Here is a 129,691-nt window from a genome sequence, read left to right as displayed (position 1 = left end):
TCTTTGATGAGTAAATGTAGTGTGGGTTCACAATGTCTCATCTTGTCTTCTGCACCACCTGTGGCCAGTGAATGCACAGAAACCACCCAAGATAAAGAAAACAATGACAGCAAGTAGTAGCCCCCCAGTGAGTGGAGATTCTAAAGGAGGGATGCCCATACAGACTATTTCAGCAGACAGTTGTAGGTAGGTACATGTGGCTTGCCCCGATGTCAACGCACTGGCTGCTGTTTCAGACTTCTCCTGTGGAGTGGTCTGTCAGTCAGAGCCTGCTGTCCTTCTTTTCCAGCTGAGATGTCCAAATTTCTGGGGCCTTAGAGACCTTGAGCAGAGTGTGATGGTTCCACCTGTGTTCAGCTGTCTTGATGGCTGTTTCTGTGGTGAGTAGCACTTGGAAAGTTCCACGCCACTTTGCCATCAGTGGTACGTCTTTCCGCTCCTTAAGCAGGACTAAATCCCCTGGTTGGATGTTATGATCAGCCGAAGTCCAAAGGCAGGGGCTGTGTGAGCTGAGCTTCCTGTTGAAGGGATTTCACAAGAGATGGTAGATGGGTAGATAACTGATTCTCTCTTCTGCATCTGGCCTTCATTCTTGCCAAAGCCAATGGCAAAAGCCCTACCCATGGCATCTTGGTGGCTATTACCAGCTTCAAAAGGTGTTTCTTTATTTCTCTCTTCATTTTTCTTCTACCTGACACAAGCTCTGGTAGTGCCAGGGGATATGGAGGATCCATGGTTTGCCTAAAGTAGCCATAACCCCTTGAAGGATCTTTCCTGTAAAATGAGTTCCCCTGAGTCTGTTGCTTCTACAATCCTGTATCTTGGAATAATTTGTTCCAAAAAATACCTTAATAGGTAATACTGTAGCTGCTGAAGCAGTTGGGAATGCTTCTGGCCACCTTGTTAGCTAATATACTATTACCAGAAGATATTTAAGCCTTCCCACTTGGGACATCTCAGTAAAATCCACTTGGCATTTTTAGAAAAGACATATAGCCCAAGGCCTCCCTCCCCTGGCAGCTTTCTTTGTAACTCTGTTATTGGCTTCAGCACAAATCAAGCAAACTTCAACAGCTGCTTTTGCCAGACTAAAAAGACCCACAGCAAAATACATCTTGAGGAAGGCTTCTGCCAATCCTCAAGAACTCCAATGACTCCTTTCATGGAGTTGTTCTAATACTTGTATGGCCAAAGCATCTGATCTCCATTGTTTGCCATCCCTTATAAACCAATTACTCCCTTTTTCTCTCTGCCCAACTATTTTTAATGATCTCCAGCTTCTCTGGTGGAAAAGACAGTTTCTCTGGCAGTGATTGAGTCACTGGGAGCAAAGGGAGGGGTCTTGGAGAGTTCTGGCAAAAGTATTCCTTTCTGAGTTTCTTCATCCACCAGTCAATGGCCTATTGCCTCCTCCGAGTACCCTGCCTGATGTCCCCTAATGTACATCATTGCCCCCCTTTTTGGTAAATTCACCACCTCCAAGAGAGGAGTAATTAAGCTGTCATGCGCTAATGTTTTTTCCCCTGCAGGTTAATAAACCTTTTTCCTCCCACAGATTTCTCAACTTGTGTACCACTCCACATGCATGCTTAGAATCAGCACAAATGTTAGTTCAAAGGCTCTTACAAGCACATACAGCTCTGCAGTCTGAGCTGACCATGTGGGCAGCAACATCCTCCCTTCCAATTCCTGTCCCTTAATATTAGCGTCTCCTGTAACTCGCTTCCCTTCTACTACCCATGAAGGCTCATTAGTGAACACATTTCCCCCCTTAAGCCAGGGGGTGTCTCCTAAATTTTCTCTAACCCAGGTCTGCAGATCTATCACTTGAATGTAGTCATGGGTTTCTTCCCAGCCCCCCTCTCCAGGACTCTTCAAAGTCCTTGTTTAACAGGAGGCTGGGTTAAACCCTTCCCCACTTCTAAATCCTAAATCTTTTTGTTCCATTAAATAAGTTTTAGACTGCAATAACCAAGGCCTGGGCATCCACTTAGAGGCTTTTTTGCTTCACAAAACTTAAATTTGATGTGAGACTTTCGTAAGTCTCACAAAACATTCTCCTGTCATCAGTTTTTGGGCTTCAGTTACTACTAAAGCCATAGCTGCACAATTCTGCAGACAATGAGGCCAGCCTCCTGGCCTCTGGGTTTAACATCATAGAAAAGTAGGCAACAGGCTGCTGTGTAATCCAGTGTTCCCATAGTAAAATTATTTTAATATGGTCCTGTTTAACATCCACATAGAATTCAAATTATTTTTCCCTGTCCAGAAGGGCTAGGGCACGAGCTTCAGTTCATCTGCTTTTTTCTTTTTTTTTCCCCTAACACTTTAAAATTCTGCGTTCCTTCTGGTGTCCATTCATGCAGTTTCCTAAGTGGCAGGACAGGAGTATTATTAAGGGGATATGCATGGCTCCAAAAGACCTGCCTTTACCAGGGACTCAGTAATAGGCTGCAACCCCTTCTTTCCCTGCCTTGGAAAGAGGGTATTGCTTTTTAGACACCATTTATCCTGGTTGCTTCAAAGTAGTTTGGAGAGGCCCCATAGCTAATTTTCCAGATTTCATTGGACTGCCCTCACTTGGGGGTTTACTGCAGCATAGGTTCTCTTAGACATTTGACACAAAGGTGCAATAGGGTTAGTTTCTGTATCACTTTTTACAATGTTATTTTGCATTCCCAATGTAGCCAGCAAATCCCTTCCCAGTAACTTATAATTGCACGTAGGAACAAATAGAAATTCATGCATTTCAAACCTAACCCCCACATGTACTAATCATGGTTGAAAGAAACACATTCCCACCTCTTTTCCACTTAACCCTTGAAGAATTAAAGAACTTCTTGACAATTTTTCCCTTGAAGGGATAAAATTCAAAGTGGATTGAGAGACCCCTGTGTCTATCACAAAAACACCTCCTCCTGTTACAGACCCACCCTAAATGTCATCCAGGGCTCCAGTGTGGTGAATCCCTGGTATAATGGGAACCCCTGACACCCCTAGCAATCCATCTCCATTCATCGCTGGACTTGATCCTCCTGAGGATCCAGTTGTTTCTGGGGGCAATCCTGCTTTCAGTGTCCTTGCAGATAGTACACTGATACCTTCCAAGATGCTCTTTGGGTGGCCTCTCCTCTGCTGAGCAGGGAATGCCTCTGCCCTCTCCTTGTGGCCAAACTTGTCCCTTCTGTCCCAGGGAACCCCTTGGGCCCTGCAGTTTATCCCTCTGCAGCATAAGAACACTGCCATCACCTTTGCCTTCACCTTTTCCTAATCCCTTCTTACAAACACTTGCTGTATCTTTCTAACCAGTTCATCCAGGAGTTTTATTCTGCTCTTTCTTTAGCCCCCAGCCCCGCTACTACCTGTGGGGTGCTCATTCTCACACAGCTCAAAATCATTTGTTTCTCCAGTGACCCAAATCAAATCCTTTAAAGAAAATCCTAATCCTACCATGTATAATTTGCATTTCCCAGATACTCTTTGCTCCTCCTCTTTATGCTCCCCCTCTTTGCCATACACCATATACTAGAGCCAGTCCCCGTCCTGCCACAGTGTCCGAACTGGCCCCTGCTGGCACACCCAGCGGGCACAGCTGGCAGCAGCACAGGCAGCTGGGGTGTCCGGCGGCCTCATGGGGGCCGGGACATCATGCAGCCTCATGGGGCTTGGGAGCCACTCCAATCCCTACCTGGGATGGGGCAGTGGGGTCAGGTACTGTCTGGTTCTGAGCCCTGGCTGCACCACAACCCCAGCCTGGGCCCACACCTCCCCACAAGCCCCAAGCCCATGCTCACAGTCCCGCACTTCCATGCCTGGTCCTGCCACTTCCCAACATACAGAAACACCTCTTCATCCTGACTTCTTTGTTTTCCCTGTCCTGGAAGCTGGGGATATAAAGAACCTACAGCTGAATCAGCTGGCAAATTTTGATGATAAATGCCTTCTGCTACTACTTGCCTTAACCATATTCCTCCACATTCCACTTCAACCAATCCTTTCCCAACATACCAACATCATCTGTCCCCTGTTGGCAGACCCCTTCTCAACTGCCCTTACTGCTCCTCAGGCATGGATTGTCCTTAATTTCCTCTGGGAGAAGGTGTAAACTACCTCAACATTCTCCTAAAAGGGATTCTTCAGAGATCTTTCTGGATCATCATCCCTTTTGCCAGGACCTATTGCTGGCTTTACCTATGCTACCCTCTATGGATGCCCTCTCAGGTTTACTCCCCAAAAATCCCATTGATTTGTGACATTTTCAGTGGTCGTTCCCTGTGGACTCTTCATGGGCCCTCTAGTCCACCACTCGTCTGTCTCAAGTGCACATTCTTGGGTACTCAACCAATTGCCCAGTGCCAGCTGACACCAAAGGGAACTCATCACCAAAGCTGTCTGAGGGGCGCCTTGAGCTCCCACTCACTGCCATGGGATGGCGGAAGGACCACAGATGAGTGCTCATTTTCTTGAGAAAATTAATCCCTGATGCCAGAGGTTTTTGTCCCAAAAAGGGACAGAAGAGTCCTGTAACTTTATTGGAATAAAGGGAGAGGCCATGAGCCATTTCCCATGGGGTTTTTCAAGTGGTTGGGGGATGCAGCCCCCTTTTTATCCTAAGTTTCCCACTGCATCACCCTCTTCTTTGCCCAATTGGTTGAGGTAATCAGACAGTACAGACTTCCCAAATCTCCTACTCTATGCCCCACTCTACTGTGCACTCTCCCTTTTGCTATATAAAAGAAATAAAAGCAAACTCTTCCTAATTCTATGAAGTCTCTGTTCTCTTGCTCTGGCTTCAGGAATTTAACATAGCTTTGGCTGAGCAACAGTCTGTGTTGATTAGTAACAACTTCTAGAACTAAGAAGTTCTTCTATTACTTCACTAGCCGTATGTGGAAAAAAAACTGACATAATGAATCCTCATCATAACAAACTTTGGAAGCTCAAGAAAAAGGAGAGAGAGAATAAGATCAAGGCCATTGAATGTGGAAAAGGAATATTTATTCCTGGGACGTGGGGAGTTAGACCTGAGCAATGGGAATAAACAAAGCAAAGGTGGAAGAAGAACAAAAGGAGATGGAATAGGAGAAGAGCACAAAGAACAAGAGGCACAGTCAATTTGGATTTTTTCCCTAATCTCACAGGGGAAAGGTTCTTTGCCAATGTTAAGGATGATGAACAGTCTTAAATTAGTTGTGCGGGTTTTTGGAGGTTTCTCTCTCTTCCTTGTGATATGTGGCAACATCTGTAGTGCGGATGACATCGACAGAATATGTGGCTTACTTGGGCCAATGCTACTGGGGTGCATTTCTTTTGTTTATCCTTTTGTATCTCCATGCCAGGAGATCCTTTCCGCACATGTTTAATTGGTATCCTATGAAGTAACTTTGCTGGTTTTGCAAAATGGGTAGGAGTTGGAGGAAAACCCTACACGGAAGCAAATAAATCAAGCACAAAGGATCGCTGGTGTAACATAGCCAGCGGTCGTACAAAAGTGGACATATGCTAAAGGTCGGGGATTAAGGCAAACTACGAGGGCTTCCAAGCAGGTATAATAACACAGCCACAGAATGAAAGCGGACAACAGCCCCAAGAATTAGATTTGTTAGGATCAGTACTTGGAAATTATTGCCTGTTTTTTAACCACTTTTTAAACCCACAATCAACTTCTATGAGCAATGTTCTAGTCCCATGACCCAAAAATAATAGCGTCATCCTTAATCCCAATTCTCCATGGTATCAGGAAGTGACCAAATATTTCCCCAATTGTATTTATCCTGGAAGTGCCAGTGCAAATGCAACTGTAAGAAAGCTTCCACCAGGTGTCTTTTTAATCTCTGGGGATAGGGCATGGCCCACAATTCCAAGTAATTTGTTTGGTGGTCCTTATTAGGAAAACTGACCTGTTTGCTGCTAGCATGAATAAAATGCTGAATCAGACTATTTGGAGGGTGAGACATAGCAAGAGAACTGAAAGAGCAATCACAAGCTTAAGACCTGATTGTGACAATCGTGTAGAATTTTGGGGCACTCCAGCATGAGTAATAGCATCATTCCTTATACTTCAGGTGTTGCTGCTGCTCAAGCTTTGGCTACGCTTAATAAGTTGGGATGATGGACGGTCAAACAACTAAAGGTAACTTCAGCATTTAAATCAGATGCTCACTGACAGAAGTAATATTAGACATGGCACACTGCAAAATAGAGCTGCTATAGATTTGTTGTTGTTAGCACATGGGCACCAGTGTGAGGGGTTTGAAGGAATGTGTCGTAATGGCTCTCTGGCCATTCTGCATCCATTCACAGGAAACTCAAACAACTACAAGATAACATGAAGAAATTGACTGCGAATGACTGGGGTTTGGATGAATGGTTTGAGGGATGGGGAAGAACTGGATGGTTGAAAGATATCATAAAGGGAGTGTCGGATCTGGGCGTTTTCTGTCCCCAGAGCGAGCGAGCAATGCCCTCTTTCCACTGTGCCTCTCGCCCCTGCAATGCAAATGCCAGTGTTCCCGCTCTCTGCCCCTCGGCACCACCCTCTTCGGGCTCAGGACCGGAGGCAGAGCTCCTGGGAACCGCCTCCCCGACGCCACTGGGGCGCGCGGCGGGAGGCAGACACCCCAAACCCCAGCGAGAAGCCCCCGACCAAACGCGAATTAGCCCGCGAAAAACGCTGAGTTTGAAAGCAGTCAGCTGGGCCGCACCCGCGATCAGCTGTTGAGACACAGCTGACACCTCCTCCCGGAGGAGCAGGCTGGTCAGTCCCGGCTGCTACCCCAGGGGCAGACGACTCAGGGCGGTCTGGCAAACTCAGAGATGCAGCCAGCTCCAGCACAGCCTATGACGCTGACGCGAGGGACAGAGCCCCGGAGGGCAGCGGGACAGCCGGCGGGGCCAGCAGGGCCGGCGGCAGCAGATGAGAAAATGCCACCACGGTCTCTCTCGGTTCCGGGCGGGGCGGTTCCGGCGTGGGCTCCGCCTCTGTGGGAGGGGTGGCGGGCTGGGCGCTGACACCAAATCGGATCGCAGAGCGGCTGCCGCGTCTCCTCCTGGTTCTGGGAGCAGCAGCGCAGGCTGCAGCGACACTGAAACGTCGCCTGGCGACACGCCGAAAGCCGCACGGGGCGATTCTGGGTGCGGCGCCGCAGACGCAGTCAGCAAAGCTGGTGGCGCCGGCCAGGGAGGCAGTGTGACCGTGGGTGGGGCCGCGGGGACTGGACGGGGCGGCGCCGCCGGCGCTGGCGTGGCGATCGTCTCTCCCACTGGAGGCGAGAGCGGGTCCGCGCCTTCTCAGAGTGGACGGGGGAGGGGGCGGCGCGGAGAATTCCGCAGCAGAGTTTGCGGGGCTGGCCGGGGTGGTGGAAGCTGCGGAGCCCTCCCGGGCGGTGGCGGGGCGGCCCACCTTTCCCCTGAGGGGAAGGGGGGGGGGGAGCGGCTCCATTTGAGCATGCTCCAAAGTAACAGGAAAAAACTTATCCTCAGCTGTGGGCGAAACATCACCCTCCCCCATGATGTGGGGGGTCTGGGAACGAGCAGTTTGTGTCCTTGGACAGATCCTTGTCCTGCTGGGACTGGCGGGGGGTCATACTGCCCCCTGCACCAGAGGAGGAGCTCCGCCAAGGGAGCCCTGCGCTTAAAAACAGGCAAAAGAGCTGCAAACGCCGGATAAATTCTCGGCAGCCCAAGCACCCGGTCGAATGTCTCCTCAAAACAGGAATCCATGCAGTCCCAGACATTTAAATCAAGGGAGTATATCAAATCTGTAAAAAATTCCATGGAATTTTGTCCATCTGAAAAACTCATACAGATGTCTCTTCACCACATGAACTCTCTCCTCGAGACCCCATAAAGTCCAGAGGGTAATAACTTTCTTCTCTGAAGAAGAAAATGTAACCTCTGTTTCCAAAGGCACATTTTCCCACCTTACAGCCAACATTTTGTGAAGGGTGGTATTTTCAGGAAAGGAAGAACTAACAGTACCTTGTGACAGTGTCCTTCTGGCTTCAGCGGGCTGCTCTGTGCTGCAAAGGTTTCTGGACATCCTGTCTGGGAAGCTTCAGAAGGTTCTCTGTGGTCAGCCTTGGCTGTGAACTCAGCCCGAATTCAGGGTCTTCGGTTCTTCAGCTTCAGGCTACACTCGAGGTCACCAAATTGTGCTGACCCTCAATGTCACTCACTTGGGGACACCAAATTGTGGTTGTGTTCAAGGGTCTTCAGGATGAGGGAAGAGATGAGATTCCATGTTTCAGAACTCTGGTTCATTATTTTATGATATATATTAAAAATGCTGTACTATACTAAAGAATAAAGAATTCATCAGAAGGCTAGAAAGGAATACAGTGGAATGATAATAAAAACCCTTGACTGCTCACAGCCTTGACACAGCTGGCTGTCATTGGTCATTAGGTAAAAACAATACAGATGAGACCAATCAAAGATGCACCTGTTGGTAAACCATCTCCAGACCACATTCCACAGCCATCAGATAGTTATTGTTTACATTTCTCTCTGAGGCTTCTCAGAAGAAAATCCTATTGAAAGGATTCTCATAAAATATCACAGTGACAATACAATCTTTACATTTTTAAGATCCCTGTTAGGAAACACTATGCCAGAGTTGTCATTACTCCCTTTTCTTTTGCCTCATTTGTAATTTTCATAGACTCATTTCAAATTTCTGCTAATGTCGATAAGAATACTAAGACTACTTAACAGGGTTGATGCTCTCAGCTGCTTTCCTCTTTCACACTGCTTCATACTGCATGTGACTTAATGGCCTCATTTTGTCATCTGCATTTTGCTGTGGTTTGCTAAAAATTGGCATACACTGCCAACTCACAACTTGTGTGTTGGGATTTCAAGGGCTTTGATGGGCTCCTTTCTGAGATTGCCATGCACTGGACTTTGACATTCACAAAGACTTCATCTTCCATAGGTCATATTTCAGTATTTAATACTCTTTCCTGGAATGTAGGCAATATACCAACAAGTACTAAATTCCCTGCAAGCCCTGTCTTCCCAAAGGACCATTTAAAAAGATTGCTTTTCTCCTCTGACTAATCTGCCAGTATTTAGATGGAGAATTTGGTACCTCAATCTCATCAAAGGCAATATCTCAGGCTTTCTTGAAATACTCGCTCCTTTGGATCCTAATTCCATTTGGAGTACATTTAAGATTTTTTTCACTGAAGCCATTCATCAATGCCTCTTCTCTTATAAAATGTGATGTGCGTGAAAACATGGATCCCCACGAAAGGTTATACACATATAAAGGTTAATTGTAAGAATGGTGGCTCCCTCCTGCAGTTCCATTTGTAACGAAGTTGATATTCCAAAGCTAAATATTCCAGGCCTGTGAACAGAAAAGAAAGTCTTTTGTCTTTTGCAGGAATTACCCCTAGGAGGATTTGTGTAAATTTTGATTTCTGTGGTGTTAGCCCTGTTGCAGAAAACAAAGTAGATTGTACTCTCTTCTTGTGCTCTCCTTCCCTCCTCTCTGCTTTGCATGCCCTAGTTAATCTACCAGTGTGACTCATTTGGTATCATCTCATAGTGCAAATTCTGCATAGTTTCATGTACTTACAAATGCCACTTGCCAAGGAGCATAACCATTCAAGGCGCAAAGAACTGTAGGGCCGGGCAACTTCAGGTGCTGAAACTGTAAGTGGTTAAAGTCATGCCATATTAAAGTGACAGAGCAAATCAGTTGACATAGGACTTTCAGCTGGACACCTCTGAGAACAGCAGCTTGTCAGCAACAACACAGCAATCTTTCTAGCTGTATTCCAGAAAGAGAAAAGGGACACCTTCAATGGTTAAGATGTTTGGCATGAGAAAACAACAAGAAATGTACCACAAAATACTTGAGCTGGATAAACTGCATTTTTCTAGTGAGAATTTTGCAGTTGTTCTTTCTTGTCTGTGCCTTTACTTTTCACAGAAAACAGTGGGGGTTTTAATTATTATTTTTCTTTTTTTTCTTTTTTTGTTTTGTTGGCCTCCCTCTTTCCACCTGCAATTAACAATTTTGCCTTTCTTTTCTGACTTCTCTTTCTTTACTTAGAGAAGGTTGCATGAGGTCATCCAATCTTAAACAAACATTCTCATACTGTGGAAATAAGTAAAAGGTACATCTAAAGGGATAAAAGAAACCCACAACAATAGAGGGGTTTTACACTCTTCTGTGGACAAAAGATATCACTGAACTATGTTATGCTGTATTGATATAACTTTTAATCCACTCATTACTATTATTACAAGTGTTTGGCCTTTAGTACATAGCCTTTGAAATCATCCAGCCCAATATTTTGGCTAATTTTGTTTTATTTCTAGCGAGGACCTTGTTTCTTAAAGGAATATTCCAGACCAGGAGCGTCCACGGCAGAGTTATGCTGTCATAATCAAAAGCATCATAAATTCTGGTACAGTTTGTGCTGGTAATACATCTAGAAAGGAAAGGTTTTAGATATTTTTTTACTTTTAAATGTAACCATTATTTGAAATATTTAGGAGTTGGGAGTTTCCCCCCCCCCCCCCCCCCCCCCCCAAATACTTCTCTCTGAAATGTTACTCAGGGTTTACACATAAAAGCCCACCCTGTAAAACACATGGCGGATACTCTGCAGTAACTGCAGCTTAGCAGCTAGTGATGATAACGTGGGTTAAGTGACATTCCTTCTGCAGTGATGGAAACTCTGAGACTGTCTATGCAGACATACTCAACAAAGGTTATGATGGCTTAGCTCCCGTCCTAAAGTTAATGTGCATTTTAAAATTTCCCAAGAAGGTGAATTCAAGCACCTTCATTGCTCTGAGCTGGAGTCCAAAGAGAATTTCAGTGTTCTTTTTGTCATTTACAGCTGTCATTGCTTAGCTCTTGAAGGTGAGACTCAAAAGTTGAGATGAAAGTTGTCTAGTTAAGAGTGGGTCAAAGACATGGTCCTCCTCTACAAGGAGATGAGAAGATTTTTGCAGTCTTAGTCATCTCTACTGCTTGTGATTTCTATACAAAACCGGCGGGAAATTTTCTGAAGGTAGTGCAGAAGCTGGTAATATGGACAGCTTAGAACTGAACATTTGCTGCAGTGCTACCATGGTGATAACAGAAAGGACTTAAAAAGGGCAAACAAAGCAGTTGGAAGGAAAAGAACATTAACCATTATTCCATTCTTCTAATATATCCTTCTTCAAATCATCCTTTTGATGAAGTTTCACAACTTGACTTGGTATCCCTGAAAAGGAATCTGAGACAAGAGTGTAGCGTTTTGCCCGGGGGGTTTTGAGCCGATCTGATAAGCTCTCAACACCCCAACACTACACCCCAGAATAGCTCAGCTTTCATCGGGAGGCATAAAAGGAGCAGGAGGCTGATGTGACAGCGTCAGGAACAAAAAAGGTTTAATAAAGGCAAAATAACAAACTCAAACCGATCCAGGTGCCACAAGCTTGTGCTCCTGGTAAGAGACACCTCACAAAAGTGATTTGGCTTCTTCGTTCTGTCCTTTTCTACTAAATGGCCCAGGCGGGACCTTTTGGCTTATGGCCAATTAGCTGTCCCCAAACTTGAGGTGAAGTCCCCAAGGTCCTATCAGTGACTTTTCTACCTGATCACTGGGAGAAACTTCTGGGCTCTTTCCTTTTTGGGGGACAGAGGAAGGTTCTGTCACTCTGTCCATAGGGGGCACATTCCTACAACAGAATAAGCTTTTTAATGGAGTAGCTGTGACAAACGCAGGCCAAGTTGCCTTTTTTTGCATCGAATACAAGCCATGCTTGAGCTACCCTTTGCTTAAGGTACTTAGCTCACACTAAGAATTTTACTCATGACTGAGTAAATTTTACTGTCGCTCAGAATTTTACTGTCATGATTGTCATTGAAACTTTTTAAGAAAAGCTCTGAATAGCAATGTTTGAGTAAAAATAGTATTTTATCTCCTGTATTTTTGTGAAGCAGGTAAGCCTTTTGCCATCAGCAGTGTTACTTAACTTTCATGTCATATCCCTCTTCATATCCATATTGTGCTTAAGGGTTATTAATCTACTTCAAAATTGTGGCACATGGAATAAGACTACTTTTTCTTTTTGAAAACTAATGTCATTTGACCTACTTACAGCAAATAATTCATTAATTGTAAGTTCCCAGCTAGCATCTTTTATGCATATTCTAACCTTCTAAACAAGTAACAAAAGCACTCTTCAATACTTTACTTTTTTTAAGCACACAAAATGTTTCTGTCCTTTGCAGTTGGCAACTCTAAAACTAACGACATGTCTGTAGTATTTTAATATGCGCCATATTTAGTCAAGTAATTCAAAACAAATAATAAGTAATCCCTTCAATTTGGAAATATCTTTAAATTGTTTCTGAATGTACAAAACACACCCTTACCTTATGCATTGCATGCAGATTTCATCGTCATGAAAGCAAACCAAATGTTTCTGTTCGGATAGTTTTCCACAATTGTTCTTGGCACAGTTTTGTACGTGACTGTTAAGACATTCGAAGGTACTTCTAAGGTACTGTAGTAAGCAGAAAAGGAGGAGAGGTTGTGCCTTATTTCTGGCTTCCTTTGGTTTTCTTTTTGGTTTTCTTCCGCTTGCTCTTTTTCATGTCACCCTTCTAAATGGATAGCGATTTGAATTTGCAGTTTACTAAGCTATGTTTTTTGTCTGGAATCCTTGTAAATTTTGAAAGGAACCCAACCTGTAAATATGCATCTTTTTATGATTTGCTAGCTACATATAAAATCTTCCTGCTGCTCTAAAATGCTTTTATTTGATATGCATTTTTATCACCATTCAAATTAAAAGAGAACAGTTCCTGTATTCACTTTTGTACTGGATTCAGTTCAATGTGTGCTAACGGTGCAAAAAAGTCCTGCTGGAAGAAAGGATCTGCATACAAATTGACCAAGACACATAGTTCAAGGGTCTTGTAAAGGTTCAAAGTTTCTCTAACTTTCTGGCAGTCTGTCTTCAAAGCAAAACTTGATGAGGTATTTTGCTAGTATTTATTTGACAGAAAGTGATAGCAAGGCAAGCAAAATGTAGCAGCAAAAGAAGATAGCAGCAAAATATATATTATCCCCCCCTGTTATTTATCATTGTCTAAACAATTTTTTTTTTTGCCATGTGTCCTAGGGTGACGTTATGATGCTTGTATCCCCATTTGTGTGTTCTGTTTATGCTGGATATTATGTTCTGTGCCTTCAAGACTGGCTCTGAAGAGCGAATGTTTTGGGTTTTGTTATCAGCCTGCTCCCCCACGGCTGGCGGGACACAGAGACAGGGAGTACATAGCGCGGCTTTTGTTTTTTGCTGGGCTTTTTGCTTTGCCCTTGCTCTGGCTTCTGCTTCCTCATGCTTCGCTCTTGCTTCTGCTCATTAGTTAGTTTAGCTAAGCAGTCCAAATCTTTTTCTCTGGACTGTTTTTTTTTTTTTCCTTTTTTTCCTTCCCTTTTTGGAACTACTCGAACCTGGGAGTCCCCTCGTCTGGGACCTGGAAACACTGAGAGCTTGCACCTCGTGGCTTGTAGCAGCCATCCCTAGCGCCGGAGGGACTGACAACAGAGCAACCACACCCCAGGAGAGACTTTCTGAATTTGTCATCCTTTTCAGAGTGGTGAAGGAGTGTTATTATCCAGTATTGTTCATTCTGTGTGCTGGGGGTGCTGTGCCTGTTAAATAAACAGGTTCTTTCCACTTCTCTCCAAGGAATCGTTCCCGAACCGGTTGGAGGAAGGGGCTGTGTGGGTTTGCTTTCTGGAGGGGCCTCCTTTTGCAGGTTTTCTCCCAAATTTGCCCTAAACTAGGACACCATGTTACATAAAATACCTCAGTAGAGCTAAAGACTAGAAAAATGCAATTTTGTTCTGGATTCATTGAAACCAAATCTATCAGTGGACAGAAGTGCCCAGCATGATGCTGGGAACTCCTAGCTGGTTTCAGTGAGCTGTGTGATGAACTGCATTTTCAGTGGGCTTTACTTGAGTGTCTGTAAGGTGGGGAGTTCATGTGGGGCCTTGAGCCCTGAGAGTGCCATGGGCACAGAGACCCATCGTGTAGCTCTCTGACCACAGCACACTGAGGCATGATGGATTACCCCCAGAGTTTGTGTGGTAGAAAGGTCTTCTGCCCCCGTGAAGAAGGACACTTCCATTTTCCTGCACAGAGCCATCCTGTATATTACAATGGTATCTTGAATTAATCAAGTGCTATTTGCACAATGGTCAGTGAACTTGGATTATTAAGCTTCTCGTGTTTGATCTGTTTCCTGTTTCAGTAAATAGCAAAACTTCCAAGGACTGCAACAAGAAGATCAAGCTGTTACCAAATTTCAAATGTTTGCATAATAAAATGGTGATTCTTGCAAGTATTCACAATGGTAATTTCAGGTACTGAAACACCAGCTCTGCTCAGGGCAATTCTGCAATTGACTTTGGCTGTTTTCCATGTTTCTTAGCAGGTGAACTGAGACACTTCTTGCTTTCAAGGCAAAGTGTTTGACAGTATCCTCTAAAAGGCTCAGGCTGCTCGATGAAAAGGTGAAAAAACTGGGATGAATGGGGGAAAATCTCACTTCTGGTTTATGTCATAGATTCAGACAGATGATCAACAATCATTAGTTTAATGAGGTACCAGCACAGTCTTTCACTCTCACAGATCCCCAAAAGCTTAAAACATCCAGCAGCTTCTTCCTTGCAACAAGTGCCACAGCCAAAAGCCAGGCCTGACCTTCAGCTTCCCTTTGCAGCCTACAAACTCTTCCAAACGTACTGGTGATTCTCACTTTCCTTCTCAGCTACATGGAGAAGCACATCCTCTCAGTGTCGCAGAGTCCTTAGTGAAACCAAACAGCAGTTCACCTTCAAACAGCTCAGTGTGCCAGGACAGAAAGCTTTCACTGACTTGTCCCCTTGCCTTTTCCTTGCAGCCTTTTTTTTTCAGACCACGCACTGAGGCATTGCACTTTGCTTCTCAGCTCAGTATATTGTCATATTGCTGGAGTCCTATGTGTCCATCTCCTTCTTGCACAACCTGCTTCTGTTGAAACATGCTGATGTTATGTGCTTTCCTGCTCAGCTATTCACACCACCTGAATCTAAACAGAGAAGTTTCTGGCTATGTCTCACACACACAGACGTGCCAGGATGAAAAGGTTGCTTGGACCTTGCCGCTTATGTTCAAAAACATCCGTTCACAATCAAGAGACAGCTTTCTTTGCTTTAGATCCTGCAAACTTCACAACACACACACACACACGAGAGCTATGCACTTTCTTTCTTTCTCAGCTGCACTCACCTATCCCCTACTTTGACCTCTCCACCACTTTTCTCTTAACCTTGCCGTGCACGGACATTTCCTCTTAAGACACCCATTGTGTTGCCTACCCCTCCCCTATATTGCCTTGCCTTTCCTATCCAACCTTGTATTTCCTCGTTATTCCTTTCCTTTCCTTTGCCTTTCTGACCCATGCATGTCCTTCCCTTGTCCTTCATACCAACCCAGTGCCTTGCTCACCTATCTTCCTTTTCCTTTCAATTTGTCCAGCTCCAATCTTTCATTTTCTTCTCCTTCTTGGACTCTTATTGCCTTGCCTCCCTCTCCTTTGTGTTGCCTTGCAAAGCCACCACTTGTCTTGCCTTGCCCTTGAACCCCTTCCTTGCCTTGCATTACCTTGCTCACCCGTCCCCCACCCTGAATTCAACACCTCTCATTTTGTGGAATTTCTTCAACTTGCATTGCCCTGCCTGCTTCTCCTAGGATTCTCCAGGCTTTCACTGGCTTTTTTTTCTCAAGGCCCCAGTGTTTCAGGAGCATGTGAGAGGAAGCCTGGAGGAGGTCATGTGCAAGCATACCCATCTGTCCTGGCAGCTTTGTTTTGACACCTATCCTTAGATGTCTTGAATTTTGGACACAAAATTCATGTTTCACCCTTGGGCTTCAGGACCAGAAGGACAGTTCTTTTGCATACAAAGGAACACAGGTAATGCAAGTGTCTTAGGTGCAGATTAGAGATGGCCTATGCAAGATCAAGGCTGGACAGAGCAGTCTGTCCTGGCCGCTTTTGTGTACCAGCAATCTTTGAATGTACCTGCCACTTGCCTTGCTTTGGCAACCCAACTCTTTCCTTCCCTTGCCCTGCTGATCCTCCATTGCTTTGCATTCCCTTGCATGCCCATGCCCCACATTTGACCTGCCTACAGTTTTCCTCCAGGTCTTTGCCTTGCCTAGCCCTTCCTGTTGCTATTACTTCCTATGCCCAGCCTTGCCTCTAACTTCTGGGACTTCTCTCACCTACCACTCTGTTTGCTTTCCCCTCGCGGCTCCAGCCTTGCCAACCTCTCCCTTGACTTGCCTACAATTGCCTACCCTTGCTTTGCATTGCCTTACCTGCATGGATAGCAAGGCAAAGTGCGGTAGGCAAGGCCAGGAAGTTATTAGTAGGGCTAGGCAAGGCAGACATAGGCAAGCAAGCAAAGCAAGGGTAGGCTAGGAAAACTAAGCATGGTACTGGAGGCAAGGCAAAGCCAAGTGACTTGGAGTGCCTTTCCTTGGGAAGATATTGTGGCAGTGTTGGTAGGGTAGCTGAGAAGCTACCATGGAGAGGTATAGTCCAACACGACATTTCTGTCCTGGCCCCTTCTGTGTAGGAGCCATTGTTGGACAGAGTCAGTACCAGAGGTGGTATGCAACTTTTGCTTGGTAAGATCCTGAACAAGAACAGCTTTCTCATGGGAAAGAAAGAACTTAACCCCAGTGTTGGAGGTGCAGATAAGAAGCTGTGTCGTGCAGCTTAAGGGCGGCAGCAACTTTCTATCCTGGCATGTTTGGTTTGGAAGCACTGACTCAATTTGTACAATTATGGAGTCGGTATCCATCTTTGGAAGGCGGTCTCCCTCCTGAAAGAATCCATTTGGCATGTGTTTTCCACTTCCTTGAGGCAGCCTTCTTGAAATTCTGCCAGCACACTTCTTTTGGACAAGGTAAGCAACTGCGCTGGGTCTTGGTGTGCAGCAGATCTAGTGCCCCGTACAGGTAATGCCCAATACCAGTGTTCAAACACCTTTGTATAGGATCAGTCCCTGGCTGTTTTGGATTTTGGAGGAAGGGAGGCCTTTTTTTTTGAGATGGGCTTCTAGTTCCTCTCTGTGGCAAAGAAAGCACGTTTGGCTGGGTGCTTTGGGTGGTCTCAGTGAATTTAAAGGCTTTTCCCAATAGGCAGTTCTCTTTGTTAGAGTTGACCTGTCAGTGGGACTGCAGAGGCCAAGCCTCTGCAGGACAAATTTTTGTCCCTTGTAGCTTTAGTGTGTGAGCAGTCCCTAGTGCCATTACATTTGGATCCTGACTCTGAGACTGAAGGCTTACAGTGGTGCCTAGAGCTGAGAAGGATGGGTGCAATTGAAATTGTAGGCAGCAAAGAGCTTTCTCCACCAACTGTCACTAGAGGACTCAAAATAACACGATGCAAACACACCACTCTTTTCAAGGTAAAAAGGAACTATTTAATTTCTGACTTCAACATTTATAGATTTCTAAAAGTGACAGTGGATTGGAGGGTGACAGTGCCACCTCTCCAACAACACTGGACAAACCAACAGCCCATCAAATCTCTCCTCCTCCATAAAAGAATGCAAAACAGTAAGTTATTTACATAAAGTGTGTGAGAAACTTTGTTACAAGAATGTAAACATCAGAAGGCTTAGAAAATCTTAAAAAATCAGGACGACAACTGACAGTTTTGCAAGCTCTGTTTTTGGCAGATGTTTTCAAGTTTGTTACCAGATTCTACGAGAGTGAAAAATTTGTTAGGGCAGAGGAGTTGGTGTTGGCCTTTGAGTGTGGTGCAAAGAAGAGTATCCACTTGGAAGGGGAAGATCAGTGAAATCTTTTTGTCCTCAAATCACAGCTGATTTGAGTGCAGGGATGTTTCTGATTTGGCTGTTTCCTGGGTTCAGTGCGTGTCCTTGTTTTGTGAATCGACAAGCCGTGGTGTGGTTATTTTGATGAACGCTGACAGTGACCAGGAAAAAGACAAGCGCTTTCCTAGCCCAGCCCCGTTTGTGTGTGAGCAGTGTGGGGGCAAGAGCTCTGCGGTGGATCCTGGCTCTTGGGCACTAACAGAATGTGATCCTGCATGTAGCAGAGAAGGAAAAGGAATAATTTAATTGTTCGCTGTGCAGTCTATAAGCTTCAAAATAAAAGGCAACTGCAGCACGGCCTCTTCCTTTTAGAATGTTTTCTGTGCCATCAGCTGCTCAACATGTAACTCGCACCCACTGAACTGCATCCAGCTCCCTGGAGATATGCACTTTCCCTCAAGATCTCTGTACCATCTTGCACTCTAACTCTTGAAGATCCCAAACCACTTCAAAATGTCCAGCAGCTGCTCTCAAAGAAAAAGTCCTCCAACAAAAAGGCAGTGCTGGCCATAATAGTCCCTTTGCAGTCTGTAAACTAAACAAAACCAAATTACTCAACAAAAACCCAAAGCTGTAATTTTGAAAAAAAAACCTTCTATTGAAAAGTAGTGGAAACACTGGAAAAAGTGTAAGTTAACTGCTTGTGCCTAAAATGCATAAAGTGAATTCCTGCTGTACAGTAGCTCCAAGATGATTTGCAAGTCTGCCTTCTCAGACCTCCAGAAAAGGTGGCTGCACACACAAGAAGGCTCTTCTGATGAGTTACAGCAGCCTCTCATAGAACAGAAGATAGGCTTGCGAGCTCAGCACTTTGGACACAGAGACACGTTGTACGTGGGTATCGCTGATGTGGAACCACTGACCTTTGACTGGCTCAGTTTCTGAAGCTGTGAAAGGAAAAATTTAGGAGTAAAAGTTATTACAAAGAATTGAAGCAATCAGTTCTATTACTGTTCTTCATTAAGAATCATAGAATCATTGAGTTGGAAAAGACCTCCAAGATGGAATCCAGCCTGTGACTGATCACTGCCTTATCAACCGGGCCAGAGCACTGAGTGCTACATCCGGTTGTTCCCTGAATATCTTCAGGGATGAGGATGTCGCCACATCCTTGGGCAGCCCCTTCCAATGCTTAACCACCATTTTGCCTTCTTTTCTTCCTAATGTCCAACCTGAACCTCCCTTGGCACACCTTGAGGCCATTTCCTCTCATCCTGTCACTGGCTGCCTGGGAGCAGAGCTGGACGTCCAGCTCGCTACACCTTCCTTTCAGGCAGTTCTGGAGAGTGATAAGATCTCCCCTGAGCCTCCTTTTCTCCAGGATGAGCCCTCCCAGCTCCCTCAGCCACTTCTTATATCATTTCACCAGCTTCACTGCCTTTCTCAGAGAACTTACCAGCTATGGCAGGAGGTTGGAACTACATGATCTTTAAGGCCCCTTCCAACCCAAACCATTTTGTGATTCTGTAAGAAATAATTTATAAAATATTTCTAATGATTTACCTTGAAATTGTCCTCGAAGGACAAGATCAGAGAGGTGGTTGTTCATGGCCCTCATTTTAACATAGGCAGTGTAGTGCCCAGACCTCATTGTTCCGCTGTGTTCAACAACTCCATAGAGAGAGTACAAGACCTTTGTATTCCCTTCAGCCACATTCTAGAAAACCACAAGTTTAGCTATGTCAGCCAAGTGGTGGGCATTGAAGAATGTAAACTCTTTGATTTTTTGCTGATGAAATGGAAACTGATCATTAGAGATCCATGCAAGCAACTACAGTTATGAGCAGTGAAGTACAAGTTATCACACAAAGTAACAGGCTTGACAAGCATTGTACAAAGATTTTGCTATGCAGCTTTGTTGTGAAAGCACATTAGAATATGGGAAAGAAGAATCTGATTGTTTTCCCACTTACTTTACATTTAGCTGTACAGAAAGGAGCCAAGTCTATCACTTCTGGGAACCTGATATGCCTGTTAACCTTCTGCAGATTAAATCCAGCCTTAAACAACCAAAATAGAGGGAAAACCCCATAATGTTAAAATGGAGCATATTAAAACCATGCTTAGTTACTAAATGTTTCAGGTTAAAATTTCAACAACACAAATTAGTTTTACATTACACAAAACTGAGAAAAAGCAATTTTTTTTCTCTGATGTCCAATATTCCAGCATTATTCCCTTGCCCCCAAACGCTGCACTGGAGCACAAGTTAAGATGGCTCTTCAGCTCACTCATACATTAATGTAATGGTAGCAGAAGTGGAAAAAGAATCAGCTCTAATGCATTTCAGTAACTATGAGGACAACTCTTGCTTCTCAGATACGGTAACATGCCTGAGGATCTGATCTAAGAACATCCGAACTGATGCAAAACTGCTCCCACCTTAATCAAACAATCGTCCAGTATCAAACTGGAAAAACAAAAGGAGATGATGATAAATGTTATTTTCTTCATATTACAGTCTCTTGGATCACACTACACATTTCCATTTTCTATATGAAATTATTTTTAATCTAATTAAAGTCGCCTCCTTTATTTTTCAAGTATATTGATTAAAAACACCAAACAGGTTTAAATTTAGAAGTACTGTCTCCCTTTCCTTTCCTCCTTCTCTCTTGAAAAGATAAAGCCCTGAGTTAAAAATTTTTCTACAACTTAGGAATAAACAGGTAACTGACTTCAGTGTCTGTAAATAAAACTTGTTTTGTTACTTATTTTTGCTTTATTCTGCTTTCCTTTCATACTTTCTTCTGCTCCACAAGGCTCAGAATCCTCTCTTTTCCACTTCTGCAAACTAGTTACTTATTCGTTACTAGTAAGGGATCCTATTAACCTATACCTACTGAAACACATGAGCCCACGAGCAGCTGTAATAGTAGGAAACCATTAATGCTTAGATTCTGCTTAATACAATAAGCAGTAAAAATTATGAGGGAATATGTTGTGGATACACTCACAAATCAGTATTTTCCAGTTAATTAAGGGAATATGCTTTCAGGGAAACACACCTTAGTGCCTCAAAGACCACAAAAAACAATGCCGCATACTAATGCCTTCCGAACTTTGGGAAAAAACCAAACTAGTTTTATAGAAAATAAAATAATGTTAGCATGTTTTCAAGTTAAGCTAATACTACATGCATATGTACACATATATACATATTAACTTGGGGCTATATACATGTATCAGCCTGCTGCTTACCTGCTGAAACCTCTTTAAGTGAAGGGTTAAAATTGGAGGAGCTAGAGAGATGAGCATCTGCTTTTTGGCATTAGTATAAACATACTTCTTTTCACCTGCAGAAAAGAAAAATCATCAAAGATTAAAACAAGTGTTTTATATCAAAACAAATGTTACAGCAGTAATTTATTTCCACTATTTAAACTTTTACACTGTCATCTATTACAAGACCTGAGAAGCTGAGCATTCCCCTTTAATACAATGAATGAAAGTAGACCAAGTTATACAAGGGATAATCCCCCCACCCTTTATCCACTCATAAAGCAGACAGGGATATGTTTAAAGTTTTCTTTTAAAAAAGTCTATCATACTTATGTTGTTCTTTGGTCCACAATGCCTTTGTGTACACACATCACACAGTAGTTTATTGGTCTCGGTAAGTGTTTCATTACGGGTAAATTGATACAAACAATGATGGATTGAATCTTCCTCAATGTTCAGCTCTTCCCTGTTTGCCAGAGTACAAAATGCCATTTCGGGGTCATCTGTAGATATTTTGCATGTCTTGTTAGGAACAGGCTGAAGACCATCCAAGGTACTTGTGTCACTTGTGTCAGTGGCATCCAAGTGGAGTTTTGAAAAGTCTGTAGCAAGCTCTTCCTCATCTTCATTGTCGTTATCCTCCTCTTTCAAAGACAGGTTATCAAGGCCATTGACAAACTTCATAGGAGAATCTAAGCCTTCCATAGAGAGATCCATGAGAGACTTGTTTTCTTCCCACTCTTGTTCTGACTTTCCTCCATTTTCATGCCCGCTCTGAATTTCTGTACTATTTCCCTGTATACTCAAGTCTTTCTGAGTTAAGCAGTGATCTTTGCAATCCTGTGATGATTCCTCTTCTTGCTTCTTATCAAGAGTTTCAGAGCTCATTTCAGTCTCTGATTCTTGGTTGTACTCGACATCTATCTGTGGCTGTTCAGTTGTGCAGAGATCTGTCAAGTGAAACACCTTCCCTTGAAGTTTTTCCTGCCGGCGTTGGTTCTGCTCATTTGAATGCATAATAAACAAGAGTACAAAAAACAAAGTAAGTATAAATTATATTTAGCATTTCTTACCACTTCTTTATAATCTTTGTTGCATGCCATAGATGTACAAGGAAGGAGGGGAAAAATAATTTATGTTTAATGATCAGAGGTAATCAGTTCCACTGATACTGAATTTATCTTCACTCAGACATAGTTCACACTACTCCCTGTTACATAGTATCATCAAAAGACAGCTAATGATGCCCTTGCTATGTTCCTGATCTTGTGTCTGTATTCTAAAGTTTTGTGAATATTCTTGCAATCAATGACTGGAAAACAGTCTGATACAAATTAAGGCTTCTTCAGACAGGCACCAAATTCTACTGGATATTACTATATTATTCCTACCCAGCAACGCTCAATGGAACATTTTAACACCAAAGACATGGGTATAACTGGTCTTTTTAGTTGTGTATTTTGAAAAGAGAAGTTCTAAGCTATCTCTTCCTTCATGTAAACTAAGGAAACAAAAAAGAATTTCTTGAACAGAAACAGCAAGCACAAAGTGAAATACCTATCCAAACCAACCTTGGCTTTTTTTTTGGCCTGTTTCTTCGTTTTTTTCTGAAGGTGCTTACTTGTACCACGGGGCTCATATTTCTGCTTAAGGTAATGGTCATTGATTTTATCCTCTTCATCTTCAGATTCCTTTTCTTTGTTTTTCTTAATGTTTTCTCTCTTTGTAATTTTCCCTTTCTACAAAACCCAAAAAGCCATAGAACAACCACAGAAACAGAGATGTTATCTGAGTTTTCAACTTAAGGTAACATTTAATGATGTAACGTACAACTAACTCACACCCTGATGGTAATGAAAGGAGTGTCTCACTTCAGAGAGTCCGTATGAAACAGAATGAAACAGTATGAAAAATAAGGCTATTGAGGGCCAAAAACTAAACCTGTAAAGGGGCAACATCACCTTTGCTTCTAACAGATCTCATTAAATGCATTGAAGAGTAATATTTTACACAAGCAGAGACATTTTCTGTTAAACTGCCTGCCACAGAATTTGTTTGTTTCTGCTAAAAGGAAACTTATTTGTGGCTGAAGTCATGACCCCTTTGGCTGTGGGGGTTCCATTCCAATGTTTATGAGTAAACAGTGCTACACAAAAAATCTGAAATATTACATATACAGATTATCAATACAAAACATAAAGTAAATCAAGTACACGTTGAGTGTCTGAAGATTGATCAAATAAGTATTCACATACTATCCTATCAACATTTCTTAACTTTATTCCATAACCTGAATATTAGGAGAGGTGTTCTTGGACTTGGTGCAGAAAAATGGATGAAAAATGTGAAAACAAACCCCCAAAGAACTCAAAAAATCCGTGTGATTTTTTCAGAGACAATTTATGAGCCACAACTTACAGGAATGACTCTCATTAAAAATCTTGTTCCCTATTTTTCTGTGCAATTTTGACTTGCAAAAGAGACTTTAAGAAAGAAGCTTAAATACTCTTCCTAATGACTGTATAGTCAGTGTTTTCATATGAATAAAAAAATAAAAGCTGAAAAGTACCTATGTACTGTTTCTTACCTGAACATCTAGTACGGGAAGCGACAAATCAAGGAAAGACTCACGGACCAAGGATACCTTTAAATGATTAATCAAGAGTCCAATTTAATTCTGTTTGGAAACAGCTGGCTTGCTGTCAATAGGTGTATTTGCATGTGTGCATTCAAGGCCCGCTTTTACTTGTGCGCCCAACTGTAAAACAGGGCTCATTTATCTCCACAAATAGCTTCCAATGACCAAAAATCCAACAGTCACATCACCACAGAAATGAGCACGAAATACTTTTATGAATTCAGTTATCTAGTGAAATTGCACCTTAGGGCCTAAGAGACTCATAGCTGTAATATATCATGATATTCAACTAGCCCATTTGCTAATACACTCAATTACTTCATTCTCAGGATATATTATCCCAGTAGCATCTTCTTAACTGTCCTCCTGGCACTCCCATGGACTTTTCATTGTGGTAAAGGGGAAAACGCAATCTCCTGAACGAAAAAGGAAAGGGTCCCATAACAATTAATCTGCTCTATGATCTGTACCACTGGAAGGTGTTCACTGGAATCTAGGAGAGAATTCTGGCAGAGGCAGCTTGCCCCTTTATTTAGAAGGCTTTCGAAAGGCACTGAAAGATTAACTTTAAAACACAATGGAAGAAAGATTCCAGCCAAATCATTCTCCTTTTTGAAAAGCATGCAGTCTTATTTCAAGTCTTATTTCTACAGACAGTCACTTTGGGGTTCTCCTGCAGATTACAGGACATAACACTCAAGATTATTCAGAGCAGGCAGTTTACTTACAGTTCTGCATTCCTCACACATAATTGTGCTGGTTAATTCTCCACCAAAGATTCGATCTACAAAACTTTGTATTCCTTTTTTCTTTTCATATTCTGAGAATTCAAAAAGTATAGTAAAGTTAAAAATATTACACACAATACACTGGCAACCAATCTCATTACATACTGAATAAAAAAGGAGAATATAACATGTAAGATGCATGTCAGAACATACTGGCCTGTTCTGGTTTCCTCAGGATAGCAAGTACGGCAAGATTCTTAAATTAAGAATCTTCTGAGTATCAAAACAATGGGGGTGAAATCACATTCCCAGAACAGCTTGGTTAAACCATACCTCTATCACTTTCTCTGCTCAAATGCATTTCCCTATTTTCTCAGAAGTACTGCACCTCAGTAAGAATTCCTGTTTTCTCTCAAGACTGAAACAACTATCTGAACTTAAAAAATGAGCACCAACATTGGCCAGACAAACAAAACCATTTTCCTCAAGTTGTAATTTCAGAGTAACACAGTCGGAATTTAAATTGTCAGATCATCTCCTAAGTCATGTTGAAAAGTCTAAAAATTCTTCTGTTCATTGTCTGGAGTTTTTCTATACTACTGTTAGGTAACAATGGACCATTAGCAGCTGCATAAATTATATTCACATAGTAGTATTTTAATTTCTTATATGTTTGAATTATTATTCATTGCCCAAACGTATTTTAATGTATGATATCTACAGAATCCACTCTCTCATATCCTGTTAAGAAGGAAATGCCAACAAAGTTCAGCAAGACATTTAAATATAGACTAAAATTATAGAGCCTTTTATTCTAGATACACGCATACTCAAGAGGTCATAAAGTTGTACAAATAAACATGTATCTTTTAGTTGATACTATTAATGTTGCTTTATATACTTCAACAAAGGAGATTTTACAAGTTACTGATGCTGTGATAATTTACCTTTAATTTTCTTTTTGAGTTCTTCTTCATTTTGTTTGTTAGAGTCACTCAATGCCTTTAGCATTCCAACACTTATTTGCTGAAATTTTCAAAACAAATATACTCTGTAAAATTCCCTAAAATAATTCCGTTAGCTACTTCATTTTATGTTGTGTTTCAGATGGAAGAAAATGTATAAACTTCATCAATTAAGAGAATCAATACAAACAACACAAACACCTGTAGAACCACACAATAGTTCTGGTAGATTAAAAAAAAAAAAAAAAAAAAAGAATCAATGGAGAAGTTGCAAGCATAATGTTCTAATTAGTATGTAAGAAAATCAGTCTAAGGATTAAATACTTGCCCAAATTAAAACTGGCAAAAAACCCAGGAATTTCTACAAGTGTGTTTCAGAAATTAAAACATAAGGATATTTTTTAGAGTGCCTACACATACTCCAAACCTACTTTTTCTTGGGTTCTCTTTGCTAATATGCTTCAAGTGAGCGCTATGGACAGCACAACCACACTACAGAAGCTGACATATCTCAGGAAGTATGTTCTTTTTCCCCTCAGCAGAAGAAAGAGTCTGGGTCAAGGGTACAAAGAGAAAGGTATGCACAATTATGACTTTAGCACTCACCTGGATTTCTTCTGCTCTCATTCCATCAAGTAAGTAACGAAGTAGTTCATGACTGTCTTGCTGCTGATAACCTTTGAATCGTATTGCTCTGTTAAATGAAATTGTGAAGTATAACTGAACTCAGAGATAAAGCAAAAATGATTCACAGCCAACACACATGGACAAAGTCTCCAGAATGTAAGCATATAAAAGCAACAAGTGTCTACATATCGTATTTTCTAAAAATATGATGCCAGCTACTTAGTATGTCACTGAGTAGCTTTCATTTTACTGCTATTCATTTTTATTTTGCTCCTCTTTCAAAAATTAAGTATTCTACAAATTTTATATGCTGTGTTCTGAGCTAAAGATAAAAAAAGAGGAAAAAATGACAGTCTCAAACAACAAACTTTTTCATATCCACTATGATGTGCAATTGTACAGATACTTACTTTTTACAAACCTGAGCAAAAAGTTCCTTAGGAGTCACTACCCCTTGTTTTGTCTCTTGCATTTCTGTCACAAACTGATGCATGGCTAGTGTTAAAGGACCCGGCTGATCTAGTTTTATTAACTGAGGTTCCTGTTTGAAAGAAAAGCAACAGAACTGTTTTGCCTTAATCTTTTGCAGTAAGTTTTTCCTTTTCGCTTCTTGAAAACATTATTGTCAAATAGAATATCGAAAATTCCAAAATGGCAACAAGTTAACCTGACAAAAACAATGTGTGGTTTATCATGAAACGATAGCACAACTCACTTATTTATTGCTTAGTTCAAAGTCTGTATTTCTTACCTTTACTAGGAAAAAAACCCAATTTCTTAAAAAAGGTTGTGCATTTTCTGTCATTCGAATCTCTAAACTGTAATGACAGGTGTGCTACAGGCATCCTCTAATTTCCTATTTTGCATTTAGACAAGTGGTACTATAGCAGGAGTTACACATTTTTGTCCCTTAAATAACATCATCATAATGCAAGCACTCCTTCTACGACAGAGTGTTGAATCACTGCTCTTACACTGAACAAAATACCTCCACTAACTTCAGAAGCAGCTTTATAGAAAGCAGTGGTGAAGCTCCTGCTGATTTTACACCCTAATCTTGTTAGTATTTAGCTGGAACATGTAGGAGAAGGGACTGTAAGCAACCCTGCCCCTGATGAATCACAGCTGTGCTTCAAAGAGTGGAAACAGCCTTGCCCATCCAATGAGGATGGGTGTTATAAAAGAGTGGGTTAGCTAGCCCGGGGCAGTCTACTGGGGATGGAGTTGGAGTCTGCTGGCTGTGCTGTGAGTAAGAAGCAGGCAATAGGAACAGCTTTAAAATTGACAGATAAATATTGCTGGTTTCCTTAACAGTCTGGAAGGTGAGGACAAACACTACGGAGGTCAAAGCATATTACCATGCATAGTTCAGGTGACTCAATTTTAATTGTTGTGCCAGGTATTTTAGCTTCTTTAAGCAGCTCCTTCAGGATTGGAGTTTGTGATAAATTCTGTAGAACACAAAAGACAGAAGAGATTGGAAAATGGGGACAACAGGAAGGGCAGTCGAACTAGTTGAACTTCTGCTAGTCATGGAATTTGTAGCAACCAGTTTAGCAGCAATTTATTTTTCCAAACACAGAACTATAGTGGTAAATTACCACTCTAGAATCCCCACCTGTGTTCAAGATTTAAAGGTACAATCCATATCCAATAGGACCTCCAATGCCCTCTATAAGCATTACTTCATATTGCAGAAACCCTAAATCAGTTCTTATACAGACTGATCTTTTGACAAATATATTTACTAGCATCTAGTTCTAAAAATTCAAAGGATAAAATGCAATGTATTTGCTTGGTTTAAAAAGTGTTTAAAAGTAAATCAAAAGCAGTTTACTAAAATCTGCAAGTACAGTGGGAATTTTGTTTGAGTAAAGCTTCAGTATCAAAAGCCAAAGAGCACAAGATAATGTCGGTTTCAATACAATTGAAAGAACAAGTTTATTCTACATTTCTGAGCTGAAAAAGTCACACAAGATGGCAATGCCTGCAACTAGCTCATCCTGTTTTTTTCATCAAATATTTAGTTTTGGTTTCCTTTTGCTGAGAGACAGTTTTATTACAATAAACACCCATGGTTTTTGAGTACTAATATCTTATAGTCTAGGAGGTCACAAGGGTGATGTGTCTGACTATTTCATACTTTTACAAAATAACTAGAAGTAGCAAGCTTATTTTATGTCAGTGAAAGATGCTGTCCCCCAAGGACAAGGCAGTTTATTGTATTTCCCCTTAGAGCAAGTCTGAACCTGAAGCACCATTTCTTCGCATTTCTCTGGGCCAACACACTATTTTTAGAAAAAAGCCATCATTCCTGGCAGATAAAAAAACCCCACATTCTAATTGTGACACTGTAAAATGCTGGAGGCAGGGCTGTTGTGGGCTGTTTTTCATTTTGTTTGTGGCTTTTTTTCCTATTGAAAATTTTTCTAAAAACAACAGCAAGTCCTGTACCTGCATCACTGCATTAAAGAAACATGTATTCCCCAAGTTACTAAGTCCTTTCACAGTGACTTCTCCATTAGCAGTTGAATGAGAATTTTCTTCTTTAAGTGAAACTTCTTTTTCTTGTTCATTTTTGCTGTCTTTTTCTACTTTTTTATTTTCAACTTCTTTGTTCTCTTGTTTTTCTACTGATATAATAAAAACATATCACATGTTAACATAGTTATAGGGTATAGGCTAGGAAAGATTATTACAGCAGGCGGCAATCTATGATGTTTAGAGCTTATACATGTGATAATTAATTCTTTAAATTTTAAATACAAAACTACTGGTTTAGGTTCTTAAATTGTCTAGGTAATAGAAGTTAAAAAACAAACAAAACAACAAATTGCAAACCCCCTGAAATGCCATTTCAAATCAGCAAGCAAATTAAACATCTCTTGGCACACAAGCCATTTATACCAACCTACTCTGAAATTCTTCAGAATTCAGAATGTTCCTGTCAAAATCACCTATGTGAGGGCTTTCTACAACAGCCAATTGTTTCCCACTGTTAAAGCATTCTCATATTCATTTCATATACCTAAACAGATGATATGAAAGTTTTATAGTCTCCAAGACGAGTTAAAAATATTTTCCCCCAAATTATTTCAGTGTATTGCCAAAAATTTCAATGGCCTGTTTAATAAAGCTGTGAGGGAGTTCCAGGCAGTTTTCAAAATAACATCCACACTGGTTCTGCCAGTTTGGCAAACAGCTATTGATTAAGTTCCTGGAAAATAGGGCTGAGAGCTAATACCATCTGTAAAATCAAGTAACACAAGTTCCGAAAAAGCAAGGAAAACAGACAATACAATCTTAGGACAAGAAACAGATGGATGAACAGCAACACACAGAACACATGAAAAAGGCAACAACTGCACTCAAGTATTCGTTGGTTTTCCAGTTCAAACCCAAGAAGAAAATTTTGTCAACTGATATTAAGTTCAACTGTGTGTCTGCGAAAGACTGACCACTCAAAAAACTCTGCTCCCTATGGGAAAACCTCAGCTGCTTTCTGAAAAAATTGAATTCAGAGACAGCCACGTGGCATTGCTGGATATTTGTGTTCCGTTCCCCACATGGCCTGTGATTTCACCCAAGTGTTAGAATTTCTTACAGTCATTTGTTGTAGCATTTATTTTCATATGCAAATTCATCCAATTTTTCTAGTGGAAATGCCTTGTACAAAACTAGTTTTGCCATTATGGAAACTAGGGTTTTTTGCTGGGTTTGTTTTCTTTTAAACAATCATTTTTTACAGATAGACTGTAAAATATGATTGTTTAAAATAATATTTTAAACAATATTTAAATATTGCATATTTATATTTTAGAATTCTGTACAACAGAACAATATTTTAGAGTTCTAAAAGCACTGCAGCTGCCTACACTAAACTTACAGATCCAGTGATAAAAACCTCTGTATACTACTCCTTCCATTAGGATATGTGCTGCAACAGCTGGAGGCTTAGTCATTCCTAATACATTCAAAAATACCCACAAAAAGACTTTAGAAAAATCAAAACAAATTATCCTTAAGCGAGGACAATTTTTCTTTAGATCTCAAGACAGACTGAGCAACACTCATGAATAAACACAGCACCCTAAAGTCAAATTTCTATTTGCAGAAAAACTGAATGTCGCATTTTAAAAAAAGTCACATTAAAATTGTCTTTTTTTTCTGCCTATTCTTGTATGTTTTGTCTGTAAATGTTTAGGGGATGCTGAGCAAAATCCTGATCTAATTAGGTCTATGGGCTAGGACGTTACTTATGCTATCAGGATTGTGACAAAGAATATTAAAAAGGGGAGAAATTAGTTTTTCCCTTTACCATAAGGAGCAAAATCTAATTTAGTGTAAATTCTGGATTTATAGTACTGTCTCTAACACTTAGGAGACTTTCTGATTTACTGTATCTTTACTATAATTACTTACCTGCACGTGATGAGTCAATACCAACTTGTTTTCTAACAAAATCCACAGTCTGGCCCAAAAGGGTTGAAGTTTTATATGGAACTTCATTATCACATAAGTAACACCTGTCTCCGCCGCCCCAAAAAGAAAACAATTAATCCTATTTTTTTTCTATTTTTTAAAAATCCTAAGCTATTACTTTTTTGATGCAATTCATTACACAAAGTTATAAAATTACAAGGTTTAGTGTAAGATTTATAAGTCTTAGAGAAGCATTTACTTGTCACAAAAATAAAACACTTAATAATTATCTTCAGTAAATTATTTTGGTGACTGGCGGTTGCAATTTACAAGTATAAATTAGACTTTTAAAAGATGTGCTTAGAAACCCTGCAGCAAGAAAAAGAAAAGCTTGGAAACTTTGCCAAAATCAAGAAACCAAGATATCAAGACTTAAAGGAAATGACTTGTGAATATTATGGCATGGAATAATATTTTGAAAATTCTAGCCAAGCAAATACTTAATTGTATTTAAGTCAGATAAGAAATAATTCAAGTGTCCACCCTTAAACCCGCAGACTTATATTTGCTCTTCTACTGCTCATACCAACCCTATTCGTCTCTTGATGAGCAAAGAAGCATATGGTTATGCCAGTAATGTGCTTTAGAGAAAATTGTAGAAGCTGCAGTCATAAAGGCTCGAGAAGGGTAAAACCGTGACAGGACACAAACATCTGAAGGAGTTTTACATGTACCAATTTTGTAGTTCTACCCAAACAACTCTTTGAAGAAGTACTGCTACTTCTGCATTTTGGAAAACACCAATTACAATTCTTAGGCAGACTTCAGAATTACCATAAGTCAGACTCAATTTTCTGATATTAAAAGCAGAAGAAGTCTGCAGCAAAGTGTTTCCCCAAATCTCCAACCTCCCTGGCATTATCTATAGTCATCACATTTTCTCATATTTCATTAAAAAAACTGACTCAGCTTTTGGATCCCTGATTGCTTCTCTATTGTCTATCTGGCTAATAATAAAAATAGACATTCTCACTCCCGGAATAACATAGGATAGTTACTTCCATGATGTGTTTTAACACCATGACCTTCTACCTGTCAAAAAATTGTAGACAATCTTGAAAGAATCAAGGTATTGGAAAAGTTTTTGTTAGTGATGGCTGTTTGACCAGCACTGAAAATAAGTACAACAGTAGTTTTAAACCCGAAAGAACAGAACTTAGTGAATACCTAGAACTCTCCCTTTCTTCTTCACATGTCTTTAAACTCTTTACAGTTATTATTTATATCCAATTTGAACCACATGTGCATGCACACCACACAGAGGTTTGGTCACACGTTCATATAATTAATGAAAGAATTTTTATTAGAATTAGATATTTGATTAAAATTTTGATCAGAATTTCTGTACTAGGCCCACTGTGAAATACAGTTCTTGACAGTGGATTTGATCTATAACTAAGTTATAGCCAATATATTAATCTTTGAATAATTTCTTGGGCAAGTTTGTACAACCAAGAAATTCCAGAAGTAAATCTTACTTCCACAATTTCCTCTTATTTGCAAGTATTTTCCTTAAAAAAACAGGGAAAATAGAGTACTTCAAACCCACAATTTTGACACTAATTTAAATTCACAAAGACGAGCTCATTAGTTATAATGTTATAATGGACAATGTCCATTTCCATTCTAGAATTCATTAAAAGGAGTGATCATTACATGTAAGTGCTAAGTATTATCAAATAAATAGATAATGTTATATAAAATGACAGATACAAAGTTTCAAAACCACATTACTAAGCAAAACAAAAACTCTTTATGTCAAGTACAGTATTTCTATATAGCACAGTTTAGAAAATTAGGGTTCCCCTCATATATACAAGTGTATAATTACTTTTGAGAGAAGCAAAAAATACCAGGGACATGGATTTTGTATTGCTTGATCCAGCAGCATCTTGTAATTCTAGCTATGCTTCCTGTCTGTATGTAGTATTAAAAAATCATATTTACAGAGGAGATAAAATTAAGGTTGCCACTAAGTGCGCATCAGAAAGAACCTTCTCCCAAGGTCCAAACTTAAGATTTAGAGCTACTGATCAACATTTCTGTCCACGTGTCAGTATTCTGACCAAGTAAAAACAGTAAAATGTAAAGTCAACCACATTTACTAGTTGGTCAAGTTCAACCTTAATTATGAAAATATTCTAATCATAAATTTTCCAAGAAAATAACATTTATTCTGCAAATCTCAACAAAGACTGCTGGAAATTACATGTTTGGAAACACTTTAATATATGCCTAGAGAGAAATCTCAGAATTCACAAAGAAAGGACAAATTATATTCCAGCCTCTGTTGTCCTCCAGCTCTGTCTTGTGCTGCCTGACAAACTCACCACACACTCCAGTTGTCCAAATTGAGAACCAAACAGTGGGGATCTGATCTTGGTGTTTCATAATGCTTTAAAGCATGCTGGTCTGGAGAATTTCTGTCACAGCCCTACAATATTGATAACCACAAGTGTCACAAAATCCATTTGACTGCCAATGAAACATACATAAAGTCAAAGTAAAAACAAAGTATTACAATCAAAACTGTTCAATTATGCTCAACTAATTGGGATCAACAGATGGATATCTATTTCAAAGTATTTATTTCTGCAGATGGATAAATTACTGGGTGCAGAATAAAGCTGCTATGGGACTGAACATTTAATGAACGAATTCCAGTCTTAACACCCGAAAGAACGAAACAGAACCAAAACCTCTTCAGCATGCAGAGTTCTATGTTTCATGAACTAACATGAGCATTAAGATCTTGACAAAAAAACACAGACTAGGAGTATTTTTTTTCTGCAAAATAATTCTATTAAATAATTCTATTTAATGATTCTATTAAAATAATTATAATAATAAATTTCTAGGAAAACCAGTCCTCAAGATGGGCTTTTAGCCTTAAGCCTGCTAAATGTCTTTGAGCCATCTTCCAAGTACTTCATTTGACACTTAGAGCAGAGATTTTTAAATCACACTCTACAGTATATAAAGTCATCTAGGCAGCACCATCTTTACAGTAAAAAGAAGAGAATATAAGAGTTAATTAGAAACTCTCTTGTTCCAATGCATTATGAGACACTGAAAGGTATTAAGACAAATTAACAACAAAAGAGATACCCTATGGCCACATTTTAGGCATAACCATATTGAAGTGCCTTCATCAGTCTCTTCCTCCTCAGCCTTCTCTTGTGTCTTACTGTCTGCCTTGCAGTCTTGACAAACATGCCATTCCACATTCTGCAGTGCCTTTCTCACATGCCCTTGATCCAGCCCTTTACGAACATGTTTGCACACAGGTTCTACAAATTAAAGAGCACAAGAAGGATGTAGGTAGCATAACAAATGCAAGCTTTGAAGTCACTGGCAGTAATCCAGAAGCTAGGATAGTCTTTCTAGAGCCAATGAAACACGGACAATTTATCAGAGTATCAGAAAGAAACCTTTTGTTACTGCCATTGACAATATGGGTACACTGCTGCTGCATCCTAAACTTTGAACTGTTTTTATAGCTCAGATAGTGTGATAGCTCTGAAACTATCTTTGTTGACGCAAGATTACAGCCTCAAGATTGCAAACTTCTATTGGCATAAACTGAAATTGGTGCAAATTTTTCTACCTTCAGTTCTGTTTCTGTCCAAGATTACAGGATTTCATCAAAGTGCAAATGCTAGCCAACAAAAGACAAACATAGATATTCGGCATTCATTTAGCCTTTCTGGAAAACATAAAGGCTTCAGCTACAAAACTGTCATTTAAAAAACAAACAAAAAAATTTTTGTATATTGGCAACTACTGTTACAATGGAATTATTCACCATAATTAGTCTTGGTTTCATTTGTACCTTTACAGGCCTTTGTCGTCGTAAGGTAACCTATTCATAGGCAAAAAATGGAGATGCCAGCAGCAGCTAGAACATAACTGGTCTCTTTGCAGGAGAAAAAAAGGAGCAGTTACAGTAGACATTGACCCTGACTCCAGGAAACAAGCCCCCAGCATCCCCAAGAACCAAACCAGACAAAAGCAGATTAAAAAGGGCATCCGTTAGAGACAGAAGCCAACACAAGAAGACCAGGACAATCAGGAAACCAAAGCACAGTGGACTTAAACAGGCCATCCCACCAAGCATCCTCAAACTCTAAGTGCTCTCTCCCCAACTAAATTAGTCTGGTTCAAATCACTTCCACAAAAAAGATGAGAAAGACACAATCTGTGACCTGGCAGATAAGGTGGTAGAAGAGAATACTAGACAACATAAGTAAAAAAAAAACCCACAATAACCAAGGTAAACAAGACAAAAAAAATTCACAGGTGAGATCCAGTGGAGCTAGGAGAATATAATTTAGTATCTGGGATTAGGAACTATTTGGATCAGAAGAACAGAAAGAAGAGATTTTAACCAAAATATACTATTGAGAGCAGAAGTGTCCAGAGTCAGTACCAAATTAGCTGCTAGAATAAAGGCAAATTGCTTCACAAAAAGTATTTTAGTCACAGCTTTTACTGCTAAAGCATGAATCTTCTGCAACAAACTTTTCACTAGGAAAATGCAACTAAAGCTTGGCAGCTGACTCCACAAACCCTTTATATTCTGAGTAATTTTACACAATCTGTATCAGTAAAGAACTGTGTGTTTGAGTTTCCTAAAAAACAAAAAACTAATCTCAGTTTTCAGGACAGGATTATTATTTTCTAGCATGTTTAGAAAAGTCACAACAATATTTCTTGCTAGACTTGAGTTTCAATTAAAAATCCAGATTTTGTACATGCAACTTCAAAGCCAGTGACTAGTGTGAAGGCCTTCTAATGTTAACCAGCTTGCAAGCCTTCTTTGAGGTTAAAATAAACATTAGGTCCACACACTTCTCCAAGGAAACATACCCAATATATCCAGAGACTCATCAGACTGTGCACTTTTGCCTTTGACGCGTTTCTTGCCCATATTTGTTGTCTGTAATTGTTCCTAAAAGGAAGAGTGACCTAACAAAGAAAAACAGTAAGATTAGAAAGTAGTTTTAGTTGTTCTTGTTCATTGCAACACAATTATTTCTATGGCCAAGCTGTCCCTTGAGGTGAATTAGCTTGTTTTAATTTCACGTTTTCAAAACAAAAAATATTAATTATAGTTTAACATGAAACAATTGTAACTGTTGTATAGACAAGATCACAGTGTGAATTACAATACCCAAATGATTTAAAATGTTAAATCAAAATCACTGCACAAAATAACAAGACTGGAAGCTTCATTATCAAAAATCCTATAAGCCTTAAGGACTTAAACTAACACCACAGGAATTTTATGAAAAAGTATTGGTTTTGTCCCAATTGAATCTTGAATAATTTGCAACCTTTTTATTTTGTTTACTGCAAATTTCCTGTGTCTTTGATGAAATCTGACACACGTAAAATATGCTTGACATATCTGAACATACACAGACCATGGGAATTCCAATTTTTCAATTTCTTCATTGAGGAAGATTTATCATCACCTTCTCCACATATCAAGCAAATAATTTAGACAGCTCTGTTATCCACTATACCTGTGGACCCTTCTCGACAAGGGTGATCTACCACTTTAGAGTCGTAACCCAAGTGCTTGGCTTCAGATAGGTGGCTACTGCACATGTGATAAAACATTTTTAGTTTCTAGTCTGTGTGGCAGCCTGCATTGCTGCTAGTGAAGTCCAGGGTAAAGAAGCAAAGAGGGCCTTTGCATAATATCCACAGATGTTTTATTCAGCCGCCCGGTTAGAAGTTCAGGTCCTAGGCACATATACATGGAGGGTCCAAACTTAGCAGTGTCTGAGGGGCCTGAGGGTGAGCCTGGTCTCGGGGCAGTACAAAGATACGGGTCAATCAGGGAATTGGGAGGGAGTGGCTCAGGGACATAGGAACAGGGGAATCAGCCAATGGGGTCTTAACAGCTTTTTGAAGTAAGTTTCTTGTGTCTCCCTAAACCAGGGAATGCCCCGCAGGGTCTCCACAAGTCTGTAGCCCCTGTACCTTACCTGACAAAAGATCATCCAGAAATCTCAGAAAAACTTAAAACTCATGTTTTGCAATAAAAACAAGGAACATAAAAGGGTTCAAAATCAAGTCTCTGCAATCTTTGCAGGCTAGCTTAACCCTGCTGTCCACCCTTCATGTAAACACAACCAGCACTAAATCTGTATCAGTCCACCTTTCCAAATTAATTTCTTTGCTTGTGCGTGGCAGCACACCAGCCCCAGAGCACAACTGTCTGTTTGGAGCTGTCACAGGCAAAATAATTAAGTCAGACCAAGAGAATAAAAGAGAAAAATTAAGCTGGGGAGAGCTTAGGCATGATGCTCACAGAGGACGTTTGGTATGAAAAGCCATTTACAAACACGAGCATGTTTGCATGAGCGTACTCTCGGGGCAGATGACCCAATTGTTGATGGTTGCTCGGCAGCCACTTCATCGAGAGCAGAATTACCCACTTTTGCAACTTAGCATTCAACTTGTTCAGAAAAATAAGTAACTGTTCACCCAACAATCTTCCTCTATAGCACAATTTTCTGCAAAAAGCTACAACACTTGATCTTGTATAAACAATTTTACTTAATAAAATCCTTTCCAAATTGTCCTTGCTCCTGCCGGGAATGCAGGACACCACCAACACGTGGGGCTGTTAATTTAACCCAAGCTGTGCCTGGGCAGACTTGTCCGACAGGCTTTGCACCACGGCAAAGCCCTCAGGAGGAATGCACAGCCTAAACGACTGAAGCATTTTATGTATTTTTAAAGCAAGATAGAGTGGTCTGGAAAAGACCAAATGCACACCTGCGTTTGACTGACACCCTGGAAAAAAGCCATGAGAGCCTCGCTGGGGGAGCCCCCGGGCTGCGGCGGGCAGCAGGCCGGAGCCTGTGGCCAGCCGGCACTGCCCGTCCGGCGGGCAGCGTGTGAGCCGAGAGCTCCGAGCCCTCAGTGCCCCGGCCCGGCCCCACCTGCTTCCGATTGGCCCGCGCCATGACCGACAACTGTCGCAGCCAATCAGAAACCCCGCGCGTCACAGCCGAAGTGACGGCTGCAACGCGCCGGCGGAGCGAGTCCCGGACTGGGAGGAGAGTGGCCGCGGCGGTAGGAGCGCCGCGGCAGCCCCGGGGAGTTCCCGTACCTCACCTGCCGGTGCGGCGGGGTGAACAACTTGGTGGAGCATAACTCCGCCAGACGGGGCAGACGGTAACCTCTTACCTCAATCACCGGTGGAGGGGCGGCGGTCACCGGCTGACATGCGTGCTTCTGGCGCGCTGCATTGTGGGATCGTGACGGGAGGGGGGGTGGGGGTGCGGGATGAGTACGCGCATGCGCGACGCTGGCTCCCTGTCCCCTCCTTTTTTCAGTGGGTGCGGAGCGGTGGCGGTGTGTTCCAGGGAAAGGGGAGGCTCCCCAGCGCTCAGGACGCTCGAGTAGCAGCCCTGTGTGGAAAGCATTGGTTTGGTGACCCACCAGCGCGTCCTGTCCCACCTCAGGGCAGTGGAAACTGCGTGGGCTGTCAGTGTGTGTGGCCCAGACTGCCCGGCAGACACGAGCCGGTTCTGATGGGCTTGTTCATAACTATTAATACTCGTTAAGAATACAGCTTCCTCGGGAGGGGAAGTGGAGGAGCAGGCACTCTCTGGCGATCAGTGACAGGACCCCAGAGCAGGACATGAACTTGTGTCAGGAGAGGTTTAGGGTTGGATATTTAAAAAAAGTTTCTTTCCCCCAGAGGGTAGTTGGGAACTGGAACAGCCTCCCCGGGAAGGTGGTCACTGCAGCGGCCTGACAGAGCTCAAGAAGCGTTTGGACAATGCTTTTCAGGCACAGAGTGTGACTCTTACGATTGTCCTGTGCAGGGCCAGAAGTCAGACTCCATGATCCTTGTGAGTTCCTTCTAACTCAGCGTATTCTGTGATTCTGTAACATGATTTTCATAGGAGTAGTAATGAACTTTGTCCTATGTTCAAGCCATGTCTTTCTTCCCTATATTTTTCTTTGCTCAGGGAACAACAAAAATGGCCAACCAAGAAGAAGCAGAGATACAAATTTCAGAGTTAGATTTACTGTCTAGCATGTTTCCTTATGAGGAAGAGTTTGCTGTTACAGACCAAGTGGCTCTAGCTGAACTGAAACACTATGTGGAAAATGAGTCTGCGGAGGTGCCATCTTCAAAAGTTCAGTTTATATTGAACATAAAGACAGAGGTGCCTAATGCCTCAACGGTATTGCAAACACCTTTTTAAAAAATATTTTATTATTTTGTGGGATTTTATGGCTTATGTGAAGTAAACATTTCCTCATTTGTTTTTAGGTGGAATTCTCTATGGCCTGTGCTTTACCATTTAAATATCCAACTGTTCTCCCAGAAATTACTGTAAGGTACAATTGCTAATAAAAACATTTATGAGTTAGAGTGTATTGCACAAATACGGTTATGATTGGAGAAAGCAGTCCTTTTTGTTGATGGTTTACTGCCAAATTAAGCCAGGTTGACAACAGTGCTGAAGAAATAACAGATATACAACTTATGATTTCTCTGTTGTGCTTAGCAAATAAGTGAGGGAAAGGGAAAAAGTGTAAAGGAGCAATCACCTGTACAGAAGGGTTACATGTAGATACTGTTCATAGGTCTGATGCTCAAGAAGAAAGACGTGTCTATTTTGATAAAGCTTAAGACTAACTAAAGGGGTGAAAAGATAATCAAAGTTCTTACTCTTCCCTTGTCACAATGCTGTTTCTTCCAGCCTTCTGATGTTTTTATTACTGTTTAAAGAAGTAGACTTGTGTATTACAGGAAATTAGTTCAGCCACCACACTTACTTTTCAAGTAACTTTTCCTTGATTTTACAGATTGGTAGTGCTGTTTGTGAATTCAAGAGCTAGCACACCAATTAAATAATAATTAAAATATTTTCATAGCCAATAGGAATTAACTATCGATAGCAAGTGCATATGATCTAGCTATTCCTGATTTTCTTGTCAACTTGAAGCAAAACATTGCAAAAGTTAAGAAGCTGGGGAAGGGTCTGGAACACAAGTCTAATGAGAAGCAGCTGAAGGAGCTGGGGTGGTTTAGCCTGGAGAAAAGGAGACTCAGGGGGGACCTTATCACTCTCTAGAATTACATGAAAGGAGACTGTAGGCAGGTGGAGATTGGCCTCTTCTCCCAGACAATCAGTGACAGGTCAAGAGGAAATGGCCGAAGCTGTGCCAGGGGAGGTTCAGGTTGGACATTAGGAAGGATTTCTTCATGGAAAGGTTGGTCAGTCATTGGAAGGAGCTGCCCAGGGAGGTGCTGGGGTCGCTTCCCTGGAGGTGGTCAGTGCATGACTGGATGTGGCACACAGTGCCCTGGTTTGGTTGACAAGGTGATCATCGGTCAAAGGCTGGGCTTCATCTTGGGTGTCTTTTCCAAACCTAAGGATTCTATTATTCTGTGTTTTTAGAAACATGCTAAATTTTAAACACATATATATTTATATGCATTTATATTTTTCTTTAGGTCATCATTATTAAGCCGCTCGCAGCAGATTCTCCTGAATTCTGATCTAAAAACATACTTGATGCAAAACTTCAGTGGCGAGCCCTGCATACTGAGTGCGAGGGAATGGGTTAAAGACCACGCAGCTGCTTACATTGACAAAGATCTTTCATCCCTCTCAATGACAGCCTCAGATGCCACAAAGTCAGAAGTCACCACGTTCACTCGATTGTGGATCTACAGTCATCACATTTACAACAAGCAAAAAAGAAAGAATATTATTGACTGGGCCAAGGAGCTCTCTCTGTCAGGGTTTTGCATGCCAGGGAAACCAGGTGTTGTTTGTGTAGAAGGTTTACAAAGTAGTTGTGAAGAATTCTGGTCAAGGTTAGTTCTTCTTTATACTTAAATGCCATTAGTAGTTAGAATATTGCATTTTGTCATGTTGTACATGTGGCCAGAAGGTGGGAAATTCAACCACCTGCCAAGCTGTGAAATCTGCAAAGTATTTGTGTTTATAGTAATGTATGTACTACTCTGAATATCCAGTGTACTGTTGGTTGCAACAGTCAAAGAAACTGGTACTGCAGGATGCACATTTATTTCTGTTTTATTTTCCTCTGTGTTTCACATTTCTAGAGATGGACTGCAGTACCCCAGTTGTGTTAGATATGTGTGCTGTTATATCACTTCACATTTGTGTTTAATTCTGCTCACATCATTTGACTTTCTGGGTGGTGCAGACTGAATAAGCATTGTAATTTGATTGTATCAGCTAAGAGTGTGTGAGAATTCTTAGCAAAGGGAAGACAGAAGTGAGCCTTGAAATGGAAACCACATCCTCATTAATTATTTTGTGAGGAATAGCATTAAAGGTTGCTACTCCTGAGGAGATGAAAAAACCCCAAGCTTCTGCTTATGAGAGTGTTGGCATGTGAGTAGTATTTCTGTGACCAGCTCATGAACCATTATCTCTGTCAATATATATACACAAATAGAATTTATTGAATTTTGTGATAGTAGTTATTCCATAGTATTTCCCAAAACAGTCATTATTTTTATAGGTAGATTAATATTTCCTCAATTGCTTTCAGGATAAGAAGATTAACATGGAAAAGAATCGTTCTTCGGCACAGAGAAGATGTTTCTTTGGAAGGTGGAGGACATGTTGAGATCCAGAAGCAACGAAAGTTCCCCACTTTGGAAGAAAAATGTTTTGATGCACATGGTGCCCGGGGACATCATATGGACTTGGGGCAACTATATAATTTTTTAGAAGAAAAAGGATGTGCTGACATATTTCAAATGTACTTTGGGGTTGAAGGGCATTCAAGGGGTTGAAGATCAGCAGAGGCCTCAGCAGCTACATTTTAAATTTAATCCTCTTAACAGAGATTCCTTAGCTTTTCTGCAACAGTTGATCAGAGAGGGAATTAATAATTCATGATTTATGTGATGAATCCAGTTTTCAATATAAACAAATATCCAGAGAAATCCTGAATAATGAAAATGACTGTATGAATGCTTTGTGCACTTTCTGGTGTTAAGGAGATTTAGGGTACATACCTACTTAAAATGAAAGAAAATGTGTTTGATAACCTACTGGACAGTTACAGAATTGTAGATGGATGAACAGATGGAATATGGTGAATGAATGTACAAATAAAAAAAAGACAGAATTGCAGTATGGGTATCTTAGGAGTGAGAACATGATGTTTACATTAATTGTTACTGTTTACATACACTTCATGAAAACTACTTTTCCAAACAATCTTCTACTTTCAACCTGAAAGTTTAGTAAGCCATGAGATCATTATTTTATTAAAAAAAAAAGAACAAAGGGAGGGAGCAAATTTTCAAGAGCCTTACTCATGCCGCCAAGATGAGCTAGGATTCCTACTCTAAGGTGTAAGAATTTTCTGTAGGTAAAAGTGTGTGTGCAGGTAAGATAGATACCATGGTGCCTCCACTACATCTGTTATTTTTGTTTGTGTAAAAGCAGCATTGTACCAAGGATCGAGTTCCCTTATAGCATGCTCAAAAACTCTGAAACGATCCTCAGCCTATTGAGTTCCCAAGTTTTCAGTCCTGTAATATGAAGTGCATTATGTTGCATGTGGTTTTGAGTGGGATTTCAACAAAGTTGAATTTCAACAAAGCATCAATGAATGCTAATTTTGTAGATACTGTATCTAAATCCCATGGTAGAAAAAGCAGACGTTGGTTTCTTTTGATTAAATATTTTTATTAAATATTGATTAAATGTTTCTGTACACATCCAGTAAAATCGCTAACATTCAGCTCTCTGGTATGGACTTGGACCACCTCTTGTAGGGATACTTCACAGCCATTCAACAAGCGTGGGTGAAACTTTCCCAAATCCAAAGTCCTTGTAAGTGAGCAAGAACGCTGCGGCTCCGTAAAGGCCCCACGGGACGCTCGAAGTTTAAGATCGACGGATTTCTTTTTTTTTTCCTTGAAAGGATATTGATTAAAGGCCAGCCGAGGCAGGTTCCCTCCCGCGCCGCGCGGCCCCGCCCCGGAAGTGTCGGGGTGCCCGCGGCGGCTCCGGCCGGAGCTCGGTCCCGGTGCCGTCGCTGCCGCCGCCGCCATGGGGGGCAAGAACAAGCAGCGAACCAAGGGCAACCTGCGGGTGAGCGCGGCCCGCGGGGCCGAGCAGGGTGGCGGAGCCGGGCCCAGGGCTCAGGGGCCCGCGATTCTGGCACTCCGGGTGCCCTGAGCGGGGGGGCGCCGGCCGCCGGAGCCCGGCTCCCTCGCCGGGGCAGCGCGATCTTCAGGGCGGTTGTGGTAGCTGGGGCCGGGCCCGGGGCCGCCTCCTGGCCTGGGTTGTGCTTTATGGGCGTGTGACTGCTGCTACTGTGGTGTTTGTACGGAGAGGGAGAGCAAAATCACCGCGGTTGTAGATTCAGCAAGATGCCGGTGGTACATACGGTGTGGTTTTCTGTGCAGAGTTTTAGAATACATTCTTGCTAAAAGGCCAGAGATGACGTGACATGTGCCCTATTACTTAGGATTGTGGGAGAAGTCTGGTGTTCAGGTTCCCTAATTCCTCCCTGGATTTAGGGAAGACTAGGTAATGAAACATATCCTTAACAGCTCACATGCAGAAAAGGTTATTTAAACCCCACAGGCTCACAAAACTGCTGCTGCCATTAGGAAATAAAAGGTATTTGCATTATGAGGTGTCCCAGAGGACATTTAAGCATCAGTCAGTTCCAAAAGAGCCTGGTTGAAACAAACCTAAGCCAATATTTCAATGGCAAATGGGGTAAACTAGAAGTGGTGCTGAGCTCTAAAACACACACTGTCTGATGGTATTTATTATATTTGTGACATATGCATGCTTTTGCTCCATTTCTCTAAATCATTTTTGCCCACTTGGTTACTGGGAGAATCCTTTAGTTGTCTGTGTGTTTTTATTTGCTCAGAGAATAAAGGAGCATTCCCTGGGAGCTGTATTGGCCCATAATAAGAACTAAGAAAGCCAGAAATAGTGAAGGAGGATAAATAGATTCTTAATAAATTGTTAATAGATTCTTAATAAATTGTTTGCTTGCAGAAGGAATTTTCTGTTAGGCTTTTTTGTATAGCAAAAAAAGCAATATAAAGCAATAAAAGTAATAAAATTTTCCATAAGTATTCATGCATTATGAGAAAAGAGAATTCTGATTCACAGACTCATTGAATAGACTCACAGAGTGGTTTGGGTTGGAGGGGACTTTAAAGTTCATCCAGTCCCACCTCCTGCCAAGGGACGGGACATCTTCCACTTGACTGGGTTATTCCAAGCCCTGTCCAACCTGGCCATGAACACTTCCAGGGATGGGGCAGCCCCTGCTTTTCTGGGCAGCCTGTGCTAGGGCTTCACCACCCTTACAGGCAAGAATTTCATATGTATTCTAAAGCTATTTTGTTTCGGTTTGAAGTCATTCCTCCTTGTAGTATCAGTACAGTTCCTGATGAAGACTTCTCTCCAGCTTCCTTGTAGGCTCTCTGTTGATATTGGAGGGATATTATGAGGGCTCCCTGGAGCCTTTTCTCTTCCAGGCTGAACAGCCCCAATTTTCTCAGCCTGATCCTAAGGAAAAGAATAATTTTCTAGGTTTCTATGTTTAAAGCACAGGTGGACTCTTCTTTGATAGACTTTATGTTAATTAGAAGGTTAATTATAAAATAAAATTAGGATCATGTTTTCAAATGCGTAACGTGTGCAAAATAGAATTAAGTGGATAATTGACTCCTGTCCCTTTTCTTTTGTCAGCCTTCTAGCAGTGGCCGAGCTGCAGAGCTCCTTGCCAAAGAACGTGGAACGGTGCCTGGGTTTATCGGCTTTGGAACATCTCAGAGCGATCTAGGATATGTTCCTGCAATTCAAGGAGCAGAGGAAGTAGACAGCCTTGTGGATGCTGATTTCCGAATGGTGTTGCGGAAACTTTCTAAAAGGGATGTCACAACCAAGTTAAAAGTAGGTGTATCCTTTGCCCCCTATAATTTATTTTTTTTTAATTGGAGAATAATACAGTTTTCTTAAGGGAGGAAGAGGACGTAACTAATTTCACTTTGGTGGATTTGCTAGAACTGCAATACAGATGATATCCTGGATAACCTATAGCAAGGTCCATCATGCAATTATCTCTATAGATACTCATTTGCAAGAAATTATTTGATTTTTGGAAAAGGGAGCTGCAGTTTCAGATACAAACTGGTAAATTACAGAAGATATCTACCTTACTTCTTAAGTCACACTCTTGACATTTTGATTTTAGGCTATGCAAGAGTTTGGGACGATGTGCAAGGAAAGAGAAGCAGAAGTTGTTAAAGGTGTTCTTCCTTACTGGCCAAGAATTTATTGTAAAATTTCACTGGTAAGTACTGAAGTATTTAAATTAGAACTTATCTATCTACTTCTTGTGACTACCTCTAAGGTGGTCTTTTTTGACCTATCTGCCTTTGTTGGAATTACTGACTTGTTTTAGGAGAAACATCAAGTTGAAGGAAAATACTGTTCATTTTGTGGACATATTTCAGTATTGGCAGTGGGTGGAATCTTGAACTGTTGATGTCTGGGATGTACTTCCTTGATAGGTCTGTTACACCTTTATGTTTAAAAGATGGTACTATATTTCTTAGGAAAAGTTCTTTTATGTGGATTCCAAAAAGGCTAGAGAGTCTGTTCAGTTAACATAATTATAAACTTTCTTGATCTAAGGCTAATATCTGACCAGACTTTACATTAAAAAAAACCCCAAACCCAAATATGAAAAGACAGTGTGTAGCCAGATTAGCAATAAGTTTCTTGATCTATTTATTGTATTTCCAAGCTGTCCAGAATGGCTACTGTTGAAAACATGGTATGGAACAAAATGAATCACTATTCTTACCCATTAGAGTAATTCGTACTGTTTCTTTCTGGAGTCAAGAGTGTAGAAAATCATGATGTTCTAATCATATGCAAATAAAGGATAGCAATGCACAGCTTATGGTAGTTCTAACTCAGAAGATGTCTTCAAGGCTTCCTGTTTCTCCTGCCTCTTGTCTGTCTGTAAAACGTTTGTATAAATTGAAAACAAAAACTGTTGTTTGGGATGTCAGGGAAAGGTTACAATCTGAGTGTACAACAGTTTGGGAATATGATGCTGCTAAATTAGGGCTCTCCCCATACTTTGGCATACCAAAACTTTTTTGTCATTGGAGTATATTTTCAAACCTATGTTTCAAATCCTGTTAATTGCAAACATGGCTTTTTAATCACCACTTTTGCTTTGAACTACCTGAAATCAAAGGTACATTTCTTAAACCAACAAACCTTTCTCTTTTTTTCCTTTTCTTTGTTTAACAGGATCATGATCGCCGTGTTCGAGAAGCAACTCAGCAATCTTTTGAGCAACTGATTCTTAAAGTAAAAAAACACTTAGCTCCTTACTTAAAAAGTATCATGGGTTACTGGCTGATTGCTCAGTGTGACACTTACGCCCCTGCTGCTTCTGCTGCAAAAGCAGCTTTTGAAAAAGCATTTCCTTTGAGCAAACAACCTGAAGCCTTAGTATTCTGTAAGGATGAAATTCTTAATGTGAGTTTACTTTTGTATTTCTTTAAGGCTTTGTATATGTCAACTTCTGTTATAAGTTTAAAAGTTATCCTTCTCTCATCTGTTCTTCACAGTTAAATTTCATTCTTGCCTGAAACTTGCCCCTGTGAAGAGAATCGTTTGGGTTGGAAGGGACTTTTTTAAAAGGTCTTTGTGTTCTACCCCCTGCCATGGGCTGGGACACCTTCCACTAGCCCAGTTTCTCCAAGCCCTGTCCAACCTGGCCTTGAGCACTTCAGGGATGGGACAGCCCCAGCTTCTGTGGGCAACTTGTGCCAGTGCCTCACCACCCTCACAGGGAGGAATTTCTTCTGTAAGGAAATATAAAAAAGAAAAATAATAAGGAATGCAGAGGAAAAAAAATATGTTTTTTGGACTTGAGATGAGAATGACTGGAACCGAAGGAATGAATTGTGAATTTCCTTGTGTGCATTCCTATGTAACGATGTTCAGTCAACACATAATGTTGCTGACAGATGGAATAATGATGCTGGAGTAGTTTAGCTATAGTGAAAAAGAATGCAGAATGCTGAGCAGTGTTTCAGCATTTACAAGTTTAATTCTAGCCATTATGCTCTTCTGCCAGTCAGATATGATACTCAACGAACTGAATTAAAAAAAGTTCAAAAGATTGCATTGCTGGCCCATCATGTGCAAACTTAACTGATCTGATTTGCCTCAGTTTGGCTTCTTTTTAGCAGGAGCACATTGGAATATGGCTGCAATTTAATAAGTGTTAGGAAGACTCAATTCAGACAGTACCACAGCTACTATGTTCACCATGAGTCAAATTCTCTTCTAGCATGCTTACTAGCATATCTAAAAATATTAGAAATACAACTCAGAGGTTGTGAAATTTTATTGTAGGGCTGTCTCTGAATAATGTGTGGACTATATTGTTCACATGTATTAGATTTCTTTGTGTTTATATGCATGTTTTTTTTCCCCCATAGGTACTTCAAGATCACCTTCTGAATGAAACAGCTGATACACTCAGTGACCCTCAGTATGTTTGCCTGCTTAAATGGATATTTAATTCTTTAAATATTGGTCTTTATTGAGTTCTCTGTCCCTGGAAGTAGGGAATTTAGTTTTGTTTCAGGAGACAGAATAATTATTTGAATCCAGATTCCAGCAACTTTTTTGGGACCTAAGTGTTGCATACAAGTAGAGATATTATAAAAGAAAGGCCAAATATACACACATATATATATATATATATATGAGATATAAAATATTACTATTATATTATTTATTATATCATTTATATTTATTATATAAAATCAGGCCTTGCTCTGCTAAATTACCAGCTAGCCTGTTACTTCTTGTAAGTGCAGCTAGCTAACTTCCCTTGTGAAAAATTGTAAACAATGACGGCAGTTAACACAACAGACTATTCTGGTAAGAGAACCATTTGCACCTACAATAAACAAAAAATCTGTCTCATAGGGATCAGTGAGCAATATATGCAAACTAACCAAAAAAGGAGAGATTTGACAGATGGACACCCCAGGCATTTACTGACCGATAAACTGAATGTCAGTGTATTGTTAGCCAGTTTGGTCTAACAAAGTACCTTCTGATATTTCCTGTCAATATGAGCTTGTGAATAAAGAATTGTCTTTTTCTGCATGGTAAAACTGAGTCCCAGCTGCTTATTAGTACAACACTTAAGTATAAATGGTTTTGAAAGTGTTATCAGTTATCTAATTTTGTTTCAACTCTTTTAAGAATATAATTTGTGAGTAGCTGGAAGATGAGATGCCTTGTAACTTTTTTCTAACACTTTATAGTTTAATTTAGAACCTAAGGAAAGTTTATGTATTTACATTGCTGGCACCTGAAATCAAAAAAATGAAAAGCTAACACAAAAAAATGAAGGCAGTTTAGTTTAGGATGCCTGCTGGTTTATTTGCGGTCCACTTTTAACTTTTTTGTTTGTTTTGCTTTCTGAGAACTGTACCAGAAGAAGAAAGGGAAGCCAAATTTCTCCGGATTCTGACCTGTTCCTTGTTAGCTGTAAAAAAGTTGCTCAGCATGTTGCCAAAGAAAGAGATGCTTTCATTGGAGGAAAAGTTAATGTCACTTCTGTCCCCAAACAAATTTTGGAAATATAGCAAGAACAATGTATCACAGGTGACTTTTTAACTTCTTCTTTATTTTGCTTGGTTTTTGTTAAAGGTAATACCCTTAACCTAAGGAAGTATTAAATACTTGTATTCTACAAGGATGAACTTGGTACTTTGCTTAGGTTTGAAACAGCCTTCAGGTTTCTAGATAGATTCCAGAAAGGCTAAAGAAACTGTTCAGTTAATGTAATTATAAATCTTTTTGGTCTGGGACTAATATCTGACTGGACTTAATGTTAAAAAACCCACCAAACTCAATATAGACCATATTGCTTGAAAAATCTATCCAATAGGCTAAATTTTTATTTCCATATCATCATGATCTACTTTTTGGCAATCTGCTGTCATTTAAATTCATGTAGAAGATACAAACTGTCAAACTTACAGCATGTGTTTTTAGCGCTTTGGGGTTTTAATTTTTTAAACAATTTTAATTTTAATTTTTTTAACAATTTTATTGGTCTTTGATCTGTACATAGAGTGATGAATTAATGCAACAGTATTTTGTTTAAAATCTTTTAAGTTGCTTTTTGGAAAAAATGCCTTTTGAGAGGTATATAAAAATACCTCTAAAAATACAACTTTTGACAGACATTTCATCACTAAACAAATTGCATTAAAATATTTGATAAGACTATTTAATAACTGCTTTGTTGGTTTTTTTTTGTTTTTTAATAATATTTTAACCTTTGTTTATGTGATAAAATATGGGCATGGTGTATTGTAAGGTTTTGTTGACTTTAAAAGGAATCTTACTAACTACATGTAGTGACAAATTCTGTTTTTCCTTCTGTGGCCTCTGTCAGGTTCGCTCAGCTTTCTTTGAGCTGATTTCTGCTTTTTGCCAGCACTTGCCTGAGGTGGTGAAAGCTGAAGCACCAAGAGTTTGTCCTGCTGTTCTTCTCAGCATTGATGACAGTGATGCAGTGGTGTGTCCTGCTCTTTGGGAAGCAGTGCTTTATACTGTGACCACTATTGAGGTAATGTGGGAAGCATAAAGGGCAGATATTTTCATAAAATTTAACTTTTCAGCAAGTGTTGTTCTCTGTGTAGAATTAAGAAGACAGGCTTGACTGGGTTTTCTTTATGATTAATAACAGGAACTCCATAAGGGTACATCCTCCTCCTTTCAGTGTAACTTTCAAGTATTTCATGTCCAGCATATCTGAAAATTAGAGTTGTTTTATGAATTTAATTTAGGTAACCTGAAACCCTTTTATTAAATGTAGTTACTAGTAAGTCAGATAATGCTTAAAACCTTTTTCTTTGTTAAAGACAGTTATAAAAAAGACCTGCAGTGCATTTTTGGTTAGTTTGTTTCCCCTTCAAATGTAAGGGTTCTATAGCTTTTTGTTTGGTTTTGTGTTTGGTTTTTTTTTTTCTTTCCCCTTAATTTTAAGTGAAACGCTGGCTCTGGATTTTTTAGCGGGATGAGTTGTTGCCATAGACTGGGATGCTTTGAGGGTTTAACACTGCAGCACCCTTTTGCAACTGCTGGAATGAACTGGAACAAGTTTTCTCAAAGAAAAGCCCCTAAACGTTTTTTTTCAGCTTCTTATAAATATAGATACTTTGAACTATAATAGATATACTAATAAATAAAATAGATCAGATGACAAAAAAAATTAGGGAGGGGGAAGTGCCAAAGCAGTTTCCAACCATCAGAAAATTTTTGAAGAGTTTTGAAGTTAGTGATACTTCCAAACTCAGTCATTGGTTTGCCTTGATAATGAGAACTTAAAATTAAATACAGTATTAATTACAGTAGTGATTCCTATGAAGCATCATGAAAGTATGATTATAGGAAAACCTTTAATTGCAGTTGGCTAATAAGAAAGGTCAGTTGATTTAAAACAGTGCAGAAATAGTTTTATCACAGTAATTTCACAAGCCAAAATAGGGAGTAAATGATTTTAAAGATACTGGCAAGTGAAACTTAACAGAATTTAAATTTCACAATGACTTGTCTCAGCTATAATACAGGGATGTAGGTTAAATGACTACCTTGGGGGTTCTTCTGAGGCAACATATTGTTGTTTAATTTATAGTAAGTGAGTTTCTTTCTGTAGGACTGTTGGAGTCATGTAAATGCCAGAAAAAGAGTTCTGCCAAAGCTCTGGACAATACTTCGAGAAGGTGGGCGAGGATTAGCTACTGTTATCTACCCAAACCTCCTACCCTTCATAAGCAAGGTGCCTCCTGACATTGTGGAACCGAAGCTGGAATACTTCAGAGTTTTTTTCAGCTCTATGATTCAAGGGTATGGACCACAAATTTATTTATTTGTAATCAGTCTTTTTTACATTTGGAAATAAAGAAACTAATCTTTAAGCATTTGAAGATAAATGAGATTATATTTTTTAAATTATTTTCAAAATCCAAAACTGGAGTCACTCCTTTGTGTCTGTTGCTGTCATCCTAAACCTTTAGCTTTCCTTTTGATTTTACTACATTTTCCTTACATTCTTATCTTTCCTTGTCAAAGCTTTGTGTTTATTTCATGACAAATTTGAATATGCAGCATTATTATAATTAAGGGTATCTCTTAAGAATCAGGCTCCTCTCACCAGTGTGTAATTCTTACATAGGGGATTAGCCTTGTGATATTGACATTTCCTTTGTGCACAAACTGTAATTCTCGTGATACTCATTTTTAAAGGATGAAACTGCTTGTACTTTTTGCTTTTAAAATACCTCAAAACCGCCTTTCTATGTAATTTAAATGTTCACCTGTGCAATGCGTACTCAAAAGCATACAGAAAATATTTTATGAAGTGCTGAAATTTAATTTATTTAAAAATAAATTTTAAAAAAAATCAGTTCTCTGCTGATGTTGGTGTGGAAATTAGCAGAGCTCTTGGAGAAGAGTTATGTAGGGGTTTGTTTGAAAAGTGTATATAATTTTGTTATATGTAGTACAATGATTGTAATATTTCTGTGATCATTTGTGTGATCTAATATTCATTAAAAAGCAAAGAAATTGCAGGTTTTCCAATTCAAAACTGGTGAGACTGTCTTTAGGTGGCTTTCTTTTTTCCTCTTTTATTTTTTTTTTCTTCCTCTTTTTTTTTACCTGTAATGATAAAAAGTGACACTCTCTGAACTTCTGTTGTATGTGTGGAAAATTGCAGAAGAGTTTTAACAGCCATCTGAAACAGAAGACAGTGTGCTAGGCTTTATATGGTTTCTCTGTTTACATAGATCTTTTTTTTTCTGAATGCTAAGACCGAATGAAGAATTAATTTTGATATAGATTCTGTTAAATGCTTGGGTGTATCAACTTTCTAAATTGACTTTATTTTGATCTAACTCCTGTAAATGACTCTATGATCCTATATTCTCATACTGGTGTCTGGATCAGAACAACATAACTGAGGGTTCATTGATAACATTCATACTGGGTTTCTTGGAAACTGGGTTACTTGATTTCTTCTGTGTCCTCTCACAGGTTGTCAAATGAGAGGGCAATAGCCAGTCCTTTAGAAAGTTCAGCAATTATAACTGCATTTATGGAGTGTCTGTGCTTTGCTGTACTACAGGAAGGAGAAGACCAAAGCCAAATTCATCAAATGCTGATATGTGACCAGGTATTAATCAGAAATACTGAATATTATTGTGTGTACATTTAATAAGCCAAAATTAAAAAGAAATGTGAATTTTAGGTGATGATTTACTTCTCTGTTGAGAGTTTCCCTAGATTATATGGAAAAAACCACACAGAACTATCAAGGCTGGAAAAGACTTTCAAGATCATCCAGTCCCACTGTCAGCCCAGCACCACTAAAATCATCCCCAGACCTGTCCCCAAGAGCCTCATCCAGGTGTCTCTTGAGCACTTCCAGAGCTGGTGACTCCACCACCTCCCTGGGCAACTTATTCCAATGCCTGACCACATTTCGAGTGATTTTTTTTTCAATACCTGGTCTGAATTTCCCCTGCTGCAATTTAAGGCCATTCTTTCTCATCCTTTCACTTGAGACATGACAGAAGAGACCCACCCCCACCTCCTTTCAGGGAGTTGTAGAGAGCAATGTGTAACAAAAGTAAAGGTACTGAATTTAGGGTTTTTTTCTTCCTATGAAGTCATCCTTTTTACTGTGCAATAAAGTTATATTTAAGGGGAAAAAAAGTGCCTCCCATCCTGTATGTTTTTATAAAATGTTCAAAAAATAATTCTGATATTTGCAGAGTTGCTTTCAGAATGTTTTTCAGAATTATATAATTTCTTGGCAATATAAAGAATAAAATGGTTTTACAAATTGGATCACTGTTCTTTAATACTTTTTTTTTTTGTCTTTATAGCTAATTCCTTTGGTCAGTGCTGTACTTAAGGAGCCCAAATTACAAAGTGGACCATTATTTTATCAAACAGCAGAAATGCTGAGTTCCTGGGAAGCTAAAGCAGAACTCTCCAATGATGATGGAACAGATGAAGTTTTCCAGAAACTGTTGTCAGATTTTTGGGGCCATCTTTTAAAAATGTGTATACTTCATGTTGATAGGTTGGATGCTGACAAGAAATTACTGTTTGCCATATCTGGTATGCTAGAAATTCTTCAGAATCCGAAGAGTGCTATGAAACCAAACAGTAAAAAATCTCTAAAAATCAGATTTACAGATGAGGATGAATCTGAAAGGAACACTGAGAGTCGAAAGCTCATGGAAGGGAGAAATGGTGACTCTGAAATTCACGCTGACTTGCAGCAAATGTCACGTCTAAGGAAAGAACCTCTAGAGAACTTAGTCTGCAACCTGGCTGAGCTGAGCATTGTGTATGTCAATGAACAGAAGTCAGAACAGCATTTGAAATTCCTCTCTGCCCTGCTCAACACTTTTTCCTCAAACAGAGTTTTCCAAGTACTTTTAGAGCAGGGAAATAATGTAAGTCCTGCTCAAGCTGAATCCCAAAATGAAGTGAAAGCTCATAACCAAAGTCCATCTGTACAGTTTCTGTATCTGAATTTAATAACCTGGCTGAAAGAAGACTGGAGAAAAGACACCCATTTCCTGGTTGATATTTTATACAGTGTACTTCATTGTTGCAACAATAATGATGAAAGGAAAGTCATTCTTGATGATTTAGCAAAGGTATGACTTGTACATCAAGTTGTTAATATTTATCAGAGTCATTACTGTTATTGTGGGCTGTGGTTCACTAGTAATCTTATTTGGCACTGTTGCATGGATGATAATTCTACATGAATATGGGTTAAGTTCAGCATAAGAAAGGTAGTTTTTGGAAAGCTGGACATGATAGTGTTGGGGTGAAAGGTTCTGTCCCTTTCTATATGGTCTAAATAATTTTTTAAAAAGTATCATCAAAATTACTCTCTTCTTTCTTCTTTATACAGTGTACTTTAATAGTAGTCATTGGTAGCCTTTTGTGTAAATACAGTCCCTTACTGAATTTTGTGGGAGAGAAAGATTTGCAAGACAAAAGTGATACAATCAATAACTTTGTTACTGAATTTTATCAGCTTCTGTTTAGGCCTACAGAACAGAAAAAATGGCATTATTGCTTCCGAATCAGCAAAGATTTTTATTAAATATTGGGGAATTTTGTCTTTTTTTTTCAGATGGATCTTAAGTGGGTTATTTTTCTTCAGATAATTCAAAAGGTAAATATTAAGATTTTTTTATTATTCTTGTTATTCATAATTTTTAATCATTCTCTGATGTTAGCTTTGAGACTCACATGTGTTTGTTGTGGTAATCTCCATAGTTTGAAAATCTTACTGTTTCAGAGTAGTGTTTGATTTAAATGCATTTAAATCTGGGGACAGTCTTAAAAATGAAATAATGATGCCAAAACAAAAGAATCTTTGTCCTGTCTGTTTTTGGTCAGTTTGCTTTTTGAGCCAGAGGGATTATTGATTTGTGGATCATCTATTCTAAGCTAGAGAGAATGGAGCTGGGGATTAGACCAATCATTTAAAATATTATTTATATCATCATTCCTACAAGGTGCTTATAATGAAAAGGTAGTATTCAAATTTTCCCACTGAATATTGACAAACTGATATTTAAATAATTGCATGGGATGAAATAGGAAGTGTATGATGAATCTTTGGACAAGAACTCATAGCACTTGACTTACAGTCCAGTACATGGAACACAGGATTTTCCCTCACATATGCTGTGTATTTTAGGAATACTGAGTTTTTGTGATTTTGTAACTTACAGTGGCTCATCAGCAAAACAAAGTTTTTGTGACCTTCTCTTTCTTCTTTAAGAAATTCAGGTACTGTAAACAGTTTTTATGTTTTAAATGGATTTTATTTCAGCCAACTTGGTCATCCAGAAGTTATTTTTCTAATTCCAGTGTAGGAATTTCCTCAGCTCTATAATTGGAGGAGAAACATAAAGGAAGCATTTTCAGAAGGTGACTTGTTTCACTCTGCAATAGAGATCTGATCCAGCCATAAGTTGCTGTCTCTGACAAAATGAAAGTTGGGGGGTGTTGTTGCAGATGTAAAATCCAAAGGCTGTTTGTGGCAGATGATATAATTCTCACTCTGTGTGTGCAAGTTTGACATACTAACTTTATGCTTAGTAATAAAAGTTAATAGTTAATAATAGGTTATACAGAGAAGCTGTGGCTGCCCCATCCCTGGAAGTATTTAAGGCCAGGTTGGATGGGGTTTGGAGCAGCTTGGTTTACTGGGAGGTATCCCTGCCCATGGCAGGGGGTTGGTACTTAAACTGGAACTTGGAAGATGATCTTTATGGTCCTTTTCAACCCAAACCATTCTATTATTCTGTACCCTCAAAAGAATCCTGGAATGTTTTTTTTGTGATCCAGGCATGCTCAGGCACAACGAAACTTTCCTTAGTCTCTGACTGGCTGAAAGGAGACATGCTTGGAGAAAGACTGGTAATGCTGGCGGATGATCTGTGTCACCTAGGCTTAAAACCTAGAGCAGCCTCATCAGGATCAGCCTGTTCAGAAAGGTGGACCCTCCTGAGCTTGGTGTTGTCGCAGCACGTTAAAAGTGGTGAGCATATATAATCTTTGGAGTTCATGAAGTGTAAATGCTGCACTTACACTTCGCATAAGTTTAAGAGTTTGGGATCTTCCAGAATACTTCATTTAGGCTTTCTCCCTGTAGTTTTTTGTTGATTGGTTGGGGTTTTTTTTGATTTTTGTTTCTTAGTTTTGAGCTTTTTTATACTTAAGCCAGTTTACTACATCCAATTTAGTTTTGTAAACAATAACTTGCACCAGTAGCTGCCATTTTTTTGGTCCTCATTGCTAAACAAGGGCGAGGTTTAAAGAGAAGATTCAGATTTGCAAGTTTTAAAAACTTGAGGAAAATTTAAGTAAGCTTGATCTATCAGCTGATGTGCTGTAAAATAATATGAATTTTTAAACCATACTATGTGAAATTTACCTTCAAAACTGGAATACCAAATCAATTGCTATGGACCTATGTGTGTTTTAGTAATGCTTTGTTACAGGACCTTTAAATTGTTTTTAGCCATTTCCATTTATTTTTATGTCTTAAAAACTCTTATGTGTGCTCTTATGCTGTATATGTCTTCTGATTTTTTTACTAATAGATATTATTAATAGCATCCTATTTAATTTGTTAATAGCATCCTGTTTAATTTGTTTGCAATTTTAGTATCTTATATAGACTTCTGGGGGAGTTAATTTTTCTTCATGTTTCCCATGTAAACTCAGCATTTGCTTTGATCCCTGTGGTGACATATTTCAGTGTCAGTGGATGCTGTGCACATTCGTGGTTCTTCCAAGTTTTCAAAACTACAGACAGGCAGCTCACTGTGGTGCATGTTCTTAGACAAGGCATCCTGAAGATGTCCTAAGATTGTTTTTTCTCTTACTGGAACTTCTGATGTAAAGGACCGTCAGGAAAACCTGTTTCCTCTCTCCACAGAGTGTTCAACAAATGTGCTTGTGAGTGTGTGGTGTTCTTGGGCTGATTGTCCAGTGGCTTTTTGGCTTTTTGACTCTAGAGCCAGATGCACTCCTGAGCTCATTTTCTGCTGGGTGGTGGGTGACCTGTTTTTAAATCATATTGATTGAAGCCTAAGAGATTTTGAGGAGCTATGGTGGTTCTTGACATAGTCATTCAAACCAAAATAGAGTATGTGGACTTTCAAAAGGATTTTTTAAATGAAATCTCTTATCTAAGTTTCTTAAGCAAATTGTCTTGGAGAGAATAGGAGACCCTTTCATGGATCTCATGGATCAGTAGCCTAGGATTAAAGGAATTAAAGGGGAAAAAGGATAAATGGTGAAAGGAAGATAATTGTTGCTGAAACTTCACAGACCCATAGCAGTGTGTTGTGATACTGAATGCTTAACTGATACAAAAGATTACAAAAGAAATCCAAAGCCAGTAAATACTACAAGTATGCATGGGAAGAACACAATTGTAACTGTATAAATTAAATGATAGACTCTGACCTGTTAAAATTCAAAAAGAGATCTTCAGTCATTGTAGTGTTTCCCTGTGACAGGTTGTAAAAAAGCAGTAAAAGAGGAATACAATTTATTAGGAGCTGCTGTGAAAAGAACAGAGGACAAATGAAAATTATTGTAGCATGTAGTCAGTATACTGAATATGTAGTTAATATCTGGAATACTGCATGTAGTTTTGGTAACTGCAATATTCTTGTTCAGGTTTGGTCACTTGCAATATTCTATGTGCTTTTGAAAACATGTAACAGAATATGCCCAAAGAAATCTGGCAGAGATGGTTAGACAAGCAGTGGCTTCTGCTTATAGAGGCAAGAAAACAGACTAGAATTTGTCACATTCTAGTGAAAATTATTAGGGATGGAGTTGTGCTTAAAAGCTGTAAAATTGCAATTTGTATAGGAAATGCAAATAGTGAGAAATGTATCATTGTTTCTTTCAGTGGATGAACTTGAATTTCTAACACATGCTTAGATAGCAGTCTTGAGGGCCGAGAAAAGTATACTTCTTCATGCAGTTTATAATTAAATAATGGAACTCATTGCCACAAGATACTGTGGAATTTGAGGATAAATGGGATTGGCTTTCTTGTATGCCATGAAAAAGGATCTAAGCATGTTTGTGACTGTATGCAATAGTACAGTGAAATCTTGCGTTGGTTGCCAGAAGCTAGGAGGCTGTAAAAGGGGGAAGATCACTTTGCACTTGCTCTATCTTTAATACCTTTTTCAAAGCTGCTTCAGCTGGTTTAGAGAAAATATACTTATCAGTGTGAAATGTTGGCTGGTGTTTGTGAAATAGAAGAGTTTAGGTATCCATTAGACTGAAACTGTTTTGCACGTTATTTTGCATTCAAAATTAGTAAATAAAAATCAAATTGGTCTATATTAATATGACATCTTTGCATGGTCGTGTTTATCAAGCAATCAAAGCATATTGTCTTTTTCCTCTGCCCAATAGAATCATTGATTGGTGAAACCTTTGTTGAAAGGATTATTGATAAACTTCAAGCAGCTCTGTCTAAAGCGAAGGATCTTTCTGAAGCTGGAGATACTGAACCATTAGTATCTTTCATCTGTGACGTGGCCTCAAGCTTTTTCAGCTCAGTGAAAGGCTGTTTGCTGATGCCATCCTCAGAAGACTTGCTCCTTACCATCTTCCAGCTGTGTGCTCAGAGGAAGGATGTAACACAATTGACAGGTAATCTGGAAAAAGAATTTCAGCCGAGCTTTTTCATAGGTGGTGATTGCATCTAAATTCTTCCTTTTCATGAAACAGAATTAAGTATATGATAGAATACTGGCTTCACATACATTGAGCATTTGCAGCTGTAACTGACATGAAAATCTGTGCTTTAATTTACAGTGCCCATAGTTACTACTAAGCATCAAGTCCTGAACATCTTTACAAGGATTTTTAAGCTTTTTTAATGTTAGTATCAGCTAACTTGGAGGCTATGATATCGCACACTTTTTGGACTGTTACAGAAGTTGTTTAAAGTCTATGAAATATAACAAATATTGTACTCTTTTTGTTCATTTTGCAATCTGGGGAGTCTATGGAAAAATGTGTACAATTGCTTCTTTATAGATAACATGTATTTATTCTGAAACCATTCTCATTGGCCAAATTGTCCGGACAAATTGTGATCCATGCCTCTCTCTTCCAGTGTCTCATGTTCATGTTCATCTGAGATGCTGATTTATATTCGTTGAATGTAGAATTTGAGGGTGTTAAATTGAGACATGCATTTACTGAAATTAATACAAGTAAATACAATGTTTCAGTGTTGGCATAGAAGTGAAGTAGGACAGTACTAGCTTGGAAAACAATGTTGCTTTATAAATGACTGTTGATGTTGTGAATGCTCAATATTTTGGTCGAAAGATCTGTGGTTTTGAAGACTGTATGGACATATGGTAGCAGACAACAAGAACATCACTCTAATTCTCAAATGAATTAAATCTTACCTGTGAGTCACAGTTAATTTAAAATTGCTCTTCCACAAGAAAGCTATGTATGTGCCTTTCATAGTTTTTGCATGTAACCACAGAAAAGAGAATTATTTTCCTACTCTAGGACCTTTAGACATGTGATTGTTGCTCTTTGCTGTAGGTTGTAATTAGAGTTTACCTGTTTGTGATAGTTTTGCTTGTCCACTTGTTGTTTTGTTTTCTTTTTTCTTTTCCCTACAATAGATGTACTTGTATGCAAGTTAAAACACACTTGGATGTCTGGTGTAAATTCACTTGTGCATCAGCTTCAGGGCACTCAGAGCACCTTTTTGCTTAAAGCTGCACTGTGGGTCAAGAACCAAGTTCAGTCTTCCTCTTTGGATGTTAAAAGGTAATTGGGATTCACATCCATTTCATAATGTGTTGTTCTCAAAAAAAAACCCCAGGATCAGTCCTACAATAGCCTTTATTTAATTGACATCTGTATTACTGAGAGACTTTTCAGCCTATTGGAGGCAGTGGGTAGAGCAGAACTTACATCACCCCTGGTACAGCATGTATGGAGCATTGTATCGATGGAAAATGTGCAGGTGGCTCTTAATGAATAGTGCCAAACTTGTTTGCAGCATTTTCTCCTTTTCTCAGTCTTCAGGTTTTGATCTCTTCAGTCAGTGATTTGTTGTTGAAGCTCATGGAAGCTGATGGACAGTCTGAATGTCTTGTGAGAGCTTATGTTGAGCATGTGACACCGAACAAAATTGAGTGGGGAAAATTGCATGAGTCTCTGTGCTCTGAGGTATGGAAATGATAATGGATTGCACAAGGGTGGTCAATCTTTCCTGAAGCCTCTGTCCCCTAGGGTGATAAGTTTTCTTTCTTATGACATGGCACTGCACTTATGAGTACCATATGTTTGTGGAGAGGTTCTTGTCAGCCTTTGTCTATAAAGAGTATAAAATCTCTGTTTATGGACCCATCCAGTACTACTGGACAAAAATCAAAATCCATGAAATTACCCTTTTCTGTGCAGAACACCAGCAACTTGCTTTACAGTTCAGGAATTTTATCTGACAGAGTGTATATTGTGAAGATGTTTTTATCTCTAACTTAATTCTTCATAAAGATGAATTTTGTGAAAGACACCAGTATCTGCAGAAGAATATGGTTTGCTGTCTATCAACAAAATGCTGATATACATAGAGTAGAGAGTGAGGAAAGACATAAATTTCCCATGCAGCCACCAGTAACCCTACAATTTCTTGTAAAATACATAGAGTTCTAAAGAAATGTATTTGTTTCTGAGCAGCAGTACAGTTCCAAATTACTGCTGTGCAATTAGGTTTTTAATACACTGGAATGGGTCATCCTCACCATTATGCTTTTGATATGAATGTGTATGTTTCATGGTTGTTTCTTAATAATTCTGAATTTTCAAGATTAAACAGATCAAAGTATTTTCTCATACTCTTTTTATGCACATATAACAGTGGATGCACAAGCCTCTTTTGGAAGGAAGGCTTAGTATGAATTGTGAACCTCTGGGATCAAGTGTCAAGCTGTGTAGCACAACTAAACTTCCAGGCCATCTGTGTACTTCAGCCTTATTAAGTAAAATGGTACTACTTCAACTGAAAAATCGTGTAGTCCATGGAAATAATGATGCTGAAAGAAAGAAAATTGATAATATAAGTAAGTTACAATGGTAAAACTTAAAGGAATTTTATTTTATAGTAGTTGTAACGTGAATTGAAAATTAGAAATGCATAGTTAAAGTTTGGCATACAGGTTTGAGAAATTATCCTTTTACCTTTTGTTGCCTTTCTTTCTTTCTTTTTTTTTTTTTAATGTTCAGGTGTCCTTTAAAAGTAGTTTTTCTATTCCTGGGACCTCTTTTGGTTATATACATCCTGTCTCAATAGAACTTTGAACTGGGAGAAATATGAATTTTCAAAACTTCACATATGTTCATTGCCAAAAGACACCGTGCATTGGCATGAGTGGGCAACAAGAACTGTATCCCTCCTTTGAGGGTTTAACCATAATGTAAAGATAGTTTGAGACAACAACTTTTCTTAATTCCATGAGGTGGAATCTAGTTTCCTTTTATTTTCAAGAATGCTCAAATTAAATGCATTAAATGCATTATCAAATGAACAGTTCTATCTCCAGAATTCTCACCATGATGAGAAGTGTAATTGTGTAGTGTGGGTCTTTGTAAGCTGATGAAGGAACCACATGCTAGCTCTTAGGAAATTTACTTGGTTTTCTTCTGGACTTAGGTATTGACTGCCTTGTCTGCAATAAATATATGTTAAAGAGAAGGGGGAGAACAGAGAGGAGTCATGTCATGCTTAATTTGCTTTAAAATTTCTTGACTATCTAGAACAGATTACTGTAGCTTTTTTTCTCTTGCATGTTATGATACAATGGCAAATAACCAGTTCATGCTCTGAAGCACCTGAGATTGCATGTAAAAATAGTACCTTTAATGCATTAAAAACATATTAAAAAAAAACCAACAAACTTGACCTGAAGCTTCTTGCTTATGCAAGTCAGTAGTCATTTATGAACAACAGCTGTTATTTAATTAGTTGCAGAACTGTTATATTCGCTACAATGGATTGAAGAATTGGAGAATCCTCCTTATCTGCTTCTGGAATATCTTCATATGTTAGAAGAGATGCACATCACATATGAGGAGTTCAGTACTCTGAGTAGTACAGCTAGCCTGCAGCAAACTATATTTGACAGGTATGTGAGAACAAGTGAAACTACTCTTAGCTCTGTTTTCACAGTTTTTATTGTATAGAGTGCCACTATATTTCCATATGTGTGTTCATTCAGAATGCATCCAAATGCTTTTGTGGAGAGCCCTGAGCATCTGTATATATTAACCAGGGTATTTCTTCTTTACAGATCAGAGGAACATGGAAGACTCTGGTCCTTAATCATGGCCAAAGTGATCAGTGCTGAGAATGCTATATCCTGGGAGAGGAAAGAACTTTTCAAGACAACAGAAGGGTATCTGAATACTGCTGCCTATAAACTCGCAGTTTGTTGCAAATGTTGATAGTGTGAAATGATCCTGATTCTGACCATTGACAGCTGAAGGCTGAAAGTGAAGATACTTGTGTATGGCATGTAAAAGTCAGGCTTGGTTTAGCATATGGGATTAGTTATGTCAGAGGATATTACCTCATTATGAACTAACTGATACTTTGTTTCCTAGTTCAGTTTTTGCATTCTTTCATTCTTGGTGTTTTGCTTATATGAATAGGTTCCTTCCATTAACAGAGGGCAGATTGCATACACTTCAGTGTTTATCATCTTTCTTAACTGAGGAAGAAAAAAGGGAACTTGTGTTCCATTGTGTGGCCAAACTTATGACATGTACACAGACAGAGCTTTCCAGCACTGATGGTGAGTATGTTCTTACCTCAGTCTAGTTCATTAAAATTTAAGAACATTATTTTGTAATAAAGTTTGCTTTCAGTAAAGTTTGCTATTATATTTACTGTAATATTGTTTTTCCTATACAGAAATGCTTTCTCAGTTTGCCTATTTCTTCTACACTGTTTGGCATAGTAATTTTCTGCCTTATTCAGAAAGTACAAGCCTTAGTGCCAGATACAAAATTAGAATGAAAATATTTAGCCTGTTATTATTAAAAGCATCCTGATGTTGCTGTTCTTCAGTGAACCATTTAGGCTTTACACAGCATGCAAAAATACTACTATTGTCAACTGGTCATGACGGTCTTTAAATAGTTTGCCAAGAACTCTTTCACAGTTTACACACATACAATTTTTGAGTAGCTCCTCCAACTGAAAACTGCACTACATTAAATGTCTGCATCTGTGAAAATTACCTAAGATATGGTTGAGATGTATTATGATATTGCTTTGAATGTAGCCACTTAATTTGGGTCTATAGCCACTCTGGGTGTAATTTTTCCACAAACGTGCTGCTTTTCAAGAAAATTATTTGGAAATGCTCACATACAGTCCTTCTATCTGTATGAATTAGATGTCATTTAAGAGGAAAATCCTTTCTGTTTTTGTCCCTTACTGCTTTTGTGTGTACTTGTGTGTACTCTTATTTAGCAGTCTATATGAAAACTGAAATGCATGGTGTTTAATTTGGAACAAAACTGTGCTTACTTACATTGAAAAAAACTATCTTTTGTTACTTTAAACTGTGGACAACTGTCACTTGGCGGTGTTCTTAGGATTTCAGATGAGTTCTTCAAATGGATGTTCTTCAGGTGTAAAAATGATCAGTGTTAGTGCCATGCAGAAATTGAGAGGAATTTTAAATATCTCTCCTGTGGTAGTTTTCTACTCTTTCAACTTAGTTGAGGCTTTCTGGCTTTCTAAGTAAACCAGTGAGGCAAACAAATGTGTCTGTGAAACTTTGAACAGAAGAAAATGGAAGAATCCTCACTCCTCCTCTGTTGTGGAGGCCTTTTATTTGTAATTGGTACTTTCCTTCTACTACTTCTCAATTTTGTAGGGATTCCTGAGCAGAACATATATATCCAAATTCACATAAAGTAGGATGTAGGTTGTAGGCTTACCATTCCAATAGTGTCTTTTCAGCAGCTGAAAAAAAATGCTGCTGAACTTAAGTGAAGCAGGGATTTGTTTGGTTGGTTTTGCAGTGCATATGTGTTACTTTTTTTTTTTGTCATTGTACTTGTTGGAAATGTTCATTTTCTCCAAGAAATCTAGATAAATACAGTTCTTCTTAAAAGTGGAAAACAGTACTAATGCAACAGTTGTACTTCACTCTAAAAGTAAAAATTAACATTCTGACTATAACTCAAATAATTCCAATTCCAATAACTCCAATAATTCCAATAATATTAGAATTCACAGCTTTCAGTTGCATTGTCTTAATTATCTGCCTAAATTATTGCTTAGCTTGCTGTATTTTTAGTAGCACAAAGAAATTTCAATCTTAGCAGGTATCTTTCCTTTTTATAGATTTTATAAACTATCACCTTATCTTATAGGAACTGTTTATTTTAAAAAGTTTGGATTGGATATTGTATTTTGATTTAACAATGACATTTGTGGATTAAGTGTTCAAAGAAGAAAGCTTAGGTATTATCCGGACTGTCTTACAATATTAAAATTAAGTTCTATTGACACACATTCTAATGTTCGTTTTGTCTTGATAATTAAGACTATTGAGTTTGCATTTTTATTATATCATAGGAGCATTTGGATGTCTTTCCATTTTGAACTCCTGCTTGAAGGATAGAAGTATTGATTGTGATCATCTACTACCTGCAGTACTGAAAGTCATAATATCTTGGAAAAATGATAATGAGGACAGCTTTCTTTTTAGCTGGTATGTGCAACTTTGAGATAATTTGACTTTTTTTCTTAATTGTAAGACAAGATTTTAAAAATACAGACTAGTTATTAATTCAGATAAAATCAATCTGTACAACTGCCATCTACTGCTCTAATATTACATATTTGAGCTTTTGTAGAAACTTTGGCTTAATATATCTGTCATTAGGTAATCACTAACTCATACTGCAGAAAAGTACCTGGAAGGCTGGGAAACTGAGGAGCTTTGTAAAGGCTTTTGAAAGATATCAACTGTTTTCAAATGCATTCAGAACTGACCAACTTTTGTAGGTGTTGCTGATGTTCAGTTCCAAGTTCTGATTGTTTATTTTGGTAGCAGGAAAAAAACCCTGCATACCAGACTTAGATGTCTTTTAAAGTTCTGGACCCAAAAATGTAACTTGAAAAGCTTCCAGCAAGGAGTGAAAATATACTGCGATTAATTTTTTTGACTATAGTGAGAAAAATCCAGGCGACAAAGTTGTAATAATCATAAAACCATTGAGTGTTCTGGGTTGGATCAAAGATCATCCAGTTCCAACCCCTGCCATGGGCAGGGACACCTTCCGTAAGACAAGTTGCTCCAAGATCTGTCCAGCTTGGGCTTGAACACTTCCAGGAATGGGGCAGCTACAGCTCCTCTGGCAACCTGTACCAGGGTCTCCCTCACAGGAAAGAATTTCTTCCTAGTAATCTAAACCTATAATATATAGTATTTGGACTTGAGGGCTAATAATATTTCCTAAATCAGTAACTTAAAATGATTATTTTTCTTGCATTGGTTTAATTAAAATTACTGAAATTCATAGTTTAGGTAAGTATATTGATTGAGCAAATGTTTAAATTGTAGAAATGTATCAATCTGTAATTTAGGAATCTTCATTAGACTTGGCAGCTAATGTAGCATTCTACTTTTGAAAGACGGAATATCAAAAGCACATATGATACAGCATGGTGGTGCCAGACAAATTTGTCCTGTGAGGAGGAGTGAAGGCAAGAATATAAATACTCAGGTCTACAACATGAATCTATATGAGCTTTGGTTGTATTTTTATTACAGCAGTCTGAAAGAAGCAAGTGCTCAATTGCTTGGTTTCAACATTGAGATGATGCGTTACCTTCCCTTGTTGCTGAAACATTCTGCAGCTCCTTTGGCTGATAACGAGTGGGACTTTTTGATGTGCTCCATGCTGGCTTGGTTAGAGGTAATATGGAGGCATCTTCACTTTTAATGTACTTACTTTCTGATAATTCCCTGAATATGGCAATGACACTGCAATCTCAGCCAAATACTTGACACAATGATAAGAAGAATTGCACAAAATCCTGTTTATGTTGGACTTTGGACAAAGATTTAAAAGCACAAGCACTTATACTGTCCAGTTTCTTTTTGTGTATGGAGATAAAATCAGCTCACTCTTCAAGTAATATGATATATAATAATGGCATTGGTAATTGGAGAATAATTTTGAAATATATCTGCTGTAGGTCTCTATCTTGAAAAATAATATTTCTTTAAAACAGAGGTTAACATGATACATCAAAAATAGCTGAATGAAAAGCAGTGTCTGCATTTCAATATGTAACTGATCACATGAAATATGAAAGTTATATTCTAATAGTGTTAGGAAAGAGGACAGTATTGTTAGTAGTCAGATGACTACTTCCTGATTAATCAAGTAAATATACAGAATCTGTCACTCTCTGTCACCTATGCATTCAGAAGTGCAGGCTGGAAACTTCATGTGACCTTTTTTGGTCTCAGGATTAATCTTGCCTAATGGTACGTGCTTTAAAACTATGTATTTGGTTTAAAAACGAACAACAAACTTACAAGAAAATCTTGTTGTGTAGACTAAGTAGGGAATATTTTTCATTGATAATGACACTTCTTTCTGACAGAACTAGTAAGAACAAAGATAAAAAGAAAGCACCTCTGTTGGGGGAGAGGAAATATTCGCCTGGTAGCCACTTCAGTAATTTCCAGTTTTTAGTAGTGTGTTGTCCATTGAATTTTCTTTTTGTCATTATAAGAAAGGTTATATAATGGAAACAATCCATGGTTCTAAAAGTTGGTGAGACTTGGAAATTCATTTCAGGTAGTTCTATTGAAGTACAAATTCTATTTGTAAACTCACCTCCCCAACCAACAGAATTTTTGAATGGTTCTTGCAATTTAATTGTCTTTGAAATGACGCTTTCTGGTGTAGATAGGAAATGTGAAACATTTTAAAGCAAATTTATGGTTAAGGAATCTTCCTCTGTGTTTATTTCCTCCTAGACAACAAGTGAAAGCCGTTTGCTTTACCATATCCCACTTGTGCAGATTTTTGCTTGTGTCAGTTGTGACTTGGCATCTGCCCTTAGTGCTTACTTTGAGTCTGCAGCTGCTGACAGTACTGCAAATCTTCCTAAGAACTTGGTCAGTGAATGGAAGGAATTCTTTTCTGAGGGAATTCACAATTTGCTGTTACCCTTGTTGGTGAAAATCACAGGCAAGTATATGACAAGGGGCTAACAGCCAAGCTGTTCTGAAATAGACCTGATCAGGCCACATTTATGGGAATATATTGTATTTATGGGAATAAAATGAATTGAATTTATGGGAATATAATGTAAATAGAGTTTATAGCAACTCAGTTTTTTTAACACTTACATGTTAATTAGTAAAGTGATTGCATATTGTTAAAATTAGATGGAACCTGCCAAGTGCAATCTTGAGTTGTTTCCAACAGAACTTGTTTATGGTATTATCCGTACATTCTGCATCACAGCTTGTGTTTTTTTAAATAGGAGAAAGCAACAATGCATCAGAAGGTTCTTTTCAGAATTCTGTGTTATCATCTTTGGGTGAAGCTCTAACTTACATCTCAAAGGACCAGTTCTTAAACCATAAGCTGCCACTGAAGTTTGTTGCAGGCCAGAAGACAAATCTTCCAGATAAAATCCAGACTCTACTGAACACACTCTCTCCATTGTTGCTTTTCCGGGCTCGACCTGTACAGGTTTCTGTCTACCATATGCTGCATAAGTAAGAAGCAACAAATTTTTCACTTTCATTGCCTCTCAACCCTCCTGCCCCTTTTTTTTTTTTAAATATGCTATAGAATATGCACTTGTAGCAAAATCATGTTCCATTATGGGAGAAAATCCTTAACTGGGCAATTCATGTTCTTTTTTGGAGGACACTATATAAAACTATGAATGCTAAAGTTAGTTGTATTAGCAGACTTAAGAAAGGTATTTATTTTTAGCCCTTATTTTAGCACTCATAGAATCCTAAAATGTAAACTAAAATATTCCAGGTTTTATCTGGGCCTGACACTACCATTAAATAGTATGATGTTTTTATTTTTAATAATTTAGGTAAGAAAGTGAATATAGATAGGTAGTATTGCTCTGAACTTCTTGGATGTTTCTAATACCCTGAGAGACAATACAGAATTTGTAAAATATGTGCATTTGGCTCCCCAAAATGCAGATTGCAAGGCAGATGGCTTAAGCCAGCCACCATTATTTTTCACTTATATTGAGGCATAAAGTTGCAATAGCTTTATTCTGATAGAGCATTTTATTTTAGCATGGTTCAGGAAAAGTAACAGGTCTGGAAAGAGAAGTGAGCAAGGATACATGCTTGTTGGCTGTCGCTCTTGAACCATCTTTGCAATGGTGACACGTCTCTGAAAGATTCTGTGTTGTTGTTAAGGACTAACTGCCATTATTTTATTGCCTGTCAGAATGTGGATGTTGATAAGCAAAGAACTGTGCATCACATATATTAAAATAATTTATTAAAATAATTTTTAAATTAAACCTGATTTACTTTCCATATTTCTATAGATTAATGCCTGAATTGCCTAAATTCGATGATGAAGATCTCAAGTCATATGGTGATGAAGAGGAGGAATTGGCATTGTGTGTATTTTTTCCCTCACTTTTTATAAGACTGTCTTCCATATTTTTAAAATATGTTAAAAGATTGAAATTTGCAGCAGAGTAGCTGTAAGCCAGGAGATGTTAAAAAATTGCATAGCTATGACAACAAGGTTATAAATATTTAGAATATTAAATATTTGGGTCCTTTGCACTAAAACTGGAGACAGTATTTGCAGTTGTTTTTAGGTGCAGTTACTGGACTAAATGCCATATATATGCTTTATATTAGGAAATCTCTGCAAATTTTTACTTTTATTCAGGATTTGTCTGCACAGGTAATTTCAGTTACTTGAAACAGACCAAAATTAACCTATGTGTTTTATACAGCTTGAATCCAGTGAATTTTCTGGTTTGAAGATGTGGTAACTGATTAAAACTCCTTTTTAACCTCAGCCCAATGATTAATACCTTTCCTAACTGCAGAGATGCAAAAGGCTTTTCAACCCAGAGCCAACAGTGATTAGGAGATCATTGTTCAGTTGCTCCTTTGTTGGTGTGACTCCAGAGAAAGCAAGCAAAGCAGCTATCCATGATGTAGGTTAAATCAGATCAGCCATAGACCACTCCCAAATGAAGTGATCAGCATTCAGTTTAAAGTCATCTTCTAAGAAGGTAAAAACACCAACTATCCCGTTCAGGGAAAAAGAAGAAATATTTAAAAGAGTAAATTTTCCTGTAATAAAAGGCTTATTTTATGTTCTGCATGCATGGCTTTACTTTCATGACTTTCTAGGAAGGCTATGAACTTAAATTCAGTTCATGCTGCTGCTCAAGATTTGAGTTTACTATTCCAGATAATATTTTTTCACAGATCACCTCCAGCAGCTCTTATGTCTATCCTGGCCACTCAAGAACTCTTGCTAGAAAACATCCTGGAATGCATTCCAGTTGGAGAATTTGCAGTTATTCAACCCCTGAGCGATGAGTTCTGCCTTGTTCTAGGATATCTTCTCACTTGGAAGTTAATATTAGCTTTCTTTAAAGCGGCTTCTTCTCAGGTATATTTTCAGAGTCTTTTCTTTCTAACTGAATTTCTTAATCTACTTATTTAGTTTCAGTCTCAAAGTTTCATTTAGCCTTTTTCTTTTAATTATGTAACTTCTTATCCCTTGTTTCTGTGAAATTAGTGAAAATTCGGAAAGCACCAATAGACTTAGATTTCTGCAACGCTGTATTTGAGGATGGTAAAATTAGAGCAATGAAGAACTAAGATTCATGAAATGATGACTCTTTCTTGCATTTTCAAACAAGCTTGGTACATATTGTAATCTTCTAATCATTCAAAATGGGGCAGAGAACTAAACTTGTCTTCTAAACACTACTTCTAAATCACAGTGTTGCTCTTCCTCCCTGCAAGGACATATTTGTATTATTTACAGAGTAAGATGTATTTACCATGTTTTGTTTTTTTGTGAATTTTCTTTAATGCTACCAGCTACGAGTTCTCTACTCACAATACCTTAGAAGAACTAAAAGCTTGAATAAACTGCTTTATCACTTGTTCAGGCTTATGCCTGAAAACCCTGTCATTTCTGGGCAAACTTCAGAAGTTCCAAATAAGGACACAAAAACCTTCTTTACTGAAGAGCTTCATTTAGATGTCAAAGGTTAGTAAAACTGTATTTGTGCATTTGAGAGAGTTGTTATATTTGCATAAGCTTTTTTTCTTAAAAATACTTATTTAGAAAATCTTACCTATAAAACAAACACACAGAGAGACAAATACATATATATGTTTAATAATCTTTGGCTAACACTCCCCATTTGAAACTTAACCAAAGTTGACGTGTTTATCAGAGAAACCAAGAAAAACAAAACTCAGGAATAATACATTGCCATTATTGAATCATGAACATAACAACTGCAAAACACTAGAAATGTGTGATCTATTCTGGAACCATTGCTTCTAGAGATATTTTTTAATATTAAATAAAGTTTCTATATTTTCTTGTATTTTAATATATAAATTCAAAATATTAAAAACCATTTTAATATATATTTTTAAATTTTTGAGATGCTAAATTGTGTGTTGTTTTTGTCATGCTGTTCAAAAGACCCAGTTAATCAGCGATGATGAGAGAAGATATGCTGCTTTTTTCAGTTGAGAAACATGAAAAAGGGAATTAGATTTTTAAGTCCCTTCATTAATTTTTTTTAATGTACCTACATAGATATAAGCAAGGAAATGGAGTTTCCATTTCTTAATTTTTCTCTTGGCCATCACTGTATGTTGCAGAAAAATTTATCTGGATGACAGTAAGAAAGAATTACTAACATGACATCCCAAGGGAAAGTCTTCCCTTAACTCATCGTAGAATCATTAAGACATCTGGGATCATCAAAGTTCACCCTTTGAACACCACCATGTCCCCTAAACCATATCACAAAACACCCCGGAGGTGTTTTTTGAACACCTCCAGGGATGGTGACTCCACCACTTCCCTGGGCAGCCTGTTCCAATGCTTACCCACTCCTTCAGCAAAGAATTATTTCCTAATATTCAACCTGAACCTCTGTTGGTGGAACTTGACATGCTTGCAAAGCTCAGCTGTCCTCCAAACACCTTATTGTTTGTTTGATCCAAAGTTAGTATTTTGTGATTTCTTCAATATAAAATTATTGTTGATTCCTGGTGTCCACTTGGAGTTCAGTCTCTAAATTAGAAGGTGAATTCTGAGGTGTGGAGTATCAGGCTAAGGAACAAAAAAACCCCAACCTAGTGAAGAAGGGCTGAGTCAAACAAGCCCTTAGAATAGCAATAATAGGAACATGTACATGAAATTCCAAGTACCACAATTATATTGGAATAAGAAATTTGTATGTGGTATGGAGGCACCAACATCACTAATGTATTAAGAGTATTTCAACACCTCTTCTTTCCCTCCCAGGGACAGGGGTGCTGTCATCCCAGATCCCACACTTGGCCTGCTCTGTGTACCATATAACACTGAAAGATCTGCCAGCCATGGTGAGGCTGTGGTGGAATAGCTGTGAGAAGCGTGTCTTCAATGTTGTGGATAAATTCACAAGCAAATATGTCAGCAGTGTGCTCTCCTCCCAGGAAATATCTTCTGTTCAGACTAGCACACAGTTATTTAATGGCATGACAGTAAGACTTTTTCTCCTTTCTTTTTATTTACTTCAGTTTTTTGCAAACATTTCAGGAAATTTTACTTCTCAGAACCAGACTGTGGTTCTGTTTTATATAATTGCAATTTTGTTGTTCTAAATGACTGATTAAACATAATTTTGCTTGGTATCAATACATTAAATTGATGTTTATTAATATTCTGCTTGGAAAAAAACATGAAAGAATGGATTTTAGGAATCTGAAGAATTTGAGGAAGTAAGTGGAAGGTACTGCTATCAATATACTACTTTTTGTTTATTAAAAGATGTAATCAATCAGTAGATTGAAAACTAGCTGGTATTTCCTTTTTAGTTTACTGAGATATGAGTAGATTCTTGTTTTCTTTGAAAAAAATGTTTACCTGATCTAAGAAAATAATTTAATATGTATAGTAATGTGTTTTATATATATATATATATATATATATATACACACACACACAAAGACTAGAGATGCTGAGTGGCATTTTTAATATGTGTCTTGTTTTCAAAGATAAAAGCTCGGTCTGCAGCACGAGAAGTCATTGCAACCTATTCTGTTGATGATATCTTTATTGAACTGATAATACAGCTTCCATCAAATTATCCACTGGGATCCATAACAGTTGAGAGTGGAAAGAGAGTTGGTGTGGCTGTACAGCAGTGGCGCAATTGGATGCTACAGTTAAGCACGTATCTTACACATCAGGTGAATTTCAATAAAGTTCTTAGTTTTGAAAACTTAATAGCAGAAAAACATTCCTAGTAATGCAGTATTGTATAGAACTGTGTAGTAGATCTCATCAGATTGCAAAGACCTTTGTAGAATTGGGTCACTCTTACCGTCTGCCTTTCTCCGGGTACATAAACAGAGGTAAAATGATCGTCCTACTCAATTCTGTTAAATCCAGAGCCTAAGTTGAAAATTTAGATCTCTTAAGATGTGACCCAGTGTTTGTCCTGCATGGCAGTACCATCTCAACTATAATTTGAAAAAAAACCACAAACAAACAAACAACAAAAATCAAAACAAAAAACCCATCCATGGAATTCTCTAAAAGACTGATGAATGCTGAAATTGCATCATCTGTGGTTATACCAAAACAAAGCAGTGATTGAAAATTTCAAAATATGTTTTTAAGTGCTCCCGAATACGTTCTTCCTGCACTGTTGAATACTCACTTTTCTGTAGATCAGAGTATTATAAATTATGCACTGCATGTATTGCATGTAATTTCAGATTATAAATCCTTCAGGCTTTGTTTCCTTCATGTTTTTATGACTACAACAGGAATAGTTCAAATGAGTTCTACATTATTAACAGCTCTTTTCCCTCTGTTAGAATGGAAGTATTATGGAAGGCTTATCTTTATGGAAAAATAATGTGGATAAACGTTTTGAAGGCATTGAAGATTGCATGATCTGTTTTTCAGTCATTCATGGTTCAAACTATTCTCTTCCCAAAAAAGCTTGCAGAACATGCAAGAAGAAGTTTCATTCAGCTTGCTTGGTAAGTATCTGGAGTAAAACTTTTTAAATAGGCAAAATACCCTAGAATCATAGAGCAGTTTGGGTTGGAAGGGACCTTAAAGCTCATTGTTCCATCCCCCTGCCATGGGCAGGGACACCTTCTGCTAGACCAGATTGTCCAAGCCCCATCCAGCCTGACTATTCATATAGTTTAAATCAGAAACTTCTACTGTATTACCAACAATTTTCCACTTTGTCATTGGAATATCTGGGATTACCTGCACTCATAAGTTATTTCTGTGGATTTTGTATTAGGATGTAAGGGCAGGTAATGAAAGAAGAGCTTCTGCACAGTGTATGTCTAATAGGTGTATATGCAAATACATATGTACATATACACATGCATACATATGTGAGTGAAAAGGGTTTTTTTACTGTTTCTTGTTGTTTTTTTAGAAGTCTGGGTAATGTTTTGATAGTTACATTCACAGAATCACAAAATTAACTAGGTTAGAAAAGACATGAGTTTGAGTCCAACCTATGACCTAACACCACCTTGTCAGCTGGACTATGACACTAAGTGCCACATCCAGTCTTTCCTTAAACATCTCCAGGGACAGTGACTCCACCAGCTCCCTGGGCACCCCAATCCAATGCCCAATTACTTCTTCTGTGAAGAACAACTTCTTATTGTCCGGTCTAAGCTTACCCTGGTGCAGCTTAACACAGATCCCTGGCAATAATGGTTATTGTTGATGATGTACCAGTGTTTCTGTACTCAGCTTGCCTTCGTATATTAAACAGATGTATTTCTTTTTTTCAGTACAAATGGTTCTCATCCAGCAACAAATCCACATGTCCACTCTGTCGAGAGACATTTTTGTGAAACAAAATGTTCTTTCTTCTTTCTGTGAGCTAAATAAGAAATAAAGAGCAGGCAATAAACTGTATGTTGAAAGACCTTAACTATTTGGAAAAAATGTCAGTTACTTTAAATTGTTCACTAGTGGAATATGACACACTTACCTCTGGACTGGCTTTTTGTAAATTTGAACTTCATTCTTCTTTGATATAAAGAAATATATAACAATAATTTATTTTAATTGGTATATTTTTAAGATATATTAAAAATTTCAGAAGTAATGCAGACTTATGTCTGAAAAGTGGTGTTTAAGCCACAGCATAGTTAATTAAAACCTCTCATTTTAGGCATATTCTAACATGGTGTTATGTAATTAACTCAGGTGATACCTCTTAACGTAACTAACAGCTGAATATAACATAGGTGGTATAAAGATTTGATTTTTGATTATAATGCATTCATAATAGTCCCTTTTTTGGGGGAAGAAAAGAATGTTGTTGCTGTTAGACATTAAGGCATGAAACTATGGTGATAATCTGTTAAAGTGTAACATTTAAACATAGCCTCTTCTATTAAACTGAACTTTCACCTTTCAAAGTTTCTTTTTGCCAAAACTCCCCAACCATCCAGTAGCCTGAAATCATGAAAACCCAGAAGCCTAACTAAGTAGAGAGACCTCAATCATTCCTGCATGACAATGACACCATCTATTTTGCTGATTGGCTTTTAAAGAGAAGGCAGATGCACTGATCAGTTTTTGTTTGTCTTCATGAGCTGGCAAATTAGCTATCACTGAATGTCCACTGTACTTCCACTGTCCAAGAATAATAAGGACTCCTAAGTGAACATCCAGATGTATCAGAATTTAATAGCCTTCAACTATACATTTTTTTCATGCCTTTTCTTTAAACAGTGGTAGCATACTAGTATATTCCAACTTGGATGGTATTTGTGGTGGGTTTCTTTGAAAACTTAATAGAAGTGGGGAATAAATAAATAAATAAAATTTGTCAATCTCTTCAGTCTCTGGTTTGCTATCATTTCCTGTGTATGATAAACTTTTAGGAATTAATTGTATAGATTTTTCAGATGCCAGGTTTGTAGCATGGTCAATTGGCTGTACCTCAACAGTTATTATTTTAGATTTTTAGCTGTTGATAACTGAAGTCTGTATTTTTAACAGGTAATGCTGGGCTGCCAGAGGAGAAATTCTGTGACCTTTTGTTTTGAGTAGGTGAGAACGGAAAAGATTTAGAGCTGGTATCAAGAAGGTCTAACTGAAAAGACAGAGTAGGGAACAAGCTGTATTGTTTCATAGTTACTGATGCTAAAACTCCATCATTGCCTGTGTTTCATCACTTTGGTTATTCTAAATTACTTCTTTGCATGGTCAGTGACTGATCTGAAAGCAGATACCTTAATACCTTTTCATGGATGGGTACTCTTCATCTGGATTACTCCATAGTAGTATCCTCCTTGTAAAATGGAATAAAATGGAGTACAATCATACCACACTACTGCCCAGAGATTTCAGGGCGGTAATAGCCTGCCTTGAATAATGGAGTTGTTAAGGTTGGAAAAGACGTTTTAGATCCTCATGTCCAACCATAAACCTAGCACCACCTCCATGTTCAGAATTAAACAGTGTCCTCAGGTGCTGTATCCACATGGGTTTTGAACACTTCCAGGTATGCCACTTGACAACCCTTTTTTTCCTAATATCTAATCTCAACCTCCCCGGGGCAATTGAAAACTTGAGGCTGTTTAATTTTGTCCTGTCCCTTGTTCCCTATGAGCAGAGCCTGATCCCCACCTGTCTCCACTCTCCTTTCAAGGAGCTGTGGGGAGTGAGAAAGTCCCCTCTGAGCCTCCTTTTCTCCAGGCTGAGTTCCCCCACCTTCCTCAGCTGCTCTTGGTGCTCCAGACCCTTCCCCAGCTCTGTTCCCTTCTCTGGATGTGCTCCAGAACTTCAGTGTCCTTATAGTGAGAGGTCCAAAACTGACCTCAGGATTGGAGGTGCTTCAGCAATGCCCAGTACAGAGGGACAGTCACTGTGCTGGTCCTGCTGGACACATCATTGCTGATAGAGGCTGGGTGCCTTTGACCTTCCTGCTTACCTGAGCACACTTGGCTCATGTGCAGCTGCTCTTGACCAGCACCCCCAGGGCCTTTCTTGACTGGCAGCTCTCCAGCCACTCTGCCCCAGCCTGGAGCTCTGCTCGGGGTTGTGGTGACCCAAGAACATCACCCAGCACAGAAAAGACCCTTGCTTCACCTTTTTGTTCAGAAGGACACAGTTTCCTTCTGACAGAAACAAACTTTCTAATTGTGCCTTGGACCTGTAAAAGTGCCTGATAACTACATCAAAAGGAGCACCACTGATTCAGAGCATTTAAACCCAGCACAGCTACAGAGAGGAGAAATTACAGACTGGAAGTTTGCATGGTTGTCTGAAAAGTGAAGTACAGGATTCCTACTTCAGTGCTAGTTCTACATAGTACATATTGCATATATATGTATACAAGTCCCTAAAATTCAGTTCCTGCCGCTACTCTGGTATGTAAGTTATTACCAGACCACAGTAAGACTAGTCAGGGCTAAAATTTAGAATTCAACCCAGCAAACCCAAGTGTAGGCTTGGCAATTTCTCTGAGAAATGGGAAAATGGATTTCTAGTCACAGCACTACTTACTTGTTACAGAAAGTGAAGTAAATAGTTCAGGCTCTGTGGTGGTGCATCCCCCTTTCCCCTCAGGCTGCATTATTATCTCAGAAATGCTCAACAGGATCTCTTTGCTTTCATTTCTGTATCTATAGAATTGAGCTAATATTTCTTTGTGAAAAGAATAGTTTTTAAAACATGAAAATGAGAAATATGTATCTGAGGGCTAAGAATTATTTATTATTGCATGCTACTGTTCTACTTGCTTATAGATGTCCAAGTGCTTTTCTACTTACATGTACAGTGCACAGGATCGATCCAAGGATAGAAGTCCTAAAGAGAGAAAGCTCTGGAAGACTTCTGTTTATAACATATATGAGCATCACAACAGACACAGAATTAGTCAAGACAGCATTGTAAAACAATTATATTTCCTTTTCTTTAATTTTATTTCATTCTATGATTTCTCATTTCATTTCCTCTCATGAAATGTAACTTCTTCATTTCATGAAAGGAAATTAAATCTCTCATTTTCAATTAATATAATTTCATTAAGTTTCAGTTAATTTCACAGCACTTAATTCCATTTAATTTCATTGTGTTCCACTTAATTTTTCTTCATTTCACTTAAATTTTTTTTTCTTTCTTTTCACTTCACTTTGTTTCTCTGGTCCAGATTGCACATCGTAAACTGAACAACAAAAACAGCCATTTAACAAAGAGCCCAAATGTGTTAGAACAAAAAGCATGAACTTTCTCTAATGGCTTCACATGACCTGGGTACAGGCCTTGCAGGAAAGAGGGAAAGGCCATTCTTACAGAGAATACATACATGTGATACAATATTCTTCTTGAAGACACTTTGCAGTACTCTGCCCATGCCATAATACATGTAGGGAAGAGTCCAAAGACATTCAGGAGGCTGAGAATGGTTTCTGGTTACTTGTTTAAATTTCCAACAGTGGGTGTGTTTGTCTGGGTCTGTGGATCCTTTACTCTGTCAGGCAGCTGAAAAGCACTGCCAGGTCTGTTCAGAGCAGCCCCGGAACCACAATTGACACCTGGGCCCTAGAATGAGACTGAACACATGGGGAAGAAGTCTTACCATCAAGGGGTGTGAAGGTTAGTGAAATCTAAACATAGTTTCTTTCAGATGTTCAGCAAGGCTGAGCCTTGACTTAATCAGATTCCCAGAGAGCCAAATTTGATTTGCAAGATGAGATTTTTGTAGACAAACAGGAAGTACCTCAGCACATTACCAACATGTGAGCCTAGAGAAGCCAAGCACAGGAGCCTATGGTAGTTTTGTTTTGGTAAGCAAACAAAGACTGCCTTTTGAAGCAGGGAAACAAAAGGTGGTGACTGAAAGCACATGCCTTTTAAGGTGCAGATAGTCTCTTCACATGAAGATCAGCACTGGTCAGTTTTCACAACTTTTTGGAAGAAATTAAAATTATTTCCACCACTATAAGGCCCGAAACAGCTCACTCGACTCACAATTGTTCATGTAGTCTGATTTGGATACACAGGAGAACTACTGACAGGATATTCTCAAGAGGTCAAAGCAACACAAAAGATTTTACTGGCAACTTTGGAAAAATCAAGGAACTTTGGCAAAATATTTAGTGCAACATTCTATCAACATGAAACACTTCTCAAAGCGTTAACTTGTCCCACTCAACTTAGCAAACTTTAAATGCATTCGATTTCAAGTTACTTAAAATTCTAAGTAGAGGGAATTAGAAGAAGGAGAAAGACAGAAAATATATAGAAAAGCACACATACAACTACCAGTTCCTGGGTTCCAATGATGCTAGAAACTCCAAGGAGATAGAGGTAGGGTCCAGACACTGTGATTACCTCATGTTCAGCCTTCAATACCCCTTGGCCTTTCTGTGCCCTTCCCCCAGCAAGGACTTATGGTCATTTGGCCACTCAGGATCCGGGTTAGGGGCTCCAGAGGCAGGTGGGGAGCATCACCTGTGCTGTGCCCGTGATTGGCACCACTGTAGAATGGGACACAGGCTCTAGGGGTGGGAGGTGTGGGACAGGTCACTGTGTATCACCAGGGCAGGGCCTGAGCTGCCATTTCCCCTGCACAGGCATGTCAAAATATCTCAAGACATTAATCTTTGCAGTCTTTCACAACCATCCACTGGCTTTAGAACTGGCCAGTGAATGGAAGGTCTGTACTGTGTCACTTTAGGTGCTACATATTCATCCTCACCATCTCATGTGTCCCTTGATAACACTGTCACATCTGACATCACACCCAACAAGAGTTGTGTTAAGGCTCAGTGGATGGTCTCCAGATTTTATATATTCACATTGCAGCATGCTACTAAGGAGCAGAACACCAGTGGGAGGAAAGAAGCCTCCTGATTCACCTTGTCCACTCAATATATGACTGAAAAGACCCACTACTAGGTTAAATCACACAGTGAAACCACAAAATCACAACTGTGCACAAAAGGAAACAAATAGGCTCAGGATCCCTTCTGTGGGAGATGTACAGCACTTGCACAGCCTCCCTAAGACATGGTCCAAGGGCCTCCAATTCATAATACGTTATTTCCTATGATTTGTCTTTCTTTTACTATTTTTGCATCAGACATTCTGAACAGGTATAGTCCCAGAGGAAGCCCAAAGAACAGAAACAAAGCTGTACAGCTCTCAAACCCACTAACCAACATAGAAGGAAAATACTGAAATCTGTGGAACTAAAGGTCTGTTAATGCCAGCAAAGCACATTACTGCTCTTCACTGCAATCTCTTGTAAGGGAGAGGCTGGTCACTTCCACCAAAGCAACCCACACAGTATACAAGCCTCTTAAAAGATTAGATTAAATGAATGCGCCCCTAGACAGTAAAACATATAATAGATTTCTGGTTGAAGTCTGGGAGGCTACAATAATTTTCTCTTATGCAATCTTCTCCAAAACAACAACTCTCTCAGTACAAGAGATAGGATTTTTTAAATTTGGTGTGTAATAAGAAACTTGCCTACATTCTAGTGTTTCTGGGTTACAGGAAGCATTGTAAATCTATTTAAGTTGTTAATACACAGAAGTGTACTAGTTAGTTTTACATCAGGAATTTAGAAATTTTACAAATTATACAAAGGCTGAGAACTTTTGGGAAATGCCATTTCAAATGCATTTAATAATGTAAAAGAAATTTTAGTAGCTTGCAGCTTCCTTTGTCCATACCTTATTAATCAGCAATCTCAGTTTTCTGGAGAAGTGATAGCCTTGTAGGCCCTCCATTTTCTCAAGAAAGTCACATTTAAAAAGCTGACTTCACAATGGGAAAGCAAGGCACAAAAACTCAAATTAGTATAATTTGCGATTAACATATGACTACCAGCTCCCCAGCTGAGGACATCACATAAGCACATGATGGCCAACTACCTTGGTTAGAGGCTGAAGACCCCTGTGACCTACCAGCTTTCTCTTCTCTGCAGTCTGAGAACAAACTTTACTAAAACAGTGGTCCTGCATTATATTCAAGCAATGGGAAGTAATAAGCATGCTTTGATTTTGGACCCTGAACTTGTCATGATGAAACAAGTGGTTAAGCACAAATGGTTTCCAATACCCATGCAAGGCTCTGCTCCTCCAGTGTGTTTTTTTTTCTTTTTTGGAGGGGCTACAGAGCTCTAAGCCCAAAAAGATAAATGAAATGCAAACCAGAGATAAATCAGAAGAGTTAAAGTATTCTGGCTGACCTCAAGTTACAGAAATGTAGCCAGGAAGCAAGCACAGAACAGAATTGAACAAAACAAGAGAAAAAACTCTCCCCGGGATCCTGAAGAACTTAATGTTTTTTGCAACTGTCTTCCAAGGGCATGGCCCTTGCTGAAGTTCAGATTTCCACTGATGAGTGCAAGCTGACCAGTACTCAGAGAGAGAGGTTAATTGGGCCAGGTGGATGTGCAAGGCTTCATTTCCTCATCTTCTGATGGTTTGCAGCCCCTGCCTATTGCCAAAAGTATACCTGGTATCAGAATTAGCACTGCAGCATCTGTTACCAGCACAGCAAGCCATGGAAATTTTTTTCCCTAGAAAAAATGTAAAGAAACCTAAGACTTTCTGAAGTAGCCTTTGCAACACATTTCTCAGCATGTTTTGCAGAAAAAGTACCCATTTCACAACTAGGAAATGTGAATGCTAACTGCTTGGAAATCAGATAATTCCTGGCTAACAGCTTCTACAATGAAAGGGTACTGCCTTCCCAAAAGCCATATGCACACATTTTTCACTAAATATGCATTTACTCTTGGTAAAGAGCAGCTCAACTAGGGTTATGTTTAACATCACAGGAGATATCATTTGGATGGAACACTCTGGTGACCCCTTTGTCCAGCTGGCACTTTAACTAGGGGACACTGGTTTGCGTAGGGCTGGATACTTTTTATCATTCCAGCCTTCCTGTCTGCACAATGAATGGAGTGACATATGACTGCAGAGTAAACGGCAGAAAAGAATGAATACTGTGAAGGACAAAATTATCAAGATCATTCAGGACAAGATTGAAGCCAAGTTTGGCTTTCACTAACTTATTTCTAAAGATCTTTAGTGATGGTTTTGGTCATTCAAAACCGTACATGCCAGAATCTTATAATCACTACCAACAGAGACTTCTCCTATATGTTTATTCTGAAAACCTTTTCACAAGCTTAAAGCCATTACTTCTTACTCTGTTTAAAGCAGACACAGAGAATATTTTTTCACCTCCTCTTTACAGGTTTGCATTTATATTTGAAGACCTCACATCTCACAGTAGCCTCATGACCTCAAGTCTTTCAGTCCTTCCTCCAACTAGCAGTCTTATTTGCTGTTCTCTCTTATTGCATGTCCCGGCTAGATGGTAACAGCAGACGTGACAGAGCCCCCCTTTTGAGCTCCACTGAATCTCAGCTACCAGTGGAGGCACAAGGGGGAAACAAAAGAGCAGCAGTACCGGTCCTGGGGTAGAACTGGGGTAACTTTATTTGATGATAAAACTCCCCCTCTCCAGGGTCCCAGGACCCTGAACTCAGGGCAAACAATAGCTTATAAACATGGGGAGGTCTCAGGAGAGGATACAATCTTAATCTAATCAAGAGAACTGGAGGTGAAATACAAGGTGGGAATACAATGTATAAACCAATGAGGAATTTCAAGGGAGGAGAATAGCTTCAGTAAACTAATGGGGTTTGAAAGACTACAAAACTGACGGGGAAGTTTCTAGGGGGAAGGCAGGTTCGGGGAGAGATTGGCATTTAACAGAAGGAGTAAAGAAAGTTCTGGGGAAAAGGTAGGGACAAAAGGGGTTAACACCTGAGAAGGGGAAGGTCTTTAACACTTGACAGGGAGTAGCTAGGTAACAAACAGAAAAACCAACACTTAACTAGACTAAATATCAATGAGGGAGCAAGTCTAGATTTAGAAACATAAGATACAAAATGGGAAACTTGTGCCACTCTAAAGGCAGGGAAAGAACAACATAAGGGAGTTACAGAATTACAAATTAAACAATAATCATACTAATAAACTAAAGAAAGCACACTACTACACTCTCTGCTCTTCCAAATTGGTTGACATCTTGAAGCACAATGCCTGAAAAATACCTTCTAAGATCCTATTTTTCTGAATCAGCAAATACAATTCTCAAATAATTCCTTTGTTTCTTTATCGGGAAGAAGAAAATCTAGTGGTGCCCTGTGCTAGGCAAAAGATTGTGCAGTCATAAGTCTGGAAACATGATTGTTTCAGAAAATGTACAGGTGCCATGTAAGTGCCACATGTTCACCCTAATACTATAAAAGCAATTTTAAAGTCATAATGTCAAGGGAAACATGGATTGGAAAAATACTTTCTACAACTAAAAACTGTTTTTCAAATTGTATCCATTTATTTTACCAGTGACAATCCTGGGCCTGCCAACACCTACTTCAAAGACTGCAAAGAGGTGCTAGAAACGGAACTCCCTCCCTCCCTCCCTCCCTTCCTCCCTTCTTCCCTTCCTTCTTTCCCGCCTTCCTCCCTTCCTCCCTTCCTTCTTTCCCGCCTTCCCACCTTCCTTCCCGCCTTCCTTCCCTCCTCCCTCCCTCCCTCCCTCCCTTCCCTTACAGAGATGACATAATATACTTTTACCTTAAATCCAGAGAAATGCATACTGATTAGGACAAAAATATAACTGAGCTCTTTCAGTGGAGACTTGGCTCACAAATACATCTGCTACAAGCTCTGTGGTTTGGGACCATAAGAATTCTTTGCAAACCCTATCCCAACAAAGGTGATTGAGTCACATGCTTTGACATGGATCCTGAAGACAGACCTCAGAGAAATTTAGCTTAGAATTTCGAAAACTTACCTAAAATCGGTAAAAGCTGTCTGCAAACATGTTCCTAGATATACAGGGTACAGAAGCATAGGAGAGACTCATGAATGCGGGAGAGTCTACACTGCCTGACTGGGCACTACAGCAGCCACATCCACCTCAGCCACTTGGTAGGTTAGAGGGAGATGGCTCTTGTCCCCTTGGTCCAAAAGAACCACTGTCAGTAGACAGAGCATTTCTTTGCAAAAAATGGATGAGGAGCATAGCACCTAACCCATCAAGACTGCCTGCTGCTGGGATCATAGCCAGTAAGCCTTCATTCTGTCCACAATAATGAACATCCTCTCCATGTCCCCAAGAGCATGTTAATCATTTGTGGCTTGAACAGGTTGATAGCAGACCCCACTTGAGGGCTGATGCTTTGTCCCCATCCCCAGAGAGGTGCCTCCAGTGTCTGCTGCCTGCCCTGCTCCTGGCTGGGAGGTAGGACAAGCACTGGCTGCCAGACTCACTCTGCTGCTCTGAACCAACCCTGGCCCCACTGCACTTGGACACAGGCACAGAAATCATCTGTAATCCTACTCCACTGCTGTTAGATACACTCCATTTCCCCTGTGTGGGGAATGGGAAAGGATCTAAATAAAAATACAAAGTAATCTCCTGTTTTTACTTCATCTGATTACTGTAGAAGTTAAGGTGGAAAGTACCAGACTTTCAAAGTATACTTTCATTTTCTACTTGCAGGGAATTTTTCGACGAATGTGTCAAAGCATCCTACTTCTTCTGGGAAATGTTTTAACTAAAAATAACCCTGATAACTTGAATCTGCTTACAGAAAAAAAAAAAATACTCTGGAATTTACACTTGAAACATTTTCAACATACCAAAAGTGTACTGATAAAACAACTTGTGCAGTTCCCACATATGGAGGATTTAGGGAACTGTCAGACCAATGCACTCACCTCCATTTGCTCTTGTAACAGATGTCAACATCTGAGTTCACCTTCCTAATCTAACAGTTTTTTCCAAATAGTTAAGCGATGGCAAAATCTCACAAAAAGAGTGGTTGCTACAAAAGAGAGAAATGTCAAACACCAAGGAAGGCCACACGGGGGGCTGCCTACCAGGAAATTTTTGCCCAGTGTATGCCAGAATTTTATCTGTTTGTTTCTAGGGGGGAATGGCTGGTAGCACCCGTAGTCAAGCTGACCGCATCAAGAAGGTGTTTAAGCGTGGAGGGTGTTATGCTATCTAGCCCATGAGCAGCAAGGACCGAAAAAAACCCTGCTGTGTTTCCACTATCCTCCACTTCAGTGCTGGCCAAAGCCCAACTTAGTTATTCAGGAAACACGAAAGGTAAACTTTAAAGCCCTCTCCATCCTAGAAAAGGTCACAATGAGTAACCAAAGCCTCTGCAACCTGGCCATCCTCTGAAGGGAAGAAAGAAGAACAGGCAGAGGAGAACGGGCGGGGAGGAGGGAAGTGACTTGGGCTGTGCAGGGGCAGAACCTGCCTCTCAGTGTCCTTTTCCTTGGGCATGGCAGCACACTGCCTCCCTTCTGATGAGGGTTTTAAAGACCTGAGCTGTGAGGCCTAGGACTGGTGCTTTGGCAGGCCACTAGATGGCAAGAAACGGCAAGGATTGAGCACCAGCGGTGCCTTTCTTCCCTGCAAAAGGGACACCTTATGCTTCCCTCAGGCCCAGCTGGAGTCAAGCCTGTAGAACGCTCCTCCTAACTTCACTTGAGTGCATCAGAGCACAGGCACAACCCCTCTACACTCAATGGCCCTCAAATTAATTTCCTCTTTTTATTTTTAGGTGATATTTTGGGTGGTTTTTGGCAGTGCTTAGTTGTCTTGCTGTGCTAGAAGTAGTCATGGCACCTGTTTTGAGATGCCACTGAACTGTGGCATTGTGGTGATTCGTGAAGAAAGCCTGTTCACTTTAGGGAAGAGCAGGTGCTTCTCTGTAAGACAGGTTGACGTGCAACAAGCTGAAGTGATTTTCATTGATTAAAAACAAGCCAAAGTCCTCACAGAAACATATATTATATCCTTAATTGCTCAACCTTTTGCTCTTTTTGCTGCAGTGTTATGTGTCCAGAGAGAAAATCACAGAAAACTGTTGAAATTTAAGGGCTAAACATCTCTACTCTGAGCAGTTTACAGTACTACCAGTTGAGGTATGATTTTTATTTGCATTTTTATCCAGAACAACTCTCCTTTGTGTCATGGTTTGAAAAGGAAGTGAGTTTTTTGGGAGGCTGTGGTCAAACCAATGGGTGCTCAGATTTGAATATTGGCACCTGGTGTGGCCACTGAAGACATGGATACGCCTCTGAGAACACAGAGGGTTAAAAGCAGAGGACTCCCAGGGGAACTGCTCTCTCTGGCTTCCAGTAGGTGAAGAGGTCAGCTGCGGGCGGGGTGGGGGAGGAGAAGCCATGTGGCCTGAGGGAGGCAGGCCGGAGCCTTGCATAGAGAAGGGGGGGTGACGGCCCCTGCAGGATGGAAGGGTGGACAACAAAGAGAGGTATCAGGCAGCCCCCCTCCCCCGGGAGAGAGAGAGAGAGAGAGAGAGACTGTGCCTGTGCTTTGGCCACCTTGAAATTTGATATCCTGTGCCGGCACCACAGCCTAAAGAGAAGCGGGGAGTGCGGGGAGATGATGCAGCCAGCGTCCTGGGAGTTCTGGGCAGACAGAGCCCAAGCTTTTAACCCTTTTCTTGGATGATGAAAACCTTACAAATACTGATCCTCCTGGATCTGAAGGAGAAGAGAGGTAGAGATGAAATAGGGAGAGATGGACAAGTGTGATGAAAATTTGTGCAAGTGAAGGGTGTCAGAAGACTTTGAGAAGAATCCTAGGTGGGAGGAGATGATGGAGCGGCCTTTGGCTGGACTCTTTTCTTGTATGGCCATGGACAGACCCATTTCCTTCCTGTGACACAGAGACTGCATTTACGGGGAGGCAATGGCTTGGAGCCAAGAGAGGGCAGTGAAGGAGTGGTGTGAACAGAGATGTAGAGGAAGATCTCTGTTCTCAAAACCCCTCGGCGCCAGGGGGTGAAATTGGAGGGGGGACTGGCGTCCCGAAACAGAGAGACTGTCACTTTTTTGGAACTGACCAAAGCATCCTTAAAAGGGGAACCCGAAAAGCAGTTCTGGTCCATGCACAGTGGTGAGAGCACTGGACGTGGAAGGAAAAGGTCACGATATGGTACAAGAGGGACTCCTCTCTCCTTGATGAAATGAGAGTTGATTACCTGAAGGGTGGTGATGGACTGAGAATTGAATATCTGAGGGGTGGTGACTGGATGAAAATCTAAGGTTTTATTTTATGCTGTGGTTGAATTTGAGCAGGGGGAGGAGAAATGTTTTTGGAAGGTTTTCATTTTGAATTCTGTGTGTTCATTTTATTATAGTTGTAAGGTAATGAAGTTTTTTCCCCTTTATTCCTAAGTTGAAGCCTGCTTTGCTCTATTTCTGGTCACATCTCACAGTAGACACCAGGGAGAATATATTTTCATGGAGGCACTGGCATTGCGCCAGCACCAAACCACGACACTTTGTTAAACTAAAGAACACCAAAACCATTTTACTGTAATTATACATTTTACTCTAATTATCCATTTTCGAGTCTTTTCTCTAAGCTCAGGCTTTTTCATTACTCTGGTGTTAGTCAGAAGCCTTATCATCCAAAAAGTTATATTCCAAACAGAACAATATTCTTATTAACAATGTCTCTGTTACCTCCTTTCTTTATCGACCCAGAAGAATTCCCCACAAGGATGAAAGCTGTCCCCTGCCCCATCCCTCCTGGATATGCCTGGCTACACAAAGCCAAGTCAGGGAGCTGAACATCTTTTGTTTGGGTGACTCTCCAATTGCCACAGGTCCCAGTCCCTCCTTGCAACCTGCTAATACGCTGCCTTATCTGGAAGGCTTGCTTCTAATTGGATGTCCCAAACAAACGGTAAAACTAATTGACTGCTTTAGACTTTCTCAAAATAACATGTTTCTTTTAAATTTAATTTCTCTGCATTTTCTACTCCAAACCAGGTTTGTTTCTGACAGATAACAGTATTTCAAAACATGTTTGTCTTTCCCCAGAGTTCCTTCTTCCTTCAGGAGGCAACTAATCCAATGTAAAAAAAATATTTGTCATATGGGATGTGACCAAGCCTCTTAAACCTGACCTTGGCATCTTCTCCCTGGAGCCCAGTTCTGGTATGGGATTCATTCCACCCATTGTGGACAACTACAGTGGCATATTGTATCTGAGCCAGGCACCAAAAGGCTCCATTGAGACTCATGGGAGAAAGATGAATCATATCTCAGAATCTGTGCACATCATAGTTACATGGGCATCGGATAAATCACCACATCATCATCATTGGCTGATTCACTCCTTGATTGGGAATGAAGCCTTCCCATTGACAGAGTCTGGACCCAGTGACCTGCTATGAGCTTTACCAAGAACACAAATTCCTTTCATCTGCTGTCATACATTTATTTTCAGTCTTCTGCAAGCCTCCTTTCCAACTGCTGTAAAAAATATCCACAAGGATCAATTAAGGCAGGTCTAACACTGAGATCTGCTCGCCTGATCTGTCTGCTGGGTCTGACATCCTTTGGATCTAGATCTAGGACTGAAGATCCTCAGCCTGTGTGAGTGTCCTGCTACAGCTATGGACAAAAACTGAACAGGAGCAACCATGAACCACAGCAGAAACGACCTGTCAGTCCTTCAAACACAGAGGATTGGAAGCAACTGAAGCTACAGGGCTGATGTCAGGAGCTCAAAGCAGTGATCAGGTAACACAAGGAAGGTCTCAGTGCAAGAGCTGGCACTCACCGCTCTGCAGTACAGGTGAACAGAGCTGCTGCCTTCCTCCCTAACATCAAGGGGGCAGCAAAAGGAAATCCAACATTTATGTGCACAAAAAATTTCAGGCCAGGTCATAGGTGTTCTCTAATCCCTGTGGTATCTGAAACAAGATACCAGATTTCTAGGTAAATGTGGAAAAGTAGGGTGCTGCCTTCCCCTTCAGGGTAGGTCATTACAGGGTCTAACATTAGTTTTCATATCAAATGAGATGAGTATAAAGGTTAGTGGTGGCAAGAGGTTGAGTCCCAGTTTTCTGCTGCACAGAAAAAATGGATTCTGTTTGTCCTGACCATTTTCTAGCATAAGCACCTTATGAGATTCTTGGTAAATGAACCAGAAGTAAGAAACTTAATAATAATAGAAAATAGTATTTTCATAGTTTCATATTTGTCTAAGCAGAGAGCATTTGATGGTAGCAGACATACCACACAAGCTGTTGCATCTAGAACTAACCTCTTTCCATCATGGAACTTCCTTAAAATATGTGGGGGCAAGAATGTTAAATTCCATGGCATGATTTACTGTGAGACGAAGTCTGTTAAAATCTTTCCATCATGGAACTTCCTTAAAATATGTGGGGGCAAGAATGTTAAATTCCATGGCATGATTTACTGTGAGACGAAGTCTGTTAAAATCACTGAAAGACAACCATTAGAAACCCTCACCCATCACTGTAGAGAGTGAAGGAAAACTCAAGACTAAATCCTGAACTGCTACTTTTCCCCTTCTTCCTTAGCTAAAGACAGGGCTGCTGGAAGAACCATCAAAGAGAGATGTCTGTAAAGTCAGAATACCAGGTCAGCCATTTAGTATAATCTCTCTTCCATGAATTGCAGAAATGAAGGAGGGTAGACAAGGAGGGAAGGGAATTTTACACAACTTCCACCCAGGAGATCAGAGCAAGCATCAAAAGAGCAGCTGTGTTAGTTTAACACAACCTGGCTTTTAGTGGGGGCGGAGAAAAAACCACAGTCTGCTTCTGAGAGAGAAGCTCCTTGAAACTTCTACTATGTCCAGCAGAGCAATCCCTGAAGGCTCTGACGATGGACATACTGGCTGGCCCAATCAGAGAAGTTAGCAACACCTCTGTGAGCACACATTTAAGAAGGAAAAAACACATGCAAGCCCTCTTGCTTCCTCCGAGGGGGTAGGGAGGAGGCCTCCGGGAAGCCTTCTGGCGCGGCCGGGGGGAGCCCATCCTGGCTCATCCCAGCACCAAGAGCGGCTGTGTGGCCAGGGCGGCACAGCCAGGGCAGCTCAGCTGGGATTGCGCAGCTGCTGCCATCTTGGCATGACTTGCAATGAACTTCATTTAGCTGCTTTTAACCAGAAAGGCAAGGGCAGCTAGTGCGGCCTGTGTGGGCCAGCAGGGACCACGTAATCAGCAGTGAAGGGCATGGTGAGCAATTCCCCAATGTCGAGCCCAGACGGGATCAACATCTCAGCACTGCAAAACTCTATAAAAACTTTTCAATTGATAGAACTCAAGAACACATGAACCTATGGACATCAATTCTCTCCCAAGTCAGAGAAAAGAAAAAGGTGAAGACATGTGAGGAGAACAACATGGCGATGCTGAGGGCAGTGAAAAGGAGGGAGGGGAGGAGAAGGTGCTCTGAGCGTCAGAGCTGAAATTCTTCTGCAAGCTGTGGTGAGAACTATAGTCCAACAAACTGTTTCATGGTAATTCATGAAGTGCATAGGGAGATGTAGAGGTCTACCTGTACCCTGTGACCATGACACAGCAGAAGAGACTCTTCTCCCTAAGTGAACAGAAGAAAGATTTTTAGAAGTGGCTGTTGCAGCCAGAATAGCTGCTAGTAAAGTCCAGGGTAAAGAAGCAGAAAGAGCCTTTGCATAATATCCACAGGTGTTTAATTCAGCCACACGGTAAGATGTTCAGGGTCCCAGGTGGACTCATGGGGAGACTCCAGGTTTTTTCCTGCCTAGGGACCTGGGGGTCAACCTGGTCTTGGGGCAGTACAAAGGTAAGGGTCAATCAGGGAATAGGCAGGGAGTGGCTCAGGGACATAGGAACAGGGGAAGGAACCAATGGGGTCTTAACAGCTTTTTGAGGGAAGCTTCTTGTGTCTCCCTAACTTAGGGGATGGCCCCCAGGGTCTCCACAGTGACACATCCATGAAAAACCCCATGTTTTGTCTCCCTATGCTGTTGGTAAAAAAGAAAGAAAGGCTGGAGGGCGGGAGGGAAAGGTGTTCTAAAGGTTTATGTTAGTTCTCATTATCGTTTTTTAGTTCTATTAATAAATTTTTCTTTCTGGCTTTTATGTTTTAAGCCTGTTTTGCCCTTGGAGTGTTTTCTCCTAATCCTTATCTCACCCCATGAGTCTTTCAGATTTTTTCTTTCCCCCTCCTTTGCTAACCTGTAGTAGAGGAGAATGAGTGAATGGTTTCTCGTGGGTGCCCACCTTCTAGCCAGTATCAAACCCACGCAGCAGCCAACCCTGTGTTTGACAGTGTGCACCTGAGATCTGAGCTGAGGAAGACTGCAGTGTGGAAATTTCCTCACTGCATTTACTATTCTAATCCTTACAAAATGCCTCACCCAAAGGACTGTCCCAGCAAGTAAAGCTTTCCAGAGCCAGAACAAACTGTTATTGCACTTAAATATCACTTGTGTCCCAAAGAACAGAAAACAAACATGACCTATTACAGGCCTCAAGAGAACTGCAGTTTGTCCAGATCTGGGGGAGGAAGACTATTCAAAATCAATTATGATTTTTTTAAACAAGATATATAAAATTAATCTCCCTAGCATTCTCACATTTCTTTTTCTAAATATTTTTTTCTTTTTGGCAGCTGCTCCTTTTCCATAAAAAGCTGTACCTTTACTTACTATTTGTACAGGGTTAGATTTTCTTTAAGTTTTAATAATTTTTATTTTGGCATTATGAAATAGTAGATACACTCTCTAGTAGATTCGTCTGTTTCTTAAATACAGATATACTTGTTTTAAAAATTGTCTATTATCACATGTACTCCCAGCATCACTTGGATGCCATTACTACACCAACCGTTCCATTATAGTTACCATGGAGAAAATTGCACATACTGAGAGGCTATCTTGGCCTTTGAGTATTTTTCTTTCTTACAGAGCTTCATTCATTGGTGAGGGAAACTGGGACATCCACATTCCCAAAGAAAAAGGATGGCAGACAGTCAGAAACATTCATTTAGAGATTACCTTTGCAATCAGTCAAGCTAAAAATACTCATCCCCCATCCACACATTGCATTTGGGCTCCCTTAACTTATGCTTGCTGGTTGTTAGGAAGCAAAGGCAGCAGTGTTTTATGGGGCTACCTCAGGCAGTATCCCTGAGGTTAAGGACAGGTAAAGCTCACAGGAAGACTTGGGAGCTCTCATTAGGTTATCTGATCTGGCACGCAGCTCTGGTGCAAGTTTTGATTTATTCCAGACCCACTTAGGGTTCACAAAACCCACAGAAACAAGTGAAGCTATCTACACTGGCAGCACACAATGGGCACTCTTAGAGCAATTGGGAGCAATTGGCACCTGGCAAGTCTTCCAACAAAAAGCAGATCTAAATGATGAAATTCTGGTTTTCGTCTTAAAAATGATGACTGTGTTGTGGCCCTCTCCAGAGTGGAAAGTCTATGATAAGGAGAAATAAACAATCTTAGTTCCTTCTGAGACTGTCCAGAGCTTGCAAGATTCTTTGGAATAATGAGCAGGCACAGATGCCAAACAGGGGGCTTAATGTCCTTCCTTAAAAAAAAAAAAAAAAAAAATTCTCCAACCATGTCATCTTGTTTTCCCTGAATTTATTGTAAGTGCTGTTTTGTTCCTGGCAGAAGGTTATGTTTGTCGTGGATGAAGGACTTTTATCAGGGTTTGACACACAGAGAGCAATAACCTATATTTTCATTAGACTCATAGGTGTCTGTGTCACTTCATAATTTCTTTGCTATGTCTAGGCCACAGGCTCAGTCTCTGTCAACAGCCACAGAAAGAAAAGGGAAGTGCAGAAGGGCAAGTGGCCCTGGCAAGGCAGCAAGGGGTCAACATGGGCATAGCCAGGACACAGTCACATGCCAACTTCTGGAATTCTGTTCGGACAGCCAATGTGCCAAACTGCCAATGTGCCAAGTGCCTTCAAGCACTTTAGGAGAGGGGAAAAAAAGGTTTGAAATGTATCAGGTGTAAGAAAACAGCTATTTTATCTAAAGACACACAAATGTGTTTGACAGCTTTGTTTAATAGTTTACACTGCGGCTCAGGTCAGTGGTACACACCTGTAATGTTTAATGCAGTCATCTTAAATGATCCCTTTACTTTTTTCCATAGAAAAGCTTTACAAAGTTTGTCTCCTCCTAAGTTCCCCAAGAATGTTAATGGAGATGTTAAAAAAAAAATTACCCAATGAAAAATACCTTTTCTTTTCATATAAGTTTTTTTTTTATTTTAAAAGAATAAAACACATTTCTGCAAGACTGTAAAATGTCATTTCCTCCATGTCTGAAGAGGTGGTTTATTCTCTTCATTTGAAAATGCAGGTTTAATTCATGTGTTGCTTACTTTGACACCTACTAGAAATCAGCTAGCCCGTTACCATATCAGCTGTTGCTTCAGAAGTGGCTGTCTTGGTTAAGAAATGACAGGATGAGTTATATAGTCCTTTTCTGACAGGCACAGAAATCTGGCATCTTTATGCTGCCATCACTGTAAAATTATTGTCTATCTCCATGATGATTCATATTCCTTAGAGAAGACAAAGGACCTGTTTGCAGGTTACTCATTTCCTGACCCTCTGCCAAGGCCCAACGCCCACCGCACCCAGGCTCCCATGTAACTCCAGAGGACTCTGCATATCCATGCCCTCCTCTTCTTCAGGAGAGATGAGAAGAACACAGGAAGAGATGGGCCTTTGAAACACCAACATAGAACACTCAGAGCAGTGAAAGTCACTGAAAACCACATCTTGAACATCAAAATAGATGAGTGCTGTCCTGCCACCAGATGTGGGAAAGCCCCATGGAAAAATGTAGGTTGAGGCTATGGTCATTCAGTCCACCCAAAGAGGGAAAGTTCAAATGACATGCATAAACTTTACACTTTAAAATTTCGAACCTTCCATTTACACAAGGGGATAATGCTGGTTTCCCTGTTATTCATCCTGTTACCTGGGCAACACATTTCTTTTAGGATCTCCCTTCTTCTTTTTAATTCAAGGGCAGATAGTGCTTCCTTTGGTTGTGTCTTTTCCATTCTTCATGCTTCAAACAGTCAGTGCTGAAGAGGAATTCCTACACCCTTTTCCTGTGTTTTTTCCTGCCTGCCCATTCCTCAGCAGGATCCTTGTTGCCAACTCCCATTAGGCTTGCCAAAAAAGTAACCAAAATCATAGTTTAAGAAATCACTTAGAAAAGTCATAGCCACTTAGAAAACTAACATTGCCTTTCCTGATACCCTCCATGAACTACTTTGTAACAGCACCCTGAGGGCAGCAGTCTTCCTCTTCAGCAATAACACAAACTTTATTTTGGGCCTCACAGAGTATTTTGTGGCATCACTGGACAAATTCTGGTCCAAGCAAATCCAGGAAACTAAGCAAGTTGCAACCAAAAGTAAATGCATTTGCTTGCTACCTAACATCCAGGCTTGGGTATTTTGAGCACAATTTTCAGGAAGTCCCCACTTCCCAGACAATTTAGCTACTTACGCATTTTTGGAAACACAAGGGAGTTTTGCCTTTAAAACACTGACTGCTTTAGACAGGGGGAGATGAGGGGATCTCTTTGCTGAGTTTGCTCAGCTTCAGACTGGGTCAGCCAAGAACTGCTACCCATATAATTAATTATTTTTGGCCTTAAATTGATGCCAGCTGGAAAACTAGGATCTGGGGAGAACTAGCAGGGGTTTTGCTAAATATGTTAAAGTAAATAGACATGAAGAATTTATCCTGGACTCTACTAATTCAGCAAAGAAATGAATATAAAGGCTTGCAGAACATTCAGAAAGTTTTGATACATAAATGTTGTTTAGTTTTAGTGAGGCTTTTCTATTTTCATTAAGAGCATTGCATCTCAGTTCCACATACTTTGTTGGCTATCTTTACAGGCACTGACATCTGTAAGACTGGATGGCCTCTTACCATGTCAGAATGGCAGGTTACACATGGGGCAGCCCACATATGCATTCCCATAAAAAGAAGGATATATTTTGTGGCTCTTCAAGATGGAACATATCACCAATCTCAACTGAACATCACACAGTATTTAAATAACATATTTCTAGCTAATAAGCAAGAAGATTCTCCTGAGTAGAAGCAGGGGCAAAGAAATCATAGAACACCTTGGGTTGGAAGAGACCCTAGAGATAATCTTGTTCCAACCCCTCTGCCATGGGCACAGACACCTTCCACCAAACCAGGCTGGTATCCAACCTGGCCTTAAATACCTCCAGGGATGGGGCATCCACAACCTGTTCCAGAACCTTACTACACTCACAGTAAAGAATTTTACTTAATTAAAGAATTTACTGCCCTCATAGTAAAGAATTTCTTCCTAATAGCTAATCTAAACTTACCCTCTTATAGGTTTGGAGCCTATATCCCTTGTGTTATCACTACTGCAATTGTAAAAGGGCCCTCTCCATCTTTCTTGCAGTCTCACATTCAAGTATTGAGGTATTCAGGTACAATAAGCTTTTCCTGGAGCCATCTCTTGTCCAGGCTGAACAACTCCAATTCTCTCAGCCCCTCCTCATAGGAGAGGTGCTCCATCCCTTTAATCATATTGGTGTCCCTTCTCTGGACTCACTCCAACAGGCACACATTTTCCCTGTGCTAGGACTCCAGAGCTGGATGCAGTGTTCCAGGTGGGGCCTCTCAGAGTGGGGCAGAGGGGCAGAATCCCCTCCCTCACCCTGATGGCCATGCTGCTTTGGATCCAGCTCAGGACATGTCTGGCTTTCTGGGCAGCCAAGTGCACATTGCCAGCTCATATCCAGACTCTCATCCACCAGCATCCCCAAGTCCTTCTTGGCAGGGCTGCTCTCTATCTGTTTATCCCTTGCTTTGATACCAGGGGTTGCCCCAACACAGGTGCAGCACCTTGCACTTGGTCTGCGAGGTTCTCATGGGTCCAGAACCTCCAAGCTTCTCAAGCTTGTCCAGGCCCCTCTGGATGGCAGAGCCACATAGTTCTATCTTACATTTTTTCATTTAAGTAAGAAGGAGCTATTGCTCCATCTCAGCTAGCACATATGCATTTTTTTTCCATGCAAGATTCTTAAAAATTTCCAGAGTTTGCCAAAAGAATGTGCAATGGCTCTAAAAGTGTTATGTGTTGCTTGGGGCCTCCAACTAGATGGATGTTCAATTTTACATTCTAAACTATACACACACATATATAGACTATATATAGATATATTATACATAAATGCATGTGTGTGTGTATAAATATATACTATATATGTAAGCCAAGATTATATACAAATCCCATAATTTAAAATGAATTTACTTATCTTCATGGTATGTTAGAACATCAGCCTCCAGGTGGAAGAACTGCTAATACAATGCTTGCTGCAAGCTGTTCCAAGTTTTGCATTATTTATTTGCTTATGAGAGATTAAATCTTCAGTTGGATTTCCTCTAGGATTGCAGCTAACAGCCAAAGTCTTCTAAAATTATTTATACTGGGCAAAAGAATGAATACAGTCATGTAGGGTCAGCTTAGCACCTTTGAAGCCTGGTGCAAACCACACCACACACCTATTCTGCAATACTACAGTTTAACACCCATCAATGCCTGCCACCCATATCTGAATGAGCTGAACAATAGATCCAAGTAATGTAAAACCACAAAATGGACTATATGCAGCTGTTTCACATGCCTGTAATTAATGAATATAATTCATAGCAGAAAAATTTACTCCACATGAAAGTTCTCAGAATTACCACTGAATAAGGGGACTTTGTGCCCTGCAACCTCAGGCTCTATGTGAAATAGGCTATCAAGAAGGCTGAAGCTTGAATCCTCACCAAAAGCCTTTATCCCTTGAGCTAAGATGTTAATTTGCCATATATGTTGTGCTTGTGCTCTTACAGGAGCTACAGACGCATCCACAGGTTGGCCTAAAGAGTAAGATAATATCTTTCAGCAAGAGAAGCAACACCCTCTGCCTCTTCTTCTCTGCTGTAGCTGATAAGGAAGGGACAGTAACAAATCTGGAGTCAGTCTGGAGACTCTGGCATTCTATTGCTAACCCACTGCAAGCCAAAGATACCAGGGTTTACATTTGCACTGGCAAATCTCTCTTTAATTAATATTCTGGTTTCACCAGCCCTCTAGCAGACTGTGTAGAGGGCACAAGGTACTCCAAACATGGACCAGTCCCTCTTTTTACTAAATACTATTCCTGGAAACAAAAGGCTGCTGGTTTGACAGCTATGAAAATAGAAATAAGTTTACATTTTGTTTAAATAAATACTTTATGACAGTGCACAGGAACAGCAAGATGGTTACCAGTTGTAGAGACAGGTACACGTTTATAGCTAATTTTGGCAAAACACTGATATTCATGGATTTGTCTCCTCCTTGGGACCTACTTAAGTGCAGACTTTCTCTGGAGTTTCCTGTAAGCTATCAATTTGACAATCTTTCCTGGAATATTTGTTTAATAATAGCAGCCCCACATTTATTGAGACTGTCATTTTTCCTTTGCTTTTGTTGGAGGAGAACTGAATGTAACTGCCTAAATTAGATGCTGACGTCCTTTGGGAATATGGATGTAGAACAACTACTTGGACAGAAAATAGTAGAACAGTATAGTTCAGCTGGAAGGGATCTACACCAATCCTCTAGTCCAACTGCCAGACCAATTCAGGGCTTGTTGAAAATAAAAGCATGGTGTTAAGGACATTTCCCCAAATGCCTCAAACACTGCCAGGTTTGGGGCATCGATCACTTGTCTAGGGAACCTGTTGCAGAGTTTGACCTCTTCCTCAAAAAAGAAATACTTCCTAATGTCCAGTCTGTGTCTCCCCTGGAGTAGCTTTCAACCACTGTCCTGTGACTGGATATAAAGGAGAAGAGATAAGCACCCCTCTCTTTTTCCTTGTTCTACTAATATACTTTAAAAAGCCTTTTTTGTCATCTGACCTAACACTCGCCAGTTTCAACTCTAGTTCAGCTTTGGCCTTACATGTCTTCTTCCTGCATGTGCAAACTAGAGCTCTGTAATCTTCCTGTGAAGCCTGACCTTGCTTCCAGAGACTGTGCCATTTCTTTTTCCTCCTGAGTTCCATGTTCAGCCAAACTGGTCTCCTTCCCTGCTTATTTGACTTACAACACGGGGATTTGTCTGCTCCTGTGCCTCTAAAAGGCAGTTGCTGAAAACTGACCAGCACTTGTGGACCCCCAAGCCCACAAAAGCAGATTCCCAGGGCACTCTGCTAAATAGTTCCCTGAATAGCTTAAAGTTTGCTCACGTGAAGTCCAGGGTAGAAACTCTGATGTCCTTTTTTCTCATTACACTGACAATTTAAACACTTTCTGTGACAATTTTAAACCATTCTGTGATCATTGCGGCCAAGACAGTCACCTACTGCCACATGCCCCTTGAGTCCTTCTTTACTCACAATTAAGTTCAGGAGGGCATCTTTCCTAGGTGACTCACTGAGTATTTGTGTCAGTAAGTTATTTTCAATGAACTACTGGAATTTCCCAGACTTGCTTGTCACATGAGTATGGTATTCCAAGCTGATGTCTGGGAAGTTGAAATCTACCATAAGGACAAAGGCTGTGCATCCAGATATTTCTCTTGCCTACAGAATAACTCATCAGTCCTATCATTCTGCCTGGGCTACCCATAGTAGAGACTCACTGCAACATTTACTTTGTTTTCCAACCCCATTATTCCTCACCCAGAAGCTCTCAAACATGTAATTTCTAACTGTAACAACTGTATAGCCACACCTCTCCCTCACACACAGTGCAACTCCTCCACCTCACCTGCCCTGCCTGTCTCTCCTGAGCAGCCTGTGGGACTCATCTCACCACATTTAAATAAAACCAATGCCATCATAGGATTGGGAACAGACCGGTGCTTCAAGTTCATCCTATTTGTTTCTTATACTGTGTGCATTGGTGTACAAGCATTTCAGATGAATAAGATAAGTGTTTTTGGTGAACAGGAGCACTAAGGACTGGTATTTTAATCACTTCCTACAGGATGGCAGGGCAGGATTCAAACCTCACAATGTGATCCTGAATCATATAAGTGTTTTATATACATGCATAAAACACCCCCTATTTTGTATCAATGAGTAAAGGTGAGCAGTGTGCTTAGTTCAGCACTAGCTCTAGTCAAAAACTCAGGAGGAGGGTACCACTGACTGAGGTAGAGGATCATTTTGCCTTGACTGGCAACTGAGGGTTGCTGTGACACAGTTACTACACCCCCCTAACTCTTCCTTCTTGCATCTCTGCCTCACTCATGAGACCTAACAAGGTGCCACCTAACAAGGTGGCTTACCCTGCAAAAGGTTTTCCAAAAGTCTGGGAATAGCTCAGTGCTGTGCAGAAGCTTCATATGAGGGAATGGAGTAGACCTAGTCAGATTCATTATTCCTGGAAAGAGGGATTTTCCACTGGTTTCTAACATATTGTCACTGTTCAGAGGCATCCCAGGGCATAAGTAAAATGAGATAACAGTACACACGGCATTGATGCTGCTCCAGGATTTCAGCACAGCTGCACTTATGTAAGTGAAAGCAGAATCTGGTACTATACTACATGTCTGAAAACATTTCCCCTATCTTCCTAAAAATTGATTTATACTTAATTATTTCCCAGAACAAACCTCATGAGTACTGGCACAAAACATTTCCTTCTTAATCTTCACAGCTTTTCAATTGTTCTCACTTAAGAAAGAAAATGGCAAAACATCTACATATCAGAAAAAAAAAACACAAACAAAAACCAAACAAAAACCCAAAAAAACCCCCAAAGCCAAATTAAAACCAAACTGGAAAAAAGAACAAGGAAAGTTACAGTTTATGACATTTAATCAGAGCTTCTCAATTCTGGAAGTGAATTGCTTTAATGCCATGTTTTTTTCTCTGATGTGGACTTAGTAATTCAGATAAAAGTCACTTGTGAAATACTAGGGTGTACAGTCTGCTCTAGTTTCCTTTATAATTATCTTTTCATCATATTTACAGTAACAGGTTCTGGAAAAAATGGGGCTCCTTCCCACTTTTTGGCTTTTTATTGTTAAAATAAATACTAAAACATTTGATATTTTAAATATTTAATATTGTACAATTATTGTAATTTTTAAAATAAATCCTCATCTAAAGGGTTGATGGCATGCACTGGACTGACCACAACACTCACAACATGTTTGTCCATGGCTGAAAATAAATGGCAGTCTTCCTTTGACCCATGTGTCCATACCCTTCTTCAGCTCAAAGCAAAGGTTTCCATTACAACCACACCAGCCTGAAACCCAGCAATAAAAATCTGCCGGCATCCAAGCAACACCTCCAAAATGCAGGCAATCCACTGGGAGCCAAAATATGCACAGCTGGCTTATTCTCACTGCACTATGTGTGGCCCTAGGGGACAACAAAAACAATAGCAAGTGAACAGTCAAAAGGGCCAACAAATTATGAAGTAAAAAAAAAAAAAAAAAATAGAGAGAGAATGTGGGTAGTGAAAAAAGTTAAGGCACAAGAACAGAGAATATATAGGATGGGGACAGAGAAAACCGGTCTGTGAATCGGAACCATGAAAGTCACCATATAAGTTTCTTTCCTACCAACATCAATGACCTGCTTTGGCTCTCACTCCCCCTTCCCTCCTAATCACTTCTTGCAAACTGAAACTCACGGATGCACATTCTCTTCCCCCTAGCAATTTTCAGATACCTTTCATGGATTCAAGTAGTGAAGGCTACAAAATAAGAAAATAGCTCAGTAAGCAACCCACACCCACATGTACATCTGTCATCTGCCCTTCCTCAGCCCTCTGCTTAGAGGAAATTAGTGGTAGCCACCAGAAACCTCTAGGAAAAACAAAGGATGAGTGTTAACCATTTCAAAAGTTTTGCTGCAAGGCTGAGACATTTCACCCCTTCCTCTCTCTGGACTGGGTCATTGTATCAACAGCACTGCTCACAGGCAACAAGGCAAACTTGCGGTTGCATCCCTTCCTGCACAACTGCTTGGGAAGGGAAAAAGAAATGCTGTGAAGAAAGCAATCTAAACTTTCTCAGGATGTGGAAAAGCCAAGGTCTTGCTGGAAGCTAACTCTCTGGAGATTATGAATGAGAAAGAAAACACACACTCAAAATTGGGATTTAGTGAAAAATTTAAGTACTACCCCACAAGACAAAACAATTTTTCTTCTAAGTAGGGGCAGAAAAGTGTCATTCTTCGTACTTTTCTACACTACACTGCTTCATCATATGGACAAGAAATAACATGAGAAACAAAATCTAAATCTCCACATTACTACCAAAAGATTTTTTTCCAGCCTGAACTCACTGGATTTACGCAACTGGTTATGTCACATCTCTTTCTTTTAGTATTGCGTTTTCTATTTTCATATATTTTTCTCCCAGAAGACTCAGTGGTCTGAGTATTTCTCTAATGCCTTCTAGGAAAGATTAAAACCTCTGATACATAGCAAAATCAGATATTTTCCTTCTGGAAGACAAGATACTCTGGACAACCTGGATTCAATACACCTAGAGAGCAATGCTAGAAGCAAGGACCTGCCTACAAGGACACAACAAGCTGGGAACAGGATACACACAGGACCTTTATTTCTGTTACCTCAGTTTTCTCTTTCTAGAATGTGAAGACTCCTAGCTTAAATACTAAGCCCTACTTTTTTGAATTTATAAGTCATTCTGTTTATCAGTGGAAGAAGCTCTTGACTAGGGAATAGGGCTACTTGAAGTCAAAGCTGGAGTAATCTCAGGATTTTATCACAGAAGTTGGCAAGCGGCACAGTAAAGTACTAGTTGCATGTACGTATGTATGTATGTTCATCTTAAAACAGAGGGCGATATATGACTACATGTACCCCAAGAAGGAATCTGGAGTATTCTTTTTTGCAAGAATAAACCCCAAACATCTATATTTCCACACATTTCTATTTTATTCTATTAGCTAGAACTAATGACATATCTAGAACTAAAGTCGTATAAACAGAAATTATCTTGTACACATGAGAATTTGTGTGGGTCTTGTTGTGGTGTGTTTTGTCCCATTAGTATGATTATTGTTTGATTTGTAATGTTCTTGTGCTGTCCTTTGGTCTCTGCCCTTTTCCCAGAACTTCCTTTACCCCCCCTTTCCGGAAATGCCAATCTAACCCCTAAAAACTGCCTTCTCTTGAGAAACTTCTATGTCAGTTTAGTACTTGTCTAAACTTCATTAATTCACTGAAACTGTTCTTTTCCCTTGGGATTCTTCATTGGTTGATATTTGAATGCCCGCCTTTTCTGTTATCTCAAGTCCTCCTGATTAGTTGAATTCTGTATCCTCCCCTGTGACCCTCCCTCGGTATATAAGCTATTGTCTGCTCCTAAATTGGGGTCCTGGAGAAGCCGAGGGGAACTGTACCATCAAATAAACTATCCCAGGATCCGTGACTGCTGCGTTTGTTTTTGCGCTGTGCCTTCCCTGGCAGCTGGGGATCAGCGGAGCAGAGAGGGGCTGTAGCTGCCTGTCACCATCTAGCCGGGACAGCAAACAGGTCTGGTTTGGGGTGTTTTAGCACAGAAGCCAATAGCAAAACAATCTGGAAACATGTGAGTTCACACAGGCAGCAAAAATCAGAAGTCCTGTATCGGTTTCTATAGGCATAGATTTTCCAGAGGGGCTCTCCTCCTGTACTTCAAATTGCAACTGATCTCTGACTTGCACTCCCATCAAAATGTTCTCCATGACAGAAAGAAGTGGCCTCCTTCAATTCCTCTTCACAAAAGTAAACTCTCTCTCCCCGTAATCCTCTGTAATTCCTGTAATCATGTCTGCTACCTGCTGTAGTTCCTCCTCTGCTCTATATAGTTCCTCCTCTGCTCTATAGCCCAGTGCTGATGGCACCCCATATCACACAGGGCAGGCTCAGAGTCTCTCCTCTAACCAGGGGGCTTGGCTCCACCATCATGCGTCTGTCAGTGCTCTGAAGACAAGGACACGGAGTCATGTGGAGATTGCTCTTGGCTCCCTCTTTAAGACAATTCCTCTTCAAGTCAGGTAAAAGGCAATTCCATTTCCACATACTTACTGGTTTGAGAATGCCACTGGGAAAAGAGATTAATATTTTTATGAATTTGTATTTTTCTTTTCTATTTTAATGAACCTCATTAATATTTATGACTCTTTCATATATTTATAAATTCATTTTTTATTCCATATTTTGATGAATCTCCTTTCCCAGTGGCTTTGTCATACCTCTACCTAAAGTCTCAGTGGCATTCTAAAACCCCTATCTAGCATCTCAGAAAAGCTTACTCAGTTTGTTGTACATCCTAATCATTGCTCTCTATTTTCCCTCAACTATAGACTCTTATCTTCAACCAGAGCAGCAATTTAGTCTAAAGATCTTGAATTTTACATTATTTAGGGTTGTTCACAAGCTATCTAACCCTTAGCATAAAACAGTTCACAGCAATTTACAAAGTTAAAATCAAACATTAAGGAACACTTTAACTGAAAGACTTATTAAACCTTGAAATATTTCTCTTGTAAGATATCTGTTTATTCCACAGAAGGAACTTTCTACCATTTCAGTGGGAAAGGCAAAACCCCACAATTGTTTATACTTGCCCTATTTTTAGAAGCAAAAGTTCTGGCAGTGAAGATGCTGAAGTAATACTTTCTTTTCTTGAGTCAACATTATTTACACTGTAATTATAACTACTGAATAAACTCTTAATTTCAAAAACAGAATGCACCATATATATGTATGCCAGCAGACAAAAATGCTTTCTAAGCAGCTAAATCATACCAAATTTGAACTAAGACAGTGTTTTGGGACAGAGTTACAAAAACAGACCCACTTCTCCAATTTTCTGCTCACTGCAATTTACTCTGAGAAACAGCTCCAAGCCAATTGCTTTCTCAAAAGGATATAAATGCTTTTAATTCTAAAACTCTCCCAAATGTTTTGGCAGAAAAGGCTAACAAATGTCTACCAATATAACCAGTTAGAAATACAAAATTCTAACTACGTGAAAGCTGTGCCTGCCTAAACCCACTCCATAATGGTATGGATTATGCACACACCATCCAAACAGCCACTCTACACAGTGCAAGCAAACAAAGCAAGGATATTAAACTGAGCCTTCTTGTGCAACCCCAAGAGTGAAGTTAAACACGGAGCAGAGGATTTACAGCTAATATTAAGTAATTTGTCATATTATCCACATAATACAAATTAAGCTGATAGGAAGCAAGTTTATGCCTATTTTTAGCACTTAACCCCTCAAATTTTCAGACTTTAAAAAGGTCGTAACGAAGAAGCAATTGTGCAGTTTCCAGGAATGTCTTCCCTCTTATATTAAAACACCAACCTTTCAACCAATACAGAGAAGTTTGAGAAGGGACGATCTTGAAGCGGAAACCTCATTTTAAACACAATGGGAAAACATCCTGAGAATTGTTTCCAGGAAACCAGAAATCTCCTCCAGTTGATTCAGTCAGCTGCTTACATAAACCATTTGTGATTTCCAAATCTGATCTTTCTCAATGGCTCTGCCTTCCCTAGTTTTAGCATAAAAATTTTTCAGGGTGCCCACACAGTTTTCTAGGGTTAAATTTTTACCCCTGGGTTCTTTCTGTTGGCTAGATTAACATGGAAAGCTGTATAGAAGGGAGAGGGAAAATATCTGGGTTGTCAGCAGAGACACAGTTCCAAATTACTACTGGGAATGAGATTATTCCCATAGATGGAACTGCTACTCACATGACAAAAAATAAAGGCATAAAAAGCTCTTTATATGGACTGTTAGGCACAACATTTATCCCACAGCAGAGAGTTTAATCTTTCCCAAATTTAGTATCAGATTAACATTTCTCACAGAAATTTGGTCTGCATAGCACAAATACAAATATGTTGGAAGACTCAGAGTTCAGATCTCACATGATCTTGAACAATCCTAAAAAGCACTTCACAGGAATCCAACTGGGAGACTGTGGCAAAAACCTCAGCCTTGATAGCTAGACAAGGCCACGCCGAGTAACCTCTATAGCCTGATGCTGTATGTCCGTCACAGGGCTTCACACCACCTCTGCTCCCTTACTGATTTGTAGCGGACAGGACCCCACTGGAAGGATTTCCCCTCAATGCTTCTCATTCTTGGTAGACCACCAAATAGCTCCTACATAAACCTTATGAACACGTGTCTTTTCCTTGACACTAGGATTTCTGCTGTTCCAGGGAAAACTCAACTTTTGCCTAGGAAGCAGTGAGCCTATTCAAGGAACTAAATTTCTCCAATTCTAGTTTTTCGGTTGCTCATGTGGCCAGACTGCTACTGTGCAAATATTGCAATTCTGACAGGCAGCCAAACCAAAGCATGGCTGGGGAGTGCAGGCAGAGCAACAAATCCTCTTGCCAGTGAAGCGAATGGGAAAAGGATCTCAGCTCATGATCACTACTAAAAGTTGCAGTAAGATTTATCTCCTCTGGTGCTGAAATCAGTCTAGAAGGTAGGACTCAGCTGCAAATTAGGAAGAGATGGGAGTGCTGAGGGCAGTGGTAGAGGGGAACTGTTCACAACAAAAGAACCCTGGCCAACAGCACTCTTACGCTATTGATGATAAATTGTGACAAACTTGCTAAAAATTCTAAAATTAAAATATCAATCCCAAGAAACACTGTATACCTAAGTGTAAAAATATTCCTGAATAATTCATCTGAGATCTTACTATCAAATCAGGTCAAACAGAACACATTTACCTTTGTTTGACTCAACTCCAATCCTCTTCTTCCACATAGACAACACCACAAGTTGCTACTTGACTCCAGGCGCATCACTTGGAGAGAGAGCAGGACACACGAACTCCCTTTCATCGCACCAGTGCAACCACTCTATGCTGGGACACTCAGAGCTGTCAGGGAAACAAGCCAGCTTTCTCTCACCCCAAGTCTTCTAATCTCTCACTCCCAACATTATGCCTTCCATGCTGTCCAAAAAGTATTCTCTTGTGTTTTCATCAAAGCCTAATGAGTTCTCCTAGTTGCTGCTCTCATGATCACAGATTTCTCACTCCCAGGTTAATTAGTCCAGAAAGGAAATCAGACTTAGCAAGTAAATTTCAAAGATATCACAGAATCACAGAATTGGGAAGGCACCCCACAAGGATCATCAAATCCAACTCTCAAATGAACAGCCCATATGGGTATCAAGCCTCCCACTTTGGCCTCACTAGTACTATGCTCTAACTAACTGAGCCATCTTATCCCAGGTTGTGACATGATAAAGGACACCAGAGAATGACAGTATTTATCATCCCTAGATAGGATCAGTCAGCTGAAATAACCAGTTGCTTAACAGAAATCAAATTTAATGCATGCAACAGTTGTGAGAGTATGCTTTCCTTTTACTCCATGATGAGACATTGACCATGTTGCTCAGGCCTCCAGTTGCACTTTTTTTTTCAGTACATTTTGATGGAACAATCATGCAGCCCAGCAAGGGAGGTGAACACATGTCAGTGGGCTCTACATGAGCTCCAGACAGTGTGTGCCCAGGATCTGGGCTCTCTGGAGCTCCTGCAGACAAACAGGAGCATGGACATTCTCCCTAGGTCTGTCTATTGGTGTCCATATTGTCTTTCGTTGAGGGGCTGCCTCCTGGTTTGGAACAAGGACAAGCTTTCACAGGAGCTATTTTCATTTTGTGGTTACTGTGAACCAGGAAGATGAAAACACCTTCCAGTGATGGAGTGACTGCTGTGAACAATCGAGTACCAGAGAGGGAAAAATGAGATGGAGAGGGTGTCCACATGAGCAAGAAAATAGCACGCTTCAGGCCAAGTCCTTTGCAAAGAACAAGAATGATCAGGAAATAACTTGTCCAGGGCCAAGAGGAACAATAAATCAGGGAAGCCTGAACAGTGAAGCACAAAATCAGGAGGAAGGAAGTTGAAATCAAGATCACTTTAGGAGTGGATAAAATATAATATAAATCATTCACTGTGTGTTTCATTATCAAATTACATTAACAAACTCATACAAAAACAGGCAATCTATCTGATCCATACTTCATAAGCAACGACCAACATGCTTAACCTCGGTTTTAAGTGAGAAGGGGGAAACTTTCTCTTGTCAATCACTACACTCAAGATACACTGTTTTCCAGAAGTAATATATCTGACTGCAACTAGTAAGGAAATATGTCTCCTCCTTTTCCTCTAATGGAACCCAGATTAGTAAGGCTGGGCCTGCAATCTTGTTCTTTATTTCCCAGTTCTGCCTGCCCAGGTGGCCACACTTCCTTCTTGCAGGCAGAGTGACTCAAAGCACCAAATTTACTTTATTACCGTCTCCCAGGATGCCCTTCTACTATTGTGCATGGCAAACGTTGTTCTTCTTCCTCCTCTCCTTCCTTCTTTCTGTGGGGAAACCACAGCTTGCCTTGCACTGTGCTCAGAGCAGCAGCACTGGTGGCTCACTGTTTTCTGATCTGAGAGTGTCAGATTCTTAGAATTATAGAAGAGTTTGGATTGCAAGGGAGCTTTGAAGGCCATCCAGTCCAACATGCGCTGCAATGAGCAGGGACATCTTCCACTAGACCAGGTTGCTCAGATCCCATCTGAGCCTGACCTTGAATATTTCCAGGGATAGGGCATCCACCATCTCTCTTGGCAACCTGCTGTGGTGTTTTACCACTCTCATTGTAAAGTACTTCTTCCTTATACATAATCTAAATTGACCCACTTTTAGTAAAACTGTTATGCCTTGCTCTGCAGCAACAAATTTCCAGGAGAAGGAACTACAATCTCCCATTGCTCAGGGTGAGTGAGGTATTGCAGCAGCAAGACTTGCACCTTTGGCCAGAATCTAGAAGGAAGCTCTTCAGAAGCCATCACCAGCAACCATTTGTATCCTTCAGAAAAAAAATATTTTATTTTGCAATCTCTGGAAAACCTCTGGAAATCACTGCCTATTGTATTTTACCAACAAATATAGCTCTGACAAGCACATCTACGACAGAATCCCATGACATTCAGCTCCTCTAGAGATACATCCTTTTAAATATATTCAAGTTTCTCATTACCACATCTTTTTAAAAGAAAAATCCAAGTTGATGTCATGACAAACAAAAATTACTGTGGCTTCACAATTGATCTCAAAAGGCGCATATATTAAAGAGTACACTGGGTCACTACTGCTTTTCCCAAAGTAATTAGTCATACACATAGAGCTCAGGAATAATACTTCTCTCATTGATTTAGAAAATCTCACAAGTACTGTGCTACAAATTAAAGAAATGATGTGGCCTTATGTTCAATTTGCTTTATTTGGCTTCTTTTCATCCAAGGAAATTCAGAAAACAAGACAGAAAATGTATCAGTATAGCATGTAACTTTAGATAAAAAATAATTAAGCAACACACATGACACAGACAATAATTGCAAAAATATAGAATACACTGTTTTAATTGACTTTTAATTGAAGTTATTTTCAAATCTGAACTAAATTGCAGCTACTGTGGTCAAAAATACTTCTGCAAATTTATCCCAAAAGTTTTGTTCAAAACCTTCTTTTAAAAAGAAAGATTACTCCAGAACACCCTAAAAGCTCAGCTTGCAATGACACATTTCTCGTATCCCAAACAAAACCACCAATTGGTGTTCTGGTTGGACCAGATTTTTTTTTTTAATTAAAAAAAGCAAAAGGTACAAATAAATAATTAATATTGCGCCTACAATGGTAGAGCAAACATCCCCCTCACATCGTCAGTAACAGAAGCAGACAGACACACTAAAGGTTTTTCTTGGACAGGCCACGGCTCTAGAACCAGCAAAATACTTGTTCTGAACACTGAATCCTAAGTTTAAAATCTCCATTTTTGATTTTTCAGCTTGACCGTATGCACTTTGGAACAAAGGAGTATTTCAGATGCAAAAACAGATGCTCATCAAAGCCAAAAGAAAAGAGAATACTGTTAGTGATCCTGATACAATAAACATTCAGACAGAAGCAAGACTGAGAAATACCTTAAACTCCAGCACTCATCAGCTGAACAAAAAAATCACCAGAGGATCCCCAGCAGTCCTCTCATCTGTCTGTCCTGTCAGTAAAAATGTGCCACTAAGAAGGTACATCCAGAGGCAGGCTTGCATTTCGCAATCTTTGCCCTGTGGGGCAGGTGCAGAGGCCTGCAAAGGTGCTCAGATGCTGTCATGGCTTAACCCCAGCCAGAAACTAAGCACCATTCAGCTGCTTGCACAGTCCCCCAGGAAGGAAGGGGACAGTCAGAATGGTAGCCTCATGAAGTGGCTGCCGGAACCCAGGCTAGCTCTTAGAACTCCGGAGCCACACCTGGAGTGCGGAATTACCTCGGCATGGGGATTTACCAGAGGCAGAACCTTTAGAGCCACTTGCTCTAATGTGCCAGACACAAGCCACGACAGGGACCAGGCCTAGGAGAAAGGAGGAGGCTCTCTGTCTTGAGGTTCCTCAATGAATGACTCACTCCAGGCAAAGGGAGCAGGACAGAAAGGCTCTAGCCCTATTGTACTACGCGGTTTTGTTCAGATACAAGTCGGAGGGGGAACACACACACAAACAGTTAACCAATAGGAAATCCTCAGGGGAGGAGTGAGTGGATTACATCCAGTGTCTGGGACCAATTGGAGTAGGAGGGTGGAGAGGATGGGTCACATGGGCCAATGGGGCCTCCAGGAGTAGGGGAATTCCAAAGGGGTGCTGCAAACAGGGATTGGCCAGAGGTTTAAGTGTCAGAGAAGGTTTGGGAATCAAGGGCTGGGTTGCCTTAACAGGCAGGGAAAGAGCTGGAACAAGGGGCAGGGAATGGCATGAGGGACAGCTTTGAGGGAGGGTGATACCCAGGGGTAAACCAACTCAGGGAGAACAGGGGGGTACAACAGAACAAACAACTTAACAAGGAATCAATAAAATAAATTCAAACCACAACAGCCTCATACTAACGTCTATCAAGAAAATTAACTCTGTCCCAACCAAAACAAGCACAGAGGCAGAGGGCACCTGGAGCCTTCAACCCCTCACAAGGATGAGGAGCTGCAGGGCAATGCCCAGGAGTGCACGGCACTCCTGAGCAGCCTGCTGCTGCCCAGCCAGAGGGGGTCAAGCACCGGGAACTTTAAGCCTGGAAATAGCCAGATCAGCAGGCTTTGGCTGGCAGCGATAAGCAACTTGGAACAGCGGTAGAGAAGCTCCAATCCAGCCCGGGACAGGGGCAGAATAAGGTCCCAGCTCCTAAGAACAGTGGAGTCTTTATCTGCTCCCAAAAGCATGACAAATCTGTAAGCTCTGTCTCTGTAAGGCTGCCAGCTGATATCATTGCAGCCACAGTGGTGACACAGGACAGTGGGCTCAGTGTGTGACATCCCACCCAATGAGGTCCAACCACAGAATAATGGCTTTTGGCCAGCTGAGCAGTTTATCTGTGTTTAAAAAGACACAATAAAAATGGATGAAGACAGGGAAGACTATTCTGAAAAGTGCATAAGATGAGCACAAAAGCTATTGCCAAAATCCATGCCTTTTGACAGCTCGGCAAGAAGTAGGATAGGGACAAGGCTTCCACTACTGGGCTTTGTAACCATCTCCTCCTCACTTATATATTTAACCACACCACACACATCCCCCAAAAACCCAGAAATCACAGAAGAAACCACTCTAGGATTAGAAAAAAAAGTAAAATAAAGTAAATTACTTATAAATTGTACAAATTACTTACAATTCTTCTTTCCAAACTGTGGCTGCTACTGCCTTGATTTAGTCACCTCCTTGGAGACCTATTGCTCTTCCCCAGAAATTTGCCAAATGCTGTGTGGTTTGAGTCCTGTGATTTTGAGTCCAGCAGGTCTTTCCAGACAGAGAAAAAGGAGCTGGAACAACTGCATAAGAGAAGAAAAACCAGATGACAGGAAGAGGGCAATGAACTCAAGAGTTGCTGCATGTGAAATTGCAGACAGATGTTGGCAAAAATTAAATCCCTCTCTACTGCGAGAGCAATTAGGTACTGGAAGAGAATCCCCAGAGAGTCTGCAGAGCTTCTATCCATGGACATTTTCAAAACTCAGCTGGAAGAAGACAAATACATTTTGCCCAGCAGCAGTACCAAGAGTGGCATGGGCAAAGAAGGTTTTGCCTGACAAAATCTCCTCCTCTGCAGAGCAGCAGACCAAGTAGTCCCTCCAGTCCTACATTTTAAGATTAAGGGCCTAGATCAGATAGCAAACATTGCGTTAGTTGTATCAGTGATCAACTCTGCTTCCAGATAAGGCAGTGTGTATGATGTCTTCTTTTTTTGCAGCTTCTTTCCAGCCAGTCAAGTCACTATGTGTAATGTTGACTTCAGGCTGCTAGCTTCCAGTGATCTGGTAGATGGATGGAAATCCTCAAGGATCCTAGGAAACACAAAAACAACCCCAGAAAAGGATGAGTCGTGGCCGTTGTGTTGCTGTCTCAGGTTTCGCTTAGCAGTGTAATTGCTGTTGGGAGAGGAGGAAGAGAAATGCACAGTGGGGAAAGTGGGGAGCAACAGTTACAAACCCACCCTTTGGTGAACAACTTCCCTGCGACATAAGGAATATACAAAACCCTGAAAGGATTTGTAAACGGTGAAAAGTAAACCAACTTTCCTCACTAGTAATAATACACCAATTACTAATTAACTCACATATATTGAGTAGATAAGTAATTTGATATTTCAGAATATCTTTTTATGTTTGAGATTCAGTCTACAACTCTGTATTCACATGACTTTGAAGACAATAATAAAATATATGGCATCTTTACTTTTCATGTAGAGGAGTATGAAAGAGGTTCCTTATCTAATAACCCTGCATTCAGACAAAGTATTTTGTAAAGTACTTTGGAATCCAGTTTATAAATAATTCTTACCAAGGAAGTGAATAAAAAATTGAAACAGTGAGGCAACTATTCACATATTACAGGAATGCTATTTGTTCTCCCTTTCAGCTGCCAGCCATTTTATTTTCATACAATGTTATATACAAAGCCCTATTGTTGGAATGAAATGGAGAAGGAAGGACCAGAAAAATACTTCATAATGCAATATGAGCACAAATATGATGCACAGGATAGGAATTGTACTAATGACATATACTAAAAGCCTCTGTTTGCAAAGAAAGGGCTTTGTGTTCTAGTGGCATAGCCTCCTTTAGATGCACAGGACAAACTCCCAAGTTGTTTCCTACACCACTACCTTCATCCTGTTGGATGAAAGCAAAACAGGATTTATTTACTCCTTCCAGACAAAAGCCCCAGCCATGGCCCAGGAGACCAGAATTCACCCATGTGACCTCACCCTCCTTCCTCCTCCTGCCACTCCCCTTTCCTGGCTCTTCTAAAAGGAAAGCAGGATAAGGACAGTGCTTTTCCCAGCCAAACATGACAGGGAAAACAAACAAAACACCAACCATCACTGTCCTTCATAAAGAAAACAGATAGCACTAAACCATGGAGAGCTTCCAAAGTGTGCTCACGCTCCCTCCATATATGATACAGACCAGAGGGTACTGCCCAGGCACATTTCTGTGAACAGAAAATTAGGTGGAATCACTAGGTAACAGAAGCTGTCCTAAAACAGTGTGTGATTAAACCCAAAAAACGTCTTCACTTGAGCTGCAAAATATTTATGTCTGCAGGAAACCTGATGGGCAGCCTGACGGCATAATTACACTTTCACTGACATTTTTGTCATAAGGGTTGTTTGGTTTTTTAATTCTTCCCCTCAGTAGCTCTCTTTAGGTCTGTTTGTCTATACTGTTTTTACACTGTGGCATTTTTGGGTTTTGGGATTTTTGGTTGGTTGGTTGGCTTGGGTTTGGGTTAGGTTTTTTTTTTGGTTTAGTATTAAGAAGGGTAAAGGAATGAGGCTGTTGTATATTCACTGCATAGTTTTTGCTATTTTTTCAGGAATTCAAAATGGGACAAATATAATCTCCTACTCCTATTATAGCCACACTTGAAGGGGAAACGACAGCTGTTTAAAATGAGCCTTGCCAGTGGGACGTGACTGCTAGAAACCCATTACGCTGTGAGCAGAGGAAGTATGTTATATCCATCTGCCTCAGGAAAGAGGGAGTTATAGCTTGAGTTTATCATCTGAAAGTCTAGTATTTAGTGAGCTTCTCTGAAAATACTATTCTGAAAATTCTCCTAAAACCAAGCTGCTACTATATTGTTCTCAACTACCAGATATCTCACTAATAAGAAAACCAGATGTCAAAGCAAACACTGGAGAAACATGCGAAGTTGTAAGATAAAATAAGAATTGTTCTAATTTTTAAGCTAGAGCTTAGAAACAGAGCCCTTCTCAAACTGAATATAGACTGGAGAATAATGCTATAATGACTCTTCTGGAATTAAAGACTATGTTTACTATAAACAAAGAAATGAAAAATGTAACCAAATACTTTTTCTTATAAATTTTCTCAAAAACTGGAATTCCTGCATAGTATGTATTTCCCAGCCTTCCAGGGCATATTTGACCACCAAAATTTGGATTTCTCATATCCACATATTATCGCTGATTAGTGAAGCTGCTATTTTACACTTACCAGACCTGATTCTATGGTATTTGTAGCAACTATCAAATTCAAAAGGGAATCTTAAATCTTATCAAATTCAATCAGGGAATCTTAAATTCCTATTCAGGGTATTAAGTGATCTCCAGCTTGTAACAAAGAGGTATTTCGAACCTGTTCTGGAGTAGTTGTCCAACATATTAAGCACACAGAGGTTCAGCATTTCTTTGGAATGTGGATAGCTGATTGTGTTCAGACAGAAACAGTATCGAAGAATCACTAAGGTTGGAAAAGACCTCCAAGATCAGCAAGTCCAACCTTTGACCAAGCACCACCTTGTCAAGTAAACCATAGCACTAAAAGGTAAAGGCAATGCTGCTTACATCCGAGTTCCATAAAATCTCCACTTGAAGGAGAACCTGAACGTTTTGATTTCCAAACAGGAAAACCACATTTCTTTGCTGCTGCTTTATGTAGAATGGAATTTTTAGTCTCTTCTTCTATGACTCTTCAAGTTTTCTTCTTCCAGCTTAACCTATTCTGTTCAGCTTTCTTACCTACTCAGTATCATATCTACTCAATTAGAAGCCCCATTTTTTCCTCCCCGTTGTTATAGTTTTTAAAACACAAGTATACTGTTTGAATATTTCTGAAGCTTTCCACATGGCAAAACCTGCATAAGCTACCCAAGAGAGACCAACATACCAATTCCTAAAAATCAAACCAAATTTAAAAAAAAACCAAACGAAACCAACATTCTGGCCTTTGTGAAGTAGTCCTTCCTTACAGGCTACCACAAGCTTCCAGATAAAATGTATGCGTGGAATTTTATCCCCATGCAGACTGATACATCCTGAGAATTAACTATAAAGCTTTTTAATTGGCCAGGCTGATATTTGAGTATCCTGCAAGCCATGAAATAAGCAAGTGATGCTATGGAAAACATTCAAGTAAAGACACATAAGTGATAGGTAACTCATGGGAATTTATTCAGGCTAATAGCCTTTATTTTGCTTCTACCCAGGTACTTGGCTTCTTAACTGGACTGCTTTATCTCAGTGTGGTCTACAGTTAAGCTCTATTAGCTGAGTAAGGAATGAAAGGATTTAACTTTTTATCAATAAGCAGTATCAAGAAACTTCAGGCATGGGAGAATTTATGCCTGGTGATTTTTTTGCAGCCTGCTCATTGCACTTACATCGAGTGATAGGCACAGCTGGGTTTGCCTGCCTACTTAGTAGCGGATATGAGTTTTCCAAAGCTTGTGTGTCAGCACTTGCTACAAAGGCTGCTCAGTTTGATTCCAAATAAGTCACTTATCCACAAATGTTGTGAAGACACTTCACTGGGGACATTTTCAGGGAGAACCAAAATGTATGTATGCTCTGTAACAGGTACACAAGACAAATGCCTGAGGGATGGGCCGTTGACTTTCAGCCCCAGATACCTCATTCCCGAGTATCTAACATGAAGAGGAAGAGAACAACAAAAATAAAAGCAAAGCAAAACCTAACCATACTCTCAGATGCAAAAGCACTTTGAAGAAACTTTGTCAGAGAAGGCTCCCCAGCCACCCTGATAAAAATCTACTGTTTTACTGTAAAAACTGAGTGTCTTGACAAGCCTGGAAAGGCTGTGCTTGTTATCTAGTGCAGAATGAAAAGAAGTACTGAAGCCCCAGACAGACCCTGGTGTTCTTGAGCCAGTGCTATTAGCTCTCTATTGTTAGTTCTCTCTTGTGAAAAACCCATGAAAAACAGGAAGGAACACAAACAACTGATGTCATTCAAATCCTGCTTTTCTTGATAAACTTTAATCTAACAAATACCCACTACTAAACAGTGCTCATCAAATTTATGTCCTCTGCTCCAGTGAACAGGGATTTACATTAAGTCTTGACCTTGTGACATGTTGGCATGCATATGGGGCCAGGAATCTTGACGTCTTCCCAGGCAGCAGGACATGAGACGCCACTTGTCTTGGAGACCCAGAGGGACTTAAAGCTTTGAGCCTTTAGCTAAGGAAAAAGAGGCACAGTGCTTTCAGTTGAAACTAATGCTTTTCTGTGTCTTACGCTTTCCTTACAAGGCAGGAGAGGGGGATCTGTTCAGTTTCCCAAATAAGGGATACTGTAGGCTCCATCGCTGTGCATCACAGCGGCATCTCCGCAGCAGTAAATCATGTCTTACATGACCCATGTCAAGGTACAAGGATTCATGAAATGGGCTCCAAGCCCAATACCTAGCGTGTGGTGTAGGTTGTAAGAAACCTGCTGCCTGCTGGGAATGGCTCTCTTACAAATTATCACTGAACCCACAAGATGGCATTGCACAGGGAACCATTAACATCCATGGGCCAGAATCATGCTAGGACATGTTAGCATCCTCAGCCTATGCCAGACATGAACAACCTGGTCTTATCAAGCAGCATTTCACTGAGTGGCACCAGTCCAGCTTCAGGCCCCAGTGCAGACGCAGCATGCCAGTGTGTTTCTCATCTGCCATGCAAGAAGCCAAGGGGCTTCAAAATACTGCAAAGCAGCACCTGTGCTTTTCGGCACTCTCTTTTCCTGGTCAGTCTCAGATCTGCTCCAGGGAGTGATCCCAAAGCTCTATCAGATGACCTCCATCTCAAGGTCTCTCCTTCACAGTATTCTTAGTACAAGATCACTTGTGTTTGGAATGGTTGTTCTAGAACAAAGATACATTTTTATTGTAAACTTTTCACCTTTTTCTTCTGATCCTTTAAAAACCAGTATTTTAGAACAAACTCCTTGCACTTTAAACTCCAGGTTGGCCTGAAAATTCAACCAGAAATTTTATCTTTTGAGTTGTTTACAGGATCAATGAAAGCCTCACATACATTTTACAATTGAGACATTATATCTGGGGTGCAGTAAGTGTTCATTTCTCTTTCTTCTCAGTGGAGACTTTTGTGTCTCTGGTAGTAGCAGATTCATTAGGTCAAACCCTCTTAATAGTAGATGCTGTAGGTCTAAATTCACAATAGACAGATGTGATAGTCCTTGAAACATTTATTTATATCATATTATTGCCTTGAAGCAGATGTATAGCCAGGAACTGAGCAAATATGTGCTGGTGTTTCTAAACATATTAGTGGAATTTAAAGCCAGACATAGAATTTGGATTTAGTTAAACAACAGTGAAACCACCAGCGATGATCAATTTTCTGTGATTTCCGAAGTTTATGATGTCCCACCCGTCACCACCCACCCACAGTCTTTTTCTGTTCATTATGTTACTACTAATTAGGACTAGAGAATTGAATTTGTCCATGACCAGGTTATTACACACTCAGAGGTATTACACTGACTACAATTTCTCCTTAACTCATCATTAGGAAGCACACTCGTGCCAAATTTGAGCACACTTCTTAATCATATTACTGTTTGTCTTAAGAAATACAAAGATGGTGCTGTGACCAGTAGAAAATTATTCCCCTGAAGGGACATCACTCTGCATAAGTGGGTTCCTCACCAATGTTTACTTCATCTGCCAAAAATTATCTGAGCATACTACACTTTGTAGGCTTCCAGGAAAATGTGAAAGATGAACAAATTACTTCTGCTGAGACTGTTACTTCCAAGCAAAGAAAAAGCAGCACATTCTGCTCTGCTTGGATCCTTCCCTCACAATTCTCAGCCTTGGATTGTCCCTTGGCAGTGGGAAAACAGCTCTTAAACTTATATGCAACTGAGGCAACCTTGAAAATGGTAAACATATTACTATTATTATTTATTATTACTAAGTTGTCCAGTATGACACTCTCATACCCCTAAATGGTACCCCAACAAAGTCTTGTTCTTCTCTGCAGATGATCAGACCTTATTATGGGCTCTAGGAAAACCACATGTTTCCACACATTGGTGACTCACCACTTCAACTCCTCCTGCATAGGATCTTCCTCCAGAACAGCATAATCAGAATCAGAACTATGATGACTACTAAAAGCACCACAATAATCACCAGCCAAAGCAATGACGATGCCTCTTCTGTGAAAACAAAACAACAAAACATCCACAGCAAATTAATCTCATTATGAAAAAAAGCAAAACGAGCCACGAGGATGTCTGATTAATGACAGTGGTTCCTCTGATATGGTTAAAGCTACTGCTAGGATAAATGAAAGCAGCAATTGCTCAAAAGAGAAAACAAACCTGTGTGTCTTCAAAAACAAAGCTACTTGTCCACAGAAAATGTGAAGAAAAGATGTACTCATGGCAAAGAGCACTGCCATTCCTAGACCTGATACAGTGGTTGGCATACACACACAAGCAGAACTTCATACAAGTCTTAACACTTTCAGAAGAATGCTTTTGTTCACCCAGAATTTTATTATTTTTACTCTTAAACACTTAACACTGATGAAAAGGCAACATTAATTTTAAGAAAAGAAGACAGGCTATGTTTTGCTGCCTGCAAATAGCTCTACCCAACAGCTGAGTGTAAATGTTCCTCCCTGGTTAGACATTACCACTTCATTTGACTGCTATTAATCAAAAGGCTCATTTCAATGTTCACTAACATTATCTGGAAAACTGCATGACTTGAAATTTATTTGACTCAAGCCAAAATGATAATGTCTTTTACCAAAGATATGTTGAACTATTCATTTGAACTTCTTGTCCTCTAAAATATAAGATTGTTAAAACAACAAGCTGTTTGCTGATTTTTTTATCCACTTAGCAAGAAATAACAACAGTCATAATTTTCTGCTTTCTGAGATATGCATTTACTTTTAAAAAGACCAAAACAAATGAATACTGGAGACAGGACAAAAAGATTAGTATGCTTTTTCAGAATTGTAATGTAATTCAGAATTGAGAACTAATTTGCTTTTGAATGTTTAGAGAGCAGATATTAAAAATCAGATCCTGCTCTTTACTACTATTCCTGTAACAATCACTTATTGAGCATGTAATTTCAGAATCAACCCACAGCTACAAGCTGCTTTTCCTGTCTTGCTAATTTACAAGTGGTCTTCAATTTAAGGCTCTGGATATAGAGACATGGGAATTTTAAATCACTCAAGTCAATGCTCCTGTATGAACTAAAAATGGTTATTCAGCTTTTCATGTTTCTATTTCTTATCTGCAGAAACAGGGTGAAAGTCTTTCCAGCAGAACAGAATGTTGGAAGAAAAAATAAATTAACATTATAAGATATTCAGATGTTACATTAATATATCCAAGATTTCTGTATAAACCAAACATAGGTATCTTCAACTGACTCCCTCCCTGTATGCCTGAAGTTCCTCTCTGACCATTACTGCAGCGGATATGTGCCTTGGCAAAAAATCAGAGAAACTAAAACATCGTGTGCAGATTATATACAACAGAACACGCAGTAAGTTGAACTGGAACATTCGATTAAGAGACAGTTTGTTATGAATTTCAAAATGTCCAAGTTCATCAAGCAACCTATAGAGTTTCTATTCATCATTCTACTTATGGATATCAGCTGACCTATTTATATTTCTTTCTAAGCTGTTAAAAAAATTATGAAGGCCTAGGAAACCTAAGTTCAGCTTACTGCACAATGCATGGTGCCTCTAGACCCCATATCTCCCAAGCATTAGTCTGGCTTTTCTTTCCTCTTGGATAGGACTCCAATATGTTACTACCTCAAAGACAACAGTGGACACAAACAGGATTTCCTGACATAGAAACATCTCATTCCCTCCTCTTCCCACAAGATTCCTATCCAAATATGCTAGTGCAAAACATGGAAGCCAAGAAAATGCTAACAAGTTGCTTGTACTTCTCACCTACCTCCTTTTATTTTCACAGGCATTTCAAATGTTTCATTTGTGTTGCTTACTCTGCAGATCAAATCCTGTGCACTGATGCTCTGAATATTGTAGATTTCCAGTTTACTGGTGATGGACACAATCCCATTTTTGTGCTTGACTGTCTTCTGTGTAGGAGTAGAATTGAACAGGTTGTTCCATGTGATGGTGGGCTCTGGGAGGCCATTAGCATTACAGATGACTATCAAATGATCTTCAGAAATGTTGTGATGGACAGATGCATTGAGACCTTCCAACACACAAATCAGACAAGACATCACCACAGTGAGCACCTGGTCGTAAGCAGTAGTAGCAGCCTAACCATTACAAACCAGAGCAGAGCTTAATGGATTCACACTGAGCCCAATGGCAAGGAATGCAAGAAGAGTTCCTTGGGTCAGGCCCCCTCCATGACTCAATACTCCTTCCCCAATACTGAAGTAATATACCCCAAAGATTTCACTGAATCTGAAATCCAAGTACTAAAACAATCTATTAAGTAAAATAATTTACTGGTCCTATCTGCTAATTCCCCATCAATGGTAGGGTTTGGGAGAGCAGCTCACAGCCGTGGGGTTGTACCTTGCACCAAAAGGAAACTCCAGTGGGCAATGTTGGTTTGCCCAAGTTCCAGCTAGGACTGATCAAGAACTTAGAAAGATTCCACTCCTTGCTTTTCAGCTACTACTCAAGGAGTAAAAAACAAGAGCCAAAATGACCACAATAATCTTTAATAAGGCCCACAGAGTTTTGCTCACAGCAGTAGTGCTCTGTTTCTACATCATGTTCCACCAGGGGATGCTCCCATCACTGCAATTCTTGAATCTGCTCAAGGAAATACTGTGGGTGAGAAAACACCTCTTATTTCACTAGAGACATACCCCTGCAGAGAACCTCACCAAAAACACTCAGGCAGGTATTTCCTGAGAGAGGACCAGAAGGGAAAACATTGAAGAGACACTTGTAACATCCTGAATCATCCATTCTAGCGTCCCAAAAGGTTATGCTTGTCTTGTTGAGTTCCAAACTAGTGAAATTCATTCTGTCTTCATAGGGCTTCTGAATCCTTAATCCGTTCGTTTCACTGTATGTAGCTATATTATCATGTAATTCTTCTGAGTCCTTTTGCCACGTCACTTGCAGAACATCCATGGGTTTTGTCAGGGCACAGCTCAGAGTCACACTGTCACCCATCCTCACTTTTGTGTGTCCAGCTTGCGGAACCACTGCAATGACAGTAAACAGTTAATGAAATGGGCAGATATCACACATATTCAGAAGCCTAATGTTGATTCTAAGGCCTGGATTACCCACAGACACAACTCCTTCTGTTACATATTGTTTCTGTGGCTTTCCACTACAAAAAAGTCCATCTCCTGCATACTCCTAGGAATCAATGAAGTTATGTTGATTTACATTGGATGAGGCTTTAGCTTTCTTCTAAGCTGCTTAAAAGAAAAAAAGACTTACCTATTTCTGTACCCATATCTGCAGACTTCCCTCTTAAGATTTATTAAATTAGCTCATGACTTCCTCTTCTCAGCAAATACTCAATATTTTTTTTCCTAAGAGCTAGAGGAAGATTGAATGCATAAGAGAAGTACGCAACAAGCCATTATCAGAGAAGTAAACAGCAAAATGCTTTTAAAAGGCTTTCTGAACTGTAGTTTCAGAGTTCACAGGGCATTTGAGATGGAAGGAAGGAAGTCCTTTTGGGATGCCCTACTCTTGGAAGCTGTCAACTCAGGTTAACAATAGTGTCCAGCATCACTGTAGATATGGGATGCTTCTTGTCCTTCCCATCTTTAAATGCTGCTCCAGGAGTATTTGTGTCACAACTACCAGCTCCATGTGTCTGTCTCAGCTATGTAGGAAGTCAAGCAAGTCAAGTAAGAAGTCAAGTCAAGCAGCACCAGCAATCTGTATTTCACCTATTTTTGTCTCTTACTCTGCTGAAGCCTTAGAAACTTGAAACCAGTTCCCCAAACAATTTCAAGCAGATTTCAGGAAATTCAACTTACCATTTGCCTTTCCAAGCCCAGAATATGCCAAACACAAAACCAGAGCTCGTAAACTCATTTTGCAAGAGAAAATGCTTTACCTAAAGGAAAACGAGGAGAGATGATAGATCATCTTCTGGTGATATTGTACATTCAGGGTGCAAAAATTAACAGTATATTTTTCATGTGAAAAGGAATGTAGTTCTGGGGTCAGTCAGCAAGACTTGACAAGTTTTATTGTCTTGTTTCCTACAACTGAATTGCAGACCTGCCTGGAACTGAAGTTGCTGTTATATTCAAGATGAAACATAATTTTGCAAAAAATACCTCTGTAACACACTCTACCCACTCCTGAGTTTTTTTGCCAATGCCTGCAAAACTGGCTGAAACATCTTGGGACCATATTCTGTCAAGAATTTAAGCAAAGCTCAACCTTTTAAAGATTTTCACAACATTAAAAAAAATAAAAGAGACAGTCAACTGAAAACCATTTTCTATATTATACAGGCTAAAAAAAAGGGGCTGGTAAAGAAATCAATAATTAAGAGCAAGGAAAAAAATATTTAAAAACAAATTGGCAACAAACTTACGTACACACTGCATACACCGACAACCAGCATCCTGCATTTAAATTTTAAACACACTATGCTAAAACAACTCCTGATATAACTCTCCAGTTACCAAGAACAAATAGAGACCAAGAAGGTATGTGTAGAATCAGGAAACAAGAACATATCAGCAACGAGCCCAATGAAAAAAGTTTGTGTAGTCAGGTATTTGAGCACAGCTGTAAGAAATTCAGATATTTCCAGAAGCAAGCAGAAATCAAGGGCCAGCATAGCAAGCAGAAACTATCGAATCACAGAGCTTATTTATAAAGCAGGGGAAGATGTACCTCGCCTGCAGGCAAGCGGAGTTTTCAGTAACAATCCTTTGCTTCACTGCTTTAGTACCCATGAAAGTCCTTAATGCACCAGCACACACACTGGGTAGCTACAAGAATTCACACAATGAGGAACGAGGCTATACCATGTAACTATACCGGGCACAGAAAGAAAGAAGTCCCTTTAGGTCACAACTCCAGTCACGGGTGCTGCAGGGAGTGAAGAAACAAAAACCAAAACGAACAGAAAAAGGGAAAAAAAAAAAAAAAAAAAAAAAAAAAAAGCGCGTTAAAGATTGGGGCAAGTAAAGCGCAAATCCTTTACTGCATCTCCCAAAACCGCACTTCGGAGGGCTTCTGAGCCACGGCCTGTGCCGCTCCCGGGACAAACCGCCCCCCACCACTTTCTGGGAATCTCCCTTAACTTCAAAGAAACTTTCCCCCGAAAGTTTCCGAAGGCAGCTGCCAACTGGAGGCCCCTCCTGGGTAGGAAGGGAGGACGAAGGGAGGACGGAGGAAGGAGACGCGAGTCGCGGGCGGTGCCTCCAGCCTTCCGCCCCCACGGCGGGGTCCCGCTCCCGGCGGCGCTGTCAGGCTGACGTGCGCCCGGCACCCACTGCCCATCTCCGCCCGAAACCGTCCTCAGACGTGATAATGCGTCCGGGGAAGGCGCCGACAGGTGGTTGCTCACGGCCAAGTACGTGGAAACACGGAGAAAGCTGAAATAAATCCCGGGGAGGCAGAAGCTCCAACGCCGCGTCGCGGTCCTTGCTCCAGAGCTGATGAGCTGGTGTCCCATCCGGCGCCAACCTTTCCCTCCAGGGTATTCATAACAGCCCAGTAACAAATTATTTTAAGCTATATCTCTTATATAATTGGGAGTGGTCTTTTGCTTTTGCTGATACCTTCCTGTTGGGCAGGGAGGAAAAGGGGCAGCAGGAGTGATACTGGACAATCTCTGTGCTATTTTTGTGCTGTTAGATTAGGATCTTCCACTGATAAAACTTCAACAGGGATCACTTATCAGGCTTTGTTGCAGGCTTGACAGAAACAACACATTTCTCAATCTGATTAATCAGAAACAGCATTCTTAGTGATCAATACAGGACATTTCAGTGCCTGCTCTTTCTCAGATGCTTTCATACACATGCACACGTTCATACACTGTTCACTTGCAATATTTATCTTGTAATATTTATCTTGCCAGACTCTATTTTAAGCCATCATTACTCATAGGAAAAATCAAACACTGCAATTTCAACCCCTTGCCAAAATTAATTGACAAAGATGCCTACATAACCTAGAAACTCGTTCTTATTTAAGACATGTATGTGTGTGAATATTTGAAGCAATGCTACTAAACTGTCTTAAGGAAGAAGGTGATGTTTGCAGCTTTCCCGGGTCACCCCAGGTTCACCATGTGTTAACCTCACCTGTCCTGCTGCTCACAGTACCTTGGTGCACAAAGGAGTGCCATTTGACCTGCAGAAATAGAAAGCTTCTGCTGTCCCCAACAGATTTGGCCCAACTTGCGGCTGGGGTCTGGAGATCAGGGCAGTGACTCTTCCAGATGGGTAGAGCTGTACTTGGAGACACATTCCCCACCACTGTGCTGGATTTAGTGCAGCCTTTTCCCTCTGCCAACAAACTAACCAAAGCCCCTTGGCTTTTCAACAGAATTTCAACTTTACCACTACCTTTATTTCTACTTTTCTATCTCCTAGGATAAATCAGTATGTCTTAAATCACTTAAATTTCACTCCACCAGCCTTGCCCTTTTTGTTCCCTCAAAAACAGGCCAGCAACTAAACCAGTTGTTTGAGACTGATGTATCTACACGCTTCACACTGTTTTTGTTTTAATGAGAAAAATGCGTTAGCATGTTTCCTGTGCTCACGGCCCTTCACTATAGCTGAGGGGATTTTAGAGGGAAGTCCAGAAAACTGCCCATTGCAGAGCTTAAAATAAATTTATTCAGAAGTGCCCTGTGCCATCAAAGCAACAAAAGGAGGGAAATCCCAGTGATATCTTCCTGCTCTTATTTCATGAAAATAAAGGGGACTTTGGGGGGATTTGAGTGATATATTATAGTAACTCACATCTACTGAGATGGAAAATATCTGTATTTAGGCAAATTATTACTCGTTCAATGGGCTGGAGAAACCTAAAGGAGAAAGAAGAAAATGATGAAAGGGTCTAGAAAACAAGAGGGCTGCTCCTTTAGAAGAGAGGGAATAAATCAGAGCTGAGCAAGGAAAGGATGATCCTGAAATAGTAGGCAAAGGCCAGAGGTAACCTCAGGGCAGATAGAAGGAAATGAAAAATACTCCAGACAAACCAACAATAGTGGAAGATTCAAGTTATTTTTATATTTAGAGAAGAACAAGGCACAAAAATCACCTTCTGCCTTATTCTATATTCCAATGTCAACTGTTTCTTTTTACAGGAACCTGGCTCAGCTCTGTAATCTTTATAAAGCTTTACATTCTTTTTATGCTACTTTCTTTGGAGCTGGTGGTAGCTAAGGTGACATGGACTCTCTGGTATTATAAATCCTTTGAAATTAGTGAGAAAGAGAGTAAGTAGAGAGCTCTTGTCCAAAAATTAAAGAGGTCTTTGTTCATCTTTTTTTATTTAGCTGTAATACACCCTGTATGCTTGTGGAAGAAGCAATTTAAAATTCCTTCTGTCATGAATGAGATTTATTGTTCATTCTTTCCTCTGCCTTCTGGGTGGGCACATTCCACTATTAATGTATTTCTTCATTCTTCCTGGCTTTCTGGACTACTGAACTCTTATAAGCAGAGCCATTTGAACCACTAGCCAGCAAAACCTGTACTGGTTTAAGGCAAACATATAATACAGCTGATCCAAGTTGTCATTATTTAACATGAAAAGGATAAACAAAGGGTGAATGGAGTCAGTGACATAGATTCCAGTAAAACCAAACACAGTAGGTTTTACAGGATGTACTGTCTTCTGGAGGTTTATATCAGAACATCTGCTCTGCTGAATGAACTCCTGGTTCTGCTCACATCAATTAGCATATCCCCCTTAATCATCATGCTCAGGCAGTGCATCTTCAAGTTTCAAATGCTCATGTGGGTCTACTAGAAGGTCTAACCTGATTCAGAGGATCTGCCACCAGCTGTCATTTTGCTGGTGATTCAACCACATGATCGCAGTCAAACCACATCTCCCTCTCTCAAACTTACTTCTGTAAAAGAAGGAAAGCTTAAATTGTTTAAAGTTTGAGATCCTGTTAATTTCTCCAGTGCAAACTGCATAAGATTTCTCAGTAGGGAGAATTAGCTACGTGGGTGGGGATAAAAGCACAAAAAATTTCTGGAGTCCATTTCACTGTCAATTTATCTGTGTATAAAGGAAGACGGGATTGAGGAAGAGGAGCACAAAGGGGAGACAAAGGCATGGCATGGGTATGGAATTGGAAGAGGAAGAAAGTGACCATGGTAGTGAAAGTGACCATGGTAGTGAAAGTTTTAGTCCATAACAGGGCAAACAAGGGTGGGGTGGGGTGGGGGGGGCACACAGATAGTACAATCCCTGCTGCAGCAGGTGGTAGGAGCTGAGGAATGCATAATTTTTAAGGTGTTGTATGTAGATTTGTTTTATGCGCTCATGCGCGCATGCACGTGCGCACACACAAACACATACACACACAGTGTTACCTGTTATTAAGGGGTCCTTAAGTGATTTTAGCTTTAGAGAAAAATCAAGAAAAAAGCCTAGGAATGCTGCTGGGCTTGTAGTATTGGGAAATATTGTTTCCAATACAAGGTGTTTTTTATACAGCTGCTGTTGTATAAAGTATGGTTGTGGAAGAGAGGGGCCATGAGGACCCATGACAGGCCACAAGGCGACAAGAGGGGCTGAGAGATTAGATAAGGTTGCAGCTGGGGACTTTCCTTCAGCTGTAGGGAGAAGAGGCATACATGATCACGTTGATGGAGGGGTAGAAGAAAGGATTTTGGGTTTGGAAACTGATGAAGGGTTTATTCCCGTTGCACAGACTTGTAGGGAAGACCCAGAAGAAGTTGTGAAGCTATGTGATGATTGGATATGTTATTCCTAGGAATCTGAGTAAGTTGTTAGAAGCAGCATGGAACATGTACAATAATTAGGAGCAAAAGCTGTGTTAGCAGAACAAAGCTCAATTGGGGGGGGGCATCATGGGAGAGAAGCAGAGAAGGAATTACAGGCATAGCTGTAGAGAGGTCTGTGTGCTGTTTTGTTAAGAGAAGGGCCATGGGAAATGGGAATATCTGTGGTGAAAGGGACAAACACAAGCTGGTCGACCCTGGACTTCACCCAAATCTCCTGATCAGGTAGGAAGGCTCCCACTGTTAGAAGATGTGTGATAGGGACTGGAGGTGTTATGCCCAGCTAAACCTATAGGCATTACATTAATGCTGGGGATGACAAATGGAATTTCTTAGTAGATACTGGAGTGGTGTATTCAGTCTTAAATACGCCTAAAGGAAAATTTAGTCAGAAACAATTCATGTTGGTGTGACAGAACAAAAGGAAAATTTGCCTTCCTTTCAGCATTAAAATTCGGAATTGATAAATTGGTGTTAGCCTATCAATATCCTTATATACCTGAATGTCCCATACCAATACTAGGAAGAGATGTGTTGACTAAATTAAATGCACAAATTATGTTTGAAAAAGAAAAAAATCAAGCTTCTGGCCACAGGCTCCTCTGTTACCATGAGTTGGTTGGGTTTGACCTGGGGCTAAGGGATTGGTGCAGAGGCCTGTGCCAGCTCAGGTGAACTGCTTTGTGGAAAGGCTTCACCTTGTAACTAGCAGGGTACTTGCAGTTCAGGAGATTTGCTGTTTCACACAGGCAAAGGAGACAACACTGGGAAAGAAAGGAGGCTATCTGTCAAACTGCTGAGCCCCTTTCTAAAAAAGACTGAGCCTGAATGCAGCAAAGCCTTTCAGGAATCAAAGCATGCTCTATTGACTGCTCCTGCACTGGGATTACTGGTCTTGGTAAACCTTTTGAACTATTTATGCATGAAAAATTCCATTTGGCATTGGGGGTATTGACACAACAACTGGCATCCTAGAAGAGCAAAGGATGGTCAGCCTGCCTCAGGACAGTAGTGGCAGCAGTCCTCCAAATCCAGGAAGGAAAAAAAATTAACCATGGGGCAGCAACTGACTATTTTTGTGCCCTGTACAGTTGTAGTGGTGTTGGAACAAAAAGAAGGACACTGGTCATCACCAAGCAGAATGTGTTAACGTACCAAACAGTACTGCTAGAACAAGATGACATGGAGTTAAAAGTAACTAACCTGGAGTTGAAAGTCACTAACTTGAATCCCGCAGTGTTCTTAACAGCTAACCCATTATGAAAGGAACTGGCCCATGATTGTTTGCAGACCACTTAACAGGTATACTGTTGTTGAGATGACATACAGAACTTGGAAGACATGTATTGGGAACTCTTTGTGGATGGGAGCAGCTTTGTGAAAAATGGAATCTGAAAAGCCAAGTTACTCAATGATAACTCAGCATGAGGTAATAGAAGCCAAAGTCATAACTCCCAACACGTCGGCTCAGAAAGCAGAACTGATTTCATTGACAAGACCATTGGAGTTCTCACAGAGTAAGATTGTAAATATATGGAGAGAATTAAAATTTGCTTTTGGAGTGGTCCATGCCCATGGAGCTGTTTGGAAAGAGAGGGCTGTTAACCTCCCAGATATCCCCTGTGAAACATAGACAAATAATACAGAGATTGTCAGAGGGGGTGCAGCTACCTTGAAAGGTGGCATCAATGCTTTGTAAAGCTCATCAATCTGGAAGACCCCAGTAAATACTGGAAATTGCCTGGCTGGCAAAAGAGCCAAGGAGTGTACTGGTGGGGACGTCCTTTTGGTCTTACCTGAGAAAAAACTGCATTTGGACAAGCAGGCTTCTGATTATCAGGCTAAGAATGAGAAATTAGCAGAATTGTTAGATGCTGACAAGAGTCCTGAGGGATGGTGGATTACATCCAGCAAACAAATCATGATACCCCAACACCTTATGAAGAAAATCTCAGGAGAAGGACATATGGTAACTCCCTGAGGAATAGTTAATGGTAGAAGCAATGAAGCCTCAGGTTTTGAACGTAAGAATGATGGTATCATAAAAAGCATCGTTAAAAAGTGCCAAACACTTAAAGAACAATGCACATCAAATTAGCCTACACACCTGTGACTGTTAAGAAGGAAATTGTCCAGGAGACTACTGGCAAATAGGTTTTGCTGAGCTGCCATGGTAAAAGGGCCACAGGTATTTATTGGTAGATGCTTTATCAGGATGGACAGAAGCTTCTTCTTAGTGCGCCAACAAAGCTAGTAAAGATTTGGTGAAGGAAATTGTCCCAAGGTTTGCAGTATGTATGGGAATGTCACCAGACAGAGGTTCACATCATTGCTTAAATAGCAAAAGCCCAGCTGAAATGTTAGGGGTAAATTGGGGATTGCACACTCCATGGAGACCTCAGTTGAGTGGGAAAGTAGGAGGAATGAACCAGAGTCTGACAGAATATATTAAATCCCATGGGCAGGTGTCTTCTCTCCATTCTTTGCCAGATACATTGTGGTGGCAGCATCCATGACACTGGACATCACAGTTCATCCGTACCAACCAGCAGACTACCTTGAAACCTGGACTGAAGAGCCTCTCCAAGAAAAGTGGAAGGGACCATATCGAGTGCTGGTAACTGTGGTTGTGATATTTTATGAAAATCCCTTTGCTAGGATTTTCTTCTCCTGAGAAACTGAAGGGCCTCAGCTTCAAGTGTAAACAGTTTGTTATCTGCTACTGTGGAATGCAGCAGGTGCTGTCTCGATTGGTCAATGTGGGATGTTTCTGCTTGGTGGCCAATTGAGAAAGCAGCAGCTCTCGGACTCTCTAGGAGTCACAGAACTTTGTTATTCATTCCTTTCTATTCCTGTCTCTCCTTCTGATGATTCTTTTCTCTCTGTTCTTTGTAGTATAGTTATAGTGTGGTCTTTTTTAATGTAATATATATCATAATATAATAAACCAGCCTTCTGAAATGGAGTCAAGATCTCTCCTATGCTTCACCAAGTCCAGACTGCCCAGAAGACCCATGGCAATAGGTAACCATCAATACTTGTGTGAAGGTGCAAGAAGTAGATTTGTGGCTCCCCAACTTAGGATGGTTAAAACAACTCTTTGTACTTATTGTGCTGTTCTTACTCATGCTCTTGATCACTTATTGCAATACATACTGCTGTACAGACTAGGCCAATACAATAAGTGGATATGAGACTTTGAAGAAATTATATTAAAGTCTCAAAGGGGCAATTATTTACCAAACAAGTTATATTATTATGAATAAACTGATGTTTATAATGATATTATGATTTGTTGGATTAGGAATTAATTATTGTTGGCTATGTAACCTAGCATACTGCTTGCAGAATTTATTTCCCAGTTTTTGGTGACAGTGTCTCGGTTTAAAATACAAATGTCTGCCAAGGAAAGCGGGAACCTTCATGAAACGCAAAGATGACCCCTCCTTCAAAATTATTGTAATCTCGAAATTACAGGGCTTTGAGGCAAAAATATAGGAAAGGAAATAATAGTCCTTTACTAGAAAATATGTATATGTGTAGATGTGTAAGGGAGCAGAACAGGCAACACCACAGAAACAGAAGTTTCTCACCTGCTGAGCGCCGTGTTTCCCCTCTGGTGTAGTTATGACCACGGCCGGCAGGGGACGAGGCAGAGAGCGTACCATGATCCCCTTAGCCGGCGCCGGGAGGGGAGCAAGGAAATTGCTCCTTTTGCAAACTCAGGGGCAGCGTTTGATCTCAGCACTACCAAGGAGCAGCTGGCAGAAGCAGGAGGAGCAGGCAGATTCGACCATAGTGCTGAATTGCAGCGTAGCAATGTCCTGGACCCGAATGCACAACTGTCCCACAACACCGCGGGAACGCTCCCTCTGCTCCGCAGAAATGGCAGAAAGGGGGGAAGGACCCGCCCCCCCAGCAAAGTCTCGGGCGGAGCCCAAATCTTCTCACACAATATCCCCAGTGTTATAAATAAACATGTAATTGTTGGCTTTTGCTATTATATATTGGCTTTTACAAATTATTTTGATATAGTAGAGTTTGTAATCTCTTTTTAACTACTTTTAATATAGTGTAATTTGTCAGCCTTTTATGGTTGCCATAATCCCTGCACAGATTGTATATTTTAGTATGATAAAACATAGTTTAGGCTTTCGCAGAATTTTAAAATAGAGGCTTTGTTCTGTGTATTGTAACATTAACTTTTGTGGAAGTAATTGTAGTTGTGAAGTAATAACTAATGCCTTTATTTTTGTAACTAACTAACCAATCATAATGAAATAGCTAATATTGATTGAAAGTACTTGTAAAAATGCTAAAATGTCTGTATGATAAGATAACATTGAAAAGAACGGGGCAAATAACACGAAAAGGAGGAATCTACCACTGACTCTTTGGCTATCAATAACTGTCAAACCACTGACCAGGGGACTGTGAGAAATGGTACTCACTTCCAAAAATTTATAAAGGTTTATTAAAACCTTATCAACAACACAATGGAATACGGAATAGAGAAAATATTGCTGCACCATGAGCAAAGGATCTTTCTCACCATGTGCTCAACCACATAATGGAGGTTTCGCCTTTTAACCCTTTAGCCCCTCCCAGAGTTCTGTCCATTGACTCCTTCTTCACTGTCCAGTGGTGGAGTTTACTTCCTTAAATCGTGATTGGAGGTCAGATGTTGCCATTGTGACAAGTGGACCCTCCCAAATGTCCCAAACCCAGGTCGTCCCCTGATAGCAATGCGGGGTGGGGGGGGGTGGGGGGGGTAAAACATAACGATAAAGCTCTAAAACT

The 129,691-nt window shown here is 40.0% G+C and overlaps 4 protein-coding genes across 26 annotated transcripts; 2 read left to right on the top strand and 2 right to left on the bottom strand.

Moving 5' to 3' along the window:
• Positions 1-15,546: 15,546 nt before the first annotated feature.
• USP16 (ubiquitin specific peptidase 16) lies at positions 15,547-37,870 on the bottom strand. Of its 13 annotated transcripts, none has more exons than XR_005259527.1 (18): positions 37,790-37,870; positions 35,453-35,551; positions 33,692-33,873; positions 32,914-33,017; positions 30,524-30,627; positions 28,556-28,734; positions 27,460-27,552; positions 26,512-26,642; positions 26,081-26,168; positions 25,457-25,535; positions 24,510-24,601; positions 23,731-23,787; positions 22,715-22,882; positions 21,473-22,142; positions 21,123-21,217; positions 20,304-20,331; positions 19,425-19,578; positions 15,547-18,808 (listed from the first exon to the last, which is right to left on the bottom strand). XR_005259527.1 is itself a non-coding variant. In XM_038158998.1 (18 exons), the coding sequence occupies exons 2-18, from the start codon at positions 35,511-35,513 to the stop codon at positions 18,684-18,686; spliced, it is 2,469 nt and encodes an 822-aa protein (XP_038014926.1). In that variant the 5' UTR covers positions 35,514-35,551; positions 37,790-37,870; the 3' UTR covers positions 15,547-18,683. The 13 variants fall into 13 exon arrangements, 12 of the variants coding, with proteins under 12 accessions (XP_038014926.1, XP_038014943.1, XP_038014935.1 ...); XM_038158998.1 differs by lacking the exon at positions 20,304-20,331 and adding an exon at positions 19,835-19,921; XM_038159015.1 differs by lacking the exon at positions 20,304-20,331 and adding an exon at positions 19,835-19,921 and having other exon boundaries at positions 28,556-28,731.
• RWDD2B (RWD domain containing 2B) lies at positions 37,622-42,358 on the top strand. 2 transcript variants are annotated; one of them, XM_038159127.1, is made up of 6 exons: positions 37,622-37,777; positions 37,939-38,460; positions 38,581-38,799; positions 38,889-38,956; positions 40,080-40,445; positions 41,153-42,358. In XM_038159127.1, exons 2-6 carry the CDS (start codon positions 38,452-38,454, stop codon positions 41,397-41,399), a joined length of 909 nt encoding a protein of 302 aa, XP_038015055.1. In that variant the 5' UTR covers positions 37,622-37,777; positions 37,939-38,451; the 3' UTR covers positions 41,400-42,358. The 2 variants fall into 2 exon arrangements, with proteins under 2 accessions (XP_038015055.1, XP_038015048.1); XM_038159120.1 differs by having other exon boundaries at positions 37,623-37,777; positions 38,307-38,460.
• A 214-nt stretch (positions 42,359-42,572) lies between these two features.
• On the top strand, positions 42,573-73,661 carry LTN1 (listerin E3 ubiquitin protein ligase 1). The gene is made up of 30 exons (XM_038158909.1): positions 42,573-42,711; positions 44,341-44,544; positions 44,846-44,944; positions 45,919-46,149; positions 47,121-47,173; positions 48,123-48,303; positions 49,103-49,276; positions 50,366-50,556; positions 51,745-51,883; positions 52,599-53,384; positions 53,873-53,914; positions 55,099-55,291; positions 57,700-57,939; positions 58,938-59,085; positions 59,340-59,490; positions 60,182-60,383; positions 61,286-61,445; positions 61,611-61,715; positions 61,972-62,114; positions 63,914-64,049; positions 65,115-65,259; positions 66,336-66,549; positions 66,848-67,085; positions 67,895-67,969; positions 68,802-68,988; positions 69,426-69,597; positions 70,879-71,099; positions 71,613-71,807; positions 72,441-72,608; positions 73,392-73,661. The coding sequence occupies exons 1-30, from the start codon at positions 42,670-42,672 to the stop codon at positions 73,452-73,454; spliced, it is 5,298 nt and encodes a 1,765-aa protein (XP_038014837.1). The 5' UTR covers positions 42,573-42,669; the 3' UTR covers positions 73,455-73,661.
• Positions 73,662-76,491: 2,830 nt separating this feature from the next.
• Positions 76,492-128,756, bottom strand: LOC119710193 (OX-2 membrane glycoprotein-like). Of its 10 annotated transcripts, XR_005259519.1 has the most exons (8): positions 120,783-121,246; positions 119,909-119,988; positions 118,787-119,113; positions 117,871-118,137; positions 115,975-116,091; positions 109,262-109,934; positions 104,269-104,420; positions 76,492-77,171 (listed from the first exon to the last, which is right to left on the bottom strand). XR_005259519.1 is itself a non-coding variant. In XM_038158959.1 (7 exons), exons 3-6 carry the CDS (start codon positions 119,964-119,966, stop codon positions 115,979-115,981), a joined length of 765 nt encoding a protein of 254 aa, XP_038014887.1. In that variant the 5' UTR covers positions 119,967-119,988; positions 120,917-120,980; positions 121,196-121,324; the 3' UTR covers positions 106,816-109,934; positions 115,975-115,978. The 10 variants fall into 10 exon arrangements, 6 of the variants coding, with proteins under 6 accessions (XP_038014887.1, XP_038014912.1, XP_038014903.1 ...); XR_005259518.1 differs by lacking the exon at positions 104,269-104,420; XR_005259520.1 differs by lacking the exons at positions 76,492-77,171; positions 104,269-104,420 and adding an exon at positions 94,994-98,909.
• Positions 128,757-129,691: the final 935 nt, after the last annotated feature.

The sequence above is a fragment of the Motacilla alba genome, chromosome 1 (assembly GCF_015832195.1).
Source record: "Motacilla alba alba isolate MOTALB_02 chromosome 1, Motacilla_alba_V1.0_pri, whole genome shotgun sequence".
NCBI lineage: Eukaryota > Metazoa > Chordata > Aves > Passeriformes > Motacillidae > Motacilla > Motacilla alba.
This window is presented reverse-complemented; position numbering and strand designations above follow the sequence as displayed.

What these genes read in the sequence shown, in the direction of transcription:
- RWDD2B (XM_038159127.1), top strand. An exon ending in AGGTGCCTAATGCCTCAACG is followed by an intron (nt 38,800 to 38,888) that starts GTATTGCAAACA and finishes ATTTGTTTTTAG; the next exon opens with GTGGAATTCTCTATGGCCTG. An exon ending in CTCCCAGAAATTACTGTAAG is followed by an intron (nt 38,957 to 40,079) that starts GTACAATTGCTA and finishes ATTTTTCTTTAG; the next exon opens with GTCATCATTATTAAGCCGCT.
- USP16 (XM_038158998.1), bottom strand. Translation starts at nt 35,513, where the DNA reads ATGGGCAAGAAACGCGTCAAAGGCAAAAGTGCACAGTCTGATGAGTCT. An exon ending in TGAGTCTCTGGATATATTGG is followed by an intron (nt 33,874 to 35,452) that starts GTATGTTTCCTT and finishes TTTAATTTGTAG; the next exon opens with AACCTGTGTGCAAACATGTT. An exon ending in TCTGTACAGCTAAATGTAAA is followed by an intron (nt 19,579 to 19,834) that starts GTAAGTGGGAAA and finishes GTGGTTTTCTAG; the next exon opens with AATGTGGCTGAAGGGAATAC.
- LTN1 (XM_038158909.1), top strand. Translation starts at nt 42,670, where the DNA reads ATGGGGGGCAAGAACAAGCAGCGAACCAAGGGCAACCTGCGG. An exon ending in GTAAGGATGAAATTCTTAAT is followed by an intron (nt 46,150 to 47,120) that starts GTGAGTTTACTT and finishes TTTCCCCCATAG; the next exon opens with GTACTTCAAGATCACCTTCT. An exon ending in GCTTCATTTAGATGTCAAAG is followed by an intron (nt 69,598 to 70,878) that starts GTTAGTAAAACT and finishes TTTCCCTCCCAG; the next exon opens with GGACAGGGGTGCTGTCATCC.
- LOC119710193 (XM_038158984.1), bottom strand. Translation starts at nt 119,966, where the DNA reads ATGAGTTTACGAGCTCTGGTTTTGTGTTTGGCATATTCTGGGCTTGGA. An exon ending in TGGGCTTGGAAAGGCAAATG is followed by an intron (nt 119,114 to 119,908) that starts GTAAGTTGAATT and finishes CTGTCATTGCAG; the next exon opens with TGGTTCCGCAAGCTGGACAC. An exon ending in TACCTGCCTGAGTGTTTTTG is followed by an intron (nt 118,138 to 118,786) that starts GTGAGGTTCTCT and finishes GTGTGTTGGAAG; the next exon opens with GTCTCAATGCATCTGTCCAT.